This window comes from Schistosoma haematobium, chromosome 4, assembly GCF_000699445.3.
Source record: "Schistosoma haematobium chromosome 4, whole genome shotgun sequence".
NCBI lineage: Eukaryota > Metazoa > Platyhelminthes > Trematoda > Strigeidida > Schistosomatidae > Schistosoma > Schistosoma haematobium.
This window is the reverse complement of record NC_067199.1, coordinates 35,227,424-35,371,602: the sequence shown is the minus strand read 5'-3', so window position 1 is coordinate 35,371,602 and position 144,179 is coordinate 35,227,424. Positions and strand designations below refer to the sequence as shown.

Here is a 144,179-nt window from a genome sequence, read left to right as displayed (position 1 = left end):
CTCATTTAGCTAAATACATCTTGCAGCACCACACCACTTAGTAATATGACACATAAGCTTAACTGATTTCAATAACTTATAACCACTATATCTCAATTAAGTCGTATTCCGCCTTATGATAAACTGCATACTTGCAACTAACTTGTATGCCCAATCAGCCGGCAAGTATAAATATAAATAAATAGTCTGCCACAGATCAGAACATTGAGTCTAGAGCATGTCTCTTACGAATACACTCATGTTTAACGATTTGTCCCTAGCTATCTGTCCAAAATTCATATAATCACCACTCACGTATTTAAATTTTGTTTTGATAAACATTCATGTGTATTAGTAGTATTACTAAATTCTATCACGGTCAAGTAAAAATGAGGTTGAGAAAATCTCCCCGTAACTAAATAAACCGTATCAAACTAACTGGAACGCTAGTTGGAATTCTCCACGGTAATATTTTTGTTCCTTCAGTTAGCCTACTAATACAAATGCAATTGGAAATCAACTCATATGGACAACATACCGGCATAATTGTAAGTTGATTTCATAATTTAAACCAAAACTAATACCAATATTAATATTTCTACAACATTTATTACTTTAATACTTCTAAACACAAAATACTTACTACCTATACGTTAAGTTATTGACCAACGACTATTAGCACGCATCGTTTTATTATTATGTCATTCTTTATAGTTCAAATAATCTTCACCCAAATTTTCATTTCAAGCGTTTTAAGCATGAAGGCAGATATTTTAAAATTATTACATGTATTTCCCGACCAGATGCTGCCGCTTTCTTTTTGATTTATCTTTCAGCTTACCAATACCCGGAGGATTCTTATTATCCTTGGTAACCTCCGGCGCGCGACGATCCCATCCAATTTGGTATCGAACCAACCACGTTGATTCTGGTGGGAGAGTAGTGTAGTGGCATTGGACAATAGCCACACAATCCACAACGCTGTGAACACGAGACTACTCAGAAAATAGATATTCAATATTTAACGCGAAGAAATACCTAACAATGGAGAAGGCGCGAACAATGAATTGAATGGACTGGAGTCGATCGAGTGGCATGGCTCGGCCATGCAGGCGTGGTCTCTGCTGAATGTTACCTTATATCTTCTATTCATATTAAATATATTGTTCTTTCTCTAGCCTAACCTTGTTCTACATCATGTATTGGTAATTGATACGATACAGTGAGTTGGTGTAGTCGATGGTGTGACTTCCACGTAAGATCTTATAGAATAGGCAGTTATATCGTGACAAATCTACAAATTTAGGATTAGGTCTATTATTAGAGCAGCACTAATATCATAGTAGACCATAGTTCCACATCCTCACTAAGGTTATGTATGCTGTATTAAACATAGTAGCACCTAACTTGGTGAGTGTTCGTCTTAAAGTGCATAGGCTTCTATATCCCTTAACCGCAACCTCACGGCAGTGAGCCGTGACCTTAAGATCATGACACACTGTCACATCAAGATCCTTGTGAGACTGAATTACAGGTACAGGCACTTCCCTTATGTTGTATCAATTGACCTTTGTACCTCTTAACTTAACGTTTTCGGTACCTCAGCAAATGCTTTGCTGAATTCCATGTAGACTACACTACACTCCTCACTCTTATGCCGCTACTTCTCTCTCTCTTCCCATAAGGAGATTTATTATGCGAGATAAACCTTTTTTGAATCCATGTTATTTGCTGGTTAACAAATTGTTCGTTTCCACGAATGTGATAATGGTCTTTTTGATCATTCTTCCCAGTAGTTTATCTGCTGACGCCCTTGAGTCAGCTATCAAGTTTTTACCAGAGGACGCAGTGTTGGTCGCTTAAATGTCTGCCTTCCATATTTTAGGATGGACGGACGCAAGTGTTCGATAGAAAATTCATGAACTTGAATATGATGACTGAATGCTCACTTCTCCCTAGGGTGTTTGGAAAGTTGTTTGACCAACATCATCACCGTTCGTGATAATTAAGTTCAAATAAGATGGAGAATCTTGTAGGTCATATCTGTTGGGATCTCTAGTGTGCTGAAACAAAGCTAGGTCGATCGTGTTCTTTAACAATTTGTAATCAGACGATGTTGTTGATGATCCTACTTCTTAATTTACACAGTTTGTATACGATGCTTATTATAAGCCTGGTGCCTCTATTACATCAGAACCTTAGTTCGCTTAGGAGGAAGTCATGCGATACACATTCCTCACTGCGACCTACTACAATTAATTCAATGTCTTGCCATTTACATTCCAACCTGCTTAGCACCAGTTCACATGTCCCTGATTCGCATGTCACTGTCTCAACAGCCCATATGGTTAAGTTACTTTTGGTGTACAGGATAACCCCACTATTCCTATGGTTTAGTCTTTCGGGCCAATGGACTTTCACTATCATACACTGCCGACGTTAACCATGTTTCTGAAATGTCTATGACACAGTGGTTTTCTGTGTTCACCACCCTCTACGCTTATGGAGACCACTTTGATGGTTTCATTCAAATCCAAAACTGGACACTCGATGACGCCTTCTGCTTCCTCAACAGCTGAGAACTGCTCATCTGTTGCTGGCTGTTTATCTAGGGTTATCTTTCTAACTATGTCAAGCAGCTCAATCGTCTCAAGAATCAGCAGAGACTTTGTGGAGCAGCACAATGTGCACGGCTGACGGGATAGCGGCTTGAGGTAACTTTTATATACAGCCAGTGTGAGTCCCTCGCACACGTTGTGAAAGCTTTCGTTGAGGTTGTCACACTGCATTCCGTTTTCGACCGGGGTCTACCAAGACGATGTTTCACCTGCACCACTAAACTTGTTTTGTGGTCTGACAAAGAAGACAACCAGAGAATTCGATCTCTAGAATAAGTGTTTTTTAAGGATCTAAAGGTGATAGACAATAAACACAAAAAGCTGTGGTTTATACGATACTGTAACTGAAAAAAAGTATGACTTAAATAGATATGAGAAGATTCTTAACAGCGTTGCATACAAGAAATATTAAAGATATACTCAATTAGGAAAAAAACACCACTGCTCTCCTTTTCTTTGTACTCAAAATTCACAGATGATAAATTAATTTAGTAAAAAAACGGTATTCTTGGCGATTACTATGGCTGAAATAAATTAGACTGAAGCGAAGATAGTAGACTTGATAACTAACTAATACTATGAAATTAACTCAACAAGGGAAAATACCACCGTCTTTTCTAATTAACGTGCGCTCTGTGTACCTTATAATATCGCAAAAATGTAATGTTTTGTGTACACACTTCGTCGTCTTTGACGTCAGGGAGCAGCCATATTTTACTTGGAACTATGATCACTTGATCTAAATAAAAGTACGTACTTTCGACCCATAATTCACCTCTCGATCATCTCGCGTTGCTACAGAAGTATAGTGAACGTGAACTCGAGTAAGGAAAACCAATTCATTGTTTTATGCAGAATCACACAATGACTTGTGAAAATGTGAAAATCATGCATTAAATACGGCATTTGCACATCATCAAAATTTCTCTTACAAACTTCATTCCCGTTAGTAATTGATTGCTTTTGGATGTCTCTTCGATTCCTTTCAATTCGATCTCCTGCTGCAATACATTCCACTTTCAACTGAAATTACATACTATTTACATCTGCCAGTATGTGTAGCGTACACCACAAAAGCACCAGTTGGTTTGTTTCATCACAGTACCTGTTTTTGGGTTCTAGACAATTCGTTGCCTAAAGTGGGTTACCCGATTCTGTGGAAACTGACCACTGCAGGATTTCCACCTGCAGAGCGAGCCCCACGAGCAGGACGATGGCCCAAATACCATGATTCGTGTGTTATTGATCGAGGTCACCAGAGTGTATTCGAATTGACTTTTCCATCGTTTTCCTGACGACCAAGGTTAGATTTTACAACATTTGATGTGACTAAAGAGGTCATTCTTCGACATGTACCTAGACTGAATCGGCTTAGTTAGAATTTGGTTTTCCAAGTTTACGACCATCAGATTAGAATACCCAGTGATCATGAAGTTTGATGGCTGGGAAATGCAGGACAAGCTAAGTTTCATAGTATTGGAAGACTTAACTTCGTGATAGTCAGTGCCATTGTTGCATTTCGTACCCGTGGGTTTCGTCCCGACTGCCGAACACGAACCTAGCCACTACATTCTTCAACTAAAGAACGACCGAAAGACCCAGTCCTAGGTCCTATGCTTTCTATACTGTGTGTGAATGAACTCCAAAGTATAGTTCGGTCTCCAATGCTACTATAAGCTGATGAAGTAAAGATGTGGAGAAAAACGGGAGACGTAGACATATGAGTACTTCAGGCAGATTTAGATATTCTGATTACATGATCTAAAACATGACTGATGCCTATAAACGTGGCCAAGTGTGCCTACATGCATTTTGCGGATGCAAAAGTTAATTGATACAACATAAGGGAAGTGCCTGTACCTGTAATTCAGTCTCACAAGGATCTTGATGTGACAGTGTGTCATGATCTTAAGGTCACGGCTCACTGCCGTGAGGTTGCGGTTAAGGGATATAGAAGCCTATGCACTTTAAGACGAACACTCACCAAGTTAGGTGCTACTATGTTTAATACAGCATACATAACCTTAGTGAGGATGTGGAACTATGGTCTACTATGATATTAGTGCTGCTCTAATAATAGACCTAATCCTAAATTTGTAGATTTGTCACGATATAACTGCCTATTCTATAAGATCTTACGTGGAAGTCACACCATCGACTACACCAACTCACTGTATCGTATCAATTACCAATACATGATGTAGAACAAGGTTAGGCTAGAGAAAGAACAATATATTTAATATGAATAGAAGATATAAGGTAACATTCAGCAGAGACCACGCCTGCATGGCCGAGCCATGCCACTCGATCGACTCCAGTCCATTCAATTCATTGTTCGCGCCTTCTCCATTGTTAGGTATTTCTTCGCGTTAAATATTGAATATCTATTTTCTGAGTAGTCTCGTGTTCACAGCGTTGTGGATTGTGTGGCTATTGTCCAATGCCACTACAAGGACTAAACTTGAACCCTGCGCCCAGGTTGCAAGCCCCTATCTAAAAAGTGACTCAGATTTACTGGAAAAAGTACAGAGACCAGCTTCTCGTGCAATTTGACAACTCCGAAGTTTACCATACAATGAGCAGCCTGAAAAGCTAGACTTCGTTGCTCTGTTCTACCGCAGACCAAGAGGTTGTAGCGTGGCGTCGAGTTGAGATTAACTATGAACACCGCTACAAAGAAACACGTGCCAAGTAAATCAGAAGGCGTAGGTTGAACGTAACCAAATAAATCCATAAAATCCCCGAGAAGCCAAATATCAGAAGACAGTTAATGGACCAAGTCGAGATATATATTTACTGGCGATCTCGTGGTAGCGAAAGGATACCGAGATCGTGCCAGGATAGAAGCTTGGTTACAGAACGCAACCGAATTCGCGCGAAGTTACAATCAAAGTGTGTGTATAAGAATGGAAGCACAAAATAGCTGTCATTAGCACAGTCAAACAAAAGCACGTTAAAACAAACACTGGTACAGTTGGTTATAATAATAATTGTTTTTATTAAACCAGTCGTGTTCTCGTGATAAATGTGAGTCACTACAAGGTAATCTATTTTTGACATATAAAATAATAAGAAACGATTTTGGACCCAATATATCCTTTTTTCATCCTACCAGATCGGAAGAACTCAGAGGACATAGAAGGCGACTCAAAAAAGCCAAGAACGAGCGAGATACACGTGGCATACAGGTTTTCACACAGAATCATCAGCTCTTAAAATCTCTGATCCGAAGCAGTTATCCCCACACCTCCAACTTATTCATTCAAAAGAAGACCAGACAATCACAGAAGCATACTAGAAAAGGAACAACATAGGCCGTAAGCCTTCTGATCTTATTTCACAAATCTGAATCAAAAAAGGAGGAAGAGCATGGATTTGTGGTGGCACTGGTCCTAACTACATAATCGCCAAAGCTGAACATGAGATAACTGGGAAAATTCGTATTCGACGAGTAACGCTGAGAGAGGGTCATCGATGAAGAAGGCGGGAACACTTAATTGATTTAATCGGATCGTATGGCTCAGCCTCGCAAGCGTGGTTATTATGTATAACTTACCTCTCTCATCCATATTAAATATAATGTTCTACCTCCAGTCTAAATGTGTTCTTTAGAAATGCCAAACATTATATTGCTGATTGTTATGATACGACGAATCAGAATAGACAATGATGTGACCTCTACGTAAGATCTTATAAATTAGGCATGTCACATCACGACAAATCTACAATTTAAGGACTAGGTCCATTATTATGGCAGTGCTGATACCGAAGTAGACCATAAATAAATTTGTACATTTGTAATATCCGAATGAGTATAAAAATCAAATTTTCTGACATTTCGTGACTCAGTGTGAGCTAATTCTGCAAAGAATAAGTAACGAAATCAAAATTAGCCCAGGTTTAAGGAAGTAGAACATAATTCTACAGATATACTGTAACCCCAAAATGAAAGCTGAAATACCACTCACTAACAAAGTACTAAGGTAGCAGAATCATTCTGATGTTAACCAGATAAAAACATTTAGACATAACGTCATCTCCACTCTCCTCAAGGCTATCCCCGTAAAATTACACATCAAAGATCGGAAAGCTAGGTAAGGTAATAAGGTAATAAGCTGTGTGCTTCTTTTCCGATGAATGTGAGGAAGTGTGCCACAATATTAACATCCTCAGCGTCTTCCTTGGTCATAGCCCAAATTTCGAATCTTTCAAAGTAATCCTCAAAAGCATCAAGATCTGAATGTATGTCCAACCGCTCCATCACAGGCTCCATCGCGACGCAAATATGATAATCAGGAGTATTTTAATTATAGTATGAACTAGGAATCCAATAAATAACATAATCGGATCAAGAACTACTAGATAACCACAAACGAATGTACTGTATTTAAAATTCAAAATCAAGCATGCAACAAGTACAAAAGTATCATTAGTTAATTCAAACACCACACTTACACACTGTTATGATTAGCCCATATCAGTAACTACTTCCTATTTCACCTAACACCATCTCCGTTTTCCCTGTAATTCTCTCGCTTCAGTCTACTCACACTGTCTGCATTACTAATTATTTGAGTTATTTATTAACTTATTTCTTGAAACACTTGTCTTCTCTTAGTAATGGAATTACCACTTTATTATTTTCTAGTTCCATCTAACCAACCTTCTGCCTGGTAACGTGATAGCTGGTGGCATCCAGGATCCCTACTACCCTGAGACAAACGTGCTCACCCAGATTACAACACATACAAATCGACGAATGAATATCACACTGACTAGAACTAGTGCAGTCGAGTGGCTAAACTACTGCCCACTGTACATAACCAGAGACCTGGAACTGTACCTAAACAACAAAGACTGTGATCAGGGATATCAATCGGTGTTTAAGAGCTTGTGATAGTGATGTTGGATATTAAAGCCTCTTTAGTTGAAGTGAGGCTTAATGACAAATAAGGTTATTTGTAACAACGTGTGTTACCGAGTTGCATCGATGGCGTATCTACACCGTTCATACAAAGCACACTGAAACGTCCTGACAAAAAGTTATGAATGTTCCGACTCCACATCTCAATATGTTAGGACACAATTTGTTCAGTCTGCCAACAAATGTAGATGGGTAGCCATTCAGGTTTATTTCACATGAGACTATTAAATCAATGACTGTCAAGTGAGGTAGACTAACAGAAAATTTCTGGAAGCGGCTTTTCGTATGTAATTATTTTTCAATACTCTCATAAAATTCGTTCTAGTCTTTTCTCGACGAGATATTATCTAACAACTTCGGTGTGCAATCCACACCACGTATTAGTCGTTTTTCATCAAACGTCTTAAGATGGTATTTACACGGACTTATTAGTTACACCTTAGTTCGGGTGATTTAGATTTATCTGAAAACGTCTAGTGAATGAGGGATTGATGTATTAGGTATTTATTTACTTGCTTACTTTTATATTTGTCAAAGTTCGTCTGATATTACACTGAATATTGAAAAGTTTTTTTGCTCAATTCGGAACCTCACACTCTACCAATTTTACGAGTGTGTGATGAAAACCTACTAAAACCGTCTTATAGATTTTTAATAGATATCAATCGAGGGACAAACAACAGTTCTATTTGTTAACAGCATTAATTCATAACATTATAAGATCATTGACTACTGTGCGATGCGATTGTCATGACTTCTACTTCTTATTGGGAAGAGGATTTTCTAATCAACCTATAACGTCATTCTGTTCGTGAGTTATCAAACAATGCGATCAGGCACGTCAAATCAATGTGTGAATTCTCACGATATGTGATTGAACAAAACACGGACTAAGATAATCTGGAAAATATCATACCATGACCGAGTAAAACTACAGTTGAAAATGGATAGTAATGGTGCAGTCTTGAGTCGGAACGAATCTGATACTCAGAAATGAGGTGATTTGGTATAGTAAGTTTGCTTTAAGGGTGATACTGGGTGATACTAGTAGAGTAAATACATAAGTGGTTTATATATATAAAGTTATTTTACAATAGGCGCCCAAGTTACACTGGCAAATGAAAAATTCGTTTGAGGTTCAATAAAATGTGGTCATATAGCGTTGTTTGTATGATGTTGCGGCATAAGTTCAATAACCACTTATCTGACTACACAGTTACCAGACGAAAATAGGCAGTGAATAAAATATATAGATTATGAGAGTCAACAGAGAACATTGTCTAAAATTAGTGAGGTTTCTTGAATCGAAGGAAATAACACCAGGATAACCTATTCAGTAATTAAGTAAGTAAGTAAGTATCTTTTAAACAAAAATGTTACGATTGACAATTTCATTTATCTTCTTAAATACTTAATAACATTAAAGATACTATAAATGATTCTATCAGGTTATTATTTCAATCAAAAGACATACGTGAAAAATGGACAATTTCCGGCATTGTATATCATATTATATTAAACCTTTAACAAATGATTTAATCCTTTTCATTACGTAAGTCTTACATGAATCCAAAATATTAGCAGTGACCCATTGTTTTCAAATAACATCAAAATTCATAATTATCTGTGAAACGTTTTTCTTTCTTAAAAGTTCATTTTATTAATTTAACATTGAATACTTTCATCTTTTTTTTTTCTACATACATAGAATGATTTAATTTTGTTTGTTATTGCATTACGTGTAATCTATACACAAGCCTGTTTCTGTTGCACATTTCAATTTGTAGTTTCCTTTTTTGTAATAAAAGTGCTTTATTGATCACAGAACTAATTATTCACTTATTGACGACTTCCCTTTTTTTTATAATAATCAATACAAATACACATTTATAGGTTAACGAGTTCACAAACTGATCCTAAAAGATAGTTCGATTTGACAGACTACATTAAAATATGAATGACCGTCATGTCATAAAGATGGCAACTAATTATGTTTTTTTTCTTAAAACATACTAGTGGTTTTCACTAACCACTTCACTGTAAAACTTTCTATGTATAGTATCTTCACCACAAGTTTTTAACGTTCTGCTAAAATTATTAACAACATAATCAAAATCGTATGAATATTGTCATGCAATCAGTATTCAAATGTGAGATGTAGTCGACAGCATGAATAGCCAAGAATACAGAATAATAATACCATCAGTTATAGTAAGTTGATAAACAATAAAAAAGGATTCCGAATCAGAGAGTTTATTGCTATAATGAAAGAGTACTAAAACTCAGAATCTAAAGGATGATTTGTATGCAACACTGTGGCTTATTTCAAGTAGTGTCATAAAGCATCTTCCATCACAGATCACAATTATCATTTGAACAGTAAACTAAGTCGTCCATATTAAATAAATACGCTAACTTAACAGAAGCTAGCGTAAATATTTTATCAAAAATCCAGGAGCAAGGTAACCAAGATGTGACATCACTCCATAACCTTTTTGATTTTTTTTTAGATGTGGAGGAAAGGAATACCTGATTATTCATTACACATCTCAGCTATATCAATTTGTACCTTTACTGACAATTTTTCCATTTTTATGTAGTACATTACATCTAACATCAGAACTATTTACTAAACAGTCCTAATTTACGTTAGTGATGTAATCAGTGACATCTGTAATCAAATATTGCTGACTTACAATAGTCATCTAATTTAAAATATCACATTCTATAGGCTTAAAATAAAAGAAAAGGGACTTTTTAGAGTTTCAGAAAAATTTGTTTCATTATAATACTTCTTTACTAACAACTTAAGGAATTTTAAACGTTAAAACACATTTTTACAAGTTTAAATATTTTGAACCCAATCTACATACACAGATAATAAGAGTATTTGTCTTATATGATAACATTAAATATTCTCCCCTTATTTTATCTCCCTGACAAACGAAAACGTGGCATCAGTGCTTGAAGTCACTAACTTCTAGTCTAAGCCATGTTGGTAGATGCAGACTACTTGGTTGGGGTCCGCGTGACTATCGTAACCAATGGTTGGAGACCCTTGGTGACATGGCTCAGAATCGATCACAATGGCGTCAGTGTATACACTCTCTGTCTTTTCTTAAACTAAGAGATTAAAATCGCTTCATATCTTTCTTTCTACGAACTAACTCTTTCTTCCTGTACTATATCCTTATTGCAATCTTTCTTTTATATATTACCACCTCTGAATTAACTACTTTTATGAATCCGGTGTCCATCTTTTTGTGTTAATGAGGTATGGTAACTTGGACCGATGCATATATGTGCCTGGTCCTACGTTGTAGCTGACTGACTGACTGTATAGAGGCTTAAAGAAAAAGAAAACTTCTATAGGACAATTGTTAAGTGGTAATGATTATCTGCTTTACTTCATTTGATTGACTAACTTAGTTACCTATGAGATGCCATAATTTCGTTAGGCTCATATATAAATGTATTTCAATGTTAACTTATTCACTTATTAAGTAAATGTCAAATTACATTTTTGATAATATTCATATCGTCAGAGTATATTCATATAATAGATAATGATTATGACTATGTGAAATAGTGTTGGGAATTTAGACAATATTGAAGATGTGTTCACAAAAAATCAGTTCATTGATAAATACAACATGAACTAAGAAGTGATCAAGAAAGTTTAAATATATTCAAATGCAAATCATCATAACAACATAACAAAGGTTCGGGATTATCAGCTAATGTATTATGCAATAAGATAAATAGACTTTGATTAATTCCACTTTTTAAATAATTTACATCTAATGAGTATTACTTATACCAATATGCTCAGCCATTTTCTAAGGAAAATATATATATATATATATATATATATATATATATATATATATATAGAGTGATCTAGATTTAATCCAAAGTAAAATTGTCCAGAAAGACAATACAACCATCGTACAAAGAACGTAACACTGCTAAGTCAAACAAATAATTTGAGTTTGTTTTTATTTAATAATTATCGTACATGAAAATGTACTAGATGAACAATTTACTTTCAAGTTAACAAAATAAAAATATTTCCAGTTTTATTTACATGATAATTAATAGCTTTATTGTTAAAAATACACCAGAATACAATATAACATATATATCTTAACTCGCGAGGTGGGATGGTGGATGTGTACCGTTGAGGAGTTCCACAATAGGACGAAACGGTCGTCAAATGATTTCAGGTTCTCCATGGTGGTCTAGCTTCAATGGACTCATGAATTCAACTATTAAAATTATTATAATATTCACAAAAACGTTTCTGATATTTTATTATACTACTTAAATTGTCAATAATAGATAAACATTCAATGAATTATTTACTTAATATTCAACACATGAAGAAAATCTGTTTGAAATACGTTGATCTATTTTTGAAAAAAAAATCGGTCACGTTTTGCCTAAGATTGACCTCATTAATTACTATTGAATATTAGTCGATTAATAGTTCATGGCTTATATAATTTATAATAAGCTACCATAACTAATTATCATTCAGTTACAGAATGTTCTAGATATTATTACAAAAAAGTAGTTGTTTTTTATGATGCTAAAATCATATCAGTCTGTTCAAATATCTGAGCTACTTTTACTTGGTGATGTTTTACTTGTATCTTCCCATTGTTATTTAGGACTGCAATTAATCAGTATTAAAACTAATTAGAACGGATAAAACTATGTGTTTCTAGTTTCGATTTTAAAGATTTTTTAAAATCCGAATCTTGTGTTATTGCTGATTCTTGTCTATTGCTTTCCATAAAAAACGTAAATGTATTTAGTGAACAGGCTTGATCAACGGTTTGTTTTTAATTTGTTTTCCTTTTTTTCCAGCTCTTTCTACTCACACTACTCTGCATGCTCCCCTAGCACACAACATACCATCTGGCTAGACGTGAACCTCTACATCAATAATACACATTCAGATATCATTATTGTGATGATCAATATTGAGAAAGCTCAGACAAAAACATTGTAGTTTCTGGCACATTCTCCTTTTTATGTATCTTTTGACAAAACAAGTGACAAATGTAGTATAAATGATTGGTAACGAATGAACTGGGAGAAAACCAACTATCTGAATACGATTAGCATATTCTGATTGTTAAAAATATTTTTGATATATATTTTGATTAATTACAATCCAGATATAATTAAAGCGATATTGTTTGTTATATTGCAAAATCGGTGGTGAGGTTTCGTTACAGTAAGAAAAATTTCGTGGATTAGTTGAAGTTAGACATTAACACCGTTGGATGCCGGCTCAGTGGTCTAGTTGGTTAATCACCTGGCGCGAGACTAATAGTTCCTGGGTTCGGACCCCGTGAGGCGGGGTCGTGGATGTTCACTGTTGAGGAGTCCCACAATAGGACGAAACAACCGTCCAGTGCTTCCAGGTTTTCCATGGTGGTCTAGCTTCAACTGACTCATGATCTCAACTATTGAAAATTTATTTTGCTGAATAATAATAATTAAACGATTATGTAATAAAGTAAATGCCAATAATAAATGAGACTCACATGAATAAAGCTTGGTTAGCTAAAAATAAGATCATTGAATTAAAAGAGAGGTCAAAAATGATGCAACAGTGTGGTTATGTGAAAGAAAAAGTTCTAAAAAATCTTATGTTATTATTATTATTATTATTAATATTCACAAACATCTTATGGGTACATAAGTGTTGTGAAGAAACCATTTCGGGTTTCTTCAAAAAATGAAATAATACACAATTTTCAATAATGTCAGCATTATACTTACCTTTTAAAAAAAAATTTAGAGCAATAATAGTAGAATATTAATAATAATAAATCGGGTCTGTGCAATTGAGAAGAATATTGAATTGAGTTAAAAGAAGGAAATGGAGAAAATAAGGGAATAGAAATAAAGGAGACGTGAAATACGCAAACAGTCTAATAGGCGTGTTTACGAACACAGAACAAGAATAAACGACTATGTGTGTATCGTTAAATTAGTAACAAAAAATAATTAAGAAAAAATAACTTATAATTGCAGTAAGATATGACGCTAGAATAAATGTTTGTGCAGTTATAGTTTAGAGTGATGCTATGAAAGTTACAATTAAATGAAAAGGATAATAAAATATCAATATGTATGAGTAGTCATATATGCATAGTGAAGATAAAACGGGTCTGAGAATTTAATTTAAGTGTAACACAAGTTATTGTCTTAATTGCAAACTTCGTAATCTTAAGAATAATATTTATTTAGAGGGAAAGAAGAGAGAGAAAAGAAGTGGACACCTAGTGAAAAGTTTTGATCCATGATAAGAATAATAATTGTGTAATGAATATCAACCTCTGAAGGAAACCAGCAATTGAAAAAATAAAATAAAAATCCGTTAAAGCACTCGGATGAATACATTTAGATTTATGTAATAGTATACAGAGTGAAACCGGATATTAGTATAAATATTTGTGCAATAATTATTAAGAATGATGCTATGAAAGTCACAATTGATTTCAAAGAACAATCTGGAGTTAAATATGTTTAGAAGGATAAGGAGATATAAAAAGAATATCTAATGTGTCGGGGAACTAATAATGATATTAATAACGGAAATAATGATAAACACGAACATAATCAGATTTCATATATTAAGATAAATAGAAATAAAATAAAATAGACGTGGAAAGATTTAAAGGTTTTATTTTGCTTTTCAAGCGATTAAATGGATGACGGACCTTGTTTGTATAAATCATTATTGAATACATTGATATTCAATAGGTGACATAATCCACTTTCGGAAAGAAAATCATCAAGGATACTTTTGAATTGGGTTGTAGTTTCACTGCAACGGAGGTTCACTGGCAGTCTGTTCCACATGGTTGAGTAGCGAATAAGGAAAAAATTCTGACGTAAGTTTGTGTAGGTTCTTGGAATCGCTAGAATATTCTCCTTATTGCGTAGATTGTGGGATGATATCATAAGGTATGAAGGGGTGGATACTGAAGAGTAGGAAATACCGTGAATAAGCCGGTAGATAAAGACAAGATTTAATTTGATACGTCTGATCCAAAGAGGTTCTAAGTTGAGTTGTTGACATCTTTGGTAATAGTCTTTGTTATCGGAATACCCCAGAACAGCTTTGGTGAACTTTCTTTGAACACCTTCAATTTTAATCAGGTCAGTATGTCTACAATTACTGTAAACTAAAATACCATATTCAAGAATGGGTAAGATACATTTTCTGTATAGTAACAATCTCGATTCGATATTATTGAAGTTTATCATTATCAATCCGATCAGCTTTCTAGCTTTGGATACTTGAGATATAATGTGTTCAGAAAAGTTCAGACTGTTGCTATATCTTAAACCCAGGTGACGAACAGTGTTGAGAGGTTTGTAGTGCATATACGATTATATAGCAGTCATTTATACAATCGAACTGGGCCACTAAATTGATGAGCTCAACGACCCACGTCGATGAAGAATCTTCCTCACTTTATACTCTTGATGAATAAACTCAATGGAGCATGCTCAATGGACAACCTCATCAATAGTATCATCATACCACTAATAAAATGATACCGACTGCGAAATAGACACAACCTTCAAAACTACACAAATGATGAATATCTCGAACTATATGCATCCGATAAACGAAAGAACTGGCTGACTTAATCAGCGAGCAACTCAAACGGCTCAACCTCTAATCAGACTCATTTAGTGAAGCTAATACAACAGCGACACGGAAATACTAGAATCGTATTGTTATCGAAACTCACTGGACTACTTTTTTTATTGTTCAGTCACATCAAAATTTCCCACTTTAATTGAGTTTATTCCATTTTTTGTTTAATCATTGATCCTTGCTTTGATGTTCATATATGCATCAAATATTTGACGCCACATAACTAGTTGATTAGTAACGATTATGTTCACCTTATCTATTTGTTCACATGTATAACTGCATGCTGCATCATTTATTACTCACAAACAATACTTGACCACTGCAATTAATATCCTATTCCATCTCACTGTATGTCAGAACATAGAGTTTAGATCTGGTCTCTTAAAGATACACTCTTGTTCGTCACATCCAAGTCAGTTGCAGCAACGAATATCGCTCATTGATGCGGTTATCATTTTACGGCTGGATTATTTTTATCCCTCATAAATTCTATGTACGTAAATTCGAATCTCTTAGTCGCTAATCGACGTTGTTTACTCTACTGCAGCTTATTAAAATATGTTCATATTTCGCTATCCTTTACTTTTACATTCTATCGGCACCACAAATCAATTTCTGTTCTATTCTACCTCACTTATTTTCCCAATTTATTCCACTGCTATACCCATAAACGACTTATTACTGCTTTCACGGTATTTCGAATCGCTCATACGAACGTGCTATTTCCTCATCCGGACAGTAACGACATAAATGTGTGTTAATTTTGGGTACGCTTAATAATTTGATTATAACCGCTTGCTAACACTTCCATTTTTGTTCGCATCTTTGTTTACATAAATGACACTTTCGTATGATACACTCACCCGTCAAATGAAACTCTACTCTATCAGATATAGTATATTTCTTTCTCTACTTATTACTAACATTAACCACACACTTCTTCAGTGTCATTTTAGAATACAGACATATTTTTCAATGAATGTACTATTTTCTACAGCGGACCTTTATAGAGGCGGGTACTATGTCAAATCCGCTTAGGTTATTCTAGCCTCTGAAGAGATCAATCTATTTACTCTTCTCAAGCCACATTTTGACCTTGTCACTTATTTACTTATTAACCCTGATTGTTTTTATATGATTGTATGTGTGCTAATTACTTACCCTACTCATTATGTGTCTTATGTGGCTTATTTTTGCTCGACCATAAATATTGATTCACGTTTGGGTAAATCGAGTCAGCACACACGCTTTCTCCACCGCACATCGTTTCGTTTTGCTTCGCTTCGTTTCTTTGTTCGTCTGCCTGTATCAATGATTGTATGAAATATACGTAATCGAAATCCATCCTCGTATTTTAATTATTTAATTCTGTTATTCACTAATGCGATCTGAGACGATTATATACGGGGATAGCCAGGATGTATATGTCGACAGCAATCATTCATTAACGATCATTGGTCCGATCTAACTGGACTCAGATGTTGGGTCATTAAAATGTAACAAAGTGGAGTTTGCGCTACCAGGACAGAGCACCTTAGTTACTATTGCTACCGTAAAGGCTACATAATGTTCTTTTGAAAGTGATATATACATTTTCAATATTTATATGTAGTTTTCTAAACTTATTTACCCTTTTGTTATGATGGACCGGCATTTGTTCACAAAATCTAGACAAATTCATACACTGTTTTGATTTTTAAATTTACGGTTTGTGTGCAGCTTATAAGAACCCAACAAAAATGAGACGAATTCATGTTATTTCTCTCAAACCCTTGATTTTACACTTCACGAATATGATTGAACGTAGGAACTTTTACAACTCAGTAGTTTGAAGATAAACAACCTTAAATCCCTGGGTAAAGTTTTTGACAAATTCGTGTGTATAAACTTCTGGGGATTACATATTACAACATATTAGATGTACAAATCCACAAGAACAAAAGGCTTTGAAGGAACTCAGAAATAGAAAGGATATTGTCATAATACCAGCGGACAAAGGACGCACCACAGTAGTCATGGACAAAAAAGAATACGTCAAAAAAGCTGAAGAACTACTTGAAGATAAGAGCACATACAAACTGATGGATACAAATTCTGTCAAAAAATTGGACAGCCAAATTTCAAAGACTTTAAACAAGCTAGTCAAAGCAGGAGAAATAACAAACAAGACCAATGGAGAATGAAATCCAATGGACCAGTACTCCCCCGATTCTACGGCAGACCCAAAATACTCAAACCAAACATTCCACTACGTCCAGTTGTAGCACTCCCCGGAACGCCAACGTACAACTTGTCAAAAGAAATTTCACGAACACTGAGACATCTAGTAGAGTCAACCAACCACTCCATCAAATCCCCAACACAATTTCTGGACCAAGTTAAGGATATTCAAATCAACAACGACGAACTGATGATATCCTTCGACGTAACAGCACTATTCACCTCAATTGAACCAAAGTTAGTAAAAGAAACTATATCCCTGCTGCTCAACAACGACACAAATCTCACTAAATACACGAAGCTTCATATTCAAAGTCTACTGGGACTCATCGATTTAGGCCTAACAACATATTTCCAATTCAACAACAAAATCTATGAACAAACGAAAGGGACACCAATGGGATCACCGATATCAGGACTGATCGTAGAGGCAGTGATGCAAAGACTAGAAGCCACTATATTACCAGTGATCAAGCCAAAAATTTGGATTCGTTACGTAGACGACACCTTCGTCATCGTCAAAAAGAATGAACTAGAAAACACTTACAAACTGATCAACAACGTTTTCAATGACATCAAGTTCACAATGGAACAAGAGTCAAACAACCAACTAACATTCTTGGATATATTGATCACTAGAATCAACACAAGAAAACTGGAAACTCAAGTATATAGGAAACCAACCCATACAGATCAAATTCTCAACTACAACAGCAACAACACAAGAGCTCACAAAATCAACTGCGTACACACTTTGTTCAAGAGGGCGAGGACACACTGCAGCACACTGGCAGCACGAAAAAATGAAGAGAAATACTTGAAGGACATATTTCAAAAGAACGGCTACCCAATCAATTTTATCAAAAAATACCAACAGTACGCAGCATCAGAACCTAAGTCACGCACAGAAATCAACAAAAGGATCACCCTACCATACATAAAAGGCATATCAGAAACCGCAACGAGACTGCTAAAAACCTACAGGATATGTTTGGCACACAAACCAACAAAATCACTACAATCAATCCTATGCAACCAAAGGATGAAATAACAATGGAAAACAAATCAAACATCATCTACAAAATAAATTGTGCCAACTGCGAAAAACACTACATCGGACAAAGCGGACGCCCCCTTCACCTTCGCCTACATGAACATCAATTAGCGGTCAAAGGCCATGATATCTCGTCACTTATATCAATACACGTGGATAACTACGGACACTGATTCGATTGGAAAAATGTAGATATCTTAGACAAAGGAAACTCAAAAAACACCAGAGAATTTTTAGAAGCCCGGCATTCAGGTCAATCAGCAATCAATAAACATATTGAAATCAATCCAATTTATCAACCAATCAGGAAAATCATGCACAAATATATGAACAAAAATCAAACCAATGGGAGACACAACCAAGACCAAGAAGTGAACAATGATAAATTTAAGGTCAATAAGAACCAATCAACATCGAGGTGCACAGAACAAGCTGTGGAACACATATGGAGAAATTCGAACACTTCATCTGTACCTGAAGTTTGTGCTGATGATGTCGTTCAGAAGAACAATGAAAGCTTCACGACCAAACCATCCAGCTCAGAGAACAAAACTCCACCAAAATCATCCACCTGAGCTACAAATCTCTATGATATTTAGTTGAACGGCCATTTTTTAATTTTCTTTCGAGTGAAATTCGGTTTTCATCCATTTTGAAAAAAAATTTTCATACCCCATCTTCCAATTTTAAGAAATAAACAACCAATTATAATGAACTTAAAACTAGCTATTTGATTGGACGAAACAGAATGAAAATTATTGGAAGATGGGGATGAAAATTTTTTTCGAAAAAGGATGAAAAAAATTTCGCTCGAAAAAAAAATTTAAAAAATGACCGTGCAATTAATGTTAACCGCCATTTCTCACTGCCTTCTGATTTCAAACACCGTTGAGATTTATATTATAACGGTTGTTGAGGCGATTGAATAACAAAGCAAAGTCACTACAACTTAATCCATCTGATAATCACATTTCTCACGTTATTCAATTTGTAAAATTTCAAATAATAATAATATCAGAATGGGTTTTGTAGGGACTTTAGAAATTTCACTGAATGAAATCATGAGTCAACTGAAGCTAGACCACCATGGATGCGCACTGCTGAGGAGTCCCATACTAGGACGAAACGGCTGTCCAGTGCTTCCAGGTTTTCCATGGCGGTCTAGCTTCAACTGAATCATGATTTCAACCAGTGAAATAATAATAATATGTTCAATCTTTTTGAAGAGAACAAAAAAGACAAAGATCCTGATGGAATAGTATGAATTCATTTTTATTTCATCTGGTTCTTATCAGTTGCTTACAACTTACGATATTTGAAAATCACAGTTACAAAATCGGTTTAACTCCCTTATATATGGAAGAGTTTATTTGGAAGTGATGTTGTAGACACATTAGTATAGTATAGCAAGGATGATGTAAATAAATGTAATTAGTGCTTTCAAGGAACTAACAATTAAAATGTATGACTTCTTGTTGTATAATAACTCATTTATTTATTATTTATTTATTTTAACACATAGATATTGGTACAAGGAGGCATCAAATACATATGCGACACACAAATCTCATTTGATTTGTGTGAGGGCTGTGATGCTGCCTGGGTGCCCAAACCGAGGCAGGTGGTTTTCGTAGGGGGGCCTCACCCAGAGCCTTCGACCTAAAAGTCTGATCCACAAGACAGTGGAGCAATGTAAGTAGATGCAGTCTCATGGTAGCCGGTGATCAACTATTGGTTCCTACGCCATTCGTTCCTTTAGAATACTGGAGCCCATGTGCACCATTGGTTTGGAATCAGGGTTTTCCAGCTCCCCTGGGTGGATCTCCTATATCCACCAACCCGATTAAAGCGCCGAATATTCGCTTTTCATCCTCTCAATTTGGCAGACCACACCTCCGCCACGAGAAGGCAGTGAGTAGGACTTCCCTGGCAGAGGCTATATACGCATGGCCATATGAGAGCATTTGGCGTGGGAGAGCGGGCTCTCCCCACTCTCAGCCGTATCAGGGCATTTATTTTTGACTCATTTTCAAGACCTAACTTGCAGGTTGAAAGCACTCAACAATTCTATCTATGAGATTGTAGAATAAAAAAACATTTTGAACTGAAGTTTTGTTACAGTTATAAATTAGAAACACATATATGTATAGTATAGCAAAAGTATAAATATGTTTAATAGAGTGGATATTGTAATTATATATCTTATTGTAAAAGAATACTCTACAATAATGATTGTCACAAGAATTTCAATCTTTATAAAGTGAATTATTTAAAATGTTCACAAATTCAGTGTAGTTGTACTTTAATCGAATAAAAAGAAAAAAAACTCCAATCTATTCATTACATATCTCCTACTTATTTAAACAATACACTTATCCTGATAAGTTTGTTTTTGTTGTTGTTTAAAATGATCTTTCATTTGTCTCATCATCACCATCATCACTAATCACTAATCAAAGTACATTTTCTTTTTTCTTTTTTTTCTTTTTTTTGTATTTTAATAAAAGTAAACGTTTCATAAAATAAAAAAAATTTTTTTGTTGTTGTTGCTGTGGTTGTTCATTTTAAAATTGAAGCTTTCTAGACAAATAGACAAGATGAATGAATTTTCATTATTTAATGAATGACAATTATCACGGGAATATCAACATTGTACTTTTTGTTTGTTTGTTTTTTTTTAGAAAGAAAAATATTGTACTATGATTCATTACTAATAGGACATTATAAATGATTCCTAATAAATGATTGAATGATTTCTAATAAGGAAAGGGGAGATAAATTGTAGTGAACAAAAACACGAATAGGGACAATTGAATGTATTTGAGCACAAATTTACAGAATATCTCGCTAAAATCTGAGAACCATACTGTTAAATAGTTAATTTGCAAAAATATCAATCAAATATCTTAAATTTGACTGTTCCTTTTTTGTAAATATCAGTCCAACACGTTAGATTTCATTGTTTCTGCATTTTCATATCAATTGCTATCCGTCTTCGTTCTTTTCTTTTCGATCTTCTACTGAAATACATTATATTTCTGACCATCGTCATTTACTACTTATCTGAATATAAGTAGCGCACACCACAAAATTATTATTTCTCTATAGAAATTTAGGAAGATATACAAACATGGTTTAATGGTTTAATACAAGAAAGCACTGTGACATCATTTGAAATAGTATTAAGAAATGTCCAGATAAGTATTTCTTGATAATTAATCTAATTTTCTGTTTCTATCTGTCATACTGAATAAAATTGTATTCCGTTTTTCCATATTCAAGTGATCAAGTAACATAATTCATCTAAAAAGAATTAATTAGTTATGTTATAAAAACAATTATTTACATAGAAATAACCAGAAATTTCAGTCTAATGTGTATTTATTTTCACAGCTGGAATTACGAGTCGCTCTAGGCTAAATCATCATTGTAAACTTAGAGGCATTGGACAGTCGTATCATACTAATACGGAAGTTCTCAACAGTCTCATCCACGAGCAAACACTTAGGAATCGAATCCAGAACATTCGGTCACACAAGCGAATGCCTAACCTCTAGGCCACTGAGCCAGCATCCAAGAGTGGTAATGTCTAACTTCAACCAATCCATAATCTTGAGCAACCACTCATCTATTGTATATGTTTTGTTAAAATTTCCACAACTTGTCAGTAGTTGATTCTTAAATCCTCATCCTATTGAAATACCGATAACATTAGCTGAAAGTATAATTTTCAATTAAGTTTCTTTAAAACACAATTAATATGAATGAAGACTGTCCTTTTCAATGAATTTCTCATCAGATTCTACAATTATCTCATATCCAAATTAATAATCCATAAAATTGGCCAGATTTAACACAGAGTACATCATTTGGAAATTGTAATAGGTGAATTGAGAATTGTTTTTTATTATATAAATTCAATTCAGATCGTTCATGTTGGGGCTGACTAATATAAAGTGTTAGTTCCAGTCAGTTTGTAAGTGAAATGAAATTGTGCGGTAAATGATCAGAATAAATATGGTCAACATGGGATGAGAGAGAGAGAATAATGTAGTTACAAATCAGAAGTAACGTAATATGTAGAATAATATGAATTAGGTCAGATATAGTAGATAGGGTTGGAAATTGAATAAGTTCCTCAAAAGGTTATCAAGTGTAAAGATAATAATAATAATAATAATAATAATAATAATAATAATAATGGTAATAGTAATAATAGTAGTAATAATAATAATAACAATAGCAATAATAATAATAAGTTTGGGACACAAAATGAACATTAATCAGATTACGTCACCATATTATAAAATTAATTATTAACTAGTTGGCCTCAAAGTTGGCCAGGGTAAAAGGAGCCGCTGAACATACTTCTTTTGGATGCAAAGCTCTGGCTTTTTTATTCGAATAGCAATCGCTTCAGCCGTCTGTAGGATTCGCAGTCTGACGGAACTAGGTAGACTGCTGTTAACACGATAGATTATTGCAAAAGATTGTTCCATGTTATCTGTATGTCCTGTTTGAACTAGATGGTCTAAGATGGAGCTGTTAACAGTTTTGACTACACCTTTGCTTAACCACACGGGGAGGTGCTCACGAGCCCGAATGTACAAATTCCTAGAACATCTGCCAATATAACTTGCTCCACAGGAGCAGTTGAATTGATAGATACAGAAGGAGGCGGCTAGTCTAGGTAATTTATCTTTCAACCTCGGAGTGATTATTGGTCGTGTAGAGAATATTATTGTAGTTTGGTCTCATTAAAAGTCCTTTGAATTGATATGCTTAACTTAGCTCTTAGCATTTCACTCGGTGCATCGCCTCTGAATTGTAAGAGTATATACAGAGGCTTTTTATTTACAGTTGGGCATTCTCTATACTGTCTTTTAATGGCTGTTTTTATTTATAAATTTCTCGGGATATCCATTTTCCTTCGGGGTTATGTATAATGACTTTGTTTCATCTTCAACTGTATCCACAGAGCATATAGTCTTGGTTCAATGATGCCGTGTCTTAATAAGGTTCCTTTTGTGTTGTAAAGGGAAAAAACTAAGAAAGTTTGTATATTGAACCGTCCTAAACTTATTATTATTATTATTGCTATCGTTATTATTATTATCTTTACATTTGATAACCTTTTGAGGAATTTATTCAGCATCCACCCCTATCTACTATATCTGACCTAATTCATATTATTCTACATATTATGTAACTTCTAATTTGTAACTACATTATTCTCTCTCTCTCATCCCATGTTGATTATATTTATTCTGATCATTTATCGCACAATTTCATCATTTCGCTTATAAACTGACTCGAACTAACACTTTATATTAGTCAGTCCCAACATAAACGACTTGATTTGATTTGATTTGATATGACAAACAACAATTCTCAATTCACCTATTACAATTTCCAAATGATGTACTCTGTGTTAAATCTGGCCAATTTTATGGATTATAAATTTGGATATGAGATAATTGTAGAACCTGATGAGAGATTCATTGAAAAGACTATTCTTCATTCATATTAATTGTGTTTTAAGATAATAATGGGAATTTTTCAGCGATTAATTATCTTTAGATTGTACAGTCTTAAGTTCAATCTAATAGTTCAAAGGAATAGTTCATTTCAAAGCATTAACATTATTTTAAAATGATGGCATATACATTTAGAATACTTTTTAAAACAAAATTATCAATATTGAATTGACAACTATACAATATCAATCTGAATAAATTTACGCATTAAATCAAATTTACAAATTATTAGTCAGTGTGTATAGAAATAAATATAGAGAAAGAGAAATAGTGACCTGAGAATATGACCTAGGTAACTCTAATTAAAACCACAAAGGTTCAGTTACAATTCAATTTATAACTTGTTTTAACTACATATCTTTATAGGTTAAATCAAGAACTGATTTTAGATGGATGATCACTTAAAATCAGAAATTACTGGATAACTATTTCGTTTTAGTTTAGGACACCTCAGAAATCTGAGATGGGTATTTACCGTCTGCTCTAATATGGTCATTTGATATTGTCTGCTTTTCATGTTCACCGGCCTTTACTTGTAAATCACTATTAATTCTCCTTAAAAAATATCTAGTTTGGAAAAGTTGACCACTTATAATCCATATATAAATGTTTCAACAAGAACACTTGTTATCAGACAATTTAAAATGCATCGTACTAATGTCCCATAATTCTTAAAAATCACTTTGAATCAGTTGCTCTAGAGACTAAATTTTTAAATGCAAAAATCATTAATTTATTTGCAATGGTTTTCTGTTGTTGGCTGCATTTAATCAGCAAAAGGTAACAGTTTCGAAAGTGAGGTAAAATGCAGAGGTCTTGTCCTCGATTTCATTCATTGTGTTCATCAAGCATTGTTTAGAGGAACAGTCACTAGTGTTGTTCTCACCTGTGTTCTCCTTAACTACGCTGTTAATAGATTTGAAGAAACTATTGAAAGTAAATGTTTAAGTAAACAATAGAGTTCGCGAAACGGAAAGACAGAATAGTAAATATTGGACAAAATTTATAAAACCTAACCCAGGTATGAATTTAATTATGAAAGTGAAATTCTAGGAATCCAAAAAATAAATATAAACTGTCATTTAGAATAGATTTGTATTTAGTTAGTTAAAAGGTTCAAACTAGTTCTATACTAAAAATGATCAAGTTCCATGTTATGAAATCGAGACCGAAAGCTAGGCTTAAGCGTTATGTTGGCCGCTTACCTAAAAGTCATACAGTTGGAGCGTCTAATAATTTTTTATCATCTGATATCATTGAGACATGTGTTTATCTTGCTACTTACGATTTAGTTTGATATGAAACGATGGATTGTATAGAAGTAGGTTTTAAAGCGGTTACACATGGGGATCATCATAAAATTCCAAAACGAAATTAAAATTACAACTATTAGATAATGTTATGAATCTGGATTTTGTGAAGATTATTAAATCACGTTATGTTCGTCCATCTCATTAGTCGATTAAGTTTACTTTAAAGTTAACTGTTTTACATTTGAACTTTTAAAATGTAATCATGAATGAGATTATTATCTGAGATTTCAATAATTGAAAGTAACTAATCTGTCTTGTAAATTTTGATAGAACAATGAAGAAGGCAGAATTGATATAAAAATTTGATCTATTTACGTTAAACATTTTCATCAATTATAATTGTGTAGCTTCAATTGACTCATGATTTCAATCAGTGAACTTTCTAAAAATCTCCACAAAACCCCTTCTGATAATAATCATCTGCTCACTAGTGACTGACTTCAAGAGATACTCCTGGAATTCTAATGAGAAGCCGTTTCCAGTGGAGTTCAACCAGGTCTGTTGTTAGATATCAACTCACTGAAGACAATGGTGTACGGTGACGCAGCTTCGTGGATTGGTTGAAGTTAGACATTAACAACGTTGGGTGCCGGCTGGCTCAGTTGTCTAGTTGGTTAAGCGCCTGGCGCGAGACTGATGGGTCCTGGGTTCGAATCTCGTGGGGTTCGGGATCATGGGTGCGCACTGCTGAGAAGTCCCATACTAGGACGAAACGGCCGTCCAGTGCTTCCAGGTTTTTCATGGTGGTCTAGTTCCAATTTAATCATGATTTCAATCGGTTAAATTATAATTGTAACAAAACATATGTGAATGATCAAGTTACAAATCAAAACACCCGAACCCATTATTGAAGTACTAGTAACTGATAATTAAAAATTGGTTTTAGTTATTATGAAATGAATCATAAAAGGTTATTAAATTATATTATAGTGAAATATATCTCTTTAATTAAACATGTGACTAGAAAAAGTAATAAGTTTTTTAGAATCATCAGGGTTAAGTAAAGAATAATTAATGTTTGAACAATGAAACGAGTAGATTATAATGTAATGTGAATTCACGTTTTTTTCTCCTTCTACTTAGAAAAGAAATGAGATGTACTTAGTATATTATCAAAATAATGCACAAGTATGCATAGTTCTGTTTTTAGAGTGAGCTCTTTTTTTTATTATATTAAGATTAAACTGAACAACGATAGATACTTTGAACAAATTCTTAAGTATAAATGAAATAGACAGTTATGTAAATTATGTTTAATTTGCATCATTTACATGAAAATCTATTTATGTTATTTATTCTCTCGTATCCACAGTTAATGACAGCCTGAGTGACCCAATAATAATATCGCTAACTGTAGTAATGGCAAAGAGATTTTGAACTCTGTATAATAGTAGAAGGTTCTTTTATAATACAAACATATCTCTCTCTTAAAAGTATTAATAAACGATAGGCATGAAGGCGTGTTTCATTTAATTATAAATGTCAGGCATCATACATATTGTTGGATTGTTCAGTAAATACAAGAACTGAGCTGCTCATAGTTTCACTAAGCATTAACATAAACTTTTGGGCTATTAATGAAATGTTGAAGAATCTCCATGATAATAATATAGTGGCATAAAACTCCATTTTCAAGTAAATCAAGAGTTAAAATGAAGGATGTAAGGATTGTCAGTCAAATCAAGACAACTATTGACTTATTATTTAAACGAAAATACAACAGGTATGGTCTATGTTTCTTTGAAATTAACAGTTCTAATTATGATGAGTTCTACACTCACTATTCGACTAAAGAATTTGGGGCTGAAAATATCATCTGCACAAAATAAACCTCAACGAACTAACTGAAAATTATTTATTTCTAAAAGACTTTTAGGTTTAAATTCAACAATAGTATCAAGAATAAGCTAAAAGGATTGACACAGATGGGAAATATTCTGAAATGGATAAGATTGATTTACAGCAAATATTGATGTAATCAAACTTCGCCTGGAGTCCTTCCGGGGGCTACTGCCGGTCCCAAGCCCGGATAAAGGAGGGGGTTAAGCATGGGGTTAGCGACCCCATCCCGTAGAAAACTAACTCGCTAAAAAACGCTAACCAGAAGAAATTATTCAAACCTTTTAAACTCTGCCCTGGGAGTCAGAAGGTCTTCATTTAGAAGAGTTATGACGCCTCATTAAGTAATTGATGTAATCGATCCTCACTGACATTAATCCACATATTTGTCAAACAGGTTTCAAACACATTAAAATGCTTCGAAATAATGTCATATATAATTTTATTTAATACATGAAATTACATTAAATATATTTCTACAATATTTTTATGGAATGTAAAAAACGAATGTATTATGTAACATTTATAGTATTCATAGACATTTCACATTCCTAAATGATAAATGTCACAAATGAATCATGATCCAATCGATATGTAATCGATGAAAAAAGTTTTCAGAAATTAAAATCTTGTGATCAACTTATTGCGTTGAAGGCACTCAATGAATTCCTGAAGTATAACTCAAAGATCACAGAGACGAAAACATCATTGCAACATGTAATCACATAATTTATGAGGATGATAAAACCCAATAAACTAAGCGAAGTTGGTTCAGCTTATTGTTTAAGGAAAATTAGAAATACTTCAATAATAAATAATTATGTTAAAGTGGTGAATTCTTAAAAAATTAACATAATTGACTTATCATAATAATGAACAATAATATAGATAAATATGTGAAAACAAGCATTCAAATAACATTTTTTTAATCTGTAGATGACTCACCTTTTATTTTATTTAAACATGTACACATTAGTACAAGGAAGGCTAGAATACTGTTCTCGTGCCCAAACCGAAGCAGGTGGTTTTCGTAGGGAGCCACATCCCGAGCCTTTGACCTAAAGGTCTAATCCACAAGACAGTGGAGCAATGTAAGGAGATGCAGTCCCATGGTAGCTGGTGACTAGTAATTGGTTCACACGCCATTTGTTCCTTCACCATACTGGAGCCCATGTACACCATCGGTTGGGAATCAGGGTTTTCCAACTTCCCTAGGTGGGTCTCCTATATCCACCAACCCGATTAAAGTGCCGAACATTCACTTTTCGTAAACAACACCGCCGCCGTGAGAAGGCAGTCTATAGGACTTCCCTGGCAGTGATTATATGCACGTGGCGATGTGAGAGCATTTGGTGAGGGAGAGCTGACTCTCACCACTCTCGACCGTACGAGGGCATTTGGGGGGCTCACCTTACTGTGTAGAAATTAGTTAGTAGAAACAGGTCACAAAATCGAAACCCGTGAAAAAGAAAATAAATATCACAGTAATCTAAATAATACATGAAAAACATTTATGAACGATTAAGAACTATCCAAATCTAACTAATATGATCTTTTTGTGCAATGTGTTTAGAGGGTGGTTATTAAATTTTGAATCAACCTGGGAAATTGAATTGATATGTGTTTGTCTGTTGTAGCGCTTAAACTTAATTCTAATGAGGAAGTAGTTTTTTTCAGGTGTAGTGTTCAGGAATAGTGTCACAAAGTTGTGCATGTTAGTAAAGATGACAGTGACATCTCAAAGTCCTTCAAAATAACCAACGGATAGAAAAGATTCAAGCAATTACACATTACCACAGAATTAAAAATGATTTATTCATTCAGTAGGATATTGTTGTCCGTCGTGTACTTCCTTGGTGACTTCATGTTCCAAAGTATAGTTGCTTTACATGTTATGTCTAGTTCTCAATTATAAATTCTTTCTCTTTACCCTTACGTCTTCTTTAAGTTTCACTCATTTTATTCTTTCAATCACTTCACTTTTGTAGCAGACACTGTGTAAATTTTGATAACAGTTTTTTAGTAACTTGTCATCACATGTTGCTCCTGATATATTTACATTATTTAACATGTGAATATACTACACAACTCTACAACATTTACTACTCTTTCTTATAATCATCGTTGCTAAGAACTTTCCTGGTATTATAATATTGAGTATGCTTGCATTTTATTCTTAAAATAAACTATCCCACTATTGTTAGGTAATAGGCAGCTGAAGTGAATCAACAAGTTGGATTAATTCACATTATTCTGCTATGATCGTTTTTCACCACTTTTTTCGAAATTATGTACAGATTTCCTCGAAATTTGATGAGATTTGCTTCCGCACATGTATTTGTGTCGTGTATAATGTATCATATCTATATTAGTAACAAATATCCAGCTATTCAACACTGTTTGAAATATTGTATTTGAAATAGTCAAAACAACACCTAGTGCCATATGTTCAAAAAGACTTATGATATATTCGTCGATTAAAAACTGTACGCTAACAGTAACTTATGACACATTTTAATGAATAAAGTAATTGAATTTCATGTTAATTCCATGAGCCTAAGTTAAGTTGACTCTTGAGGAGTGTTGTTGATATATTTATGAAAAATCATGTTATTCTTATGTTCATTGCATAGAAACAATTGAGATATTCAACAAAACCAAAATCGACTTTGATAATTGAAACTGACGATCTAGAAAAATACATTAAACCTTTATGTATAAACAAGCCGTCGTTTAGTAAAATTGAACAACATTAATTTCCTTTATGTTGGTGGTAGACAACTTTTTTTAGAATATAATCTTGTGAAGTTTCCTATCTCCGAACTTAAATTTCTGTGAGTTACATTTATTTGAACTGACATCAACTGAAGGATAACTGAAAACCAGTAGACATTGGAAAGTTGCTTTGTCGCAACAATAGTAACTATTGGTGTCAGTTTTCTAAATATGATACTCAATTTCTCATACAACTCCATGAGAAACTGGTTCGCTTAACTTCCACGTATGTTTCATTAACTTCCATTTTCAGAGACAGACTAGTTTCACGCCTTAAGTAATATCATCAACGAAATTAATCAATGTTAATTGAATACTTTAAATGATCACTAACATAAAGTTTACAATGACCAGAAAGCGGACGTTAAATAGCAGTGATACAATTTCGCTGAATAAAATAATTTATTTATGCAAATGAATTAAAGATACACCAAATAATTAACTTCGTTCCAAATATAGTATAAAGTATTTGAAAATAGTAGGATCACAGAAAAGTTCAGGTAGACAATTCAATTTTCTACATGATGCAATGCATAGAAAGCTCCTTTCATTTCCAGAAGTGCTGCTGGTGGTCCTGACTCTATCTTACGTCCATCCTGTAACACAACTACCAGATCAGCATTGACGACTGTGGACAAGCGATGAGCAACAACTAATGATGTTCTCGACCCCATAGCAGCGTCAAGGGCTTCTTGAACTATCCGCTCACTCTCATTGTCCAAAGCTGAAGTAGCTTCGTCCAACACAAGTAAAACAGGTTTACGAACTAAAGCTCGTGCAATGGCTATCCTCTGTTTCTGTCCTCCAGATAACTTTGATCCACGTTGTCCAACTTTGGTTTCATATTGCTTAAAAACAGTGAAAATTATAAACAGTTATTTAATATATTTGAAAATATTCTTAACAATTCGAATAACATGAAAGCTGACAATACAATGAAAATATAAACCTGAAGCGTAATTTTTAGTGAGTTTAACAAACCGAATATTTTCACTCACTTCTGGAAGTGTTGTAATGAAATCATGGATGTTAGCTGCACGTGCTGCCTCAATAATCTCTTCCATCGTCACTTCTCGACTATTGTCTCCATACGCAATATTCTCTCTTATCGTGAGATCGAATAAAGTGGGTTCTTGTGAAACAAGACCAATCTGTTTTCTAACCCAACTAGGTGCAATATCCCTAATATTTATATCATCGAAAAACACACCACTATCGGGACCGTGATATGATGGATCGTAGAATCTCAATACTAACTGAAGTAGTGTTGATTTCCCACACCCAGAAGGTCCAACTAACGCGACTGTTTGACCGGGCACAACTGTATGAGTGAAGTTCTGTGAACGAAAGCGAAACCATTCTAGATAATATTTTTTCATATAAATGGGGTGATAGATTTTTTATTTGATAAATAAAAGGCCGTATAAAACAAATTAACCCTACTATGTCGCATTAAATGTTGAATTGCAGTATAACAATGAAACGCGATTTCATATCAAATTAGCATCATGCATAATGTCTCCATTTAGGAGAGTTGTATTTTTAACTGTTCTGAATTACTTGGACTTTGCGCTATTATTTCACTGAATTTATTTGTCTTCTAAATTATTATTTACTGATTGGAATAAATTGTTTCAAGACTGTGCCTGCAAATGTATAATTTCATGAAAATGTCCTCTTTTCATACAGAATTCTATCATCATTTTAAATAAACATCATACTTTGCATAATTGTAGATTTGTGGGTATATTTAAATGTTCGCAAGTTTTTAAAGATTACACCATTATTTCACTTAATTTACCTGATCCTTTTTTCAAATTACGCTGTATTTTTATAAATCTAAAGGTTTCAAGACTGTGTTTGTGCACTTTTACTGTCGTAAAAACGCAAACTGTCGATGCAGAACTCTATGACTGACTCAAATAAACAACTAACTTCTGTATAATTTCAAATTCTCCTTTTTAACAAATCACTGTTTGTGAGTATACATTCTGTTACTCTGGTGAATTAAGTGAGACTTACACAGAGTATAATGAGATCAGAGTGAAAAATTTTCATTCTTCAAAATTTTATTTTATCAGTTTACCTTCAAAATCCGGCCCTCAGATCGACAAGAGTATTTAAAATAAACGCGATTGAAAGAAATTTTCCCTCTGAATGATTCTGATGGTACAATTCCCACGTTAGCTGGAATGAGGGATTGTCTGTCTAAAAGTGCTAGAATGCTTTTAGCTGCAGGCTTTGATTCCCTTGCATCCATAACTAACGTAGCAGAACGACCAAGTGACTGTGCACTCATGCTGATGGTTGCAAAAACTCTATTAAAATTCGAAATATTTAAAAAGTGAAAATTGCCAAGGCTTGCCATGCTTTCTTATTAGAAGTGAAAAAATACCATTGTGCAAAATCAACATTAATCTTCACAACAAAATAGTCATTTTGCATAAAATCTGTCCTGAAAAGAGTGAAATACTCAGAACTGCTATTTATTACATACAGTAGTATCATGTGAGTTGATTAATTAATCAATTACAGCCAATATCATATTTTTTAATCCTTACACCGAAAAAATTCTATCTATTGAGTTACGACGTTGCTAATAAAATAACTAAATCAGTATCTCAGTACCTTGTATTTGATGGAAATTGTTAGGAAACCCAGATGTTAAATTTTGATAACGAAGTTATCAAAGCACAGTAATAGGATAATGGTTACTTCAGAAATGTTAAATAATGTATACATCGGATTTCGTTACGAGGAAAATTGCTTTTCAGAATATCACCAGTGACATCCATGACTGTAGTACTCGATGCATTAAGCTTGAATACATCATGGGACCTCATTTCCTTTAATACTTCAGGTACGAAAAGCTAAAAAAGTGTTAACTAAGATGAAACCACTGTTTATGGTTGTATTCTAATTGCCTAGAAACATCTAATATTAAATCTTAATGTATATAAGGGCATTTTTACAGTACACCTCATATACCATCAATGTGAAGTTTTACATTGCATTCTTATTTGCAAATGATCCAACTGGGAATAAAAAAATTGATGGAAAGTCCGAATCACCTTTCGATCTATCAAATGGTCAAAGTTCTTTACATTTGAAATCTAACATCCTGAAGTAACAACCACTCAGCATTTATAAACCGACGTTTATGAAATTTGATCATTATACCGACAGAAGTGAGAAGTCATATTAATGAGTCAACAGTTTTGGCCTTTCAAAGTACTAAAACAGTGTCTTCTGTAGTGCTTTTTCCTAACGGTGTATTGATTATTTTACTAATATAATAAAGAAATGAGGATTGATGTACTGTTCTGAAGCATTCCCTTATAAATTAAGCTTCTATGTAAATCATGTTTCACTCATACTACAGTCCGATAGAAAAAATATCATTTAGTCCACTTCCTGTTGCAAGTTGAAATTCACAGTTCTAGTAAAACTGATTAAATTTATGAACCAACAACAGTTTCGTATTTCTAATTATTACTTGCTAAAAATGAGTAAGGAAACTAAAAGCGAGTAGGAAGCTTTCATCGGCTAATCCTATCAAGAATACATCTACGCACACATTCATTAACATAGATGCGATAGAATATGATATTTCTTTAGAGAGTAAAGCCAAATCTTGTCCAGTAGCATAGTGGAAAAATTGTCCACTTGTCTTTATATGCTGTTATACCAGCTATAATGTACTGGGAATATTACGTATCAATCAATCCATAGATAATTAATATCTCGTTACAGTAAGAAATTTACCTGAATACTGCGACTACTGTTATAACATTTGTTGAAACCAAATATGCACCTAGAGCGAATGCTGCTGCAAACGAAAACATTGGCACACCCTCAGCGAGTGCATAAACCAAAGAGTAAAAAAGAATTTTTTTGGTTCTTTTTCTAGCAGATTTATGAAAAAGAAATTAAATTTCGATTTACAAAAAGATAAAAGTTTTAACATTTTGTCATTTATATTCTTGAATAGTTATAAATAGTTTTAGAAGTCAATCACATAAATATTGTAACACCCGGTTAATTACAGAAAAAGAGGTTTCGTAAAAGGTGTAAAATTAAATTTTATTATTATTAATGGCTTTATTCAATATTATATTTTTGGTACAATGTAGAATTTTCAGTTCAAAGTATTTCAACAAGTCTCTTTTACAAAAGAAAAAACCAACTGATAACTGAATATATATATATATATATATATATATATATATATATATATAACTACCCAGAATACAAGTTATTAACTAGGGCAATAACAATCTGTTCGTCACATAATATACTTGCTAGATAAGGAATTGTGGAGCTTTTGTACATTTGCTTACGTGCATAAATTCTAATGTATTGACGTGTCGTTCTTTCAGAAGATATACAAGAAGAGAGATATGTTAAATAGAGCAAGAACAAAGATTGGTGCAGAATAATATGAATTCATTTTATTTCGTTAGGTTCTCATCAGTTGCTTACAACCCAAATTATTTGAAATTCAAAATTATTACAGATATTGACATATTTATACATAAGGGGGTGATTAAGGATAAATGAATGTATCATAGTGTAGCGAAGATTTCGATAGAGTTAATGAGGTCATAAAATTTTGTCTTGAATAAATAGTTTCAGAGGGAAAGTTCCGGAACATTGAAATAGTGATTACAACTCATGAAAATAGATTAATGGAAATAAAGAAAATATGAATTGAAATCAATCAGTTATGTATGATGTAATCTAAAAGAGTTGGAGTAATGACGCAATAAATAAATAAATAGAAATAAATGAATAAAAAGGGGGTTATTGTTACCAGGGTAAAGAAAGATTTATCACTGTCTCTTTTTGTATACATAGGTCTGGTTTTAGACGTTTGATTGCTAATGCTTCGGCAAATTTCAAGAGGTTGGAGTTTGATTGTTTGTTAATCACCTTGAAGCACTTAAGTATATCAACTTCATGTCCTGTGTCAAGATGTCTTGTGATGGCACTGCTGGATGCTTTTAATCCATTTGATGTTAAACTTTTCGGAATATGTTCTTTGAATCGGACGTAGGCTCTCCTTTCTGTTCTACCAATGTAACTGCTTTGGCAGATACATGTGAATTTGTATACACAGTTGATGGTAACATGAAAGGGATACCTGTCGACCTTTGATTGTGTCAAAGAACATGTGGTTTTGGACAGGACAATCAATTTTGCTGCAGGGAAAGTTCTTGAATGAAGTGGATGATCAGCATCTTGTAAGATAATATCTGCTAAGAGTTTGAAAAATTTTAGACGTCTGCCAACAACAATATTAATAATGACCCTGAAGATTCACCACATACCCTTTCAAATACTTTCAAAACTTTCCACAATACAGCAAAGTCTTTTCGAAAAAGCACGGGAAATAATGAAAAAGAATAGTAAAGAATTATAGGTAATATTCAAGAATTAGCTAATCTTAAAAGTAAAGGTTGAGTAATCTCAAAAGCATTCACCCTCTGTATGTAGTAAGTCAGATGGGAAACTTTCTTCGATAACAACAAATTATGGGAATACAAAGAGAGATCAGAAGAAGACCTTACAACGAGAAAAGTGATCTTTGACTCTGTGTTTATCAAACAATTTCAAAAAGTACAAGCTTTATGGAATTCCAACAGGGTGTTTAAGTGCTATTCGTTTCTCAGGTTAAAGTTGACAGTATGAAATTTACAAGGATTAATTGGGAGACCATTAGCAACAGATCATCGTTCAATAAGAGACAAGAATTCATTCATTTCAAGGTGGTATGAAAAGGTAGAAATCAGCATACATACAGTGAGATCGTTCACACATTTCACAAAAGTGTTTTCTGTGGAAGGTAGCAGATCATGAAGAGAAAAGAGAAAAGAAGACGGGAATAAACAGTTCCTTGTGGCACACTTTCATGAGTCAGTAGAGACTTTGAAGGCTTTCTTTCAAACACACTGATGTCTGAAAATGTCCCAAGTCACTTAACTCGTCTGAATGTTTGGGACCTGGAGAAATCCTAAACTTCGTTTTTGAGAAAAAACTGACATACTGTGTTATCCATTCACATCTTCAACAAATCCTTATCCTTTTGTTTAATAAATGTCAGACTTGAAATCAAGTATGATACTTCTAAAATCCTAGTTCCATGATGACAACAGCGGACTTTGAAAGATAACAACCGACATACTACTACTTTATGTGTTCGACACTATTTATGAATTCTAAATAAACTCAAACGATAACTTTTATATTTCATGGAAATACAAACTTAACTTCAATGTCTAGCGTCCATGTCATCAAACTCATAAATAAAAGTATCGTTACTGTCTAAATGTATCTTTGTGATGTTTATCATTTGACTGAAAATAATTGATCTCACTATACTCTTCTAATGTTCATAACACTGACTAAAATATATTTATCCTGATATCTCAGCTTTCGTAATAAGTCAATGTTTTAATTATCCAGATGCCCGTGTCAGTATTTTGGATAAATAACCGGAATCGTCTGATGCAAATTCACCAGTATGTAGAATTCTGAGTAGAAACATTAATGACTCGTAAAAAAGAAATAGAGATTTTATTTAAATATCTAAAACTAGTCAGTAGTTTAAAGTTTCGGTCTCATTATGCTCAATCACCGTTATAATTTAGTTGAGTAGTAGATCAAACCAACAAATCTCTACGTGATAGTAACAAGGTTGATTTCGTAGGTATATTACATTCGTTCACATTAATCAGTCGTAGACGTTTAGTCAATCTGTACAGTATCCTAACTGGACAAATTTAAAAAAAAACATTTAAGTACTTGAGCTACAAACTTTAAAAAAATACGAAACATTTTCCTACCAAAATTATTGTTTAAATGTATGAAATTGATTAATATCTAAGGAAACTCAGAACGATTAGAAAGTATAATATCACTGATAATTCAAAGTTCAATCTCAAATAAAAGACTGAATTATTTACCAATGTCAGTGGTGTTTACTGTAACTACAAAGAATAGATAGTTCATCTAACATGTGGCAGTCATTACTCGCAAATTATTTTGATGTATAAGAATAGCTACATAGCAATATTATTTGATAAATATGAGTGATCATAATCCTTAAACATGATGAATCATCAGCTCAAAATAATTACTTTACATATTGAACTACATAAATGCATAACTTCTATGTACAGTCAAAATTTCAAGTAACCAGCAATTTGTTTCTATCATATTATTTGAACTTATTAATAACAGTCTGTAAAACATTGTCCTAACTGTTGCTAACTTAATAATAATTTGATAAATGATAGAAAAGCATTCCACATGCCGACTTTACATTCCATTGTAAATTTAATTGAGATATGTGAACTATCGAAGAGAAACAAAAAAGTAAACCACTAGTAGTCAGTCTTCAAAAACAATGTCGTTGCTATCAACATTTATGAACTAAGGTGTTACTTTATTACTTGACCTATTAAACTTGGAACTTGTTTTTTACTTGTCCCATTTTGCATTTCAGAACCCCATCAGTAATATAGCTTTAGGGTTATTTTTGCTAAACTGAAATATATAAAGTATTTTACTAGAATTTAGTATACAACTACTATAACTGTATGAAACTAATGAGAGCTTAACTGAATAAAATAAATAACTTTTACCAAATGATGTTTTGTTGCTCTACATTTCATTAAGTTTACAATCTGAATTCTAAGTCTGTAGTTGGGTATGTATCCAATTTTCAGTTTCTTAGTCATAAGTTATCAACGAATTTTCAAGTTAATTTGCAACAGTTTTAAGTATTAGTTTGTGGGGATTGTCGAGTTTCAGTAACTCATGCGTTTTATTTATTTATTGAAGGCAGAATCTTCTTAGAGTTTGGCTGATGAATTGAAGTTAAGACACAAATCGAAAGATAAATTGTTTGTTCGATTTTAGTATTGTCTACAATGAATATAAAGTATACACAATTCATCTAACCCATGAAAACCGTTACTTGTAACGTACGTTGATGCATAAGGATACCTATTCAAAATTATCATTAATCTGATAACTATGAATGATTGGAATTCTGAAACATTATGAATTGTCATCTCAACATAATTACTTTACATAATGAGTTGCATAAATGTCTTCTAGTTAACAAGTAAGATTTCATAAAAACTGATATACAACCAAGCCTGCTTGAATATCTGGGCTACCTGTTCCTCCGATCTAGATATTTCATCAAGTTATCTGTTTTGTTGTTTGTTTTAGCACATCATTATGTCTATTGTGCGCACAATTTATTCAGGCGCGTTTATGAAAAGTTTACAACCTTTCGCTATACGTGATACAAAAATGTACAATCAGCGACATCATGGTGGCTGGCAATATGCATTGAAACGAATGAACATTAATCAAATGTGGATTACCGAACTCCTAACATCTAACCGGTCATCATTCAAAATTTATCGTCACAATAGATCAAGGTATAAGAAAAGGAAACTTGTTGAAATACTTTATGCTGAGAATTCTATGTTGTACCAAAAATACAATGTTGAATAAAGCTTCTAATAATAATAATAATAATAAATCAGTTATGTTTAATCATGCTAGTCATCGGTGTACAGTCAATTGACAAAAATTGTGAATTTTAAATGATCAATTATTTGTTTTATTATACTGGAAAATGTAGACAATAAGCATTAGCAATGACTCAATTAAATAACAAACATGGAAATGGTTTTTTTCAAATGATTTATTTCATATATACAATAGGAAAGCGTGTTTGAAACTTCTTTGCCACTATGATCATAGTTATGTTGAAAGAATTTCATATACTTTGTTGTTTAAAATCCTACCGATCATCTTCAGTTTAATCATTGCATTAATTTTGTCTCACTTGTATAATCTGAATTTGTAGTCACTTCTAATTAATGAAATTCACAATACACATTGATAGAACTAGATTTCACACAATACCATTTATCTATTATTATTTTATTTTGGAATCCCATATATTTCTATGAACGTAAACCGTTTTAAGTTGATGAGAAGATATGAAAATAGTTTGAAATTTATAACTTACAAATCATATTGCACTTGATCTACTCAAAGCTTTCAAAGGAACTAAAGATGTTTAAGTTGACTTGTTAAATGTACATCATATACAGTGAAACGAAATCTGAACATTTTTTTCGCTGTATTTCATGCAATAACGATATTCCTACTAAAATTAATTTGAATCGGACCTATTAATCAAATAAACAGTTAGTGATTTTTCTGTCTGAGACATAGTTTCGTCTATGAGCTTTTTGATATTATTATTTGAATGACTGCCAAATTAGATGGAATTCAACCTAACATCTATAGTTTAAAGCAGAGTACTTTAATCAGTAAGACACTGTCCCCGATTTCTAAACAACGTTTAGTCTTCAAAGAAGATTAAGACATGTGCACAATATTTCGGACGTTAATTTTAATGATCTTTTAAGCTTAACTTTATTTATCCAAGTTGAAAAATAACTACTGACAACTTCAAGTTTTAATACTGTTTAATTGATAAAGTAATCAAAATAGTTTAGTTATATTGATATCAAATAGTTAACACCCTATACCTCTCAAATTTGCAATAACTTAAAACATACGAAATCATTAGATGGATAACTCTTAAAACACCATTTAAATTGTGTGATTCGATATATTAATGGAATAATACGAATATGTTGGAAAAGAAATTACTATTAATCTCAAACATATTTTATAGCGTTAATTAATCTGGAAAAAAAATTACTGAATTGATTTTTCGAAATCTGAGAATACACAATACTCTTCCTCTACTTCATGTAAAATATGATTCTTTTTGTAGGTCTATATTATACTTACCGTTTAATATTGATAAATTCACTAACTATCAAATGTATGTTTAAATAATTACACACACAAAAAAAACTGATATTGTCATAACATTCAACTTGTAGTCAGCGCTAGTCGGTTAAAAACTGTTTGTTTTTTTCTTCTTCTTCAAATTCAAATTCGATTGTAAACTAGATAATCTTTCGATGTTATCAGAATGAGTTTTGTGGAGATTTTAAGAAATTTCACAGGTTGAAATCATGAGTCAGTTGAAGCTAGACCACCATTGAAAACCTGGAAGCACTGGACGGCCGTTTCGTCCTAGTATGGGACTCCTCAGTGCTTCCAGGTTTTCAATGGTGGTCTAGCTTCAACTGACTCATGATTTCAACCTGTGAAATTTCCTAAAATCTCCACAAAACTCATTCTGATAATATTCAACTGCTCACTAGTGACTGACTTCAGGAGTTCTAGTGAGAAGCCGTTACCAGTGGAGGTCAACTAGGTCTGTTGTGAGATATCAGCTTACTGAAGACAATGGTGTTCGGTGGCGCAACTTCGTGGATTGGTTGAAGTTAGACACTTGAAAAAATAAAGTAAATTGTTTTTACTATTGTACTGGATATGTATAATGCTGTGTATTCACTAATGAATAAGTAACAATAACATGATATCATGTTGTACAACTAGAAAAGTGTTTTGAACACTTTTTTTTGCAAAACAATTGTAAAATTGGTAATTATTATTTAAAACCTCATTTTTATATATTTGCATTTCACTCAGATTGTTTGTATTTTGAATAGAAAGTATTGCTTTTATAAACAAAACATTTAAAGACGAAACAAATTATTTTTTAGACTCACTTTTGATTTTCAGAAGCATAAGATTTAAAACGTTTGAAAAAGTATTCCTCTAAGGTATGTGTAGTTACAGTACGATTTGAGCCGATTGCTTCTTGAGCTACTCGCATTGATTCAGTGTCATTTCTACTCTTGCCTTTTCCTGACATTGAACGCATCTAAATGTCGGACAAGAAGTAATAAAAAAACTCTCTCTAAACACTCAAAATATCGTTATTTCATATATTTGAAAGGGTTGCATTTTTTGCGACCAAATCAACAGCAAATAAATAAACTATTTCTTAGTTTGAAGTAACGGGCTTATATTTCCTATCACAATTACTATGACTACTTTGTTATTCGTTACGTTAATTTCATTTCTATATATAGGTGCGATAATGTTAACTTAACTGTGTCACTTTCAACACTGTGACTGACTGACTAAATAATTTATATAACTAAAACATTATCTAATCAAAGTCCTACAAAATCTTTGACCTTATTTTAATGCAACCATTTTAAGAATATGTATCTCAATAATGGTTAAAACGATTTAGTATTCAAAAATGAAAATCCAGTTTAAGAAATTACTGTGAAATATATTTTGTTACCTGTAAATATCCACCAATGACGATAATCGGATAAAATGCTAACACAACCAAAGTTAACTGCCAACTGTAAATGAATGCTATCACAAGTGACATAATTATCAGTGCTAAAGCTTCTATAATAAAACCCAGTTGTGCACCAGAAATCATTGACATTTTTGTTGCATCTGTAGCAAGTTTGGCTGTCAATGCACCTGCTTGATTTTCTGGTTCATCAAACCATGCAATTTCCTAAATTGTTTTAAATAATGAAATATTTGTAAAATGTTTTCATGTAAGTTTATTATTAAAAATAAAAATCACTATCAAGTTGTTTTCAACTTACTTGACGTAGAATAGCTTCAAAAACCATACAACGTATACGTTTGATTAGTTTTTCACCTGATTTCCCAAAAAGAAATCCCTAAAATAAAAATTAAATGATAAATTAATGAATTTGGGTATTGCTCATTTTCCATGGTAGAATATCAAAACAGTTTCCTAAAAATAAACGAGAAAATATTTAGTGATCTGAATTATTTATGATAGTTATTAATTATATAATATACCCTTATGGGCCAGGGTAATTTTACATTCGTTTTCAGGAGAACCAGACACCATCCAGACTTTCATATGACAACCCAAACAGTACAGCTCAATCCCGCTTCACAGAAAAACCAAACACTGTATAGGCTTTTACGCTACAATCTGAATAGTACAGCTCGATCCTGTGGTGCAACCACACAGGTACCAAGCACCCTGGTGGATCGATCATACCTATATAAATTATGTAATTGAAATATTATTATTTCATTTAACGTTAATATCTGACAATCCATTCAACATCCATTCATACATTATTTGAAATGACAAAGAAATTGCTAGAAAATAGTTCACCTTGAATATTCGATAAAAATTATTTTCATAAACTGGTAGCATTAAATTTTTTTTATAAATCATTATTCTATTGTGAATTATATAAACTTTTTTTAATCTCCATACTCAATAACGCTTAAAATTTATCTGATTTTTTTAGATAATAATGGTAAGTTTAGTGGTTTATATAAAGACGACTTAATCTTATTTTTTCTGGCTAGCTATCTACATAAAATACTTTGGATCCGTTGGTCAGACACTATGAGCAACAACCTACTGTGGGAGAGAACAAACCAGATCCCAGCGGAGGAAGAAATCAAGAAGAGGTGCTCGAAGTGGATAGGACACATATTGAGGAAAGCAAACAAATGCGTCACAAGACAAGGCCTCACATGAAGTCCTCGAGGTCAAAGGAAAAGAGGAAGACCAAAGAACACATTACGCCGAGAAGTGGAGACAGACATGAGAAGAATGAACAAAAATTGGATAGAACTAAAAAGGAAGGCCCAGGACAGTGGGTTGGAGAATGTTGGTCGGCGGCCTATGCTCCATTGTGAGTAACAAGTGTATCTAAGTAACTTAATCTTATAACTGTCATTCTTTTTTTTCATTATCATAATTTTATGATAAATTTGTTACTGAAATTATCTTTAAAAATTTATTAATAATTACAGTTGAACTCATGAGTCGATCTAGACTAGACCACTATTAAAAACGTAGAAGCACTTAGTCTTCGGTCTTAACATCTGGACCACCGAGCCGGCATCCGACGGTGTTAATATCTAAATTCAACCGATCCATGATAATAATTTGATAAAATCATCATGTACTGACTAGTGACTGGCTTCAAGACGTAACTCTTGGAGTTCAAGTGCGAAGCCGTTATTAGTAAAGTTCAGTCCGTATCGGGTAGAGACAGGTAACTACCTCAGACAATGGGTGAAAGGTTGCACAAGATCATCGATTGACTAAAGATAGATATTAACACCACTGGATGTCCACTCGGTGGTCTAGGAGCTAAGTTTCAACGAGCGAGACAGAAGGTCCTGGGTTCGAGTAAAGTATGTAGTATCGTGGTGAGAAGTTTCATACTAGGACGAAACGACTGTCCAGTGCTTTTACGTTTACAGTGATGGTCTAGCTTAGATCGACTCACGAATTTGACAATTACAATTACTACAATCTCCACAAACCCCTCATTCTGATAATAATTACAGTTGAATTCATTTATTTGAATGGCATAACTTCTAGTTTGTAGTATTATGTTTTTGACAGAAACTTTGACCTATTTGTTATCCTTCATAAGATTAAATTTTTGAATATTCTGTACCACAACGTCTACGAAACGATCTTCATCTATGTAGAGATATAAACATTACAACTTTTAAGAGTTAAATCATCTAATGTCAAACCCCATAAACAAGTTGGAAATTTACATGGTATTCATTTAATCAATTTATGATGATTTACCATTTTATAAAACATTTTTATCGAATTTGAATGAACAGATTATAGTTAAGATTTCATTAGCTATTACGTTACTACATAAAGTAACTTCCAATATATTATTAAAGAGTAATACATATTTGACTGAATAATTCAGCAGATACTTCTTGAAATAAGAGAACTATTGCCTAAAATTAATTCATTTTCGAATATTCTTTGATTTACTTAATGAATTTTATGTTAATTTAAAAGACGCCAAAACGATATGAAAATTTGTTAGAGAACTGGAATTATGAATAAAAATTCTAACTCAATGTAAGAAAAGAATAATTAAGTGAACAAGATTACAACTAGAAAACAGTCTCTTTTTTTCTAGTACCTGACAAAGAGAAGCAGTGAAACGCAAAACTCCAATTAACACCATCATTCCACTTATAAGACTAATTCGACTGGACATTAAGTCAGGATTTGATCTCAAAGTGAATATCTGAAAAAATTTTTAATTTTTTATGATTAAGATATTTTAAATAAAAATTAATTCTAAGAAGTATATTATAGATTTAAAACATGAGACCAATACGTTTATTCAGTTCATAATCTATATGACTTACTTTAAAGTTGCTAAGTATGTGTGATACACAACTCTGCCTTCATCATTATATCATGAATTTGTGCTTCAACTGCACTGACGGTTGACATTTTATCTTATATTACTCTAAAATTGATCAAATCACGTTGTATGTAAATAAATTTAAATAATCTGAACATCTTGAATTTTTCGATTACTCATTTCTCATCTTTGTTATAATAATTCAATTCACGATGGTAAAAAAAACATAAGTTTCTCAAAAAAAATGTTAGTTATTCCACACATTTTAAGTAATTCTTCGATCTCCGATGCTCAAATAATTTTATTGATTGGTATTCTTAAAAGAAGATTAAATCTTTGACTGACATAAGAATAAAGAACCATTGACTTTGTAAAGTAAGATTACGTGCTTTAATGCAAAAGATTTCGAGATCTCATATCTACATTATCAAGAAGACTCCATCAAAAATAACTATAGCCGCTTACAGTACTTATGTTAACATTCATTAAGATTGTAGTCTAACACATCATAATTATCGATATTAAACGTAACACTTTTTCAACTTCATCTCATTCCAGCCACAATTGCTCACCATAGTAGATGAAGAATGAAAACATTCAATATATAGTCCTGCCACTTTATTTGTGGTAGGGAGATGCTACCATCAATTAATCGGTCCTGCTAATCTAGAAGCACATGAATTTAGCAGTAAACATTCAATCGCTTCATCTAGTGATAGTAATTTACCAAGAACGTCAGAGTTCAAACGCTTATAATCTTAGATTTCGTCCATCGACCACCAGGTTTCATAATATAGAGAAGTATAGAGTGAACTCCTAGACTAAAGATGGTCAAATATCTTGGATTTTCAAATTCAGTTTTCATTATTAAATGAAGACTTAAGTGAATATGTACAAACTACAGCTACGTTAAAACTAATATCTATGGTTGGAGTTTTTCTGATGATTCACTGTTTTCACTTCACGACCGGCTTTTAATTATTTTTCTTTTAAAATAAAATGACCAAAAGAAATAAAAGGTAAAGATCTATAAGCTTGGTGGATAAAAGGACTAGTATAACCGTAAATTAATAAACTATTTACTAATACAAAGACCATTTATGCTATTCGATTCGAAAGTAAGTTTTTGAAATAATACAATGGAACCTGTGATAAGTAACATCTGTTATCTTAATCGAGCACACTGAAATATGGAGAGAAAATTATGGAATACTGTTCAAATTTTTCATTCCCTGTAAGTATGTGTAAATCAAACTTGAGTTTTTTTCATTACATATTAGTCTCTTGGCAATATAATTAGATGTAATATGATGGAATTTTAGAAACATAACCTGTTGTATGAACCCTATAGTTTTAGAGTAAAAGTATGAAGGGATAAGAAGTCTTAATCATTTTTGTAAACCGTTTCAACAACCTCCGTGTAGAGTAGATGTGAAATGTTTAATAATGGAATACTGAACGTGCGGTTCTTCATATTTGAGACCCGCTGTCTGGGTCTGTCGGAGTAAGCTCTGGAATGCAGGTACGCCCAACCAATGAGTCTTAAATAAGACGAGCTGGATTACACTACTAGCCACATTTCATCTATTTCACGTAAATATGTTTGGTAGAATGTATATCGAGGTAATCCACAAAAGGTCAGAAACAAACACCGTACATGAAGAGATCAGGAAGCACGGGAGTGAGAGTAGTTAATATGTTTAGTTTACTAAGCAAATTTGCGGTCGAATGAATCATCAAGTGTTTAACCAATTTCCATCTTAATGATAAGAGAAATAAATAAGTAGGCTATCACACGCATTCGATTAGGCGTATTTATATGTGCTTGAGGATATATTTGAAATATATATACGCAAGTTATTATGGCTGAAGATGACACTGTCTGTTTGCCGAACAGGTTAAGCCAAAGGCATAATTAATTTGGTTAATTTGACTAAAGTATATTACTGAGAAGCAAAAGTCTAGGCTTCACCAAAAATCCACCAGTTTGTGTATATGTAAACACAAATACATAGGAAGATGAAGTAGTGATTCGCATGTGAGGATAACTGATCATATACGAATGTTTGTATGAACGTATGAATTCCATTTGTCTTATGTGAACACAAGATAAATAAACATCTACCTCAGCAACGAAACATTTAGTTCAGACGGCTCATAGGGTTGATATCAAATCAATGTTGTGGGGTTTATTCTAAGGTTTACTGAAAACTTAGCCATATGAAGATTCAGAATCCTTTCATGTAATCAATTTGTTATGTAAATTTATCATTCTGCATTCTCCTTATTATCTTTATTTTTTTTTGTCTTCCAGTTTGTCTAGTTGACTTTTACTTTTTTATTTACAATAGTTATAATGAGTAAATGTGTGGTCAGACTATTCAAAATAAATCGGCTAAGATATAGTTCTGGATAAACGCCATCTTTTCATTGTATTATTTCGATTTTTCAAAGCAAATAACTGTACCAAACTGTATACTATGAACTTACGTCATACACTTCGGTGTATAGAAGTGCAAATGCTGGCTGAGCAGTTCCATTTACCAGACAACAGAAGCAACCTATGATAATTAACGGCAATTCAGGTTTGTTAAGTTGTAAAACTCTTAATGTAGGAGATTTCTTTACTTTTTTCAGCTGTGGAAACAAATAATAAAAGAGACAGTAAACTCGTCATTAATGATTGGCATATCAATATTTCACAAAATATTTAACCAGAATATATATAAACATTCACATCTAATTAGTCATTAGAAGTTTTATCCCATACACGACAACAAATGAAGGCGAAGACAGACAATGTAGCAGTAATGTCGGCTGCAGTAGGCAAAAAAGTGGAACAGGGCGAGCACCAAACCAATCACAGTTGTTGGAGAAGCTCTGGAAGAAGTGGAAAGTTTTACATACCAGGACAACATCATTGATAAATAAGGAGGATCTGATGCAGATGTAAAGGCACGAATTGGCAAAGTAAGGGAAGAATCCCTAAAATTGAAGAACATCATGAACTCAAAATAACTGTCAGCTAATATCAAAGCCATAACTTTCAATAGAAACGTTAAGAGAGCCCTATTGTACGGTGCTGAAACTTGAAGAACTACTTCAACCATCAAAGATGTACAGGCATTTATAATCAGCTGACTACGCAAGATACTCAATGTCCGTTGACCTCATAGCATCAGCAGCAACCTACTTTGGCAGAGAACAAATCATCTTCGAGCTGAAGAGAAAATTAGGAAAAGGCGATGCAGGTAAATAAGACATACATTACGGAAATCTTCAAACTGTACCACCAGTCAAGCCCGAACTTAGTATCCTGAAGACAAAAGGAAAAGAGGCAGACCAAAGTTCTGGCAATCGGAGACAAACATCAAAGGAATGAATAAAAGTTGGAAACAACTGGAAAGGAGAGCCCAGGACAGAGTTGGTTGAAGAATCCTGGTCGGTGGCCAATGCTCTTCACGAGGGGTGACAGTTGTAAGTAAGTAAGTACTCGCCAGAAAACCAATATTATACTGATTGATAAGCCGCTGAAAAATATGAAAGATAAATGTAGTTTATTTATGTTTCAGATACTCTGATTTCTTCTAAAAGTTGAATTATATGCTAACAAATGACAGTAGCATGTCAGAATGAAATTGTGTTAACTCTAGCAATCTTCGTGCTTTGGAAGGTTGATCATATACAAGATTGGGGATTCTTGCAAAATGTGTTGGAACCAGGTGTCCAGCCAGTTGTGGTCTAGTGGCGGCATGTATTTGCATCTATGAGAAATGACAGTTTAAAAGCGATTTGAACTGATGCATATCATTGAAGCATTTATGGACAATACTAACATACTAATCTAAAAAAAAGGCTATCGAAATGTCTAGCAACTGAATTTCGAACGTAATCAATAGGATTTAATCAGCTACAAGTATTGAAAGCACTACAGAAGCTATTATCTAATAACTCGCTGAACACCTATTCGTATTTCTTTTCATACCATTCTCGGTAATCTGAAGAAGATAAGAAGAATAGTAAGAAGTAGCTTGATGTGCAGATTCTTATTTCGTTCTTGCTATCGACTGAAATTCAACTACAATCACATTATTGCATACCAAAGAGCACAATATAAAAACTGAAGCTCTATTTAATTCTTCTGACAGGTAGTAACTTTCAACTGAAAATAATGCATCTGGTTTTGAACGCAAAATAAAGTGCTCTTTTTAATATTATATTAGCTGTAAGTTATGTTTGATTGTTAAGTGCTCCAAAATTGTCATCAACTGACAAACAAAGCATACTCTGAGTTTACGATTGATTTTTAAAATAAATAGGAAGCAAGACGAAAAATGGAATATCATCTAAGATGTGACTTTAAGAATCTGTAACCACATAAAACCTTTAGTATCTGTGGGATATTTCAACATGATATTTGTTCAACAAGGTCAATGAATCTTTCGAAAAATTACTGTAAGATATCACTAAATACCCCTTTAGCAACTGATTATTTCAACCAATGAATGAATTGGGTTAAATAATTATTTTGTAATGCTATGGTCATTTTGAATGCTGAACTGTAAGGACTTATCATTTTTTTGTCTTTACTGTTTTGTAGTCAGTTATAAAGAGACAACTGGTTGAAAGTTATTATTAATTTTATTACAAAAAACTTATCGTCAAGTTAATTTACACATTAAAATTTGTATTTAAAACGTTATGCCTGTCACTGTTCTGTTTGTGGATATAATTATTTGACTTGGGATCCCACAGTGAATGTGGGTAAAAAGAAGTAAAAACTATTGATAAGGTTTTATTTCAACCCGGAAACAAATCAAAATTATGTAAGAATAATTCATGATTTGTATAATTTATTAACAATCAGATTTGTTAAAATTAAGCTGAATAGTATTTAACATTAATTAATTAATTAATTACTATGTAAACACATATTTACAACTTCATACAGTGAAAAATATATAACCAAACATATATAATTAATTGACATAGTCATACAGTTACTTCTACTAAAAATGTAACTACATGACATAGAAGATTGGAAAAAAAAATCAGATTTGTATATTATTCACATTCTAAACTACTAAGTCACTACTTGTCATAACATAAATTAACATAAAAGAAATAATTTACTTTATATTGACCAACATATCCATATGCTCTTGATATACCTAAATAGTGCAAATCATTAATACTTGAGAATTGAATGGTGGTTATTTGTGATAAGATACGAAACAGATTAGGGGTATTTTGTAAGCATAACAAATTTTCAAGAGGCGATCTATGAAAGTTTTGAAAGATTTTACTCATCGGAATATATGTTCGAGATTCTAAACATACCTGAGCCCGTGTGATTTGTGATGCTGCAGTAATTGACATACTTCTACGGGGCAACGTTCCAGTACTTTCAGATATGTTCTAAATACATATAAATGTTATGACGTTTATAGTGATCTAAAAAGCATAACTCATAATGAAACTTCAATATACATTAATAATGTATTTAATTTTGGATATCTTAATTGATTCATCCTTGTCTAAATTTTTCTTGTTGATTTACCAGAATTTATTGACCAAATATGAAATTCATTCACTAGTTGGAACTTACAGCTGAGAGAACATGTTCACAATTCTTCAACTATTTACTTTGTTGGAGTGATTTTATTTGATTGAGATAGTTGAATAGTGTCAAAGCTTTTTTAGTGACCAAATACTGCTGAGGAACTATCACAAAATTGAAAACAATACAATGGTGACGAAATCCCTTAACATTCTCTTCATGATTAGCTGTACAGACAGCTGATATCTTGGCTAGGATTTAAATTAACATTGAAGAATTGAACTTTTTGAGGCAGTTGTCACAAATCGACAAATGGTTAGAGATTATTCCTTTGCGGACAAAAATAAAGTTCTGTTATCAACATCTTTAAGGTAAGTCATACTCACTAACATAATGAAATCTGGGTCGCATCCTTAGTGACTTAGCAGAAACCAATACTCAATACCTCAATTATTTGTCGCACAGATAGGTCAATAGGAAGACGGACAGTTTCTTAAAAAGATTTTGCTGTTTGTAGGTAGTTACAGTGCTTCCTACTGCTGTAAAGTTAACACACATTTCGAAACGTTTGACTTTTAGTGACAAACCATTTGAGGAAACATAGAAACTAATAATTAAAATATAGAATCAGTCAAGTAGTTCTGCCATATTTCTATTTTGATAGAAACGTAATACGTAACTATTCTCTTCCTGTTAAATCACAGGAAAATAAATCAGCTTACGTTTTTCACTGATAATGAAATAGAGTATTTAAGTCCGTGTTTCATGTGCTAAGATTACATGTGTGAACACACAAAGATTTATCTAAATAACTGTCTTAGAATCCTTCGTAGCTCAATAGGTATTTAAATCATTTTACGCAGTTAATTCCCCTGATAAACTTTGCAAAGCAAGAACGTCAAGCACTTCGGGATGCAGTGAATTCACTTCACTTTGTGAGCTCTCATTCTTCCACGTTCGCACTGATTTGTAAATAAATAAAATATTTTACAATGTAATTTTTTGTGTGGTAAAGTCATTTAATTCCGAAGTGAGTAACAATTATAAATGCCTTCCACATTCATATAAGTTCGATTTATTAGTTAAATGGATTAAACGAGAGATTATACAGTAGTCGAGTAAAAGAAACATGTGAGAATTATTATTTTTATGATGGACAGAATGATGAAAGTGATAGTCATTATCGAAGTAATAATGATAATAAACCTAATAATGAATGCAGTAGTTGAAGAGGGTATGAAAAGAAACGGATAACTGAAGAGATAAAACGACAAAGATTGTATTGAATAATGTCCGAATGATAAGACTTTATATGTAATGACTATAACTTTGGAATGAAAACATGATATTGTTATTGTGAATAAATAGAGGTGAGGTCAAACAAACAAAACACATCTCAAGTACTTTAATAATGAGGAAAAACAGTGAAGGGTAGGTTTTCAGCAAAACAATTACCATATCAGTCCCAGATAAACAACAAGTTCCTTTAGTACGTAGAAATTGGGGTCGAGATGATGAATGGAGGATGCTTCTGTTTATCATAGAGTCCTGATATTATTCTGTCTATTTATCACCCGGAAGGCGGGAACAGTAGGAATATGTAAAGTATTTATAATTACTTTTACACTAGTGAACTAAATGATTTCACACATCGTACACACCTAATTACATTGCAAAATATTTTATTTATTTATACAAAACAGTGCGTATGTGAAAAAAATTAGAGTACACGAAATGAAATGCATTTAAATAAAATCAATTCTAGCCATCTATTAGTCAAATTAAACAATAAGTAGGAGAATGCGCTAGACTAAAGGAAAGTTTTAAGTTTGCGCAAGCCATTTCCACTACAACAGAATTGACATTACAAAGGTTTAAACATTATAAATCTGCTCACTTCTTGATCATCTCCAATTGTCCACACACCGTCCAACTTCTTCGAAGTCTGTGTCTCATTGTCTAAATTTCCAACCAATTCTTCATCAGATAACTCAGCATCTTCATTTGCACTTTTCTCACTTATTCCCTAAATGACAGTGAAAAAGGTCTTATTAACACAACATGAATGCTTCAACCAGAACAGTGTAAGTGAAATGTAAGCTGCAACACCATTGATAAAATTAATTCAAGACCTGAAAAGCACTCTGTAAACTTAATTAGTAAGTGAAGTTCAGGAATCCAATCCATTGTAGAAAGCTACAGTTATGGTTCATTATTGCCTAAATGTTTTTATGATCTGTAAATTACCATAAGGCTACCAGAAGAAACATTGGTGTAAATGAACATAATTTGCTCTCTAATTTTGTTGACTAAAAGGTCTGTGATATCATTTTGACAGCTAATGAAAATTTTATATATAAACATATTGGTCTAATTTTAGACCAGAGGTATTGGGTTTGAGTCGTGAGTGCGGGATCATGGATGTTCACTGTTGAGGAGTCCTTAACTAGGACGAGATGGCGCTCCAGTGCTTCCAGGTTTTCAGTGGTGGTCCAGTTTAGATCAGATCAAGAATTCAACTATTAAAATTCCCAAAATGTCTTTTGTAAAGAAATCAACCAGTTAAAAATATGTGAAGCAACAACAACTCATCACTCATTTTCTTGAGAATACATTTCAGACAATAACTTATAAGTTTATAATGGAATATAAAACAGTCATTTAGGAGGCTGCATAATAAACCGATATTAAAAATATCAAAAGTTTATGTAAATTAATATTCTAAAGGTCAAAATACCTGATTACTAAGCATTGCTGCATAAAGACCGTTTTGAGCCACAAGTTCTTCATGTGTTCCAGACTCTCGAACTACTCCCTTGTCAAGAACGATTATTAAATCTGCGTTACGAACTGTTGTAAGACGATGGGCAACAACCACAACTGTTCTCCCCTTACTCGCTTTGTCCAATGCCACTTGAACTACACGTTCTGATTTTGTGTCAAGAGCTGACGTCGCTTCGTCCAGTAGGAGTAACTTTGGTTTTCTAATCAAAGCTCGGGCAATCGCTATACGTTGCTTCTGACCACCTGACATTCCGCCACCTCGTTCACCAACAAAAGTGTCGTATGTCTGGATTCACAATATAATATAACATTTCGACTTTTAGTTAAATAGAAAACGTTGCTTATAACAAACAACTTTACTTTCAACAATGGGTAGATGACTTACATCCGGAAGTTGTTGAATAAAATCGTGAGCATTAGCAAGCTTCGCAGCTTCTTCTATCTCATCTTGAGTTGCATCAAGTTTTCCTAACCTTATGTTATCACTGATAGTTCCTTCGAAAAGTATCGGTTCTTGTTGTACACAACCTATCTGATTACGATAAGCTTTCAGGTCCAAATTCTTGATATTCTCGTCTTCAATTAGTACCTTAAATGGCAAATATGAAATTAAATTATGAAAACTATAGAAGTATGAAAGTGTATATTAGCATTTGAAAGTTGAACAAAGTGAACAAATGACAAGACTACCAGTTAGCTCTTAACCATTGATGGAAACTTACATAAAATTTTTACTGAATTAGCCTTCAGTTACATTTGAGATTATGAAGTTACCACTTAAAATTCATCTGATTCTTATCGCTACAACTTATCGTCCCGTTGCATCAACAACACTAAACAACACAGAGATTTAAGAGGTCATTTGGGTTATTCTAGCATAGATATAACTCAGCCATACTTTCTGTAAGAATTCAAACACGTCCACTGACACAAGGTTGATCTGTACAGAACACCTCGGGAAAAACATACCTCGCCGCTCACAGGATCATAAAATCTTTGCAGCATGTGAATAATTGTGCTTTTTCCTGAACCACTGGGTCCAACCAAAGCTATAGTTTGTCCACTTTTGATCGTCAGACTAAAATCCTGTAAAATCTACAAAGTAGAAAAAAAGGTATCAATATAAGAAATATAGTAGTAAATCAAATGTTCAACTTTATTTTAAACACATAACGTTACGAGATTAATGTTTCTCTCTCTACAATTCTATATGGGTTCGTCACTAACCAGAATGGAATCTATCAATAATACAAAAATCCGAAATTTCTCTGTGAACGATAGCATCTACAAATAGATCTCCGTGGAAATTTAACTGCATAACAATTTAGCGGACAAATCAGACGATCAGATGATGTACACACTTAATTTAATTGTGATTTAGGTGAAAATCTTATAGAGAAGCCCATTAGTGAATTTATGTTTGAATCTATTTCCTGAGACTGAAAATTGTCATAGCATGCGGAAAATTACATTTTTAACGGCTTTCTCGTTTTGCGAGAATTTACTTCACAATGATTCTGTGAACTATGGAAATGATGGATAATGGGAAGAATTCTGATTTACTTACAGTAATATCTGGTCTGCTTGGATATACGAAAGAAACATTTTTGAACTCAACATTTCCAGAAAAGTTTGGAATGAGATTTCCATGTCGATCTTTATCAATTTGAGGGATCTAAAATAAGAACAATAGCTATAAAGTAGTTATTGGTTTTATAACAAGTAACAATAAATTCAATCCGAAGTTCAGTTGTTTGATTTCCAGCAGTAAATTATGTAATAAACGCTTCAAGTCAAATCTCAGATTTTAATTCATACATGAGGTAGTAGTAGCAATATATGAGTAATGAGTTGACTTGCTGTTTCAACAAGGTTCAGAGAAAAATCTATCCTCCTTTCCACATTTCATGACACAATTTTTTAGAACCAGAGTTTCATAAAGCCTGTTCAGGAAGATAGACTTTATTACTAGTTAGTTATACACAGTCAGTGGAATTTAAACATTTGCAACAAGTTTTTCATTCTAACATATTTACAATATTCAAGTTATGACTGTGCTCCTTAATAAGTTGTGATTTCTTCGGAAAAACTGATAAAATTCCCTACAAATCGATTAAAAAATTTGAACTGTTCGAAACTACTAACTCCATTTCAATCAGAATCCTGAAAATAAATTTACTGTAGTATCACCGAAATTTTTACATATTGTACGTTGAGTCAAAAAAAGAAACAAAATTTCCTCAAAAAATTGGGTGGATTTTTGACAGAATTTGTCGATCCAAATTCATTGTCTTTAACAGCATATTAAAACCTGGCACATGTGTACATTGGTTCAAGTTGCTGCATCCCATTGGTATAGTGAGTTGGAATTGTCAGGGTAAATCCCTGAATAGTAGAAATAGTAACAGTATTAGTAGTAATAGAAAAGATTAGATGTTCAAAGTACGATTCAAGAAAACATAAATTAGTGAAATAAGACTATGAGGAATTTAGGGACTAAAAATCAAGAGGAAGATCAGGGTTAAATAAACCTGCACTTCTGGAAGCAATTTTGAGCCATGTCACCCAAAGTCTCTAATCATTGGTCTCGATAATTATGCGGACCCCAAGCAGATAGCCTACACCTACCTACATACTTCAGTCCTATCCCCAATGACAATACAGACTGATGTCACGTCTTTGTTTAGCTGCTCCTAGTTTTCTTCTAACTTACTCCTACATCACACATCACTGGTCGAGGTAGGAGGTGAATAGGCATACGTAACCCATGTCTCAACCACCTCAGTTGAGATCGATTTACTATCTTATCAGTCTTAGGTTTGCTTTTCACGAGCTCCAGTTGAAGTTCTGAGTATTATTGAAGCTAATATTTTAGACAGCATACTAATCAAACTGATTCCTCTTCGATTGTCACAAGATGATCGTTTTATTTCATCGTAAATGAGGACGATTAGCGATCGAGACCACCCAGATGAGATCGCATCCAGTTTTCAAATTCTATCTACGATCTAGGTTGATGTAACTGCTAAAACTGGACCGCCATCCTTACAGATTCGCGGAATGAGTCCATCTAGATCTCTTTCTCTCCCTCCCCTTAGATTCCGTTCATTCTTGTCAACTTCACTAAAAGTTAGATGATTTATGTCAATTTGCCATTCAGGTTGTTTGAATATAGTAGGTAACTGATATGTGGCGGAAGGTCAGTTGAACTTTCCCCTTAATTGCTCTGCTCATCGATACAGTCTCGCGGACTGACAAGGAATTGTAGTCCTATCTTTTTTGAAAAAAATCACACTGACAGCAGGATTCCTAAAACTTGTTTTCTTGATAGGTCTAAACAGTTTTCTACTGTTACCTTCAGCCCCTAATATTTCACCCACTTTTGTTTTCGCTGCTCATCACTGTTCAAAATCGCTGCATAGGCTTTTTATTAACTTGTGTTTAAGCCAATTCCACTTCTCATCGTGTTTTGAACTACATGGAATGAATTTAGGGACATCTATCAGTTCAGTACACGCTGCTGAAATCCACTTATTTCTCATCACCTTTTGGTTTAAGTTACTGACAGATGTCACTGCTGTTTCCATAGCTGTTTGGATGGCATTCCAAGCTACTTTGGGGTGGATATCAATCAGATGATTGAATGTATGCAGGTACAACGAGGAGGCGACGGTGTGTACGGTATGCACGGGACTATCTACTAAAATACAGTCCAGAAGAGTCTCTTCCGCCCTTGAGTTTAGTGTTATATCAACACTAGTGGGGTCGCTGGAAGTGGCAGGAGGGTCCTAGATACACAGAGTGTAAGTCGCGCTAGTTCTTTATATTGACAAAGTGAGATCAAATGAATGACCATACTTGGATCGAGAAAGCGAAATCTTAGAGTCCTTTCAAGATAAGGGAGCTTGTCGACCTATATGACACAAGGTTCAAAATTGAGAACAGAAACATGTAGTTTAGTGCGTGGTTTTAAGAAACCAGGAATAACATTTGATGAACTGAAATCACTAGCATTATTGACGCTTAGCGATAAAAATATACGGGGGTGGGGCTAGTTGCGAAGATTTGAGAATTATTAGAAAATGAGGAAGCAATTTGATCGTGAACAAGATCCTCTCGAGTGATGTCAGTGGTAATGAGAGCAAGTGTCAAATTCAACTGCCCACTCCATGAAAAGTATTCCCTCCTCAGGGACCTGAAACGAAAATAGGGTTAGCAGTGGTCTTAGTTGTCTGGGAACGTGAACCCAGAGTCCAAGAGACAACTGATTGAGGTTGATCACGCATGGTCTTTTATTGGAAAGTTTTCAATGTACTTGCTCCGTACATTGAAGGCCCTTTCCATCGGAGACAGGAACCCGTGGAGATAGGTGAGGTGAGAAATTTTTAGGGTCGAACTTCCCTAACCTTTTCCTCTTTTTGTGAGAAGAAAGAATGGCTACAGGTGCTGGTTGTCCGAGGGAAATACCTTACCGCACTCACACCCTTCTACAGTCAGCAGTACAACTTCGTTCTCGGTCTTTAATTTGAAACTTTTAGTTTCTATTGTTCTTCAGCTAACCTTCCTGGCAAGAGAGGACCTAAAATAAGATGTGCTCCAGCCAGTATATCCCGGTCGAGTCATCACGATAGTCAAGCCCAATTATTACGTCAGGGTAACAGCTATAGTCAGGATAGTAAAAATTATAATCTTGATTCATAAAGGTTAGGGGACATAACTGATTAATGTGCACTCTAGATTTTTTCTAGCAAATGTTCAACATGATGATCTTTATCTCAGAACCTATTTTTTAGTTATTAATTTAGCCTTGAAATTTTGAGTGGTTTGATCATAACAGCTTTGTAAGAAAGGTTGTAAAACAAACTCACACGCTCAATAGTACCATAAATTTCAGAGGCTGATGCCTGTGCGTTCATGAAATATTGAAAACTTGGTAGAGCGTTGCCCAGAAAAATACTTCCCAAGAGAACATTTATGAATACCTGGAAAAGCAAAATAATTAAAAAGTGACAACTAATAATGGTCTTCTTTGAAATCACTATTTCATCAGTAATGAAAATGTACATACAATAAACATTCGAAACGTCATTTTAAATATGTATTTTTATTTCATTCATAAATTGTTTCCAAAAGCTTTCACCACTTGAACTCACTCTAAAGTGTGTGCTGAAACCCACCATCAAACAATTTTCATTATATGATGTGCCTTGTATTCTTTCTAATATCGACTACGAATCTAATCAACTAAAGAAGGAATAGAGCGATCCATGCTATTGTTAGAATATTCTTCTTCTAATCTAAATTAGATCAAGTAATAATATCATTTGTATAGAAATATGGTTAGCTGTTTCAATGAGGTACTTCCATTTTAAACACTCATTGTTTACTTTTGACCAATTCGAGTCATTGAATTTAGATTTATCATACTATTCAGATAAATCTAACGGATAATAAAATATATTATGGTGAAGATAGTTGTCCACTTGATACCTATTACGAACAGGATAATTACAAGTTAAGATAACGGCTACTTACTGGTTATGAAAGATAATTGGGAACAATGGGGAAATGATAGACAGAAAGGAAGTTTAAGAGCATCATATTTGAGCCCAAAAAAGCATGCTGGTATAGGTGGAAAAATCTGTAATAAATTTAATTAAAGCTAGGAAAATAAGCATAATAGAAGAACATAAATATATTTTAATCAGAGAGAGAGGGATTTTGTGGATATTAAAGTAATTTAATAGTTGAATTCATAAGTCAATTGAAGCTAGACCGCCATGGAAAACCTGGACGGTGGCGCAACTTCGTGGATTGTTTGAAGTTAGACATTAACACCGTTGGATGCCGGCTCAGTGGTCTAGTGGTTAGGCGATCGCACGGGAGACTGATAGGTCCTGGGTTCGAATTTCGCAAGGCGGGATCGTGGATGCACACTGCTGAGGCGTCTTACACTAGGATAAAACGGCCGTCCAGTGCGTTCAAGTTTTCCATGGTGTTCTAGCTTCAATTGACTCATGAATTCAACTATTAAAATAAATATATTTATTCAGTAAATTCTCTTCAGCTGCTTATGAATTGAAAACAATAGCATTAGCCATTCTAAAAAAATCGACAAACGATATACATATTTTATAATTGAAAAGTTTTCATCAGATTTATAGATGTAGATTAATCAATGATAATAATTGTGAAAGAAACAGACACTATTCCAACGGTTATTTAGTTACGAGTTAAATATGTAAATTGTTTTGAAAATTAAACTGAAAAGAGCAAACAAACAGAATTTTTAGAATTGAAAGATCATTGTCACAGTTTATATAGCACCATAAATAAGAAATAGTAGAATCAATCCACTAAATAAAGATCAGATAAGAAACAATACTTGAGAAATTATATTTAATGTTATGAAAAACATTTTTTTGTATCAAGCACTTGTAACTGTGGTGATCAAAGAAAAGCAAGATTGATAACTGGATTTTTTGAATGTATGATTTTGATTTAAATACTTTTATATCAACTACTAAAGCAAAATGAAACAAACTGTATTTTTTTTTAGTTATTGACTATTTTGAAAGCTTTGAGACATCATTCACCGTCAGATAAATAGCGAAAAATCGTGCTAATAAAAACATCCCTTTCTTTTAGTCTCAGTCTTTGTGGTATGTGGTCAAATATGAGGATAGAGATGAATTCATATTATTCTGTTACTATTATTTTTCTTGTTTTATTCAGATTTATGAATGGGAAAAACTGTATGAAACATTTACTATTGGGGGAATTTCAATCTGCCTAATAAAATAAAATAATGTAATATAACTTTTTTATTTGGGAATTCAAGAGCCTTACTTATATTAACGTGTGGCTAACTGCCGTTAACATCTATACCGTTCGTTTACTTATTGTCAAACTGTTTAATTTTTAAAAAATACCTTTTCGAACAATTCCACAAATAACACACACAAAGGTATTTAATGTTTAACAAGAAGTTTCAGTTTTAATTTTAAAAACATTTGACTGCATTTTGGAATTTTAAATGTGTTTCAAATCGGTTTTCATAGTTGGGTCAGGTGGATATCAGTGTGACAATCCATATGTGCATTACTCATATGTTATGTCTTGAGTTACTCACATTATTATTTAACGTGGGAATCAAACAATCAGGATGACGTAGGTTTTAAGTTTAGAAGTTTTACCTTATTATTGTTGAAATGAATTACCTTGGAGAATATAATGATAACCATTGGCTTTGAAAAAATTGTAACATACCAGTATTACAGATCCGGCATTATAGTTTTCGTCAATCATTAATTTAATACCATACCAAAATATCAGTGCAGAAGAACAAAAGATGGTTAATCCTATGGCACCAGTTACTAAAAAAAAGAGAAAATCACAAGTTTTAATTATTAGTTTACTGACTGAACTTTAGAGCTTGTGTATACTCATTGCCTAATTCATTAAAATTACGAATTTCTGAGAACGATTGACCAAGATGTGTCAACCTTTTTGTGGTGCCTTTTATTTTGATGTCAATTAGATCGTAAAATGATTGTTATCGAAATATGCGTATTTAAATTTCATCCTCGTATTTGAATAAATTGTTCCTTTCATTACTAACGCGATTTAAATCAATAATAATATACGAGGATTGGCAGCATTTATGTATCGATAACAGTCATTCATATGATCCAACTCGAGTCAGACATCGGGCCACTAAAATCTAGATGATTGTTAAATACTGAGTGTATTCAAATGATTTACCTAGAAGTAAATTTTACGAACAGATGGAACCTATTTAATGATCTGACTTATGCACACCAGATAACTGTGTACTCAGAAAATTACTATGTAACCAACTGGTTTCGGGAAAACAATACAAATATCGAATAAACTGTCACTGATTAGCTAGTATCTATAGACCCGACGAAAAATCTTAATTGAATCTTAGATTTGGATAAGATTTCAAAACAGTGACATCACCTTTTATTTGCACACTTTAAGGACAAACAGATTCATCAGTTAAGGTAACATTTGAGCAATCACATGTGGATTATTTATTAGACTAAACTTCTTGACGAGGTTCGGATTAGCAATAATCATTTTATATGCTACCAATAATTTTTTTAATAAGACCTGTAAAGCAGTCATGAACGTTGCGACAAATTCCATATCTATAGTATTCAAAATGAATTATCTAGACGTAGTAAGTACTTCCTATTCAAGTTATCTGTGACATGTGTAATAGTTCAGTCAGCTAGTCAAGCGTAAAATATTATTTGTCACATTGGTACATCGATCCAAGTTGCTATACCTCATTAACTTAGCGAGTTAAAGTTTTCGGGGTTGATTCCAAAGTAGTAAATGTGGAAATGGTATCAATGATTATATAAAAGGTTAGGTATACAATCTATAGTTTAGAAAATATATAATTCCGTGAAATAATAGAAAAATTTTGAGGGAGTTAGAAACTTAAGGTTTAAGGTAAGACAAAACGTTCATACGCTTGTGGCATAGCGAATAATCTCAAACAGAGCTACCCAAAGGCTTCAACGATTGATTACGACAATCAAGAGGACCTCAATCATGTGGTCTGCACCTATCTACGTGTCTTAATCCAACTGTCAGTGAATTCACTGAGTGACGCCAAGTACTGGTTTTCCGGCTCCGAGCTTTTTTCTAAACTACTCCTAAACTAACCAACTCGTGTGTCGAGGTAGTCTATGGGATGCATCCGTATCCGCCAAAGGATAAATGAATTTTTAAGGAAATCGAAAAAACCGAAATCATCGAAATAGTCTCCTGAATTTCCACTAGCTATAAATCTTCTTTACAATTTGAAAGTTTAATTAGATTTCAGAAGCAGTTATATACGTAAGACTAATTTGGGTATCCATGATATCTCTCCTAAAATAAAGATAATTTTTTGACTATTTACGAGAAAGATATATCCATTCACAGAATCTTACCTCCACCAGTTGCCGTCGACTTTTTGAGCCCGACCTTTTCGGCAAATACAAGCTGCTCACTATATCTTGCTAGCTCCTTCTGCTCGCCACCAAATGCCACAACAGTACGAACAGCTTCTAAAACTTCGCCAGCGATAGAACCTGCTCGTGCATATGCAGCTATTTCCTTAACAGTGAAATATTTCATAATGAAACCGAAACATCCAAAAACTGCAGCAATAACAGGTAACATGCAACAAGCTACTAGTGTAAGTTTCCATCCCACTGAAAAACTTATTATGATGCCTACTATGAATCCTGATATGTGTTTTATAAAACCCCCGAGTGTTGTTCCAATACCACGTTCAATGAGCTCGATATTCTGAGAAAGTTTGCTGATTAGTGACCCAGATGACTGTTCATCATACCATGGAATATCTTGTCGTAAAATACTCTAAATGAAAACATGATTTTAAAATAAACTTAACTTCATTAGCTTGTAAATCCAAGTCAGTGGTAGAGTATGTTTGAGTTATACTAGGTTTGGGTCAAATAAAATTCAAATTTATTCGCCGATATTTAATCAAGGTGTACGACTAAGCAGATGGTCATATAGTATTTCTAAGTGTTCTATGTTCTGTTGGTTACATACATTTGAAACGAACACATTAAGCCGAATCCCACTGACCATTTTAAGATAAACTCCGTTTTAGGTCTTGAATCTAGGCAAACTGAGATCTGCGCCTAATATTTCAGCTCATACAGATCAGGAAGTTCTTTTGCAAACTGAATACCTATATTCCGTGGGATGACTCCTCAGTCAGACCAATAAAAACAAAATACGTCTGAATTCGATCTGTAAACTTTGAAAAATGAACTCAGTGAATTTCAACTCGAAAAATCTTCCTGTAATGTACTCATAACACTGTATAGTAGATTGTGCAGTTTCCAATTTTGTATTTAATGCAACTACCCCTGCTTGTGTCATATAAGCTCAGCAGTGAAGACCGTTTTCAAAATATTCAGAGACTTCCATTTATAACTTATTAACAACAAGTAGTCACTTATAGGGATTTCAATTATATGATTTTATATAAGCAAGTCTGTCAAAACACAAGAAATTGGACAAGATCCTTTGAATTAAAGAGATTTCTTGCACGAGAGAGCTTTGAGATATTTAGTATACGGAATGTTTTATAAACTGTCACATTATGGTATTTTGAAATGGTATGTTTTTGTAAAACGGTACACTGTGTTGTAATCTTAAAGAATTTCGTCGTACACGCAGCTCAATTTAACTTTAATGAATCTGTTGAAAATATCAATTGCCTTTTATATATTTCAATCGCTACTCTAATGATTTCAGTGAAACAGTTTATTACCATTTACTTGTTCAACTCTTGAAAAATTGACGAAGTCACAATGCCGAATTTTTTCGTGACCTTAGGGTTATCTGTCATTAAACTTGATACATTTTTCGTAACATACAGGTTAAAAAGCAGCATTCTTTAAAATATATAAGAGATTATCATTTGTAATATCAAAACATGTTTTTATCCATAATTATCGATTGAACAATAATAAACCAGTACATATGTTGAATGATAAACAAATTAATCTCTAAAGGAACTGTTACTATAAGTGGAACTTTGAGACATTATATACGTTGAAGAATTTGAGGTACATATGCACCATGGGTTGAAGAATTATTACAGATTCTTTACCTCTTAATAAATAAACACTGAGTTTTCAATGTCTTTCACATTAAGGTATTTAAACTAACTGAATTAAAACATTTTAAAACTTAATTGACCAAAAGTGCATATCCAACATTGCTTTACAGAGTAAATATGTTTTTAACTTCATATTGAACCAAGAAACTTTGGAGTACTGATTATCAGCTTAACGCAGACATGAAACCTAAAGTTCTTCTAGTTCTTTACTTTATTGTGGCATTGAGTGATGAAATCAGTAGTTATCTACATGAAACATGTCAATCACATTAGGATGAAAACAGGCCTCCACATAGTTGATGTAATATAACGCTACTTGTCACGGATTAGCGCTGAATAATATTCTTAATGTTCGAGTGAGAACTAGAAAAACGGTAAGTAATTGAATGCTGCTGTTCCAGTGGTTCAAACAATGCCCATATTAGTAAATAATTAACTTTCCAAAAACTAATTCTCAAGTAGTTTTATCATATTACAAATAACGAAACTTAATATCATCAATGGAACATTACCCTTAAAGCATGGTCATTTCTTGATAAACAGTTTCAAGTTTTTTAAGATGCAGAAAAATAACAAAAGTTAGGCTACTTTAATATAAGTAATGATAATTTCACAAACGTGACTGTCTATAGCAGACTCTCAAAGAACTCACGTCTTAAAATGTGATAAATAAATTAAACAGAGTTTTTAAGTGTAGGTAATTTACGGTATTTCTAATATCAATGTACATTCGTTATTATGTGTGATAGATGTTAGGTATAACTGTTATGTATATCACTATAATGTCCGGCAATTTCGAACTAGATAGAAGTTAACTAGTTCTAGTGAAAATAATCCTAAATGTTTTAGTACTAGTTAGCTGGATGTATCGGTATCCCGGAATTAATGTTCATTCCCGGACTCAAACCAAGTACCCTCGTCCTGGATTCCACTGCTAGACACCATCATTTCTTATTATAATGTTAAATGTTTGTTCAGAGTAACTGCAAGGCATTTTTTATATAAAACTATGTGACTAAGACTTAATATCAAAGAAAAAAACTGAAATGTGATTTCGCTTTTAATTAATACCTTAAGTGTGTAGTGTACCATGTGACAACGTTGAAGAACCCTGGACACATTTTTCTTAAAATTCCAACTTTCATCTATACACTTAATGAAATATAAACTCATTGTATAATACGTTCCATAAAGTTAATCTGATTGTATAATTTTCAGTAACTTGAATAGCTTGTATCAAATAACCACTCTTTTTTAAAAGCTTTTCACATATTTTTCCTTAAGCTTTTCTTCTTTTCCTTCTCAACAGTTCATTAAATTTAGATTACAACATTCATATGGTTTAATGTTAAACATAACTAGAAACAGAATCGTTGAAAACTTGAACAATTCAAACTCTATTATTACTAAAAGTAACTTTATAATGTCAGAGTTGAAATTTTGCTCAAAGTGTAAACAATGCATCAAAGAAAGTCATTACTTATTAGCTGATTGTCAATACTGGCATGAAGATTGTCTACGTTGTGTATGCTGTGATGCTAGATTAGCTGAATTAGATAAAATTTTCTACATTAAAGCTAGGATGTCATTATGTCGAAGAGATTATCTAAGGTAAGTAAGTAGTCAATGTACATTTTTAAGTATTTTAATAAAGTAAAATAACACTAGTTCATTAAGTAGGTATCATTACCAAGGTTTGACTTGATAATTTCTAATAAACTGAGCATTAGGTAGATTGTTATAAATAAATAATATATTTGTAATATCACATTGAATAGAAAAATTAGATTTTCTGACGTTTCGTGACTTAGTGTATTCCACTTCTTCAGAGAATAAATAAATAACCAAACCAAGATTATTATTGGAAGAGGTTTTTTGTGGAGATTTTAGTAATTTCAATAGTTGAAATCATGAGTCAATTGAATAGATCACCATGGAAAACCTGGAAGCACTGAACGGCCGCTTCGTCCTAGTATGAGACTCCTCAGCAGTGCTCATCCACGATCCCGCCTCCGCGAGATTCGAACCCAGGACCCATCAGTCTCGCTCGCGAGATTCAGGTTTTCCATGGTGGTCTAGCTTCAATTGACTCATGACCTCAACTATTGAAATCAAGATTAATCCAAGTTTAAAAATAGTACAACGGAACAACACAAGAATATTTATGTGATCAGTCAAAAACAGTTCTGAATAAATCCATGTCACGTCGTTTCGGTCAAGGTGATTCATAAGTGACATGTACATAAATTTGTATATATGTGTGTAATGTTAAGGATGAAAAATGTATGACATTTATGCTGAGAAAGGACAGAGTTTAATTTGTAAGATGATAACGTGAATTGTGAATAATAGCAAACTAGGTGGCTAGGACAGATAATTCAAGTAAGATGTATGGTAAGGCCTTCCTTTCTGTTGAGAGCAGTACGATTATGCATTATATGGAACGCTTCAGCTACTCGCCTTTCTTTGTAATTATAAAAGCGTTTTTGTAATATTTTGGTATTTTTAACGTCGATTTGGTAGTCGTTGAAAATGGCGTGAACTGCTATTGCTACTAGTCTGATATTATTCACGATTCACACTATTATCTTACAAATTAAACTCTGTCCTTCAGCATAAATGTCATACATTTTTCATCCTTAACATTACACACATATACAAATTTATGTACATGTCACTTATGAATCACCTTGACCGAAATGACGTGACATGGATTTATTCAGAACTGTTTTTGACTGATCATAAATATTCTTGTGTTGTTCCGTTGTACTATTCAAACTTGGATTAATCTCGATTTGTTTATGTTAGGATAGTCGGAAAAATATACCAATAATTATCGTGTTAAGTCTATGGTGTCCTTGGACCTTAAATGTACATTTCTTATTGGTCGATGTTTATTTCACTTGTTAAATATTTTGTAAATGTTGTTTCCTATTTTATGGTAATGATGTGGTGTGCTTGATTGGTATATAAACAAAGTATGTCTGAAATACAACGATTCATAACTCAGAGGCTGTGACTTGCGTTCTTCACTCAACTGGCTAGGACAGACTGCGAAGCGGGATCAATCAGGGCACAAGGTCGTCCATACGTGTTTTCCGTGTCTACTGTAATCGATCGATATAAACGCTGTCTAGCATAACCTGCAGTCCCACACACACGCGTTACATTTGTTTATTTATTTATTCTCCGAAGAAGTGGCTTACACTTAGTCACGAAACGTCAGAAAATCTTATTTTTCTACTCATTGTGATATTACAAATATATCATTTATTTATAACTACTTCAGTAAGTTAAAATACAAAATACTTGGCGTAATAATATCTGTTTAAATTGTGCTAAGAATTTATCAGGATTTCAAAAATGACAGTGACCACTTTTAAATCACTCAACAATAGAGATTACGTTAGTCAGGAAGCATAATACTTTTCTACGTTCCAGATATTGAAAAACAACGAAAAGCATCAATCTTAAATGGAACTTATGATAGAGAGTATTTTTAAATCATAACAGTACAAACCGATTGTACAAGACAAGATACCTCATTTGTTAAAATAACCATATAAATAGACATAATTTACCAAAACTGATTCCGCACTTCAGGTAGAAACTCATGTATAAACCCATGTATAAATTATATTATCTTCTATTTTTAAACGAAAGGCTACAAATGATCATACGAATATTTTATAAACTTCTATTAACCGATAGACTTGTTTCCCAATCTACAAAAATGTAAGTCTATCATGTCACCATTTTACTTCTCAGAAATTTTGCGTCAATTATAGTGTAAATTTTATTTCCAAAAATCGACCACGGAATCAGTAAATTTATTTGTTTTCGTAAAACTATCGGTCTCAAGCCCGGGTAAAGGAGGAAGTTTGGGTGTAAAGTCGGCAACCCCATCCCGTAGAAAACAATCTTGATGAAGAAACGCTAACCAGAATCCTCATAAAACTGAGTTCCATCCGGAATTTTAGTGGTCATCAACAGTAACAAGGCAGTCAATACATCAAATTTCCTAAAAATTCCAAGTCGCTTTATTTCATTCATCTAAATCTTATTGAAACTAGATTTTATGCGAATAAATGTCTACTTTCATGAGCTATTAAAATAGTTTCTCTTATTAGACAGAACAAGGAGGGAGGCATTTTACTTTTGACTATTTTTGCAGTATTCCTAGTGTTAAGATTCGAAGTAAGGTCGACTGAGGATTCCGTAAATACTAATTATTATCTGCACATGACTAGACAAATTGGTGAGACTATAATTTATGGACAACCATTGGATGACTCTAAAGTGACCTTGAGACGGCACACCTACTTATTAGGGTCAAAAGAGGGTTATAAATTAGTATGAGTAATTAGGATTCAGAGTTAGAATTTAAGGTTATGAATTAAAGTAAGGGTTTTTATCACTAACCGATATCAGCTATACTCCTAAGATATTATTTAACGATATGAATGAATAGATTTCGCGCCAAAATCAAAACTCGCAATCCCTGATTTCGTTGATTCGTCCTTGAATTAAACTCTCACCGACAAATCAATTACATGATATGTGATATTACTTTGACACTGGTAATCTCTCATGAGAAAGAGTACACGAGACTTTCTAAAGAACTTTTGAGAAAATTGAATTACATGAACAAATAACACGGTACATATGGTATTATACAAGATGAAACAACAAATAAAAGCGAGTATTAACTATTAACCACATCGTAACATGATCATAATAAATCAAGGTGTGAAAGGTTACAGAAATAATTGTTGTTGTAGCAACATCAATAGGTCAGAATAATACTGATTGTAGTAAACCGTTAAATTTACGTATACCACTTTACGTATATCACATGAAGAGCACCAAGACAGAAAATAGCCCAAACATCAAAACGACAAAATGTTTTGCAATTTGTTATTTTCATGTAATATCATTTGTTTAACAGCTTGGAGCCTCTCAACGCCATTCCAATAAGCCATATTGCCAATCTGGTTTTCTTTTAAATCTTCAAACGGATGAAACTTTTGAGTAACATGTTCATTGTCCTAAAGATTGTTTCGTGCACAAATTAAGTTCCCATCAAGTTTAAATTTAGTGGTATATACCTTTAGCTTCAACTATTTTGTGGTATAATATGGCTCATGATCGATGTTATTGATGAGTTAATACCACAATTTTAGCGTAACCAACTCCCTATGTTACAACATTTCACTAGACCCAAATATCTAGCCATTATATCTTGATTTTTAACAGCTTTTCAGTTGTTCTAGTTCTAGGTTCAAAAGTCTATTTTCAAATTCACACAATTTTGTTGATCATGTCAATATGAGAACAATTTTATTATTATTTTTCTTCTCAAAATTACATTTTAGATTGTATGGTAAAACGGGTGAATGTTCCATCTGTCAGAAACAAGTACAATCATATGAATTTGTTATGAAGATAAAAAATAGTGTTTATCATTTATCTTGTTTTTGTTGTCAATATTGTCAAATGAGGTAACTAATTAATTATTTATTTATTTATTTTTATTTATAATAATAGAAATAATATTTACATTATGAAAGGAAGTCAAAAGACATTTTTAAGAAATAAAACACTAGGAAAAAATTCTTTCATATACATACCGTCATAAATTACAGTGATATTTATCAGTGAACATGTAAAGTTTAGTTAGAGTACCTTTATATTTTGATCGATCAGAATGAAATCACTGTGAATTGATTAAACTATTCTAATTAATTTAATATAAATTTCTTAAACGGGGTAAAATTGTTTTGTTTTTTTCAGACAAGTATTTCTGTGCACAAACTTCATTTTATATATGCTCATTGATATCAACAATCCAAGCATGTTCGGAATGCGATTCTACCCCTTGAAATGCAAAATGTTGCTTCAGGATTGGTTTGCATCGACACCTGAATTGATGATAGGGAGTGAAGTAATTGAGCGTGTCGACTGCTTCACTTATCTTGGGAGTTTCATCTGGTGTGTGACGAAATCTCAGTACGGCTACAGAAGGCTCGACTAGCTTATGTCAACTTGCGTCATTTATGACGTACGTGAAGTATCCGTCTATCAACCAAAGGACGTGTTTACTGCGCAGCAGTTCGTTCTGTCCTATTATTCGATCATAGGTGTCTTCGAAACAATGCTCGTATATCTTGAGACCATCGAGTAAGTGACGCAGCTGTTAGGAACCGGGCACTAGGTAAGGATGGCAAATCAATTGATGAAGTAGTGAAAATTCATCAGTTGAGATTGCTGGGACACGTGTCACGCATGCCCAACCACCAACTGCGATGTTTCATGGCGTAGGAGTAGGATGGAAGAAAGCTAGGGGCGGCCAGACCAAATTGTGGCACAAATCCATGAAGTCACTGACAAGTGAACTGAGCCATGTTGGTAAGTGTAGACTACCTGGTTGGGACCGCGAGACGACAGCAACCGATGGTTATAGACCTTGAATGATGGCACCATCAACAGCTTACTGTAGATAGGACAAACCAGCTTCCAAATGGAGAAAGAAATTTGGAAGACGTTGGAAGTGAATAGGATGTACATTACGGAAATCACCATACTGCATTCTAAATAGGGATCCTGAAGGGAAACGGAAAAGTGGAAGGCCGAGGAACACACTACGTCGGGAATTGGAAGAACAGCAACTGGAAAAAAACTCGAAAGGATTGCACAGGACGGGGTTGGATGGAGAGTGCTGGTGGGCGGCCTATGCTCCTCCATGAGGGGTGACAGGCGTAAGTAAGTAATAATAAGTTGGTTGTATATCACGTGACCCTACCTAAACGGATCTAATATGTAAGAGTTGATCATTGGCCCGATGATCCTGAATTCAACCCCTGACTGGATTGAGAGTGAGTACCGCTAGGGATCCTTGTGCTGGGACAGAACAGCCATTCTGTCTTCTCCGGCTTTCAACAGTCCTCAAATCAGATAATTCTTTGCCGACGACCTCCTACAGAATATAGCATTATTAACCATAAATGGCAGTAGATATGTTAGGTTACATGCAGAAATATGTTACGTGTGACGAGATTGCTCAACCATGTTTAATAACCTCTAACTAGCAAATAGAAAACAACTCTAACTTTAGAAGATTAATTAACGACAATAATTAATCAGGTAATACAGTAATAATGCTGGTAACAATTCATATAATCTCTAAGAAAAAGTGAAAATTGCATTTTTAAAAGGAAACGATTATATTTTTCCCTAAAAATGTCACTAATTACAGAGAAAGTGTGAAATGGATAATCAAATTCTTTTAAATAAAAGCTGGACTTAATTTGTTCAATACAACTCCCTACACTTAAGGTGTATTAACTATCCTAGTTCGTAAGATACTGTTCTGCTTTTCTAACTTCCTTAAGTATCTCGTAATTCATTTTTGTATTTGAATATTTTAAATTGGATAAACTGAGATCCCTTTATATACAAAATATACGCTTTTAAACAGTAACTATGCAACTGTCGATAGTCCTGTAAAATAAGATTTATTCCTCTTTTAATATAACTGCTGTCCCCATTGGATCATTTAAGTCAGCTAAAGAAGCAAATTTCATAACCATTTTATTCCATTTTAAAATGTAGGTTTTGCATTGGAGATCGTTTTTATCTACATGAAAACATTATTTTATGTGAACATGATTACATGGAATTATTTCCACACATTTCTACACGTGATATTGATCTGCCTCATCCAGAAAAAAGAAATATTATTTGTTATAAAGCTACTGCTAACTCGTGTTTTTGTTCAAATGAAATACTTTCAAGACAAAATTGCACTGATGTTGGAGATGATGAAGATTATGATGATGAAAATAACCAAAAATATCAAATGAATCTCAACTATTCACAATGTATTGCTTCATATATTCAACTATTTACAAAGTGTAAAACACGCATTACTGCTGAACAAAGTTCTTGTGACAATAAATTAATTAGGAATACAGATAACAGATTATGTTCTTTATTAAATCCATTTGATTTAAACTTTCATGATTCCACAACAATATCAGATGACCGTTCAAGTGGTTATGGTTCACCCAGTTCACCGGGGAATAGCTTCCATGATAAGATTTGAATTTCAATAAGAGATATTCTAATAGTATTCAGTCTTCTAATAGACCGATATGTTGACAGTTGTTGAACATTTACTTGGGATATGTTTAAACAAATCAAAATTTTCAGAAAATAAATGAAAATATGGAAGCGTTTATGATTCTTTAGATATAACTAATTAAACAAAAAAGTAAATGGATATTAAAACAATTTCTTCTTGAACTACCATATTAGAGAACTAAATGATCTAAAGAAGAACAGATCGTATTATCAAATGCATTGTACATTAAGTACTATATATCATAAATAAATTATTTATCCCAACATACTTTTAATGTTTCCTAAAATCATAATTTGTGTAAAAATTATTATTAAAAATCAAACCTTTCAATCAAAATATCAAGAGTTATTCTTCCATAGTTCAAGCGTACATCATACAACAAGTCAACTTTTGGCCTGAATAAAGTATGACTATTTAGCTTATGGAATTAAAGAAGTAATTAGTCTCGTCAGTAATTATTCTACTGTATCATTAATGGTACTAAAGAGAAAGGATATCTTTTCTTTTATGTGTATCTAGATCCGATTAAAGCGATTTGAGATTGACATGTGTTACTAAGGTGAAAACCACAACTGAAAAATGAAATAATCAGCAAACAAATGTTCCGAAATATTTTTACAAGTTAATTTTACATCCTGTAATTACAGTATTGAATAAACAAAACGTCAAATTTTCGAGTTACGTTCATAAGTTCACAGCAGAATGTAGAAATTTCAAAATTTAACCAAACGTTTACCGAAAAAATTGATAACCTGGAAGCAAACACAGTGATGAAGATTTTTTACCAGAAATCTATCCAATGTTCGTAAAAAATCTATATTTTCAAAATACAGCCGTGTTCGTTTTCTACCCACTTAATTGTGAAAGAGCGATCTTGAATAAAGTAGGCTTCATGAGTTTTGAAAAACTCTTTAATAGTATTACAAAATGATCCACAAGTATTTCTTTGAAGAGTTAATTCGAGAAGGAATACTTAACCTTCATATTTAGATCTTCTTTTATAAAATAGAAAGTGACCCACAAAATCGGAATCTTACGATCACTTACAAATTCTCAGAGTTGCGTTCATCCTTATTTAATTTAACATACAGGGTACATAAGTGTATTATTTTTTGGACAAGATGAGTCAGTTTGTAGATAATTTATTATCTTATTTTTCCCGTCACTATTAATAACAGAAACACTATGTGCAATTTTAACAGACAGTCTGAATTGATATGAATCTTGTGACTATCGGTGGTTGATCACAAGTACGAATATGATTTCAGTGCTTAAATGAAGGCTTCAATAACAACTTTTTAGAACTCAAAAAAGACAGGAATTATTGTGAGATAGCGGCTGTACACTTGACATGGATAGCTTAGTCGACTGAAGGGAATGAAAGTCTGGCAAGTAAATAGAAAATCGACTTCGGGAGCGTTGAATATGCCAAACGTATCGACTGTTAGCTAGAAGAATACGCAATAATTAGCTTCTCAAAACACCTTGAAACATTGACGGATTGTTTAGAAAAAGACAGTGTAGTGTATGCTAATTATGTCTGTTGACATAATTAGTATGCAACACCAGTCGGAAGTAGAAAACCTGGCAGCAGAAGGCTAAGAAGATCAAGTTGAAGAGAATAGAACGAAAAATGGAAAGGAATTGTGGACTGGAAGAACCATACAAAAACGTGAAGGACAAATGGTGGAAATTCGCAAATGTAGTAGTCAGTGTATTGTTCTTATATTTTACGAAGATGTTCTAGAATTTTGCCTCCACCTCAGTGTTTGTTCGTTACAATAGAATGGAGAATGAATAATGTTCTTACGTCATAACGTACTCCTATTGGTAAACTTTCTCCCATTCTCTTTTATTACTTTTATAGTAATTATAATCTTACTCCTCTAGAGTTTCTAATTAAATACACAAAATCTTATATTACGCTTACTTAAATGAATTGACTTTGAAGAATCACCTTATCTTCACCACGTATTTATGATCCTCGAACTGATATTGGGCTGCACTTATCTGATATAAATGAAGACTTTCATTGCATAATCCTTAACTACCACTGCATAAATTCTTATCCTGCCATCAAATCTTACTACTATAATGATTTATTTTAAATCCATTAAGTAATACATGTATTACCGTTTATTCTTATTCTGTTTCACGAACATACTTATTAAATTATCGACACGTTTCATTTTTAATCCCTTTCTTATTTTTTAAAGTCAACTTAGTATTCTTCTAATTACTGCAAAACCTGCTTAAATATGATGAATACCATGTAAACGTTATTGAAACTTGTGTATAACTGCGTTTACGAGGAAACCTGAAACGGTTTTCGCTCAACACTTATGTTGAAATTAGCTGTTTGTGAATAATAATAATAATAATAATAATAATAATAATAATAATAAACTTATACACCCAACAAGATGTAAGTACCATATATAAATTCAGTTATTAGTTCAACTACTAAATTTTAAATTAACAGTATATTTAGTGTCACACTCGATTCGTGATACAGAAAGTACGAAGACCTGTTCCGAGGTGACCCTAGTAAAATCAACGATACTGTATAATCCAATCTCTGTATTAGTTTCATTCTTCCGACTTCAATAATTAATAACCCCAGGGGGCTGATAATATACCTTATTCCTCCCATAAAAATAGACATCCCACGTATTTTGATTTTAATGCCAAAAATGGTCAATAGATCCAACGTACATACATATTCCCCGGAGTCAACAAGAACTACACATATTACTCATCATTAAGTTAGCTATAAGATATGTCTAATTATAGGACAGCTGATATCACTTCAGTCATTTCATGGATTCCGAATTTTCCCGATTACACCTTACTTCCTCTAATCGACACGAGCCTTTGAAATCATGCTCAAACTGGACTTTAGATTTTGGATCACAAATTAATCATAGATACAAGGGCTGTATTAATTTTTGTTATATCTTAAATTACGAAAGGATTTCAGCTTGTCTTCACACAGACAGTTGTTTTATCTTTTAAATTCTACAGTATAGAAGTGCCTTTACTCTGCTGACTTGACTTCAGCTTTAACCATATGTTGAAAGTATCAGAAAATAAGTCCACCCATTACCAGTTGTGTAGTAAGCCCAAAACTTTTATATGATTTGGTTATGCATGTGGCACTGCTAAATCAGGAAGGGTTTTTTATGTATGCTGAAAACTTCGAAGTTGTATATTCTTTTCTTTCCTGGAGATGAAAAATGGCACTGTAAACAATTTCGGGCATCCTGTAATTCAGTCGCACAACGAATGTTACAATAAAAACACTTGTCAATAATCTTTTCATGTGCTAGTGAAATATTTGCATTGCTATATAATCACTGGACACGATGAAAACCAGAGGTCGTAAAACAAATAGTTGGTGAAGTTCTATAAACTGTCTGGGAAACATCAGGAAGCTTGATGGAACATATATATCAGGCCCGAAAAATGCGAAACTGTAATTTGTTGATGAAATAATCGGATTTAAGAAAGCAGGTCCCAGATTGCAGCGCGAAACCTATCCATCCACATGGCTAAGTAGGATTCTGGAGTTATAGCTTACATCACTTCGTGAAGGAAACCATGATTCCAATTCTTATCCCTAACTTATTAATCTAAATCCTCACTTTTATCTTTCTTATTAATTTATAACCCTCAATAGATCACAGTAGGTTGGTGAATTTCCTTAAGGTTTGATATAAATAGTAACATTAAATGTAAGGAACAAACATATGATATAAGATTGTTCTAAGTTCATTAGTTCAAAAATTGTTTAGGTAGTACATTTATGACACATATTATAACAATGCAATGCATCGGCCAGTAACTTTTAATTCTACTTAAGTGGACATCCTGTTGATTTATGAACGGTGCATTTAAGGTCATTTCGTGTACATGATGTGATTCGAGGCATAGATGCGAGTGTTTGTGTTATTATTAATTATCACACACCTTAACCTCGCCTCCTTTGTGAGATCCATTTTGGATGTTTTGTGTGTAAAAATCCTCCATGTTTACACTTGCAGTTTGTTCCTATTGATTCTTTTAGTTGTACATTGTTAGTCTTCTTGATTCCATTTGAGTTGGTAATATTTGTATTTTATTATAGTTTTTATTTTTCTTACGCCTTTACTAAGTTTCTGTGTTTCTTCCTGAACTGCATTTATGTTGTTTTACTTGATACTTAGTCTTGGCGGCAGCTATATTGGTTTGTTTCCCTTTTGACCGTCTTTCTTGTATTGATTGAAATTGTGCATTTTTGATTGTGAATTGAGGTACTCTTCCAGAATTGGAAACACTCTGTGTTATAAAGCAACCAAATATTATCTTTTGAACGAATCTGTGCGTGGTCTATCCAGACAGAATAAAACAGCATTTGTTTGTTGCGATTGGTAATTTTCTCGCATCCTTTGTCAACTTCCTTATTTATTGTAATTTAGATTTGATTAATTGAACAATTATTGGTTGGATAGCTGGGTGGTCATATTTGTCTGGGTAATAATGTACATTTAAATTTACAATGAATTTTAGAACCGTCATTTTACCCAATTACTTTGTTTTGGTTTCAACCGGGCAAGGGCGCGTATCTAACCCACCTAAACAGCTATTTTCAGTCCAAACCTTAGTTTGGATCTTACATCCTTAACCTAACCAGAAAAGCAAATAAGTGCAACAATAATAAGATAAATGTATGCAAACAAACACCACACCTCTTGTTGTTTTGGATACTTAGTCGAGTTGGTTGAGCCAGAAACCGTAGTTACCGTCATCTGAGTGGCTGGTAGTTCACAAAAAGCTCAATAATCACTGGCTAAGGCAATACCGAAAATATCCATATGAGATTCAAGTAAACTCATTAGACCGGAAAGTCACGTACTCCTTCATCATAACACAGCATTCCCACAACTTTTCTGAGCGCGATATTTATCAGCAGCTTTAACTGCCAGATTTGACACTAAGTGTAGCTGCGGTATTAACCACTCTACAAAATAATCTATAATACTTAGAAAGTCTCATGGGCTGATACATAAGCCATTATAAAGCCATGCACAGTCAACAACTTTGACTTGCTAAAACAAGTGACGTGGGTTGATTTAGATCAAAATTCTATTAGCGCTCATACATGGATCCTTGTTGGACCTGTTGTTTATCGACATTCCATTGACTAGTAATTGCTGGTCGGCTGCGGTTAAATCAGGAGACGGTGGAGAACACATCAGTCAAGAGTAACTATGCTACTTATGATCTTCGTTGATATGTACAGAGCCTCCTGTAAATTTGAGTTCTTAAAGACGGCAAGTGATTACGGTTCGTGATTGTCATCAACAAAACTGTGCTGCGTACAAGCACTGGTTCATTCTGGCACCAGCATTTAGAGTGTACGTTTGCTGATATTGTTCTAAGTGTTGACTGTCAGTGTATCAGCCACGACATACAACAACGTAAAGCAACTACAAGTGATCATGCCACCTCTGGTACCAAATCAACATCACATCTACCCTCAGATGATTTTTCTGATTTCTGTGCAAGAGAGTGATCTGACGTCACCGAGAGGCTTGAATTATGGAAGTCGTCTATATTATTATTAAATCGCATTGCTTCAGCATCATCTAAGGCATAATTTATTTTCACCATTCTTCTACCTGATGTTATCAAAATTACCAGGAGAATCGTCAAGCACTCTAGAGAGATAGAGGCTTTCGGTTATTTATGTAAAGTGAAATAGAATTGAAAACGTGATCGAGCATTATAAGCCACAACAATGCTTTTCAGTGTTTTTACAGGAACCGATAATTCCACCAGATATTTACACTCACATAAGTTATCATCGATACATTCAGTCCAACATAATTTGGTTGATATTTCGAAAAAAAGTTACATCATGGAATTCTGGGCATACATCCATCCCACTTTAGACGCAAAAAGCTTTTAAAACGATAAGACTTTTGGCTGTTTACATTTCCTCTGTTTTCCCTTAATTCACATCGGAAGCAAGTACATTTGAACTTTAAAGATCATCCAAAATCGATAACTTCAGATCAAGTTAATTTAATTCGTCACAATTAATTTTCTCATTTTTATACGAAATAGCCTATATTATTTGTTGCTCTAGTTGTTAGAGAATGCACTGGCCTCCTGACTTCCAAACAATCTCGGCTTTCACCATGAGGCGTGATAATTGTTCTGAAAGAGGATCCTTCAATTGTGAGTGCAGGGTTTTCTTAGCGTTTTCTTAGCAAGTTTGCTTTTCTATTGGATGAGATGGCTGATATCAACCCAATGCTCCTGCTTTACCTAGGCTTTGAACCGGCAGTAACCCTGGAAGAGGTACAAACATTGAAGCCAACCAGGAGGAGGAAATGTGGTTTTGCTGACGTCTTTGTGGGCCAGGAGAAGAGGCACTAGTTAGGGCGGCCCGGCGCAAAATAATAACGTCGAGTATGGTGTTCTGGAAAGGTGGCGTTGGCTGCAGTAGTTGAAGTCAGTGGAGAGAAGCAGTGGAACGCGTGGCCGCTGTGAGGACATCGTATGTTGATGGCACGGCTGGTCTACATTGCTACAGACGTCAGCACGTGGGTGAGCTAAGCATTTTGACGATGAGCGTGGTACAGACTACAACAAAGGAAGTGGCACGGTGCGCAGAACAACTGCCACTTATGTCGACAGACATTAGTATTATGTGACACCAGTCAGAAGTCGTATGTCTAGCAGCAAAAGGTTGTGAAGATCGAATCGAAGAGGACGGGAGAAGAAAGTACTCGTGTTATTGATGCAGGAACGATTACGTTTAAGATAATTATTGAGGATTTGCAAATGAAGTATTTAGCATATGGTTTGCACATTTTACGAAAGAACTCCGCAACTTTGGTCGTCCCCACCTGAGTGTTCACTCGTTACATTTGTTTTTCCGGAAACATAAGTTACAGAGAGTGGACCTCAGTTCACATTGGAAATCTCGAATTTCTGATTTCATTGAAATCACTATTGTATTATCTCTTTGTAGATAGAGAAATCAACATTGTGCTTGGCACGTATGTGCGTTGACTCACTTTCCCATACCTGACTGTAGTATATATTTCATTTAATGTACATTGAGATCTATCAACAAGGTGAGATATTTGCTTTTGCTTCTGCAACTAATTGCTTGTTTGTCGGTTTTTACTGTAGAACTTATTGCCTCGAAAGCAAAAAATAATTTTCTAGAGTTAGGTCAATCGATCGTTCGAAAGCCATTGAATTACGCTTCTTGCTGATTGGGATCCTGAAGGGAAGCGGAAAAGAGGAAGGCCAAAGAACACATTACGTCGGGAAATAGAGGCAGATATGAAAAGGATGAACAACAACTGGAAAGTATTGCCCAGAACAGGATTGGATGGCGATTGCAGGTGGGCGACCTATGCTCCTCCACGAGAAGTTACAGGCCCTCCTCAGAAAGGCTCACCAACAGTTATAAGGTTACTTATCTTTCACATGAGATTCGAAATCGCATCACCCAGTTTTGATATCACAGACATTACCACTGTGCTCTTCTGGATGTAACTAACCAGTAAGATAAGTTATCACTGAGTAATTACCAGTATCACACTGATGTTGGGGCTTTTTACTACGCTCATTAACAATTAGTTCTGCTTGCTACATTGTTGTGAATTTCAGCTATGCAAATATTCCTGAGTCCTCTTGAAGTGTTATAGCCCAAAGCCGCCAATCAGAAGCAGCGAATTATCGATCGGAACAAGGACGCGTAAAACACGTGCGAGCAGCCTAGAGTTCTGATTGGTCCTGCTTTCCGCCTAGCCCAGCCAGTTAAGTCCAGAACGCCAATTTCAGCCTCTGCAATATGAATCATTATATTTCAGACATACTGAGTTTATATACCAATCAAACAGACCACAACGTACCAATAAAATATGAAACAACATTTGTACAAGACCACTGAGCCGGCGTCCAACGGTGTTAATGACCAACTTCAACTAATCCACGAAATTGAGCGACACATCCACCTTTTTTTTCAGTGAGTTACTATCTCACAACATACCTGGTTGAACTCCACTGGTCACTACTTCTCACTAGAACTCCACGATATACCTCTTGAAGCCAGTCACTAGTGAGCATATGTTGATTAGTATCAGATGGGTTTTGTGGATATTATAGTAATTTCAATGATTAAGATCATGAGTCAGTTGAAGCTAGACCACCATGGAAAACCTGGAATCATTGGACGGCCGTTTCGTCCTATTGTGGGACTCCACCGTTGGATACCGGCTCAGTGGTCTAGTGACTAGGTGCTCGCGCGCGAAACCAGTAGGTCCTGGGTTCGAATCTCGCAGGGGTGAGGTCGTGGATGCGCACTACTGAGGAGTCCCACAATAGGACGAAACGGCCGTCCAGTACTTCCAGGTTTTCTATGGTGGTCTAGCCTCTTCTGACTCATGATCTTAACCATTGAAATTACCATAATATCCACAAAACCTATCTGATATTTATACAAGAATTAGCCAGAACTGGCTGTGAATGAGGGAGGCAGTGACTAATAGACAAGAAATAATTCAAGAATGGAAAATCGTATAATAACAGTTCATAGGTTAAAATAAAGCTTATGATAAGAGAGATATGAATATGAATAGTTTAGTTAATTAACAATTATACGACAAAAATATACACACAGTATCGGTCCATAAATAGATCCCAAAAATTACCACTCATTATTCTCATCGGGACACAACATGTAGTAAGCCCATTCAGCTCTTTTATTATATATCTGTTCACTGTAATTTAGACACTTAATCCACTATGTAGATTTCTGTGTTAGTCTGATTGAGCGCGTGCTGCACACCAATCTTTTATCTATTCTCTCTTTGGTTGTTGCACACAACCAATTAACACTCATAAATATATACAGATTTTTAACACACACTCACTCACTCGTTTCACTGTGTGTTTGCTTCCTGTATGCTTGTGGATTTTGCTAATGTTTAACAATAAACTATCTCTATAACTGGTGTTCAGGCTTTTGAATAATCTCCAGTAAATTCATAATTCTACTATGAGATTTAGCCTGCATTATATACTGTTATCGGAATACTGTTTATTGGAGTCAGATATAGAGGAAATTAACCTCAACAAAGTTGGTGAGCCGCATTTAGAACGCTCACCATTTCTCTACACTCTAACGCAGCTGTCGTGTGCGCTAATTGTCGATTGTTCATATTATAATCAACCGTTTCTGGATCACCCATAAGAACACCTTAAAAGCCAGCCAAGTACTTTATAGTTTATCTGTTATTTATACTTAAAAATCTCGTGATTATATACATGAAGTCTAACTCAAATTATAAATCTCGATAAGACATAATACAACAATAACTAACAAGTTGGTGATTAATTAACCACAGGTTGTGAACGGCATAAGATATTGTAGAAAATAACAGTTCAAATGAGAGCTTACAGTTAGGTTAATATAAAGTACTATGAATTTAAGGTTTAGCGAATATATGTAGATGATATATAAAGTGATCCCTAGCAAAATAACTCCCAGAGTTACACACTTCTTTCTCCCATTCTTAACAGTCAAAACCTTAATGATAAAAAAATCCTATCAACCAATTTATTATGTGGCCACTGGTCCGAGTGAATCGGCATCTCATGTCAGTCAGTCAGTCAGCTACAACGTAGGACCAGGCACATATATGCATCGGTCCAAGTTGCCATACCTCATTAACACAACAAGATGAACACTGGATTCATAGCAGTGGTTAGGTCAAAGGTAGTAATATGTAAGAGAAAGATTGCATGTAGAGATATAGTACAAGAAGAAAGAATTGGTTCGTAGAAAGATATGAAGCGATTTTAATCTCTTAGTTTAAGGAAAGACAGGGAGTGTATACACCGACGCCATTGTGATCGATTCTGAGCCATGTCACCCAGAGTCTCCAACCATTGGTTATGATAATCACGCGGACCCCAACCAATTAGTCTGCATCTACCAACATGGCTCAGACTAGAAGTTAGTGACTTCAAGCACTGATGCCACGTTTCGGTTTGGCCGCCCCTAACTTTCTTCCAACCATCCCGAACACCGGTTAGCATTGCACGTCGTGGTAATCGGTGTTCGGGCATACGTAACACATGGCCCAACCATCTCAGTCGATGAAGATTCACTACCTCATCAACTGATTTACCATCATTACCTAATACCCTGGCGTCTAACCTCACTATTATTTACCCAGTGATCCCAGCAGACGCCAGCAATATTTCTGAGGCATCTGTGGTCAAATACTAGTAGCTTACGAGTGTCTTCTACTCTTAATGGCCATGTTTCGCTGCCGTAAATTAAAACAGAACGGACTGCCGCGCAGTATACTCGTCCCTTAATTGATAGACGGATATCTCACCTTCGCCGTAGGTGACGTAAGTTGTCAAAAGCCAAGCGAGCTTTTCGAATCCGTGCTGAGATTTCGTCAGACACCAACGCATTAGGGCTGATCAGACTTCCAAGATAAGTGAAGTTGTCAACGCGTTCGACCACTTCACTCCCTATCCTTAGTTCAGGTGTTGACGCAGACCAGTCCTGAAGCAACAACTTGCATTTAGGGGGAGAGAGGCATCTCATGTACGATGTTTTTATGTGAAGCGGTCGAAGGCATGGGGCAAGAAGTCTTCAACTAAGATTTCTTCTTGGAAGCCGTCAACAGGGTGTATCTGTAAACTCTGTGGGGGGCTCGAGCCCACCTTCTGGAACACTGACAAACGGTGTATCAATAGCGTAGTGGCATCTTTAAGTGTTATTGTGGTATGTGCTACTGATGTCGACAGATATAAGCAGTATGTATCACTAATCGAAAGTGAGATGGCTGGTTAAGATCGAATAGAATGAGAATTGAGAGGAACGATCAAGTCTATGACAGTTGATTAACATTTTGCAAAGTATTTACTGTATGGTTCTCAGATTTTACTAAGATACTTTATGTTGTGTTCAGACACGTTCGGTTGTCCTCACTAGTGTTCTCGTCCACTACATTAAGATATTTCATTCTAATAAATCAAGAAGTACCTAACTCAGAAACAACAAAAACTTCAGTTCTGATAATTGTCGTCTTCTTATTACATTGTCCAAAATTACCAGAAGAACTAATTGCTTTAAAAAACTGGAGTTCGGTCCTGAATCTGCGAATCAACAAGTGGAGGACTGGGTTAAACATTAGTGACTGTACGGCACATTAAGTAAGCACCGTTTACTCTAAAAAATGTACTGCGTTTGACGTGAAATTCTTCAACAAATAACTGGATGAATATTCAACAGTATCACCTATCTTCTAAAAAGTTCACAGGATTATCAGCTATATATGATATTGTCATGCAAAGAGAACCAATCAGTGTTGAAATTTCACACTTTATAACTATTGGTAGGTACTAGTTTCCCAGTGTAGCCACACGGAATTCTGCGTTGTCAGAAATATTTACTTAATTACATAATTATCTTTCAATTCAAGTCTTTAAACAACGTTAACAGTGTAAGGTAGTTGGCGAGATTGTTAACTTCACATTACGGAATGCCTGTATTTACACAACAGCTGTTTCACCCTAGTATAGAACTCCCTGACAGTGGGTATCCACTGCTCCACCGAGGATCTAACCCCAACCTTTAGGTCTCGACACTAGGTAGCATCTCTACTTTACTTTCCTAGGTCCACCAGTTTCTCCAGTTATTAGCGAACAAATCGACTACTTAGCTTCGTATTCCTGTGGAGACAACTAAATCAGTCATCAATACATGAATCACTCACTGTAAGAAAAAAAGCGCAACTGACTGACCATGAGGAATTACTTAATGATCAACCTAATCCATAGTATGAACCAGACTTATGTGGTTGATGATAAAAAAACACGACAGGTAATTGAGCATTACATTTATTGAGTGATTTGATTCATTAAGAACAGTTTTAGACAACAGCAATTATTTCTTATGACTATAAAAGTATCGATTGGATTATACCAGATTTTACATAAGTCCTGTCTTATAGTTATCAATCGGTTCAAATCTTGAATAGGCACTTTAAAATGAAGTCCGTAGTCACAAACTACACCCTTCATTGAAGGCGAATCATCCCTACATGTAATAAATATTCTGACATAAACACAATTGCCCTTCTACGCCCAAACCAACACTTGCTATCGTTTGATTGTGAGCTGACTATTAATCGAGGTTCGAATTGCGATCCTAAAAATCATATTGAAATGAATTTGGATTTTACCAACAAAGTAACGGAAACTATTAGGATGCAAGATGCCTAGGAAACAGTTAACACACTGTGAAATATCAAACTCGGAACTGGTTCCGGCGGATGCCGTTTTTTATAAACAAACCCGATTTTCAAAATGCTTGACTTGATAACCAGGAATGTGGACGGTTCAATGTACCTTTTACAACTGCCTGACACCCAAGGGCACTTGCAGACAATCCATGTTCAATACCGAGGATTATTTTGTGAAATTAACATCGGTTACGACAGCTACTTATCTTACCCAGTCCACGCAGACTTTGATGTACTACATCAACTGGGTTGACGCTAAAATGAGAGGAACTTGTTTGGTCAAAATGCGTCTCCCTGAAGTCATTCAAGTCACTGAATTCACAGGACATCAAAATGCAACACCCGAAAACCCCGTTTATTTCTCCATAGACACCCTTGTATGACTACACGAGATATCAGAGCCCACCTTTTCCCAATCAGATTGTCACTGGGTACAACTTCTATTATCACTCATTTCGAAAAATGCAGCCATACAACACGATCGCACTAAGTATCTACTATCCTTCAAGTCCTAATTTCTGCATATAATACTTTTCATACACATTGATGACAGATATTCGACAGATGAGTAAGAGTAGGGATTCTAGAAACTTACATGAAAGACCGTAGACGGCCGACCACTATCTTATGCCTTGTCTTGATAACCTGACCAGCCAGGGATAAGAATTAGACACAGACTAGCACTCGATTTTCGACACGGCCAACCCTACCGCCTACTTCGATTTAGGGAACCGTGTTGTTTCTCACCCTTAAGCAACGGTTCATAGGATGCATACTTAGCAAATGAATGAGTTATCAAGAGCTGTATCACTCGACTAGCTTATACACAGAAAAGCTGATAAAACTTGAAGGTCGACAAAACCTGTTCCCGATATCATTCGGAACGAAAATGAAAATCCTTCCTGCCTGGAAATTTGACAACGCAGTCGCAAGAATCACGACTTCCAAGATGATTGGGAGTGGGCATATAAGCCAACAGCTATTAACTACCTGTGAAATGACAATTATGGAGACACATTAAGGAAGAATCACGCCCAATTCGTTTTACGCAAAGTACATGACAAACCAAACCGACATGAAATAACACTAACCAGCGACTAAGCTCCGAACTGAAAGTCATCGTTAAAGCTACATAAGATCCCAGTAACCACTCACGCAACACCAAATCATCATAGATCATTCGAAAATTATACTGAAACCTATCAAGGTATATATTATTTCCTAACCCTCATAAACATTTGAGTTGCAGTACGCTCTGAAGTGGCATGTTTATATCATCCTACCGACATATTTCCAACAAGATATAACTATCGCCTGGACAATGGAGCAGAATAGTTTTAAGAAAGTTAGTAACTATTAGAGATTAAAACATATAATGTATTGTCCTTGAGTGCATTGAGAAGCACTATGTGATACCATAAAACCTAACAAGCAACACTTACAAGAACTAAAAACCAACAAAATACTTTGAGGACAAACACTAAACACCGTTGGTAAATGAACTCACAAGCCAATGAAGAAATCAATTTATTAATTAATAGACATTGTACAAGGTCAGGTGTTATAGTTTATCCAAGAAGTTATCTAAGGGAGGAACGCCTGCTTTTAGAGCCTTACGTTTTCGCGCTTCCACAACTACCTGTCCAGGCTTTGAGTTTTCGTCGAGAGGATCACCAGGATAAATTTGCCAGTGGTCGAAGACACACTGAGGAAAAGCTTGCCCGCCAGTTGCAGCACGAAGATCAGTCGTGAAGCCTAAAACAATATCAGGTTACTAAGAATGAGTTACCGAAAGATTCATTAACCGGCATATAAGCTTTGGTAATACACATTGGACTGTCAGTTTTTCGTTCTTCTGAAAGTGTAATGGCCCTCTTGCGATTCAAAGTACTGTAGATGCCTCCCATAGCAGTGGCTGGTCCTTGGATTTCTACCAGATAAACTGGTTCTAGTAAGCATGGTTTGGCAGTAAGAACAGAGGCATAGAAGCATCGACGTGCTGTACCGATGATTTGATTACCTCCACGGTGGATAGCATCTGCGTGCAGTACTACATCTATGAGATTGAAACGGACTCCACGCATGTGTTCTTGACAAAGAACACCTTCTTTAGTTGCCCACTGGAACGCAGCGACAACGCTATCTTTTATTTCATTTAAATATTGAACTGCCTTAGTGGTATCGACCACAACATTAGGTCCTGTGTTCTCTGGACCAAAGCACCATAACTTTCTAGCTTCTGTAGCATCCCATCCGTAGTTGTCTATTAGATAACGAGAACGATCTTTTACGTCTTGATTAGCAGTGATTTTTCCATCATCAATGTCCTGTGCTAATTCTTCTGATAAAGGTAAGGCACGCATATACAGACGATTATGTTTGTTAGGGGATTTCGACAGACATGTTTGATTTGACTCCTCTGTTACTGTCTCACGATATGAAACTACGGGATTACTTATTTTTAAAGGAATGCAAGCATGATCTTCCTTGAGATCCTTGAGGCAAATTTCAAGATGCAGCTCACCAGCACCTGCAACGATGTGTTCACCCGACTCCTCTTGCGTTATCTAAAAGCATATGTGATAAATATTACAATAACCTACTTGGACCATAGGATCACTTTTGGAAAGACGGTTCAAGCCTTCAAGAAGTTTTGGCAAATCGGCAGGATTTTGACATTCAACTGCAACGCGGACTACAGGACTGACACTAAATTTCATTTGCTTCAAGTTATGAGCCCCCGCAAATGTTGTAATGGTGCCAGTTTTGACAATAAACTGATCCACTCCTACCAACCCACAGATGTTTCCACAAGGAACATTCTCAATTGCTTCTGTGTAACGACCCATCATAAGTACAGTTCGTTGAATAGACTTTTCGTAAAGATCCTCTTTTTTCCCTGGAACGTAGTTGGGACCAGTTATTCTTACTTTTTGTCCTGTCCCGATTGTACCAGAGAACACACGACCAAATGCATAAAACCTACCTTTATCTGAAGTCGGCACCATTTTACTAATGTACATCATGACTGGACCATTCTGATCGCAGTTTTTCATTGCAATAGCTGCTTCATCTTCCATAGGTCCTTCGTAAAGCATTTCTACTCTGTACTGCTGTGAAGTGACAGGACTAGGAAGATGAATGCATATCATTTGCAGGAGCGAGTCGCCAGCAGGAAGCCACTTATGTAATGCTGTTTTCAGTCGTTGTTTGTCAGGAAGAGACATTTCAGTTTCATTTAGCGTTACACCCATCTTCGTTAGCAATTCGACTTGTTCTTCCTTACTTTTCTTCATGATAGTATCGAAAACCTTGTAGATCGGTGACAGTATAAACTGGTTAAAGCCACGAACGCCGTCAGAAGCTGGTTTTTCTTTGGTCCACTTTTTTGTTTTAACGTTGTAGAAGTTATCACCCCAAAAACGTTTAACCAATACACTTGGTTCAATTCCGAATTTGCTTGAGTAAAGTCTAGCAAATGTCATCAATGTGAACGCCCAACTTTGCAAACCGGAACCGAAACCTACAGTCCCTTTCACAACATCCAACGCCAGATCACCCATTGTGCTATTAGATGTTTCAAACTCTGAAATTATGACGTTAACGTTTTCGATCACTCTCTGGAACTTTTGATAAAGTTCTTCCATGTCACAGTTCAGAGTTGTGACTGCCATATCCATCTTATTCATGAATAATACTGGTTTGATTCGTTCTGTGAGAGCCTGACGTAAAACCGTTTCGGTTTGTACACACACACCTAACAAAATACCATAATTTAAAAGCAAATTACCTGATACACAATCAACTACGACAAGAGCTCCATCTGTTACACGAAGGGCTGCAGTGACTTCTGAGGAGAAATCGACGTGCCCCGGTGAATCTATGAGGTTTATGAGAAACCCTTTTTCTTCTTTTCCTTCTGAGTTAACAGCGATGGGTTGAATCGCTTTAACGCACTGGACATCTTCATCAGGCATTTCATAATATAAGCTGATGGCTGTTGATTTGATAGTGATGCACCTTTCCTGTTCGTCTTTCCGAGTGTCTGTAAACCGAGCATCTCCAGCGCGTGAGTCAGCAATAATGCCGGCCTTGCAGACAAGTGAATCTGTAAGTGTGGACTTCCCATGATCTACGTGTGCTATAACGGACATATTGCGGATATTCCGCTTAAAATCCATCATCCGACGCAACTCATCTACCGTGAATTTCACCTAGGGGAGAAAATTCAAAAATCATCCTGTTTGCTTTAAAGTACTCGCGAGCAACTTGACAGAATATAAATGTAAACAATCTATGAAGCACATGGACAAGCGTTATGGATAAGTCGACAATTCGTTGATGACTTAACATGCAACTCCCAATACATGTAGTCTTCGGACTCAACAACCACAATCTAGCACGCTGAGGCAACAGCTACAAGTAATTATGGTTAAAATAGGATTGTACTTTGTAGCCCAAGTATTGCAGCGCATGTGTAACTTGGACCCCTTATCAAATGACCTTATGGCTTTTAACTAAGACAACTACCAAATGGCATTTGTGAACTGTTTTAAAGGTGGGGAGACATGTTTAAATCGTGAGGTTAGTTGTTCAAATAATTGTGGACAGGATATAAGTTTTCGCTTGATGCACTTTCGTATCTAGAAGCAGGGGACCACCGAAGCCTTCAGGTAGACGTAAGCATATTTAGCGAGCCAGTGAGAAATCGGCAAGTTATAGTGCGAACTACCCTGAGGTGTCAATAGTATGTCAAGTTTTCTCTTGAAGGACTTCTGGTTAGCCACTTGGGACGCTAGTTGGCGAAGAATTGCAGGATTTGATTACTCGTCGAAAGTAGTTGGAGATCCAGAAACCGTCATAAGATGAGTCAGTCTCACCGCGTTATTTTATTACAACCAAGCAGACCATTTAAGACTTAATTATAAACTCTTTAGTGAATTACAATTTACAAGTGGTCTGATTAAAACTCTGCACATTGTATACGAATATCTCCAATTGCTCGGTAAATTAAATATTTGCCAGGTGGATAACCTACAACACAATTTGTACTGTTTGAGTCATCAACAGAGTTCCTAGCTAGTCCCCAGAAAATAATGTCCAGTCCCTTTGAGAAAAATAGCATACCTCTATTGATTTCGCGGATTTTGTGTCTCAAGCAATAGTTTTAATGGGCGAGAACGTACCTAGGCTAATGAGCAAAAAGCCACCTAAGGTACATGGTGACTTCTGCTCTCATATTAATTAGGGTGCGCACATTGAATGATACCATTGCCGACAACCTGTAAACACCGCAGGCAACACGCAACGGCAATCAACATTCAAAACAATTACGAGTCTCACTACCCGGCTATTGAGGCATGTTATGGAAACAACACGAACGCTCGCCATACGCCAACTTCATCGTCCATGTGGGACGAAACAATACAACACTACACCTACCATCTCGCTGACGTCCGCTATCAGCAACACCACCTGAATTCTGTACAGTGCCACCGGATGGACTATTAGTAAAACACTATCTAATGTCCAATGTGCCTCATATCTTTACGATGAGTAATTCCAAACCAGTTTATTGCTTTGCGCCCGCATTTAAACTTTATGCAATTTTTTGTCTTTTAGGTAACTTTAAATGTTGTGATCCCAGGATCTTGATTAAAATATTTATAGAGGGACAAATACGTAGCTATCGATTGGTTTACTTCGTGACTGAATGATTGGGTTGTACCAAGACATAAGGATCTCGGAGTGCGTTACTTTATTTTCGTGTTTAATCATTTTATTGGTCACAAAGGTCAAAATGCCTGAGGAAAAATCTCGAAGGACTGCTTTCTGTGAAATCGTGGCTGAACTACGTGGTACATAAGACTGGATCTCGTATAATAATTCAGTCGACGATGAGTTCCTTCATGTCCGATTTATTGGCATTTTTCAGCATAACATGATACCAGTACTTCTACTTTACATGGATCAGAATCAATAAAAAATACTGACCATTCTCAGATGTCATTTGTCGAACGGAAGTGCTGTGCAGGTTTCACCCTAGTTGTTTGGGTAGTGTGTTCTGCTGTTTTAGATTTCTATCACTAAGCACCTTGAAACGCGCTGTGACGAAAAGATAGCCCCTAGTTGTTCTGTGGTGAACGTGAACTGCCCGTGGCATTGGTCTAGTTTAATTGGTTAAGGATATGTGTTCACACGCTCCTTCCAATATGTCTAGTACTGCTACGCACCCACGTGGTTCATCTGGCCTTTGAACAAATTTCGATAACTCGGACGTCCTGTGTTGTATATCTGGAGCGAACTGTGAAATGTGGTTTGATCGTTGAAACTCTTGTAGGGGAAATTGTGTGAAGACGAGATTAAAAGGTAGGTGAGAAGTTCACCGTCGGTAAAATGATTGAATTTTCGGCCTCCCACATGGTGTTGAATGTGCCATACAACATAATACAAAGTTGGGAGTTCCCTGCCGAAAGCGCTATACCTCGATTCAGTGTTCTGTGTCCATCCCAAAGATTCCCAGAAGTTGTTTACTCTTTGCAGTAGGACTCCTCCGATTGACGGGCCAGATGCGTCTACAGTGATGCTAATGGGTGCTTTGATGTCCTGGTTCAGATGCTGGAGATGAGACTCTCTTTCCAGACTTGCGATAAAGCACTCATCTGCATATGTGTGTACGAAGTTGAGACCTTGAATCAAGTCACCGGTGAATCTTTGGAAATTTTGTATAGCATTTCTTAAACCGAAGGGCATAAACAGAATTCACAGTGTTCGAGTGGGGTAATGATACCGGTTTCACGGATGTCGTCAGCAGCTATGTAAATCGTGCAATGTGCTCTCACCAGATCGACTTTCGAAAAAATCGGTTGTGCCCTTTAAAGTAGCTGTCAAATCGTAGATGCGTGGCAAGGGGTAACGATCGGAAGCGGTTCACGTATTCAGTCGCCAATAATCACCAGTTGGGTGTCAACCGTTGCTGCATTTTTAGGGACCATGTACCAGGAAGATGCCGATGGTTCGATGGTCGAATAGGTCCCAACTCTATCATATACTTGAGCTCGTTTTGGGCCAAAAGGGGCTTTTCGAAGGCTAGTCAGCGCGCTTTCAAAAATACAGGTGGTCCCTATGCTAGTTGTTCTGTTGCCGATTACACGCAATTCTGGTCACGTTTTGTGCGATTTGAGGTACTTGTCGAAAACCCGTTAAAAATAAGGATCGAATATATGCTTAATTGTGACTGGGCATAATCAACAACCAGAAGACGGAGTTACACGAACAGATAATCTGGTATTTTCGCGTACTAACCTCCATTCGCTTGGACTGATGAGTAGATTATGTTGTAGTAGGTCTATACCAATTATTGGCCTAAAAATATTTGCAACAACCAATGTCCAGTGAATGGGTTTGCTTAAATCCACATTAAAATAAGCATATCTCTTACCGTATGCAGTGATCGGTTCTCCATTTGCGGCCTGGATGTTGAAGACCGGTTCATGTAGATGGTCGTTAGAACTCGCGGTGAGAACGCTTACTTTGCACTAGTGTCAACATGATAGCGAATTTTTGTCATCAAATCAGTGATGTACAATATTCGACTATGTTTTCCGGCCAAGGTTGCTGTTAACGCATGCAGGTGGGGGAGCTTCCAGAAGAGTTTTTCGTGTCAGACATTTTGGAGATTGGAGAACTCCAGGGTTTTCTCTGATTTCGATAAGACCTGCCATGTTTGTTGTGATACCAGCACCAATCAGGATTATCTGTCTCCCACGACTTTGAGACTGATCACTTTCGCGACGAAATTCTGAGAGTAATTCTAGAGTATCTATGATTATGATGAATATTAAGATAACGAGCGAGAATATGACAGATATCTGTAACACCATTAGTTTCGTTTGAGGCTCTTGTTTTTTAGAATAAACCTTGGTGCTGGGTTTCTGATGATCTCCAAAATCTGATCGGTAGATGCGTCAAGTTCGTCCACGGAGTTATTTTGAAATGAGACAAGAACTGCTCGCACTTGTTTGGGAAGCTCAGATAAGAATTGCTGGTTAGATAGCCCTCGTCGAAAGTCAGTTGACCAACGGTCCCTCACATTCGCAACAACACTTCTGTTGCTGAGCCGTGTTGCAGCTCGATGTTGCGGAACTGCTTGCCTAACCTTTGCCGGCCGGTCGAGTCTCCACGTTTAAGAATAGCATCCCTCTAAGTGTCGTAAGATCCAGATACATAAGTAGTAAGCATGCTAGGTGCGACGTGCCGGTTAAAATCACGTGGTAGGGCCCTTGTAGTGGCATTGAGACCCAACTACGCAGTCCTCAAAGCTGAACACGGGACAGTTGGGGAGATAGGTATTCAACACTGAAAGCGAAGAAAAACCCAACGATGGAGAAGGCGGGGACAACGAATAGAGTGAATTCGAATTGATCGGATAGCATGGCTCGGCCTTGCAGGCATGGCTCTCCTTGAATGTTGTTGTAGACCTTTTAGTCATATTAGATATATTATTCTATCTCTAACCTAAGTGTGTTCTCCATCACATATTGATGATTGTCACGACGCGATGAGTTGGTGTAGATAATAACGTGACTTTCACGTAAAATCTTATAGATTAGGCAGTTACATCATGAAAATTGTACAATTTTGGGATAAGTCTATTATTAGAGCAGTACTAATATCATAGTAGACCATAATTCAACATTGGTGAGCCCGACGTGCCTGTGGAAGTCAGATTCTGCGTAACAGAACCAGGCTTCTATGTTGTCTTGCCAGAATGGCGTCAGTTGAAGAATGGGAGGTGTAAGTTTTAACTTCAAAAATTTAGGTCTCTGTCCCCTCGTGATGAAGATGAGATATACAAATAGGAGAGAAAAAATATCCGAAAATATAAAAGAAATATCACAACGCATAAAAATGAAATTAAAAAATGATGTGTAATATTCCAACAAGAAACAGCCTTACAGTTTATTGTTTAGTGTGCCAGATCACGTTAGGCCCATCAATAAAGATGCGTTTGGTCTCAATTGGCCAACAGTTACAAGCGATGCGTGGCACAGCGTACTCACCTGTAATCTGGAGTAGACACTTGACCGGCAGCCTTCATATAAAGTGAATCCAATAAAGTTAATGAGGGGAGCATCAACCAAGACTCGCAGAGTTATTTATTTCGTTGTTATCATCATAAGATGGAATTTGAGTCAAACCAAGGAACCGATAAACTACTGATTTCCAGGACTCTTTTTCTGTACCTTTTCACTACTTGATTTCACTATGCTAGCCTCTGAACAGAAAGTTCCACTGTCAGGATCCTCTCACAGTCAGTACAACGGAGATTTAGTAAAATCTGAGAAATGTGGTTAAGGATAAGCATCCTTCCAGTGTTCAGTAGAAGTGTGATATCCGGCCTTTCTATAGCTTTTATGGCACTTTTCGTTCGTTCAGTGTTCTATTCCTGCATATCATAGTGCTGTATTTGGTGATGAATATTTCAACCATCCAAAGCTATCTGCTTGTCTCCTTTTAACAAACTACTACAGCATATCCCGACGTCCCGGATGACAACATTAGGAAAAAGGAAAGCTGAAGCTTTAAATGGAACGTTCAGTGAAATTTACGCTGTTCTACTGAACATACGCTCAATAAATTAGAGTGAAGATATCTTGGATTTCATATACATTGCCAATTAAATAGGTTCACGAACAAGTATCTTGTCCTCCATATCTTAAAAGTAGGAGCACTTTGTGACTTGACACCAGAGGCTTTTATAAAGCCAATTAGCTGTTATGGGAGTATACTTTTCTAATCCCGCAGTGATGTTCACTCACACAGTGTTGACAAAATATTTGGAACCCATGATTCAATTCACTTTGAGATTTGTGCTTCCTAATGAAAGATCTTGTTCTCATTTGGGAACTCTCAGTGGAAACGTGTTATCTGCCTTACAAATAGAGGACATATGTCTCGTGAGTCAGTATAACTACCTTTGTTTTCATATATCTAATAGTGTACTCACCTAAGAATTCAAAGAATTAGTCTTTTCCATTAAAAAGTCCCTGTGTAAATGAACCAACTTCAGACTCTTAATTTAAACTAATAGGACACAAATTTTCCGTAGACAAACATTTACACTAGTTACCCTGCCAGTGTCTATTCTACAGGGTTTCGATCCAATTCGGGTCAAGAACATGTGACAAGTCTGCCTAAAATATATGTTTCTTGTATTTAATATAATACCAGATTCAACCTAACATGACAACCAATAAGTGAAGGGTATTTCTTATTGCAATGGGAAGCATGGTCGCAACTGCAATATCCAGACGTTTAAGTTTTTGTTTCAGTGACCTTGAGCTCTGATGAAAGGGTCAGAGTGACGCTTTCATCCACACCGCAAAAGAGCAGGGGTTATTTCAAAGAAATATAGATGTTTGTACTGTCCATTACGGAAAGAACTCACTATATCCAACCTATTACAATCTTTTATCGTGAATCTCATTAATTTTGGTGATATTCGGATATTTTATTAAAAAGTGGAACCTGGTCTGTTCGTTGTTTTAGCCCGAATCATTAGAGTTCAATCTTATTTTAGCTTGATATTTTTTATTTTTGCTGTACAAACTTAAAAAATAAGGGCTTTTTATGAAGGTCATCATAATAATCCCGACCGTTGTTGCTACCTTGACGTGGTGGTCGGGCTTGCCTATCGTGATGAAGCAACCGAGCTATACTGGCTGGAACAACCGTTCCTCAAGGTCCTACCATGTCGGACAGGTCAGTTGAAGAGCGGTAAGACTAAAAGCAACAAACCCAAGGTCCGAAGGCGAAGTCGTACTGCTGACTGTACAGAGGTGTGACAGCAGTAAAGTGTTTCCTTCAGACAACCAACATGACAGCGATGCTGCCTTCCCACAAGGAGGGGTGAAGTTAGAAAATGTCGACCCTAAAAATGCGCACCTCACCTTACCTCACGGATTTCCGTCTCCGGCGGTAAGGCCCTTTGAAGAACGGAGCTAACACGTCAAAAACCTCCCACGAAAAGGCCATGCGCGACCGGCCTCAAGCAGTTGTCCCTTGGGCACTGCGATCACGCTCTCAAGTCACTAAGACCGCCTCTAACCCAATTTCCTTTTCCGGTACCTCCAGAAGGACCCTTCCACGGTGTGGGCAACCGGAAAGTGATAACTGCCCTCATACCCCTAACAGCACCCAAGACCACTGTATTCATAATCAACCTTCCTCTTCAATTCCTATTATTCCTCCTACATCGACTTTCGACCCTAAACTTCCTCCTTCGGCTTCCTCCTCAAGTGTCACCATAGCCAACGATTCTAGTGCTCAAAACTCTGTCCCAGGTCTACTGAAACCTCGCTCCAAACTACACATTGGAGCTTTCAACGTACGCACTCTATGTCAAATCGGTCAGCAGGCTTCCTTGGCTAAAACCCTAGAGTCTCTTTCCATTGATGTATGCTGTGTCTCCGAAACACGCATACAGGATTCCAGTGTGGTCATTCACTTGACCTCACCTCGGCAAAACGGAGAGCCAACGAGATACACCCTACGTGTATCTGGTGACCCGATGGCCAGTTCTCGTGGACTGGCAGGTGTAGGTATAGCACTAAGCGTGAGGGCGGAACAAGCACTGCTAGAGTGGATCCCCGTCAACAGTCGTCTATGTGCTGTTCGGCTAAACGGCTCCGTAAGAGCTCGGAAGGATAGGGACACACGTCGTTGCCCTTTCGTCGTTTCTGCCTACGCTCCCACTGACTGCAGCTCAGATGATGTGAAAGATGAATTTTACAGAAAGCTGTCCGAACTTCTTCAGAAAGCTAAACGCTCAGACATAGTACTCGTAGGGGTGACTTTAATGCTCAGATAGGTAGCTTAAACCAAACAGAAAGACATTTAGGTGGATATTTTAGCATTCCGGCACAGCGAACAGATAATGGTGACCGTCTGCTGCAACTGTGCTCAGACAATCGCTTATTTTTAGCAAACACAAATTTTAAGCATAAGGAGAGACATCGTCTAACGTGGTGACCGCCTGCACCAAACCAACGATGGACTCAAATAGACCATATTGCCATCAGTCATCGTTGGAGAGGGTCGGTACAAGATTGTCGCTCATTCTGGAGTACCTGCTTGGACTCCGACCACGCCCTAATACGGGCACGCATCTGCTCGCGCCTCACTGGACGCAAAAAAGCCACAGTAAAAAGACCCATTAGAACCGAACTGAGTAGCGAGGAAACCAAAAGTAAGTTCCAGGAACAACTGAGGTCACGATTATGTAGTTCTGAAGACGAGGCTGACCCAGATGTTGCTTGGAATGAAATACAGGCAGCTGTGGAAGCAGCAGTGACATCTATTAGCGACTTAAACCACAGAGTTTCAAAGAACCAGTGGATTTCTTCGAAGTCTATCACACTGATGGATTCTCGCAAACTCGTCCCATCAGGTTCTGAACATGATGAAGGGCGACAACAAATCAGATCTAGGTTAAGAAAAAGTCTAAGGAACGACCGTGAGCAGTGGTGGGCAACGAAAGCAAAAGAGATGGAAAAGGCGGCGACTATAGGGAACACAAGACAGCTTTACAGACTAATAAAAGAAACTGGAATAAATAAGTCAAGTGTAAGTGAGATTATATCGGAAAAAGACGATACACTCATCTGCTCCCAGTCCAGACGTTTAGAACGATGGGCGGAACATTTTAGAGAACAGTTCAGCTGGCCTTCAGCTACTCTACAACTACCCTCCATTTCCAGACAGTGTGAATGGAACATTGAAGTAGGTCCCCCAACTCTTGCTGAAGTTCAAAAGGCTATAGTTAATCTGAAACGAGGAAGGGCAGCTGGTCCAGATGGATTGGCTCCAGAGGTCTTTAAGGATGGTGGTCCAATTTTAGCGATTAGGTTGACTAATATTTTAGCTAAAATCTGGGAGTTAGACATTATTCCATCAAACCAAAACGTGGCATCAGTGCTTGAAGTCACTAACTTCTAGTCTGAGCCATGTTGGTAGATGCAGACTAATTGGTTGGGGTCCGCGTGACTATCGTAACCAATGGTTGGAGACTCTTGGTGACATGGCTCAGAATCGATCACAATGGCGTCGGTGTATACACTCCCTGTCTTTCCTTAAACTAAGAGATTAAAATCGCTTCATATCTTTCTACGAACCAATTCTTTCTTCTTGTACTATATCTCTACATGCAATCTTTCTCTTACATATTACTACCTTTGACCTAACCACTGCTATGAATCCAGTGTTCATCTTGTTGTGTTAATGAGGTATGGCAACTTGGACCGATGCATATATGTGCCTGGTCCTACGTTGTAGCTGACTGACTGACATCATAATAATTCTTCAAGAAACTACAGATTGAACTTTCAAACTGAAACATTTTTGAAATAAGCAATACCTGTTAAGTTTAATTTAGATACGTATGCTCTCCCAGTAGAAATCGGAGACAAAATGGTTGTGTGGTGGCATCTTCGAAGCTAAACATAGAATTACTGGATAAGTTCACTCCAACATGTAACACTAAGAGAAGGTCGAAAATGGTGAACCCAGGAAGAACCATTCAAGGCGGCATGACTCAGCCATGTAGGAATGGTCATTCTTGCGTAAATTATCTTTTTTATTCATATTAGGTATATTGTTCTATCTCTAGCCTAAATGCGTCCTTCATGAGCGCTAGTCCTCACAGTACTTATGATCTTGACAAGACAAGTCAGTGTAGACAGTGATGGGGCTTCCACGTAAAATCTTATAGATTACGCAGTCACATCATGACAAATCTAAAATTTTAGGATTAGGTCTATTAGTATAGTAGTACTAACAACGATTTGGATCATAATCTTAAGTTAGCTAGGAAATGGTTCTTTTTATTGTCATAAATAGCAATGGACATTATTACATAAGCAGATAATACCACCCAGTCCAATAAAAAATAAATTACATTTTGTGGATAAGTTGATAAAGGACATAAGAGTTACCAAGTTCAACAAATTAACTTTTCTAATAATACATGAATATTATCCAATCGTTTCTGGATAGGTCATGTACAGTTTGTTCAAGAAATTATATTCAACTGTACAAAGATACCACTAACAAGAGTATCAAGAATTACGTGTTATAACACTGAAAGTTTCCAGCCTTGAAAGTGTGCTTTAGTTTGCAATCAAAAAACTACATAATTTCAGACATTTCAAGCAACACAATCAAAAGAGGAATGAACCAACAAGGCAGTGACCATAACCGGATATTAAGTTAAACAACTTGGACGTTGTTTAAGAGATACATAGAAAGTCAGTAAAAATGTAAACAAAACAAAAAGCACAATAAAAGGCAAATAGTATTGTCTCAACTGGAATTTAAAAAATCAATGAAATGTACAGCTGAAAAGATCAAGAAGAGTAAAAACAATCCTACTTATTTCATTTGATTTCCTCGTAAGTGTGGGTGTGTTAACTAACCGTTCATCAAGAACGGATCAGAGCAGCAAATTTGGACATAACTTTAAATTTCCTCAAGTTTAATTATTCGATTCTTGAACATTTCAGGTACCGTTTAGATATTTTCAGTATGGGTGGAATTTTCAAGTCCACTCGTTGTTACGATTGAACCATTTCCTCTAAATTAATCTAGGATTTACCCCTATAACCACTTGAGTGAAACACTGACATACTGTAAAAACCAAGAGCAAAATGCTAAAAGCGAATCCGGATTTAGAATGTGAGATTTTCAAATCTGTCCATGAATTGTTTCATGTTAATTACGATAAATGTTCTGATAAGTTGAGCGTTCTTTGCATGAGTTTTAATCGGTCTGATTCTCCCAAGCATAAGTTACATAGAGCACTATTTACGATAAAGCAATTAGAAAAGAGTCTGTGACAGAAGGGACTAAATCTGTTAGATATACAAGGTGAGAGCGAGTTAGTTGAATTGGAGTTTAAGGTTTATGAGGAAGATGGTTAGCTGCCTATTCATAGTGGTAAAGTAAATTCCATGGAGGAAAGATATTTAGAGTCTAATACTGGTTGTAACCTTCGTTCGGAATAGCTGTCTACCAGTCCAAAAGGCAAATGGCCCCATGATTTTGGGGGTAGCTTGAGTATAATTTTTAACGATATCAGTTTACCCAGAAATGACATTATGCATTTCGATGGACAGACTGGTCAATGCAACGTTTTTCTTGGTCATTTAACAATAATTAACGAAAGTGAACTATCCGATAAGAGTCAAATATCTTCATATCTACAGTACTACCACAGAGGAAAGGCCAGCACAGCTAATGGGGCTTGCATCCATTTGCCTTGCCACTTGTGTCATGATAAAGAGCAAAGAATCTTGTATGATCCATTCAGGAGATAACGCCTGGTCACTCGTGAAGTAACTATGGCGTCACTCAATCATATGTCTGCTGGATCTTCCACAGATGACCCAGCCAACTTCTCGACCAAGCAACGATATATGTAACACCAGAACAAGTACGATATATGTCGCAGTCTCTAGATGTGCCATTCAGTTCCCATATGTCTGGGTGTTGGTTCAATCCAAATTCACAGTTGATTGCACTTAGTTGACTTAGCAACAAATTTCTATTGTTGCCACTAAAAGTGAAGCGACTACGTGCACTCTGATACTTTCTTCAATCTCGACCTCTGTCGATATGGTGACTTGTTCAATTTCCCATTATTTCACCATAAGATACTTTCGGCGTTCTCTGTGATTCTGTGATAACTGGATCTCACAGTTACTTCACACCTTGACATATGTTTTATGTGAACCTGCAAAGAGACCTTTCCCCATAAAAATACCTTTAATGTCTCCCAGCTGCGCAAGAACACCCGGTCATGTACATCTAAACAGTGCTGACAGCAGTACCTATCTATTTATCTATCTATCTTTGGTGTTTGAATGAACTAATGATACTGATGATGTCACAGGTATTCAGTGTTTGACAACGCTTCCACCAGTAACACCTTCTAATATATTTCGTTCCCACCCAGAGAAATCAAAAGACAGAGTCGAGGAGATCGGAAGAGTATATTTGGCGATGACCAATATATCGGAATTCTCTGATCTAATCTGGCTAGCGATTGCGGTTGATGTTGAGCACGGCGTTACCACACGTGATCTGGTGCGGATGCCTGACCGAGCGCCTTCAGCTAGATGAGTCCACTAAAACATACGGTCAGCATCCAATGTCGAAAACTTAGAGCTATTTATTTTGGGGATTTATTTACCGCTACAGATCACTCCCCCCCCTAGTGGGGCAGTGACGACCCTAAGACGTGGCCAGACAGAAGTTTAAACCCAACGAGTTTGTCGTTGGTAAACACTCTTCTGATAGCTTACTAAGTGTAGCAGCGTCTGGTCGTCTTTCCTTACTATATGGGACCGAGGTACAACATAGTAAAAAAAGAAAAAGTTGCAACGAAATTTTCGACTCCTCGTAAACTGCATCGTTCTTTTCCAGCCGTCCTGGAAAAGAAAAAAGAAAATGTAAGTGCATGTCGAAATACACTCGTATGTGCGTTAAAACACAATGTCGGCGAAACAAAATGGAAAATAAACTCAAGTACACGTAATAGCGTTAAAAAAATTGTTTTTTTGTTTTTTTAAAAATAACAATATAAATATATAGGCATATTGAAATTGTTTTTTTTTAAATATATTATATATCGTAAAAAGAAAAATCGAGATAATATGAAATGTCGAGTAGTGCCTTACGTGCAGTAGTCGTTTAAATGTTCTGGAAATCTTACTCTCCTTCCAGAACGCGTCGTTTTAGGTTTATTTTCAGATACATTCGGAGTATCATCGCCAGTGTTGGTTGTCGGTTGAGGAATAATGAGTGTAGGAGTCGTGTTGTGCGATCGTACCGAAGGAAAATCGACGTGAATAGGATTTCCTTCTAAATACGCTGCTTTTAAGCGATCGATGCTGATGCTATCGTTGGTTCCGTTCTTATCGACTACATAGTACTTAGATTCACGTTGAAGAACTTTGAAGGGTCCTTCGTATGCTGATTCGAATGGTCGTCGATGCGAGTCTCGACGAACGAAAACGTGTGTACTATATCGTAAGTCAGGTTGAACGAAAACATCAGTTGATTGTGGTCGGGTGGAAGCAGGTTTAACTGAACGCATTGCGTTTGTAAGCCTGTTCGTGTAGGAGGTTAGATACATAGTCATTGAAAAGGATGAAGGATCCACGAATTCTCCCGGAAGTCGAAGTGTCGTTCCATAAACGAGTTGAGCCGCAGTGTATCCAATGTCAGCTTTCACTGAATTGGGGATACCTAGTAAGACGAATGGAAGAGCGTCGGTCCACTGTGAAACGTTTGCAGCTGATAGTGAAGCTTTTAGTTGTCAATGAAAACGTTCTGCCAATCCGTTTTCTTGTGAGTGGTAGGCAGTCGTTCGAAAGCGAGTGATTCCTAAAAGTGTGGTCAGACAACGGAAAAGTTCAGATTCAAACTGACGTCCGCGGTCTGTAGGGATAGTTGAAAGGCAGCCGAAGTTTGCTACCTATCGTTCGACAAAGACGCGCGTCACTGTTTCAGCAGTGATGTCCTTGCTAGGTACTGCTTCTAGCCATCGAGTGAAACGGTCTACGCAGGTTAAGAGGTAAGAGTATCCATTTGAATCTGGTAAAGGTCCTACCAAATCCAGATGGACATGGTCGAAACGAGCGTCCGGAGTTTTGAAAGAGCCTCAGGGATATTTGTTGTGTCTGGTAACTTCAGATTCTTGGCAGCTTACACAGGAGCGTGCCCACTCCCTCACGTCTTTATTCATTCCAGGCCAGCAAAACCTTTCTGCTATAAGCTTGATGGTTGCACGGACGCCTGGATGAGAAAGTTTGTGCAATGTATTGAAGACATTGCGTCGATAATGTTTCGGAACGATTGGGCGATCCCTACCTGTAGATGTGTCACAAAGTAAGGTTTCCTTACCTGTTCCCATCTGTTTGATGCGTAGTTTAAGTGTTGTGGGCGATAACTCGTGCTGAAGATCAGTGTCTTCTTTTTGAAGCTCGGCGAGTTTAAGAAGGTCGATTCCTTGGAAACTGTTCAAGGACGTTATGAGAGATAAGGCGTCTGCAACTGCATTGTTTGCTCCAGAGATGTGTTGAATATCTGAAGTAAACTGCGAAATGTAGTCCAGTTGTTGAGACTCACGGGGAGAGTACTTGTCAGAAGGAGAGCTTAACGAGAAAGTGAGCGGTTTATGGTCCGTGAAAAGAGTGAATTCACGGCCTTCGATATGGTGTTGGAAATGCCGTACAGCACAATACATAGCTAGGAGTTCCCTACCGAATGTGCTGTACCTCGATTCGGTGTCTAGCAACCTTCTAGAGAAAAATGCCAATGGTTGCCAGGAGTTGTTAACCCATTGTTGTAAGACGCCACCGATTGCCGAGTCAGATGCGTCTACTGCGATACTAATGGGTGCTTCGGTGTCCTGATGTGCGAGCGTTGTTGCTTTAGCAATCAGTTCCTTAACTGTGGAGAATGCTTTTCGTGCGGTGTCGTCCAAGTTAATGGATTTCGCATTTCCACGAAGTTGGTCGGTTAGCGGTTTCATAAGTAATGCGCATTTCGGTATGAAACGTCTATAGAAACTTACGAGGCCGTTAAACGTGCGTAATTGCTTGACGGTGGTCGGTTCTGGGTAATCCAGAATGACCGCCACTTTGGTTCTAAGGGGTCGAATGCCTTGAGCACTTATAGTGTGTCCTAGGAAGTCTAATGAGTCAGTTCCGATTTGGCATTTCTGAATGTTTACAGTAATGCCATGTTTTTGTAATCGTTCGAAAACAAGATCCAGATGCTTGAGATGTGTTTCTCTGTCCGGACTTGCGATTAGACAGTCGTCAACATACGCGTGTACGAAGTTGAGACCTCGAAAAACGTCGTCTATGAATCTTTGGAATGTTTGAGCAGCGTTCCTTAGACCGAAAGGCATTCGCAAAAATTCATAGAGTCCGAAGGGAGTTATGATAGCTGTTTTCGGTATGTCGTCAGTAGCCATAGGGATTTGGTTATACGCTTTAACCAAGTCGATTTTCGAAAAGACAGTTGTACCTTTCAAGGTAGCTGTCAAATCGTGAATGTGAGGCAACGGGTAACGATCGGGAATGGTTTTCGCGTTCAATCGCCGATAGTCACCAGTTGGACGCCAATCATTGCTGTCCTTTTTAGGGACCATGTGCAACGGAGATGCATATGGGCTATTTGACGGTCGTATGATTCCTAAATCTATCATGTGATCGAATTCGTTTTTCGCTAACCTTAGCTTTTCAAGAGCTAGTCGTCGTGCTTTAGAGAATACAGGTGGTCCTGTAGTCGTGATGTGATGTGTAACACTGCTGGTTACATACGGTAGTTTCGGTTGAGTTTGTTGTATCCCAGGGTACTTATCGAGTAGTGGCTGATAGAGTGGTTCGATCATATGCTTAATTGTGACTGGGGATAATCTGCAACCAGAGAAGGAAGTTACGCAAACGGACAAATTAGTGTTTCCGTCTACTAGCCTCCGTTTGCGCGTGTCGATGATCACATTGTGGTGTTGTAGAAGGTCCATACCAATGATTGGCATAGAAACATCTGCAATAACGAAAATCCAGTGGATGGGTTTGCGTAAACCCACGTTAAGGTAAACGTACCTTTTGCCATACGTAGCGATCGGTTTTCCGTTTACCGCCTGTAAGTTAAAAGCCGATTCCTGAAGCCGGTCGTTAGGATTTGCTGGGAGAACGCTAACTTCTGCGCCAGTGTCGACGAGGTAGCGAACTCTCGTTGTCACATCTGTGACGAATAACAGACGGCTTTGTTCGCCGGCTACGGTCGCCGTTAACGCGTGCCGGCTTGGAAGTTTCCCGAATTGCTTTTCGAATCAGTCGGTTTCGTGCTGGGAACATTGCAGGGTTTTCTGCAACCTCTGGAAAACTTTCCATACTGGTTATGATACCAGCACCAGTCGGGGTTATCTGTCTCTCGTGGTCTAGAGACAGATCGCTTACGTGACATGCTTCTACGTGGTGTGCGCGATCTCTTACGGTCGGTACGAAGACTAAGATAACGAGTGAGTGTGTGACATAAGTCGTTCATATCATTCTGAGTCGTTTGAGGTTTTTCGTTGACTGAAAATACCTCGGTAGTAGAAGGTTTTGTAATTTCTAAAATGCGGTCGGCAGATGCAGCTAGTTCGTCTAAGGCGTTGTTCTGGAACGAGACCAGAACTGCTTGCACCTGTTGGGGAAGTTTTGACAAGAAGAGTTGTTTGAATAGACCTTCGTCGAAAGTTCTTGGGCCTATAACCTCTCTCATCCGTTGCAACATGTCTGTCGCAGAACCGTGTTGCAGGTCGATATTGTTGAAGAGTTGATCTAACCTTTGTCGATCGGTTAGGTCTCCTCGTTTAAGAATCGAGCGTTTTAAGATTTCGTAAGGATCGGAAACATCACTAGTAAACATACTAGGTGTTACGTACCTGTTGAATTCGCGCAGTAGTGCCTTGACTACTGCGAGGAATTGTGCACGTGTGTCGATCACGCCGTGCTCGGAGAAGTCGGCTTCTGCGTAGCAAAACCAGGCTTCGATGTTGTCGGGCCAGAAAGGCATGAGTTGAAACGAAGGCGGGGACAAAGTCTTAAGCTTGAGTACTTTAGGTATCTGTTCAGTCATGATGAAGTATGAAGTACGATAATGAACGAGGGGAAAATATATATATATATCCAAGAAAAAGCACGAAAAAAAATCACAATGTTTAAAAAAATAAAAAATAAGGCAATGATATATAAAAATCCCAAAAAGGAACAGACTCACAGTTGCAATTAGGTGTACCAGATCACGTCGGTCTCACCAATGATGATGTCACAGGTATTCAGTGTTTGACAACGCTTCCACCAGTAACACCTTCTAATATATTTCGTTCCCACCCAGAGAAATCAAAAGACAGAGTCGAGGAGATCGGAAGAGTATATTTGGCGATGACCAATATATCGGAATTCTCTGATCTAATCTGGCTAGCGATTGCGGTTGATGTTGAGCACGGCGTTACCACACGTGATCTGGTGCGGATGCCTGACCGAGCGCCTTCAGCTAGATGAGTCCACTAAAACATACGGTCAGCATCCAATGTCGAAAACTTAGAGCTATTTATTTTGGGGATTTATTTACCGCTACAATACCTTTGTACTTGTGGAATGCTTGATTTAGAATTCTAAATACAGTACATTCGTTTGTGGTTATCTAGTACTTCTTGATCCGATTACGTTATTTCTGGGATTATTAGTTGATACTATAATTCAAATACTTCTAATTATCATAATGGCGTCACGATGGAGCCTGTGATGGAATTGTTAGACATACATTCAGATTCTGATGCTTTTGAGGATTACTTTGAAAGGTTCGAAATCTGGGCTACGACCAAGGAAGATGCTGAGGATGTTAATATTGTAGCACATTTCCTCACATTCATCGGAAAAAAGCATATAGCTTATTAAAAACTCTGACTTTACCGGAAAAGCCCATTTCACTTCCTTATACAGCTCTCAAGGAAATACTGCTAAACTATGTCAAGTATACAAATTTCGAATGCGGTGAAGGAGGAAGATTTCGTAAAATGATTCATGAGGATGTAAGAAATTCCACAGCATTACGCCATCCCAACCCACTCCATACTCAAGTTTATGCAGATAATTCATTGAGGAGTTGAGATGTAGTTCACGAAGATGGACACGAGTTCGGTCAATGTTTGTCCTGTGGCAGGTTCCACTCTTTTAATTCATGTAAATTTCGTAGTTCTAAGTGCTTTAAATGTGGTGATGCAACGACCGAACAACCAATATTCGGTTGGAACACCGGACTGACGAACCCAAAGTTAATTCGATTAGACCAGACCACGTTCCTCTGCATAGCGCACAACGCGTTTTTGAGATACTCGTATTACATTATATCAAAACACAAACTCAGTGCTCAATATAAACGGTTTTAATTCAGAAAACAGAACAAATTATATCAAAAGTACAAAATACCTTAAACGGTATAGCCTGTGCTATACAGTCAGAAGTTTCTCTAACGCAAAGTAGCGCACTAAACAATGAAGGAAACAATCAGTACTAAAGGGTTTGATACCTGAGAATCAATAAAAATATTCCCAACAAGATGGGATCAAACATCTATCAGCAGGGATTCCAGCAATCCTCCCAAGCAGATAGTCAAAAGGTTAACAGTCACACACTGAATCACGCCGTGACCTTAAGCTTAGTTAAACACGACCTTACTGTCAATAGTCCGGCAACATGCAATAGAAAATTAGGTGACAAAAGATAAGTCTTTAATCAAAATCACATAATAAAGGCTCAAACGAGGAAGACTGAAGAACAAAAGATGTGGTTAGATGAGATCTGAACAAAGGTTAAAATACACGACAGGGAGAAGGAACAAATAAATGACAATACTGTTCAACAAAGAAGCTGCAGAGGGGTTTTCGTCGTTCTCTTTCCGTTACAGGTGATATTGGACATATTCAGTCAGTTTGTAATACTACTGTTCGTCTTGCTGCAACTAATATTAAGTCTTGTAATTCCGATTCTATTAAGTTGAGTATTTATGATGATCAGTTATTTTCATCAACGATTTCAAAAGACAGTGTAGAGTCATATGGCAGTTCAGAGTTAAGTGAAACTCAGAATCCTTGTGAGACAACAGTTTCTAACCAATCAACATATCAGATTTCTCATGTTATTGTACGAGATATGGTTTTTCCTAATGGTTCACTTATTTTTGACGAAATTCCTTGCAAATCTGAGGAAAATATGTTGAATAAACCTAGTCATGATCGAAAACCTGATCTATTTTTGATAGATGCTGATTTTTCTAATGACCTTTTACTCTGCAATGACATTCTTAATAAATTTGAGGAAACTATTTTGGAAGAATGTGTTACAGCATTTGTTGCCGATATTTTACTTTATTAGTACTGAAGATGCCACAGGTATTCGGAGTTTGACAACACTTTAACCAGTAACACCTTATAAGAATCGTACTCACCAAGTGAATTCAGAAGACAGAAGCGAGAAGTTTCAAAGGTATGTTTGATAAGCTATCAATATATCGAGGACCGCCTGATCTAATCTGGCTAGTGATTGCAGGGGTTGCTGAGCACGGCGTTCCCACTCGTGATCTGGTGCGGATGCATGACCGAGCGCCTTCAGCTAGGTGAGTTCATTAAAACTAATGTGGTCAGCATCCAATGTCGAAAACTTACAGAGCTATTTATTTTGGGGATTTATTTACCGCTACATATCTATCTATCTATCTATCTATCTGTTTACGCTTGCTGCCTCTCGTGAAGCAGCATGGGAGGTCCACCAACATTCTCCATCCAACCCTATCCTGGACAGTCCATTCCAGTTGTGTCCAGTTGCTATTCATCGTTTTAATGTCAGCTTTCAATTCGCGACGTAGTATGTTCTTCGGCCTCCGCCTTTTCCGTTTCCCTTCAGGATTCTGGGTAAACACTTGCCTCGTAATGCAGTTTGGTGATTTCCTCAATGTGTGTCTTATCCATTTCCAGCGTCTTTTCCTGAGTTCATCTTCAGATGGAACCTGGTTTGTTCTCTCTCACAAGAGACTGTTGCTGATCGTATCACGTCAACGGACATTGAGTTCCTTGTATAGACTATTGTTGATAAATACTTGTACTTTTTCGATGCTGGTTGTGGTAGCTCTCCAAGTTTCAGTTCCGTACAGTAAAACTGTCTTGACGATCGGTTTGAAGGTTGTGACTGATATTGGTTGACAGTTGTTTTGAATTCCGCCCTTGTTTTGCTAATCCTCAACTTTAAGTCTGCATCCGATCCTCCTCGATCATCAATTATAATGTCCAGGTATGTGAACGTTTCCACACCTTCCAGAGTTTCTTTATCAAGTGTGATTTTGTTGGTGTTCTCTGTGTTGTATTTTAGGATTTTTATTTTTCTCTTGTGTATGTTGAGGCCTACTATTTGTCTTCATCTTCATTTGTTCGTGTGTATGGGATAGGAGGGCTAGGTCATCTGTCAAGTCCAAATCGTCTAGTAGCACCTAACCTGTCCATTGTATTTCGTGCTCCCCCCCATGTTGAGGTCTTCACAATCCAGTCAACCACCAGAAGAATGAGAAAAGGTGAGAGTAAGTAGCTTTATCTGACTCCGATCCTCCCTTGGAATGCATCTGTCAGCTGTTCTTCATTCACGACTTTGAACTGTAGTCCGTCAGTATGTAGAAGGAAGGCTGTGTTAAATATTGGTAATGCTGTTTCCATGCACCTATATTAATTGTTACCCTGGTTGTTAGAAGGGGACATCGTCCTCGTGACTTCTGAAGAATCTCTGTTTTCACCATCAGGCGTCATAATTCTTCTGAATGTAAATCCTCCAACTTCCATGACAGAGTTTAAATGGTTTAATTTGTTTCTGGTTAGTCTTTTTTAACAAGGTTATTTTCTACGAGATGGTGTTACTGACCCCATACCCAACCCTTCTCCTTTACCCGGGTTTGGGACCGGTAGTAACTCTAAAAGGGCTACAGGCGGAGTTAATATGAGACGTGGCTCCACATTAATGAGAAGTCCTGTACTAGAAGGTAACAGTTGTTTCTTGTTTTTCAATGGTTTCTAACTCAGGTTTATTCATGATCTCAGAAGGATTTAGCAGTCTCCACAAACTACTACACTGATACATATTATTATCATCTTGGTCCACCAATAAGAATTACTTATTATAAGAAAGTATACTCATTTATAGTTTTTGTCACTGTTATTTATGATTACTGCACGTGATTTATCCGAAATATTTGGATTAAATGATAATTTTCTAATATTAAACATTTGTTTTTACAAAATGTTTGTTGTCTTATGTTCTCAGAGCTGGATGGTTTTATTCTAAAGCTTCCACTGTGTTTACTTCACGTAGAAGTGAGCTGTTTGGTTAACCCGCAAGTGTTAATAAGTAGTTGTTTCCAAAGGTTTTGTCAGCTTAACTTGTCTTTATATTTGTAAGTTGTTCTATGGCCTTCTGACCGCGTGACTGAGCAATCCTTTTTGTATAGGTTAGTAAGTAGTGTTTACATCAATATCTGTTGATTGTCAATTGATTTGAATGCCATGGTTACAACATGTTCGCGCTTTCCTAATCAAATACGTTGTCGGCATAAACTGATACAACCGATAACCTATCGTACTGCTTTACTGCCAGTTTGTGTTTGTGAATACACAGATGGAGGGCACGACCACTATATTCAGTGTAGTGTTTGTCGCAATTAGTACAATCTATTTTGTAGATAATATCATATTCATGTTCTTTCACTGTTGTGCCCTTTGGTCTAGAAAACCATACGTTACACTATAGACGAGCTTTTCCTAGTTCATGAGTCCAGATGTTATGTAGCGGAGGATCCACCTAGGGGAGCTGAAAAACCCTAACTAATAGTGCACATGGGCTCCAGGATCCTGAGGGAACAAATGGCGTATGAACCACTTATTAGTCACCGGCTAACATTGGATTGCATCTCTTGAAGTTGCTCCACTACTTTATGGATCAGACCATTAGGTCGAAGGCTCCAAGTGTGATCCCCTAAATAAACCACCTGTTTCGGTCTGGGCACCCGGGCAGCATTACAACCCACATACAAATCAAGTGACTTGTGTAGTACATATGTATTTGGTACCCCTTTGTACCAGCATTTCTGTGTTCAAATAAATAAAGTAAATAAAGTAAATAAATTCATCATAGATTGACTTCAGATAAAGCATCTTTGTAAATTAGGGAGCACTAAATAGATATTTAGTTCTAGTATTGAAAAAGAAGTTACCATGTTCATTATTCAATAGTTTATCAGTTCTATATATTGCTAAATACTGAATTGCATCATAAAAGGTTTGAATAATTTTTTCTGGTTGGCGTTTTTTTAGCGAGTTATTTTTATTTTTATCAATTGACTAATAGTAGAAGAAAATGAGTTTAAATCAATTAAATAGTCTTTTTCCATATACATAGTTCCCTTTATCATTTTGATAAGAGCAAGAACGAAGATTCTAGCAAAATAACATGAATTCATTTTATTTCGTTGGTTCTCGTCAGCTGCTTACAACCTGTGATATTTAAACTCATAATTACATAATTGGTTTAAATTACTTACATGAAAGGGTTCGGTTGGAAGTTATATTGAAGACACATCAGTATAGAATGGCAAGGGTATAAATAAATTTTATAGAACATTCTATAACATTGATTGTGACAACAGTTCAAACGGCGAGAAACAAGGGATGACATAACGAGTAGACATTTATAGGAATAAAATGAGTAAAGCTCAGTTGATAAAATAAGATTAATAATCTGGAAGACAGTTGCAATAAAACCCAATGATGTAATAAATGCAATAAAGAGTTTTAAAAAATAATAATAATTTTAAGATGCAGCGAAGGTATATTTGTCACCAAGTCAGGAAAAGATTAATAACCATCTCATTCTGAATATATAAGTCAGGCTTCAGCAAACTTTAGAAGACTGGAATTTGACTGCTTACTAATCATCATGAAAGATTGCAAGGTATCAAGGAGATGTTTAATAATTGCACTGTTTAGAGTATTTCTTTCTCTCGTTCTAAGGCTTTTTTTAGAATATGTTCACAAAAATATAAGATATGCCCTCCATTCTGTTCGGCCAATATAGCTACTTTAGTAAGTACACGTAAATTTATAAACGCAATTGACAGTAACATGAAAGGGGTGTTTGTCAACCTTTTAAACAAGAAATAAAATCTATTAATTTCATATTTAAATAAAGAACACAAAAAGGAAACTCATTTACAGAATTGTTGAAAATATACATTATAAATAAAATCGTTTTCCCTTTAAAGAGTTTCTTTTTTCCTTCCAATTATTCTATTCAAATGAACTATTGACCCAATTTTATTTTAGCGTGAAATTGAACTATACTTCACTTTTCTTTATTTACACAACAAATAAACTTACTATTGATGTTACTTTCTTGTTTCTCATTTTTATTTCCGTCTACTTCGCTTTTTTTTCCCCTCTCTTTTTTTTCGTATAAAACTTTCGAAAGATAATTAAGGGAAGTATTTTATAAAGGATTTATTATGTTGGTTAAAATGTTATTAAAAGTATCAACATTATGAATTAAATGAAAATTTGTAACTGTTGAATAAATGAGTGGTTATTTAAATTCATTAGTTAAGCGAATAATCAATTGGAAATTTGAAGTGAAAGTTATTGGCTTTGAATTATAGAGTAAATATCAAATCTAAGATTTGTATGAATCTAGCTGACGAGTCCTGAAAAAACATGGGACATATCATACGTTCTGGATTCTCTTGTTAGCCGTATTCCATCTGCATAATTGAAAATCTATCGTATGTGTTTAACAGGAATCACTGAAACTTAGTTTTAGGAACTAACTTAAATATATAACTAGTATAGGGGTTGAGGAGATTATTAACTTTTTGATTGAGATTATGAACCTATTGATGTTAGACCACCTTTTGAAACCTGGAAGCACTGGACGGCCGTTTCGTCCTATTGTGGGACTCCTCAGCAGTGTGCACCCACGATCCCGCTCGCGGGATTCGAACCCAGGGCCTTCGGTCTCGCACGCGAACGCTTAACCTACTGGACCACTGAGCCGGCATCCAATGGTGATAGTGTCTAACATCAACTAATCCACGAAATTGCGCGACCAACTTCCATTGTACTGAGGTAGATACCTGTCTCTACCCAACATGGATTAGCTCCACTGGTCACGGCTTCTCACTAGAACTCCGAGAATTCCCTCACGAAGCTAGCCACTAGTGAGCACATGTTGATTACTAGTATAGGGGTTGTGGTCTAACATCAATCGGTTCATGATCTCAATCAAAAAATTAAATATATAAGTATTTTTTTTATCCCAAGATGAAATCTATTGGTGGGAAGGAGGTATCATTGGTTCAACTCCTGACATCACGTCAGGACAATGGGATGAAACTGTAAAGGTGAATACTAAAGTAGCAGAAGTAAAAATAATCAATAATAACAATAATAATAGTGTCACTGGTAGTAAAAAGCCTAGTTATAAACAATATAATTTAGAAAGAATGAATGAATTCACAGAATGAAAGATATAAAATAATTTTAAAACTCAAAATCTAAGAAAAAAGATGAAGAATAACTGCATCTGTACCACTGAGATTGATTGAAAGCTATTTCACCAAATGCCTTCAACTATTTGACACAATAATCATGTAAATCACATCTAGGTACTTGTCACCCGTTAATCTAGTTGATATCATTCTATAATAAAAAATACGTACATATATTATATTTGATAGTGACTAATAACTGAAGTCCCACTAACTAAATAAACAAGGAATTATATATGAATCAATTTATTTATTTAATACTTGGATTTAAAATAGACTGCGATAAATGTAGAATCATAGAGAAAATAGAAACCTATGTACAATATATAGTCGTGAATGAGACCTGAAGAAAATTCATGGACCATTATAAAATGTATGTCCAGTTTCTTCCAATTTTAGGTGTTTAGAGGTAGTTTTCAATGATCTCTGGGACCTATATTTCATTACAACCTGACAGTAGTCAGCTAGATGTACCTGCAATCTCGCGGGAATTGATATTCCCCGTCGTATTTGAGTTCACAGAGTCTAGCAATGTTACAGTCTGAACCATTACCACTGATCTTTACTCTGTAGGAATAACCTCTAGTCTGCTTCAATTACTTTTTATAATATAACACACTCATCATCCAACATTATCCATATGTCACTGTTTCAGTTTTTCTCTCTATCTCTCTTTATATAAGTGACTTAACAAGCACCAACTTCTTACTAGAAATTCCAGAAGTTATATCTTGAATTGTTCATAATTAAATAATACACATTCTAAATAAATAAGGAAATTAAAATGAATAATTCTAACTAAATAGCCCTTCTTGTCTTGTGGTTCCTTTAATTTGTATAAAAATGGATGGATAAAATCGTGTTTATTTAATTGGTGGCTCAGATTTTCAAGTAGGAAGTAGTATAGATTCGTAGTACTGTATGACATGCTGGTTTGAATCATATACTGATTATTAATCCTATAACTAAAATCGACATTTAAACTTATTCAAGTTGACATTACATAATAAACATTAATTCGTGAACAAATTTGTTTTGATTTTGTCAATATTCCCAAATTTTATAGAAATTTGTGAAAAATGGCTATATCAAAGCTATCCGCATAGGATACACATACGTTAACTAACATTGATTTAAAGAATTCAGTTAGCGTTATTATTTACAAAACGGAATTACTCAAATCCTGTCTGATGATGATACTGCGCTGTGTGTTACTTATATTAACATAAGTAGTATATAATGTTAGTCGTAAACAGAAGGTCTGGCAGCAGAGAGACAGGAGGATCGAACTGTAAAGAATGGAAACAGGATGCAATTTGTATGAAAATGTGAGAACAATGAAGTCTGAGTCATTTTGAGACAATTGGTGGACATTTTGCAAATTAAGCATTTACTTTATGATTGTTAGATTTTACTAACAAGTCCTGTAATTTTGTGTTAAACACATTTGATTGTTCCCACTCGTGTTTCGTGTTGACTACAATACCAATTCCGAATTCATACTGTATAATTGTTACAGAAGTGCATTTTCCCTAAACTAATCTATTCCTTTTAAAAGTTAATTTGAATTAATAACTGTAGAATCTAATGAGAATTTGTTGAGAAAAAATATACATATTCTTCGTTCACTTCATACATCTTTGTTTTTAGACAATCAATCAGAGTTTCATACCTTAAACTACAAACTGATCCTAGTTAGACAACAAATTCAAATTAGAAAACCAGTGGACAGCTGCTCTGTTCTAGTATGGGACTAATCAGAAATGTCCATCAACGACTTTATCAGGGATCAGACTTAGGACTTTCATGTCTCTCAGCATGACCTAAACCTTTAGACTCCTGAATCAACATTCAACAAGTGAAATATCTAACTTCATCAGTATAATACATTTATACATGGATTCTATTGTGGTTGTTTTTGGTTTATACAAACTACAGACATAGAAGAGGTTACTGGAACTACTAAAGGTGTTTCAATACAGTTTTATGACAATTAGATTCATGAACAGGTTACTTGATTTCTATGTAGGCGTTTGAGTACATGTAGTTAATACTAATAATTATTCAGTTAAAACAAAATCTATTAGTTTGAGAAATAGACAACATAAAAATTTGAGCTGGACCCCACAGGAATCAACATAACTAATATTCAGTATAGTGGTTGTGGAGATTGTTAAGTTTTTGATTGAGATCATGAACCGATTGATGTTAGACCATCATTGAAAACCTGGAAGCACTGGACGGCCGTTTCGTCCTGTTTTTGGACTCCTCAGCAGTGCACATCCACGATCCCGCTCGCGGGGTTCGAACCAAGGGCCTTCAGTTTCGCGCGTGAACGCCTAACCTGCTGAACCACTGCTGAGGAGTTCCATACTAGGGTGAAACGGACGTCCATTGCTTCCAGGTTTTCAATGGTGGTCTAACATCAATCGGTTCATGATCTCAATCAATAACTAATATTACTAAATATATTAGGCGCGAAAAAATAAAACTAAAAAGTCGAACTTTCAAATAAAGTACTAAAGTATATGTGAATGTTTACCCCTTTCAATCATCTAATAAAAAGTCTGCACAATCATTTTTCATCCTATTAATTAATTGATTCTCCCTTTTTCTTGTCTACTTAAGATCAAGTCCATATATTAGTTGATGAAAAGGGGGTATACTTTAAAATATTTGCTTTCATTATATATTAGAAACTTACAACAACAAAAAAAGACTGACACAATCATATAACAATTTGATTGGTTAATTTTCACAATTTTCTTTTTATTGTTTATGTTGTCTTATTCACTTATATAAAGAGAACATTTCTAACTATCTTAACTTATTCACTTGGTATTGTTTTGTTTGTATCTTTCCATTGTGGTTTAAAGACTGCAATTGATCAGTCTGTCATTAGCAGATGTGCATACTGTATGTATGCCTCGATATGATCTTAATTTACAAGCTTAACCTATCTGAAGCTATTTTTTCACCCCTATATCAATTTGTATAGGTCAACCTCATAAAAATGAATGAACCAATCAAAAAAAAGAAAACTTGGCATTTGTTTATTTTCTTCTTAAAAAAAACAAAAAACAAAATAATTTCCATAAAAACATGACTAATCATGATAATAAATAAATAAATAGATGAATATGAATGAATTAATCATTTGGTCACGTGCTTCTCGAAAATTCGGGCATAGGGAATACTTGTAACTAACGTGGAAAATATAATCAATCTTTGGATTATTGGATTTAAATCATTAAAATAATTCAGTAAGTCTTTTATCAACTATCAGTTATATTAATTTTATTCGATTCAGTAATATTATCAGTTTAATTGTTCTATCTTAATTTAAAACTAATTAGTGGTAAAGAGTTATAACCTGATAATAGATTAGATTAAGGTCATTGATATTTCATGAGAACAGTGAATTGGAATTCTATATTAGATATAATTTCAACTATAAGGATATGCTCGTGATAGCTCTATTTCTTATATGTGGGTTTTTGTTTCAATTGTTATTTTCACTGGTTGAAATCATGAGTCAATTGAAGCTAGACCACCATGGAAAACCTGAAAACACTGGACGGCCGTTTCGTTCTAGTATGGGACTCCTCAGCAGTGCGCATCCGCAATCCCGCCCCAGGCGAGATTCGAACCCAATTGTTGTTTGATTAGTGAAATACATTATGGTGCTTTTCACTGAAAAAAAATTCAAGGGATTCATCTCAAAACTAATTACTAGTAAGCATATGACTTTTATGTGTCTATAAGATTTATCCAATAGATTTATGTAGATACGTATATGTAAAACGCCACATTATGGTGAATATCCATTAAAATGTATAGTGGTAGAATCGATACTTTATAATAGTCTTACATATGAACAAGTGGAATAATAACACTTATGTTTGTTAACGATGTGCTTGCACTGGGAACTAAAATCGACTATTCGTTGTTTTAAAGATAAGGCAATCGACTATAAGTATAAATTGTAATCGAACCATCAATTGAAAACATTTCTTTGTTTTATTCAATAAATGTTTTACTACTTATAAGTAGCTATTACGAAGTCGGTATTATTGATTGACAATGACAAGCTATGTAAGATCATGAATTATCAACACTACATATTATTAAAATTCTTAGTAACGTCATACGTTAGCATCAAGCCAGTACCTCATCAGTCTAAATCTTAAAAACATAGGTATTAAACTTAGAAAGCTATGAAAGCCACTTCTTTATCCTATCATACTTGATCATGTTAAATTGTTCAACTCAATTTTGGTAACTCTAATTTTCTCCTAATTTCATTTAATAAGCTGTAGGTGATTCTCCACTAATCAAATTATTAAAGTAAAATGTCAGAAATATTTATTGATAATTACTGGAAAATTCTTCATTACTAGAAAATAATTGAAGTCGTTCATTAAAACGAACAGAAATAGTTTTAATTCATATATATTGGTTGTTTGGATCTTCCCATTGATGCTTAGGACTACAGTTGACTAGTCTCTTTAGGGATATGTGCATTCCATTCCGACTGCCTTGATATTACCACTAAGTCACAAATATTTTAAATACAAATGAATGGATAATGGTTAACATTGGAATCCAGAACACGCATTTCATCTTGTTTGAGACTCTCAATCTGGATGTAACTGTACCCGAGTTGATGTTCATTTCTGGACTCGAACCCAATGACGTTCACGCATGAAATAATTTTCCAAAAGTCTCACTCGTACTTAATAATGTTTTCTACGAAAGTAATGAAAACTTCTCAAAAGATCACTCAGTTTTCGAAATTCAATAGCAATAAAATGCATAAAACTGAGTTATAAAATTTTTTTATTATTATTACGAAAAATACACATTTTCAAAGATAATAACTGGCGACACTATAATTTATAGATGAAACAATCTCGTATAAGATAACAGGTCTCGGTTTGGCGTGAAATTCACTCACCCATTTGGCTAAATAGAATCTTGACATTATAGATGATGTCAGTTCGTGGTGAAAACCCTAAATCTAATTCTTAACCTTAACCGTCAACTGTAGATCATGATTCGAATTCCTCACACTAATTTATAACCCTCATTTGGTGCTAATTATCAGGTGGACACTTTCAAGGTCAGCCGAGAGTCGCTCAAAGGTCGTCCATATATTATAGTCTCATCTAATAGTTTAAGAATTTTTCAACTTTACTTTATTTACTACTTATATTTTTTTCTTAGTAACCAAATAATTATGAATGTACAAAAAACAACTGAATATAAAATCATACAACAATTAATCAAAATTGCAGATGAAATTGACAATGAATTCAATGATAATCAGTTAAAACGAAAATGTGAAAGAATTTCTCAATCGAATTATGGATCATTTCAATGTTCAGTCATCCACAATAAGGTAATTTAATTTTTAAAAAAAATTCAAAAAGAAAGTTTATTTATGCTTAGTCGATCTAAATAAATACAACAGCTTTTGGGGATTATTTCGCGAACTTTTAGTGAAACTCCATTATCTATAGGGTCAATTAAATCAATAAAGCGACATATGATTACATCATCTTAGAAACTATTTGAAATACAGAATGTGTATTCAAGAGATCCGAAGTATTGTGTTCTTAGTTATATTCGTCAGTGAAAAATTATTGGGAAGTTGTAAACTATGGATTAACACAAGCAACTAATCATTCCTATTTTTCAAGAATTCTCTAGTTAATTCACTTGGTATTGTTTGGCTTGTATCTTCCCATTGAGGTTTAAGACTGCAATTAATCAGTCTGTTATTGGTATATGTGCATACTGTGCGTATGCCTCGATATTGCCTTAATTCACAAGCTTTTTGTAAGCAATGATGGATAGTGGCTAGCAGTGACGAGTCCCAAATAGAAAGAAACGCGCGTCCTGGATTCCACTACTAGCCACTATCCATCATTGCTTACAAATTCTCTAGTTAATTTTAAGTATTGATGAGAATCACTGTGAAGTATATCGATTTAACAGTTATGACGACAAACATGTGGTGTGTTATCATTATAAAGCTCTGTAAATGTTCTATGATAACCATAAAATTTTCATTGACTTAACATAATTATCTACAAGTCAATAGTAAAATGAAAATTATTGTTAGTTGTAATAACTTTAACCATATAGAGAGTAAAACATTTTATCATCAATAATGTTCACGATTTAGGGTGAATTTATTAAGTTTTTGAACTCTGAACTGTTGAATTTAAACTCAGCAGTTTAACCATTTGTTAAGAGATTTGAAAGATTTCAGTTCGATTCTTGTCAGGGTCATGTATACTCGTTGCTGATGAATCTCATACAAAGGCGAAATAATTGCCTTTGAAAATAATCAGAATTACGCAACACTATGAATCACATTAATTTATCTTCAGAATTCAATAATGTCATAAAACTCATTGTAATTTTAATAGTTGAGATCATGAATCAATTGAAGCTAGACGACCATGGAAAACCTAGAAGCACTGGACGACTGTTTCGTCCTATTGTGCGCATCCACGATTCCACCTCGCGAGATTCGGTCCCAGGATCTATCGATCTCGTGCACGAACACCTAATCTCTAAACCATTAAGTCGGCATAGAATTAATCCACATGATTGAGCAACACATCTACCATTGTCTTCAATCAGTTACGATCTCATATCATCACTGCTATCCTTACAATTAAATAAAGATATAATTAGATTTTACAATTGAACTATGTTAATTTTCATAGAAAATTAATCACATTTCTATTTTGGATTTTTAATTATTTATTTATTTATTAATTTGTTGACCAAAAAAATTTTTGTTTTCAATTTTTGCTCTATTTATACCATCATTAAACTTAACACTAAACTGGAATAAGAAAAGATGGATAGTTTTAATAGTATATAAAGGTGGTTTTTGTCAATTTTAAATAAACCTACATGGTTTGTAAAAAATAGAAAAGGGATGAAAAAAGGAGATGAGTCATCATTATTATTATCCATGTCATAGTAGTAGCAATGATAACACCACAGGGAAGCCTATATTATACATAAAGAGAGTATGTGTTTGTTTGTGTGTATGAAAAATTATTTGATAGAATTTGACATACATACAACTATATATATCTTTAATCACTTGAGATACACTAAATAATGATGATAATGAGACGAGATGAAGTGAGGTGGGACGGTGAGAGGTGTTTTGTGATGATGATGATGATATATATATATATATGAATGAATATGTTGAAGAAATTCGTCAGCCACTTATTATCTATCCTTTAAGGTCATCAACATCATTGTCACCATCTCCCTACTTTATTTTTCTATAGAAAACTTGTTAGAATTATATATAAACTTTTTAAAATGTGAATAAATCGAAAAGTCTACAAACAGACTGACAAATTATTGAAATCACACACATATTTATACACACACAAAAAACACACAAGAGAAATTCGACATACAATGTAATGAAGATGATAATGACCTCAGCATAAACTTCACTAAATTGGAATCAAATTTGTTTTTGTTTAAAACGTTATGCGGGTTGGATTTTTGTGGCTATAAGACAGTAATAATAATAATAACGCATAATATTGATAACAAGTATAGGTCTACGCCCTATTTGTGCATATGTGTATGTGCATTAGCATAAGTATCATTACAAGACCCTATTTATAATAACAGAGTAATTTATTTATAGACTTAAAAACATAAATAAATAGCAAGTTTATTGTACGTCTTTTAGTGCTGATGCATAAATCACAAGTTAACCTGTGAACTTGTATAAATATACAATATGGTAATCATTATTAAAAACGAATTAACTTTTCTCAATGAAACATAAATGTAATAATAAGGTATATTATTATCATTATTATTATTATTATTATCACAAGTGATTATGCAATGTACAAACAAATAAACAATTAGAAATGAAAAGATTTCTGACACAACTTTTTCAGTTCATTTGACAGTGTGAAAAAGGACAATATGGCGATGAGTCAATTACATCATAGATGTGATTTATTTTAATATGATTCAACATAATTTTCAGTATTCACGTTCTTTATTTCATTAATTTAATATTGAATGATGATTAAATGATACATAAAATCAACTGCAATTAATTTATAACTGAGTAGTAACCAATTTTATACCTGTCCGGTTCATTACTACTATTACTGAGGAGTCCTAAAATAGGACGAAACGGTTGACCAGTGTTTCCAGGTTTTCAACGGTGGTTTAACACCAATCGGTTCATAATTATTAATTGAGCCTTGTTGTAATATAGTCTAAGTGACTAGACAATTTGTGCATTATATCCTGATCTTAGATGGTTTAAAGTAGTTAAAAGGGTTCGAGTTCCACGGACAAGTGTCAACTAATTTGAAGCATAGACCTCAAGTTTCTTACCAACCGACCACCTTCAACTATTGAATATCAAAAGAAATGCAAATCACACGAGATAGTGGTGATATATGAATTTAATTTGCGAGGATTCGTAAAACAAAGACATCATTCCTACAGTTGAAGAACATATAGAACTCAAAACAACTGTCAACCAATATCAAAATCACAATCTTCAATCTGAACGTCATGACAGTCCCATTGTACAGAACTGAAACTTGGGGAACTATCACAACCATCATCAAAGTAGCATAAGTATTTTTAAACAATTGTCTACATCAAATACGCAGTGTTCGTTAACATGATACGTGATACAAACCAGGTTTCATCTGAAAAAGAAATCAGGAAAAGACACTGGAAATAGATAGAAAAAAACATTGAGGAAATCGCGAAACTGCATTACGAGGCAAGCGTTTACCTGGAATCTTGAAGGGAAACGGAAAAGAGGAAGGCCAAAGAATACACTGTTCCAATAATTGAAAGCAGACTTGAAAATAATGAATAGCAACTAGAATGGATTTTCCAGGACGGAGTTGGATGGAGAGTGTTGGTGGGTGGCCTATGTTATTACACAAGGGGTAACAGGCATAAGTGAGTAAGTTAAATAACTTTCTAAAAATAATTTATTTTACGAGTAAAATACAGTGAATTTTGTAGTCATTTATCTATTCATTTGTTTATTTGTCGTTTTTTTCTTCTTAAAGCTCAAATCAATGAATGAAGAAAACAAGCAAACTCATGACAAAAAAGAAAAACATAGTTGGAAACAAAAACACATTTTACATAAATCAAATAAATATTTATTTATTACAATCGGGATATTTTGTAGTTATTTCTTAATCAAACGTTTTACAAGATGATCCAAATGTGTATTTTATTATTTTTTTAAATGAAACAAAGTTTAACTTTTCCATTGTAACTCTCGAATGAAACAAGAATCAATTGTCAATTATAGAAACAACAACTTGGTAAGCACATTATACAAAGTGCTTGAATTATGACTAATGAACATGATAACTGTGAGTAATTTATGAATTTCAAAGAATGGATTTCATTGATTCACTTGATGGTATTGAAGAAACAACAAATGAATGATATCTATGAATTGTTGTCATCGAATATGCAACAGTTCGAGAAAGAATGGAATAAAGCTTACCAGTATATACATCTGTCTATATATATATATATATATATTGTATAGTGATTGTTTTCTTTATGTACATATAGATTATGTTACTAATTTCTTTTTGAAAGTATGTAAATAAATTATTTTTCTAAAATATAATTTCATTTATTATATTTACACAAAGACTTTTTGTATAGAAATTTTATTCATTTTGAAGATAGGGTGGTGTGAGTTACTTATATCGACATGAGTAGTATATAACGATAGTCAGAATTAAAATGTCTGGCTGCAGAAGATTGAGAAGGAAAGAACGAGAATGGGAAGGAATTTGTATGAAAACGTAGGAACAATGAAATGTGAGACTATGAACTGATATTCGCAAAAGGAATAGTCAAGTTTGAGATAATTGATTGATATCTTATTAATTAATTATTTACTGTATGATTCTCAGATTTTAGTAAGATGTTCTGCAATTTTGTCTTCAAAAACGTCCGATTTTCTCCCAATTGTGTTCTCGTTCACTACAGTATTATGTTTTAAAAATTAGTATTACTTTGTCAGGAGTTCTATGGAGATTTTAGTAATTTCAACAGTTGAACTCATGAGTCAATGGAAGCTAGACCGCCATGGAAAACCTGAAAGCGCTAGACGGTCGTTTCGTCCTAGTATGGGACACTTCAGCAGTGCGCATCCACGATCCTGCCCCCCCCGGAGGATTGTTTTAAGTTTCACTATTCAAGTGAATACAAGTAAAAAGAATGAAATCAATGTTAATCTTAAATATGTTGTTTCTGCAAATTAATCATTTTCATAAATTATTCATACTTAATAAAAACATATTTGCATTGATCTAATATCAGTTAATCTACTGACAGTTATTTGATTTGTTTAATCATTTGGGTAATGTTTATTCTAATCATCAGTGACTAGTGGAGTTCAACTAGGTCTGTTGTGAGATAGTAACTCACTGAAGAGAATGGTGGATGTGTCGATCAATTTCGTGGATTGGTTGAAGTTAGACATTAACATCGTTGGATGCCGACCGGCTCAGTGGTCTAGAGGTTAAGCGCTCCCGCACGAGACTGATATGTCGTGGATTCAAATCTCGCGAGGTGGGATCGTGTATGCGGAATGCTTAAGAGTCCCAGAATAGGATGAAACGGTCGTCTAGTGTTTCCAGGTTTTCCATGGTGATCTAGCTTCAACTGACTCATGGTTTCAACTATTAAAATTAATATCAATTTGGTTAAATTTTGGCGAGTATTCGATATTACAACTTCGCTTGTACTTAAACACATATAGACCATTTCTAGAGAACTGATTAATATTTATCCGTTAGAGTAGAATTCGATGATAATCCGCAGTTTCAAATAGAGTTTTATTATTGATATATATATACAGGATAATCATTATTTAACTTCATAGGTGAGTAGTTGATTTACACGTAACATGGTTAATTTCGCAAACTATGACATTATTATTTATCACTTAAGAGGGAGGAAAAGGTACTTGACACAGATGGTAAATTCGACCAAGGCGGTAGAAACATGTATTACTTATGCAGAACCACTACCTGCATCGGTGGGCATTGTTGTTTGATGTAGGAGTAGGTTTCAAGAAAATTAGGGGCAGTTAAATCAAGATATAGGATCTGTTCATTGTGTCATTGACCGTGGACCTGAGATATGTTGGTTGATTGGAAATACCCGGTTAACTCCTAACCTAAATTGGAGATATTGAGTGGAATGGGTCAGAATTATTACAATGGTATGGATGGATTCGCTCATTACCTAACTCCAGATTTTGAAAGTCAATGATTGACTTATAAACTACCTTGATTGGTTTAATAATTTCGTATATGCATATAAATATTACTGTATATTAGAGTAAAGCCTGATGAGGATCTAATCGAAAACAATATTGTTCGCTTATATATGTTGTTCTAAATTTGCAATATGGGAATATTTCAAACTGATCTTTGCCGGGTCAACGTTAAAAGTCAGGAGCCACTGGATACCCGTTTCGTCTTTCAATGGGGTTCCTCAGAAGTACCCATCCAGGACTTTTAGTTACGATCAAGAATGTTTGACCTCTAAACCACTGAGTTGTGATCTAGTGACGTCAATATCTAAACTGAATTACTCTGGGGTGTTGCGCAATTTTCATCCATTCCCTTCGATGGACAGCTGTCTCACATCCGAAACGGAGTGAACTCTGTTGTTCTCGGCTTTTGACTACAACTCACGAAGTTACCTCCTGAAACTAGTCACCTGTGAGAACATGATTATTATTAGTGTGCAAGGTTTGTGGAGAGTGAATTATTCTACTTCGAATTAGAGTATTCCTTCAGGCATAACCTTTTGTTCAATCTTTTCAAATTATATTTTCAATGTTAATTAATTCAGCTACATTATTATAATTTCATTCAGATTCGTCTTTTTAAACTGATCTAGTTATTTTTAATAGTTGAATTCATGAGTCGATGCAAGCTAGACCACTATTGAAAACTTGGAATCAACGGGCAGCCGTTTCGTACTAGTATGGGACTCCTCAGTAGTTCACATCCACGGTCCCTCAAGTTGGGCTCGGACCAGGGACATTTGGTTGTGTGTGCAAATGCTTAACCTTTAGACCACTGAGTCGACACCCAACATTGCTAAAATCTAACTGTAATCGACCAATGATCTTATGCAAAAATTTATCCCTTATATGAGGTATATACACGGAGGTTTAGCTTACATAGACTCATGAATTCAATTATTAAAATTACTACGATCTCCACAAACCCCCATTCTAATCATGGTCTAGTTATCTCCATATAGTATGGCAACGTAGGCCAACGTACACATGTGCCATGCTTTATACTGATCATAACTGACTTAGTTGAGATATGAAAATTTATTCAAATCAGATAAGAAATCTTCATTACTTCTCTCACTAAATACTTAGGATCTGTGCCGACTCTTTGCTTATTGACTAATAAAATGGCTCTAAAATCACTTAGTGAATTTAATGTTGTTATTTGTTAATCTCCTCCCCTCCTGTAGTATTATAGTTTAACGGGAAAAATAACAATGCGCAATCACTCTAGAGTTTGTTATTCAAATAATTTCTGAAAGCATATCAATGTCTCACTCATCCGAATTCTTACATAATAATAATAATAAGGGTTATAATAATTTAACGACAAACAGATTAAATAACATCAGTATTCGTGTTAAGACTCGATTGTTGTTGTCATAGTAACTAAACATTGGATTAAATAATTTATGGATGTAATCTAGTCTAAAATAATTTTCTAACTATACAATGTGATTGTTCTAATCCTCAGTCCAACTATATATATATAACATACATTTACTGTGAAAATAGATTTTCTACAGTGAAAACAGTATATAAATTAGAGAGGCTAGTGACTGATAATTATATGTTATGTTTTCTATACTACTTGAAACATTTAATTTTACTATTATTCTCTCTCTCTCCTTTGTGTGCATGTTTTATTTCCAGTCTTTCTAAGCCTAAAATTGCTGACTAGATTTTGTTCCTTCTCTCTTTATCTACCTTGGTTATAAACACATACCGTTACTTATATAATAATAATAATAAAATGATATATACAATGAATGAATGAGTAATACTTTAAATAGTCATAGTTTGAAAATAAAACATTTGTTGTTGTCATCGTGGTTGTTAAAGTGTTGAGTCTTTTGTTATCTGAACATTTCATTTTCATCCTCACCCACCTTCCTCTTCATTATTATTATTATCATCATCATCATTATCACTACACACAACCATCACCACCGAAATCCAACCTTTACAACTGTAATAAGACATCTCTTATGTTCATCAAATTTTACCGACGGTATTTAATCATTCATGTATATTTATATATATATCATAATCTAATCTTTGGTAAAGAAAAAAGAATATACTTAATAGCAGACCACGTGATGTGGATGTTTTCAATTTTTTTTGCACACAGAACAACAACTTATACTTAGAAATAAAAACTGATAAGGAGTAAAAAAGAAGGGGGAGGTTAATCAATATATGATTACGAAACTATAGTTTTAATCAATTAATGGCTAACATAATAAATTCTGATTATATAGAATAAAAGAAACAATTTATGTTTAATGGTAAAAAATAGTGGGATTAAAGAGATGTATCATATATTCATCTTAAATAACTGTTGAAAATGGAGAGATATTGACTTGAAAGATGATTGTATAGTACTGCCCTGATACGGCTGAGAGTGGGGAGAGTCCACTCTCACTCTCGAAATGCTCTAACATGGCCACGCGTATATAGCCTCTTCCAGGGAAGTCCTACTCACTGCCTCCTCGTGGTGAGGGTGTTGTTTACGAAATGTCCGGTGCCTTAACCGGGTTGGTGGACATGGATAGTCCACCTAGGGGAGTTGGAAAACCCTGATTCCAAACCAATGGTGCACATGGGCTCCAGTATCCTGAAGGAACAAATGGCGTATGAACCAATCGTTGGTTACCGGCTACCATGGGACTGCATCTCCTCACGATGCTCCATGGCCTTGTGGATCAGACCTTTAGGTCGAAGGCTCCGGGTGTGGCCTACTAGTAGAACCACCTGCTTCGGTTTGGGCACTCGGATAGTATCACAGCCGTCACACAAGTCAAATGAAATTTGTGTGGCGCATATGTATTTGGTGTCTCTTTGTACCAATATCTATGTGTTAAAATAAATAATATATATATATCCAAACTATTGGGTGTTGGATCAGTGATTCTAATGGTTAAATGTTCTCTGGGGCATATGAATCAACTGGATTTGATTTATGATGGGGTTGTAAATGAATACAACTGAAGATTCACATACTAAAACAAAATAACTGACGGATGCTTCTTGATTTTCATTGATCATCAAAGTTAATTTTGTAATGTTAGCCTTAAAATATATGTTCAAATGATTAAGAAATGAGACTTTAATTTAAAAGTGTCGCTTTTAAGTTCTAGGTTCATTTTGGTATCACATGATATAATAATGATGAGCTTAATGTCATCAACTAGGATCGTTGGTAGGTATTAGTCGAGAAATTTATAACTTGAATGAAACGACTATTCAGTGCTCATTTGTTTCTAATGTCTATTCAAATTAAATCAGTTCGTCAACTGAAGTAACCAAGTAGCTATGCTGGATACTCTCTAGATATATGCTCTCATGACTGTTATAAATGTCAAACGCCAGACTTTTAGGCTATATGATGAGGATAATATTTAGTTACTGTGGTAGATTTCACAGCCCTAACTTAAATTCCAGATTTTAAAAGCTGAAGAAAATTATTCCCTTTGAACAATCTAGCGACCTTCTGAACCCAATGCCTTTCACTTTGAAGACAGATCAAAATCCAGTCAAGATTATCAATAAAAGTATCATTCAAATACTTCCTAGTATTTATCTAAATATCGTGTCCGTTTTACAAGTGACCAAGTGGATTCAGTAGCTCAGTGGATAATAGGTAGGGTTTTGAAGTAATGGATACTGGGTATGAGTTTCAATTTAAACACCAACACACTGGGATACAGGTACATCCAGATGATGAATTCCGAAATAGAACGAAACGTATATCCCGGTTTCTACCATTCTGATGTACTTAAACTGAGAAAAATCTATTAAAGAGAATATCCCCACCTTAAACCTCTAGTTTCCTTCACTATATTAGGAGATTTAATTTAGCGATCTTATATAGAGTCATGTTGGAATCCAAAGTAAAACTTTTGAATCTGACAAATAGAAATATCAGACTTAACGTTAATTTCAGGCTTACTTAAGTAACTTACTTTTAAAGTTGGGTCTGGAAATACTCTCCTTAAATTGAGATAATGAACCGGCTAATGTTAGACCACCATTGAAAACCTAAAAGCACTGGAAGGTCGCTTTATCTCAGAGGCGCGCATCCACGACCCCACACGTGGGGTTCGAACCCGGTCCTTGATCTTACACGCGAATGCTTAATCTCTAGACCACTAAGTTGATATTCAACTTTGTTAATGTCTAACTTCAACCAATTCATACATTCAAAACTCTTTGACACTGGGAATCGAGTAAACTTCAAATGAATACTAGAAATGATTATATTATCATCCAAATATCACAATTTTCCAATACTGATAATTTTATAATATGGATAGAATGCATTCATTGAGTACTAACTTGAAATGACTTTTACAGGTCAGTTTAAATGAAGTCACTGAGAGTAAAACATAACAACTGCCTTTACTATTGTTGCTTTTTTTTACATCCAACATTATGTTTTTAATTAGTAATGCAATTAAAGCATGATATAGTATTTAGTTGTTTGTTCATATTAATTTTAATAGTTGAGATCATGGGTTGATTGAAGCTAGACCACCATGGAAAACCTAGAAGCACTAGAGTCCTTTTCGTCTTATTGTGGGACTCCTCAACAGTGCTCATCCACGATCCACGATCAATAAATTGAAATTAAGAGAATATGAACACAGATATTTGATTCACTTAAAAAAACGGATATATGAAACATGATTCACATACATATAAACTTTCTTCATTTATAACAGCAGTACGTAAGAGGAAATAAATTAATCCAAGTATACTAAAAATAGATTATAAGCGCTTTTAACCAAAGAGTGTTATCGTAGAGATTTTATTCAGTATAAGTGATCTCAGTTTTTAAATGTCAAGAGTAAAAACTACAAATTAACATTAAGATATGAGGTAGAATGTTCGACAAATGAATAATAAATGACAGTATAATTTAAACAAGTACACTGATACCGAGAGTAGGTGAAAGCTTGAAAAATAAACTTGCATGAATGATAATCATTGACAATTACGTAATAAGAAATATGTGAATCGTTAGTTTAAAGAAGAGAAACGAAACGAATAAATAATAGAAATAATTAATAATATAATTCCTTGGTTTCTTTTCTTCACTAAAGATTAGACAGAGATATCACAAACTTTACTGAACATTAAGAGTAGAGTTATTAGCTCGAGCTTAACTTCAAACAAACGATGATGGAATGTGATCATCATTCCTCATTTAGTTTGACCTATGGATAATTTATACTATGACAAATAAATTAGTCTGATTACAAGGTTCTGAATCTATAAGTTGATCAATTGACCTCTCAAATCCATTTCTAACAGTTATTCTATCCTTTGTCATCCATTCATTGTGGGTTTGCATCAATTATTCACACTAATGAGCAGTCATTACTTGATCATAATTAAGTCAGACAATCGATCACATATTAATTCATCATATATACCACTTTTCTAACGGCAATTTCTTTACTACCGTTGAAGTAATCGACCTATAAGTAGGGACAACCGAATGTATTCGAATGCAAAATTACAGAATGTCTTAGTAAAATCTGAGAACCGTACAGTAATACTTGATTTGCAAAACATCTATCAATTGTCACAAACTTGATTGTCCCTTCATTTCCATACAAATCACTCTCTGTTCTTGTTCTCTTCTCTTTGATCTTCTGAACCATCTGTTGCCAGGTATTCCACTATCGATCGGTAATACATACTACTTAAATCTGTCAACATTAGTAGCACACACCACACCGTAATCCAAAAACATTCATATTGGAGTAATTTATTTTTTATTTAGGGAGATTAATAAATTTGAAGCTGATTTCTTTCATGTGATAATATTCATTATAAAACTTTGAAAATAATAACAATAATAAAACGGAGTAAAACTGTTTCATTCAGTTTAGAACAAAATGTCTTAATGTTGCTCTCTTCCACCCTCTCTATCTCTCATCCATTTAAACCCCATGTTTTGTCATTATTATTAATTGAAGGTGTTATTAAGTTCAATTTTTGTTACTTCATTCGTTTTAATTAAATCATACCTTTTCTTTACACTTTATTACACATTATGTAACAATGTGTTTCTGTGATATATAACGACATAATTACTTACTTACTTACTTACGCCAGTTACTCCCAATAGAGCATAGACCACTGACCAGCATTCTCAAACCCTCTAACAACATAATTAAATCTTATCAAATTTGGAAAATGTTTTGTTTTTAAAAATGAACAAAGTGACAGAAAAACATTTTTTTGCCCATTAAAAAAATATTTTCTTTTGTTAACTATATGTTACATTATGAAATAATGTGAATGAAAAAAAAGTAGTAAAATTCTTTGCTCAAACAAATAAGTCTATTTCGAAATAAACTATGTTAATCATGTTTATTTATGTTTATGTAAGATCTAAATAGATGACATTTATGAGAAGAAGAAGAATGGAGGGGAGGTAGGGAAGGTGGTAGAGCGGATGAAGGGAAGGAGGTTACACCACTTTTAACATGTGATAATCTTTCCTTTTTATCACGTTCGTTTTTATTTTTTCTGGAATTCATTATTTTGACAAAAACAAGTAGTAGAGAAAAGGATTTTAACAACTGAAACATCAAAAAGAGATTACTATGATCAGATAAGGTGAATTAATGATAATTTCAGACTATTATTATTATTATGTTAATAATCCGAAGTTGATTTACATTCATTACTCGCATTTTATCGGAGGGAAATCTTTTACAATTTATTGAGACAACTTAATAAATTGTCTACTTAAATTCTTTAAGTAATCACTATATATACCCTTTAGTTTATTTTTTGCTATATACATTTCCAGTTTAAAATTAATTGATTTTTCGAATTAGTAATGTAATATACATAGTTTATTCATTTCATAGCCTATTATTTAGGATTATTCGTTTTATTACAAGATCATATTTTAACTAATTCTTACTTTACTTTACTTTACTTTACTTTACTTTACTTTACTTTACTTTACTTTACTTACTTACATACTTACTTACTTACTTACTTACGCTTGTTAATCCCAATGGAGCATAGGCCGCCGACCAGCGTTCTCCAACCCACTCTGTCCTGGGCCTTCTTTTCTAGTTCCATCCAATTCTTATTCATTTTTCTCATGTCTATCTCCATTTCTCGGCGTAATGTGTTCTTTGGTCTTCCTCTTTTCCTTTGGCCTTGAGGATTCCATGTGAGGGCTTGTCTTGTGACGCAGTTGGGTGCCTTCCTCAATGTGTGTCCTATTCACTTCCAGCGCTTCTTCCTAATTTCTTCGTCCATTGGGATCTGGTTTGTTCTCTCCCACGGTAGGTTGTTGCTAATAGTGTCCGGCCAATGGATCCGAAGTATTTTGTGTAAACAACTGTTAATAAACACCTGTATTTAACTTATTCACATGTATATAATTGGATTTTAGTTAGCGCTGAAGTCTAGGGTGAGTATTTTATTCTATTTGGAATTTGGTGACAGGATGTATCTGGATTCTGGTATTGATTTGCATATTGAGATTCGTATCTAGTATCTATCATTACATAAGTGAACATGTTATTTACTAAACCATTGAGTTTAAGCAAGTCTGAGACAAGGGGTAAAATGCCCAAATACGCAGAGAAAAACGTTAGGTACTTGTTATTTTCAAAGTTAATTATGAAGTTATAATTATCGAATCTTCTTGCTCGTAAAATATCAGTATTCTGACATTGTCAAGGAAGAGTATAACAATTATTGATTTCAATACCAATGAATAGCCAAATGAACCTAATTTAGAAATAACGACTATTGAATAATGTTACAGAAATCTAAAGTTATCCTATTACTTCACACAAGATTCATTCCCGCTTATATGTACACACTTTAAAAACATTTGAAATGAAATGAAAATAACTTGTGACGGTTCTTTATCCATAAGAGTTTAGAAAACATGGAAAACCTGGGAGTACAGGGCGTCCGTTCCGTCCTAGTATAGGACTTCTCAGCAGTACGTACCCACGACCACTCCCTCGGCATTCGAACCTAGGACATGTCGGTCTCGCGCGCGAACGTTTAATCTCTAGACCACTGAGACATCTATAAGTGTACATGTTCCTTTTATGTCCTACCGAATTCATGTTGACTAATGATCAATAGGGAATTTTAGATGCTCAATGAAAGTCAAACAAAACTAATCAGTCAGTATTTATCAATCCCTTCATTTTAAAAACTATCAAACTGATTTGTAGGATCATTCAAATTCAATTAATTTCGTTTATTTTTAAAAAAGAAATCTGATTTTGATGAAGTTTTCTTTTCTCAGCTGGATCTTTCACCAAACCATTCAGCTCAGAAAACGAAACTCATCCATTTGAAATAAAAAATCTTCCCCACCATCTCAGAAATTTGATTATTAATTTCGAAAATAAGTTTCAATGAAAAAAAAATTGCCCAGAAATGTCTCAATTTTTATGAAACAAAACTGAATTTTAAGTAACAGGAGACAAATGGTTGAACAATGGGGTTTTAAGTTTCACATTAACTATAATAACCTTAAACCGCTAATTTATGTATATATAATAATCAACTTCATTCAATGTGTGATGTTAAACATCAATCATTCAGTACTATTGGTAATAATTGTATTACATTCATAATAAAGTTGAACTTCATAAGTCACAACTTCTTCACTAGTCATTTACAAATCTATCTTCATACATTAAATAAACCATAATATAGAAACGAACCCATTTTGTTCACTCAAGTGAATAATTCTACTAATTTTTTTAAAGATAAAATAGATAAACAAATAAATAATGGAGATTATTGACACTCACATTCACCATTTACACTATTCAACTGTCAATTTCTCTACAATTTTTTTTCTTTTTTTTAAAGGGTATGAAAGAGTAGATTGTTGTTTCTATCCTCTTTGTTTGTTTGTTTAAAAAGGCTAATCATGATAAATTGTCAACAGGAAAAGAAAAACATACTTTTTTTAAAAATAAAAAAGAAAGAAAAAAATCTCATTATTATCATTCAAGTAATACAGATAACCATTTACACTTTTAAAAAAAGATGTATACCACTTTTGATGGAGTTTTATTCTCTTAACTGGATGGTCATCCACCTAGGTTACATATATTCCCCACCACCTCAAAATGTATACCATTTTACAATAGGTCAGCATTAGTGAATTAAAAGACAATGCACGCGAGTGAGAGAGAAAATTGATCATTGTCAAGTATAAGCAACAACAACAACAACAAAATTAAATATAAATTGTCATAACTACAAATCCTTATCTTCAATAATTTTTGTTTTTAATTAATACATTAATCTTGATCATATATATAAATATGTATTAGTTACTAAGTTGAAACAGGTGAATAACCAAAAATATTTATCCTGAAATTTATAATGTTTAAGGAGTATCTCGCATATGTTTAAGGTTATTAGAAATAATTCATTCGGATCTCGCGGGGTGTGGGATCGTGGATGCGCACTGTTGAGGTGTCTCATACTAGGACGAAACGGCCGTCCAATGCTTCCAGGTTTTTCACGGTGGTCTAGCTTCAATTGACTCATGATTTCAATCAGTGAAATTAAACAAATGATAAACATATTGAACAAAAAAATAACTAACTTGATTTTATTTACAAATTTTATTGTATATTTGAAAATGGTTAGCTAATTGGTAGGTGGTTGATAGAGTAACCTGTTTGACTTAAGTTTTGTGTTATTTGTCAATTAGACATAGTTGAGATTGTGGTAGAACTGATCTATTATGTGGGATTTGAATCAATATCAACTACTTTCATAGTCTGAGACATTACCATTGAATGATTCAGGTCCCAAAAGACCTCTTGTTAGGCTAATAAATCAGTATGGGAATTTGTATAGAATGTAGTATTTTAACAGTTGAATTCATAAGATGTGTGTGGGACAGTTATCCACCTTGAGCAATGGATGAATGGGTTGTTTGAAGTTAGACATTAATAATGTTGGATTCCAGTTCAGTGTTTTAGAGATTGGATCTATCTATAGAGACTGAATTGTAAATCTTGTGCCCGTGTATAGAATATCATAAACTTGCATGTTTCATTAAGCAGTTTAATATTGATTTATTCCATCCAACCATAGTTCTCATAATTTTTAATGTTACATTGAGATTATGAACCGATCTAAGTTAGACAACTATTGAGAGTCTGAAAGCACTTGACGACTATTCTGTCCTAGTATGGGAGAATTCAGCGGTACGCATTCACGACCCTGAACGTGGTAATCGAATCCAGCACCTTCAATCTCGCTCACAAATGCTTAACCTCTAGACCCAATTTGTTAATGTCTAACTTCAATCAATTCAGGTTTTCAATGGTGGTCCAACTTAGATTAATTTCTGATTTCAATTAAATTCGAAAATCTTCACAGTCCCTTATTGGCAATTAATTAGTGTTAGTTAAATAACTATTGAAAATATGAAAGTGTTGGGTAGGTGTTTCTTCCTGTTTTGAGAGTTTTAAACAGTAAACTTCTATACTTACATATAAAATCGAGCTTAGAAGCTTTCAGTTTTACAGTGAGTAAAATATTAATGAACCACTGAATCACAAACCACCTTAGTTCCTTTTACTATGTAGTGAACTATTCATTTGAAATTATCAGTTGACAGTCATCATCCTGAGATATAAAAAAAATCCTAGTTGATATTCACTGCCGACCACGATTTCAATAATTTTAAAAAGTATAGTCTATTAGATTTCAACTTAGTACCAAAATACAATTCTCTACAACCAAAAATGTAAAAGGCTTGAACCAAGTCTTGGGTATATTTTATTAAAAGACTCCATTATTTTTTTCCAATGATGTGAATTTCTAACGACAAATATGTTCAGATTAAACAAATATCCATAAAACACAAAGAAATCCTCATTCACAGTATACAAACCTATGTTCAATTCAGTCCGAATGTGATCGGTTGAATTTGTAACTAAGGTGGATACAATTGCTTGTTTTGTGTTTATTGAACTAGTTCTCTTTATGTTTTGATGAAGAATAAAGTTTGTAGTATGCCTAATACACTTAGTATTATCAGTGATAATACAAAATAATATTTCATACTCTATATCACAAAGTGACCTATGTTATACAAATATTAAAAACCAAAAAGCATTAGACAGCCATTTTATTTTAATCTAGAACTCTTTTAATAGTACACAGCCAAAATCTCACCACAAATTGAATTCAGAACCTCAAGACCTCAAAGTGAATGATTAACCTTCAGACCACTGAGTCAATCTCCACTGATTCGCATATTTAACTTGAATCAATTAACGATACTGTACAAGCATCTTCTGATGGCTTTGACAGTTAACCATTTCATATCAGACATCATTTTCAATGGTTGTTTAATTAAAATCATTCCGTAAGGTAAACTATGAAAAACAACAATCTCAACAAATCTTCCTATAATTAATATTAATAATAATAACAATGATTATTAGTTTCTACTTATATCCTTTTTAACAACAAAATTTACTACAGACAATGTTTATCATAATGAAATGAAAACCTAAAAAAAGGACAGTGATTAATAATAAAATCCCAATTGATAGAATTCCCAATAGACTTTAGTGCATTCTGCATCGTTCGTTGTGTGTAAAATAATATTGTATTGTATTGTATTGTATTATATTGTATCTATAATCATATGTAATCTACAAAACATCTATATCTCTGAACTCTAATTTTAAACTTGGTAACAATCTGTCAAATGTAGATTTAAATATCTTGATAAGAAATATATATATATATATATTCTCCTTTTCATATTTTGGTCCCTCTAATCATTTTTCGAAAACAAACCCAGAAGAAGAAGAAGATGATGATGATGATGACGACGAAGTAAACTTCAATTGAACATTTCATGCGGGTCACTATTTCTATTAACTACACATGATACTTGATAAATAAACAAGAAGAAAAAAGATATTAATAACAATACAATGAATGATGGTTTTTTCATATTTTGATATGAATCAAAAAAATTCTTTCTTTGTTTATTTGAAGTACTTGTTATTTATACTTTAAATGATAATATGAGTATTAACAGTTTATATGGGTCATTTAACGTTGGATTTAAGTAGTAAAAATTGTGTTTTAATGAATATTAATGATAAACAATGTATAAAAGTGTTTTAACCACACTGTCTTTTATTTAGGTTGTTTGAGTTTCAATGTTTTCTTTTTCTAAACAAAAAAAAACACAACAACAACAACATGAAGATAATGTATGTTGATGAAAGTGGACATTAGGTTGTGAATGATCTGAACTATTAATCAACATATGCTCATTAGTGACTGGTTTCAAGTGGTATTTACTGGGATTCTAGTGAGAAGGAGTGACCAGTGGAGTTCAACTGGGTCTGTTGTGAGATAGTAACTCACTGATGACAATGGTGAATGTGTCGATCAATTTCGTGGATTGGTTGAAGTTAGACATTAACAGCGTTGGATGCCGACTGGCTCAGTGGTCTAGAGGTTAAGCGCTCGCGCACGAGACTGATATGTCGTGGATTCAAATCTCGTGAGGTGGGATCGTGTATGCGGAATGCTTAAGAGTCCCAGAATAGGATGAAACGGTCGTCCAGTGCTACTAGGTTTTCCATGGTGATCTAGCTTCAACTGACTCATGATGTCAACTATTGAAATAAAATTATTGTACATTTAAGATTCATAGTATAATAAACATTTGTGTTAGGAGATTGATGAAGATTATTCATTTTAGATTAAATGATCATTGAAAAGTTGTGAATATTGAACAAACGTTTTATTTTTTCCAATATGAGATTCAATCAACATTAAATACTTATGAATCCGTTTGCGTTTAAATCCAAGATCTTTAGGTAATACAGAGAGTAAGTTACCTTTAGAATTATTGAGTTATTATTCAGTGATATATTCTATCGTATAATTAATCCACTCAAGTTGAAAATAGGAAACGTCGTTTATCAACTTAGTGGTCTAGAATATGATACACTTGCCTCTTGACCTATACGTTATGGGTTTGATCTCTGGTCAGCCACTGGAAGTCGCTCCATGACTAGAAAGAAATAGTTAACCAGCGTTCCGAAGTTTCTACTATTTATCTAAATGGATTCAACCAGTTATATCAATTGATGAACAACAATTCGAACTGATATTCCTTCTGGATTACCTGAAAGAAAAAATGATCATCTTCAATGAATTATATTAGAAATCAGAGTGTACAGTGTAGACTATGTGAGATTTATCAGCTTAATGTAATTACACATAATGAATACTGCTTAGCAAGTGGTCATAATGATAACTAGTGTAATTCGATATCTCAATAGCAATGTTTAATATAAACTAAGATGATGGTGGCTATCAGTGAAAGCCAAGACGTGCGTTTCGTCCTATTTGGGACTCGTCAACTGGGTGTATGTAAATCCCAGAGTTGATTTTCGCTACGAGACTCGAACCCAGTACCGTTCGCTCCAAACGCCATCATGTTGTCCACTCGGACACTGAACCCTGATAGCCACTAGCTTCTGGAATGGGGTGAATATTATTTCATTTTCGTATTGGTTGCTTGAATCTTCTCATTGATGTTTAGGACTGCATTTGATTAGTCTCTTATTAGCATATGTGCATCCTATACGGATTGCCTCGATATTGTCTTTAGTCACAAGCAGTATAACTTGAGATGATGATATAATTTACAACCAAATATTCGTTTACACAGAAATTATTTAATTTATTTAGGCGAAGTTCGACTAATATTCTGAACTTTTAGATTTTATATTCCTGTAGTGACTAGCCAATATATGTTATTTCAATCACTAAGAAATATATTATCAGAGAAGGGATTTTGTTGAGATTGTAGTAATTTAATAGTTGAATCCATGAGTCAGTTAAAGCTAGATCTACCATGGAAAACTCGGGATCACTGGACGGCCGTTTCATCCCCGTATGGGACTTTTCAGTAGTTCCCATCCACGATCCCTCACATGGGACTCGAACCCAAGACCTTTGGTCTCGCGCATGAACACTTAACCTCTATACCATTGATCCGGCATCCGACGTTGTTATTGTCTAACTTTAATCGAATCATGACCTGTGATGGTTTAGTTTACATGGACTCATGAATTCAACAATTAAAATTACTACGATCTCCATAAATACCCATTCTGATAATCATATCATTGTTTAAAAAGGAATAACTTAGTCAACTTTTTTAAATAATTAATTTTCTGTTGATATTATTTTTCTGAATTATTTACCGAATAAGAAATCACATTGGAAATTTGTTTCTATATGATGGGAAGACTGAAATTCAACGCTTTCCAGGTTTTCGATGGTTGTCTAACATCAATCGGTTCATGATCTCAATCAACAACTCAATAATCTCTACAACCATATACTGATAGTTACCATGTGCTCACTAGTGACTGGCTTCATGAGGGAATTCTTGGAGTTCTAGTGAGAAGCCTTGATCAGTGTAGCTAATCCATGTTGGGTAGTGATAGGTATCTACCTAGGGACAATCGAAGATGGTCGCGCAACTTCACGGATTGGTTGAGGTTAGACACCAACACCGTTGCATTCCGGCAGACTCAGTGGTTTAGAGATTAAGCGTTCACGCGCGAGATTGAAGGCCCTGAGTTCGAATCCTGCGAACAGGATCATGGATGCGCACTACTGAAGAGTCTCACGGTGGGACGAAATGGCCGTCCTGTGTTTCCAGGTTCTCAATGATGGTCTAACATCAATTGGTTAATGATCTCAATCAGAAATCCTATTGTTTCAACCAACATAGTGAGTAATATGAATCTATAAAACATATACGATTAAATCTATATGTTTAGTTGGTTACGGTTCAGTGAATAGATAGTTACCGTATTATTCCAATTCTTAAATAATGATTACAGTTTTATGATAGAACTTTTTTTTTTATAAACCACTTATACACTATTCATTTAGCGAAAGATTTTTCAGGAGAGAGAAAAGAAATTTTGTAATTGAACTCTTGGTAACTTGATAAAAACAGGTGTGTCCATATGTATAAATTCAGCTTTTAAATATAACCAATAACTCAGTATATCATTTTTATTACGTAATTCATACCAATATGAAACATGATAAATATTGAACTAAAAACAGTTAAATTCACATGGTGTTATTTTACTTGTATCTTCCCATTGTTATTTAGGACTGCAATTGATCAGTCTATTGCTAAAGTAGATTATCTTTTAAATTTAATATTTTGTTACTAAGTTAGATAATTTGTGTTACATGATATCACAGGAATGTAAAGTGAAAGGCCAGATGTTTGATTTCATTAAAGTGACCTAATTAGGAAAAGATGAATTATAGTGTCAATTCATATAAAGATTCATTAAATATCATATGTAATTATGATAGTTAAGACAAGATTTCTAAACTATAATAATATAAATTAAAAAAATAGTATGATTTTAAATTCATTTTGTATTGTTTGTTTGGATCTTTCCTGTGAGGACAGTTCACGGGTGAACATGAGGAAGCCCTAAGAAGCTCAGAAAAAAGCATATCGCTCCTTTGTATCATCCTCAGTCGAATGACCAAGCAGAAAGAGTCATAGATACAATAAAAAGAGCTCTGGTCAAAGGGGGGGAGGAGAGGGTATCCTAGAACAAGTGATCAGTAAGTTCCTAATATCTGACAGAATTACCCCCAATCCGGCAGTGTCAGAACGAAATCCACCAGTATAAGTTTAAATTCATTTCGTGCTGTTTGTTTGAATCTTCCCCATTGATGTTTAGGACTGAAATTGACTAGTCTCTTATTGGCATGTGTGCATCTTGTATATATGGTCTCGATATTGTCTTTAGTCACAGGCATTATAAACAAAGATGGGTGGTGACAAAACGCACATCTTGGGTTCCACTGCTAGCCACCATCCATATTAGCTTAATATAATTTTAGTTTGGGTAATCATATTAAAGGACTGGGTTTTGAAAGTAGACAGTTTTGAATTCAAAACAATTCACTTGATACTTATCCATGATTATGAAAAGTGTAGTGAATTTCGATATGTTTGATAGAATACCGAAAGTGAAATCTAGGATGGAATTTTTATCCTACTTCAGGTTAGTCACCTAGATGTGCCTGTATCGCGGTTTTGATATTTTCACTGAGACCTTAGTCTAGTACTTGTTGTTTCAATTATCAACTCATTATCCATGGAAATATTTAATCTAGTGAATCATTTGTTTCACTAACGAGCATGAATATACTAGAAAAGGTTTGTAATTTCCCGTTGTCGATTCCAGATTATCAGTCCCTAAACGAATCTCTTTGATATAGCCTATAGTTACAATACATTGGACACTGTAAATATGCTTAATTTCGACTTAATTCTTAAATAATTTTTATTATTCATATCATTTACAATTTCATTCAATTTGTACAACTGTTAACTGAACGTAAAACCTTGGTTATGCTGTTATGTTAACTTTCTTGTTCAAATCATACGTAGTACACTGATTACTGTTCAAAGATACATGTGCTGCTAATGGTAACTAGTGTTCTCTCATTCTAATGGATATGAACCCATTAGGTCATTTACGAATTTCTTTCTATTTATATTTTTGATTGTTGCTTCCAATATTCATCTGGTTAGTTCTTGATATGATGGGAAGAGAAGTCAAAATTCGATTGATTTACTCATTATGAGTTTTGTTTAACATGAATTCCGTTTTGATTCAGTTTGATAACTACTTAGTGTAGTATTCGGTTTTGTTTTCCCGTATGATATCTTATTCTGTATAACATACGATATTCTTGTATTCAGTTGACATGCTCAGCATGTGATTTATTATAACTGTGAGTATTTTTTATACATGTGATTTCATCCTAACCATTAATCAAATAGTGTTTACTATCAATATACAAATGAGTGTATTTTTGACTAGGGTCGTCGTCGTCATGTATTGTGGACTAATAAATCTTCACTTATACCAGTCTTTATGTTCTTAGTTTCACGTCGTGGGGATCGCAGAGGTCCCTCGTTTCGAGTATAAGTGATAAGCGTTTCCGACAAAACAATCAGTGACGACCAGATATAACAAGTATCGTTCAGTCGACATGATATATTAATTCTTCAAAACAATATTAGTATATATAGATTGCTTTGTAAATAATACTTTCCTAACATAAATTTGTGGTGGTGAAGATGATTTTCACACGATACGAATATGTCAAACAAGATCGAACAAAATATCAGTCAAAAATATCGATAATGCTATAGTTCAAACCACTTCGAATTGAATTAATACCCGTTGTACAAGTAAGTGGCTTTCCGAACTTAGTAATTTAGTAGATAAAGCGATGGTGTCTAAAGCGAACAGCATGGAATTTGAATCTCGGTGTGACTATCAACTCTTGGATGCAAGCACTCACAGTTGACCAGTCTAAAATAGGAGGAAACGCGTTTGCTGGTTTCCGCTGCTGTTTACATATCATATAAAATTTTGGATTTATCATGAACACATATACACATGTCAGTATTCCTTGACCTCAGGTAACTGCCGGCTTAATTGTTCATAATTGTTTCATATTGTTTACTGATTATTTTTATTTATTTATATATACATTTTAACAAACTTTGTTACGAATTTTGTACCGTTTGTTATTGGTCCACCATAAGTTGGAAGCGAGAGGAACTATGTTTGGATATAAGCACACTAAGATACAGGTATGTAAAGTTGACAAATTCCAAATCGGACATAACTTATGTCTTGGATTCAACTACCAGTCACATACAAAATATACTGAAACTTGTGTTGTTACGCCTGTTACTCCCAATGGAGCATAGGCCGCTGACCAGCATTCTCCAACCCACTCTGTCCTGGGCCTTCTTTTCTAGGTCCATCCAATTCTTGTTCATTTTTCTCATGTCTATCTCCATTTCTCGGCGTAATGTGTTCTTTGGTCTTCCTCTTTTCCTTTGGCCTTGAGGATTCCATGTGAGGGCTTGTCTTGTGACGCAGTTGGGTGCTTTCATCAATGTGTGTCCTATCCACTTCCAGCGCTTCTTCCTGATTTCTTCCTCCATTGGGATCTGGTTTGTTCTCTCCCACGGTAGGTTGTTGCTAATAGTGTCCGGCCAATGGATCTGAAGTATTTTGCGTAGACAATTGTTAATGAACACCTGTATTTTCTGGATGATGGCTTTCGTAGTTCTCCAGGTTTCTGCCCCATACAGTAGAAGTGTCTTGACATTTGTATTGAAAATACTGACCTTGGTGTTGGTTCTGAAACTTGTGAATATAGGATATATCAAGGTAATCCATCGATACTGGAGATATGGTAACAGTGACTGATCAATTTTAGTCCTTAATTTCAACAATGGGAAGTTTTGAATAGTTTTTATCGCCGAATAATAATCATGATTAGTTAGTCACTGTTGGTCTTTAATATGTGACTCTGTTCTCTTACAGCCCCAATAATGTGCTAACAGACGTCATATGTGTTCAGTTTTTGATAAACAGTTAAAGTCCAATTAACTTTAAACATAATATTTGACGATATTAAGTTATTTGATTCAAATGGGTAAATTAAAAATCTTAATTTTTTAAAAGATTTAGTCTATACAGTACGGAACTGTGCTATTCGTTATTAAATAATCACCCGTTTGTTTTTGAAGGAAACAAATTAAAACTGAATTGTAAGCACATCTGATCATATCAGAATTTATGGATGTGTTCTGCAAATACACAAGACTGTCATCAATAACATAAAACAAAATTAGTACCAAATTTCTGAAAAGTTCCACTTTTCTTCTGCAGTCCATGTGAGAGCGTTTCAATGCTGAAGAAGTGAAGAAATTACTAACCGACCTTAATTAGACGATCATTGAAAATTAAGAAGCACTAGATGGTTGTCTCGTTCTAGTTTAAAACTCCCTAGGAGTACATGTTTGTACCCTCCATCAGGGGCTGAACTTAGTAACTACAGATTTATTAGCTAGCACTTATTGGATTTCATCAGATCACCGGTTATTACCCCTTTAGATTAGTCACTAGTGAACAAATGATTAATATAAATCTGTGCGGATGTTGAAGATGATTAAGTTTCATTAGTTACATTGCGAACTGACCTTAGTTAAAGCTAGAGCTAGTTTACTATGTACTACGCCTGTTCGCGAGTATTTCACATAAATCCATTTTATTGTGGATCAAGTAGAGGAATATTTATGGGTTGAAGTTAGACTTGTACACCAATGGACCCTGGTTTAGTGGTCTAGTAGTTAGGCGTTTGTATGTGGGCTTGAAGGTCCTGGGTTCAATTCCCGGCCTCAGGTTCGTAGATGCGTACTTCCGAGGAATCCCGTACTGGGACGAAACGGCTGTCAATTATTCCAGGTTCTTGGTGGTTGTCTAAATCTTATCTGTTCGGAATTTCGATGAGATATATAGGTTTATTTATTCTTTAAGGAGAATTATCTGTCACTAAACATAGAGCATTAATAAACAAATAGTATTATTTATTATTCTTTGTCTTGTCAACATAAAGTTCCTAAAAAGGATATTTAGAATTGTATTCATGTGTAATCATGTATAAATATTAATGATCAATAGTCTAATTCAAAAATATTTCTCATATCAAGCTAAATGTGAAATGCCTTGTACAACAATGTCATGTTTATTAACCGTTAATAGGTTGGTGTAGAGTATTGATTTTACGATTGATGTATTCAGTTTTCAGTTCAGACCATAAACTGACCTTAATCAGGCCAACAGACAAAATAAGGTAACACTAGATATTTGTCTCGTCTTAGTATGGGAGTGCACAGCCATGACGACACCACAAAGAAAAGAACTCCAGGTTTCCATTGCCTGTTGTACTGTACTGGCCACAACTTCTCTCAATAGGCAGATTATATATTTAATCTTTTTTCAATATACATTTAGTTTGAGTAACCAGTTAATACAACTAGAAATCACACTACTAGAGTGTAAATTAAAGTCGAGTACATTAAATTGTACTTGGTAGATGACTCAATCTATAATCAACAAGAATTACTTGAAACTTTCAAGAGATTATTACTGTTTTACAGACTCGAACTACGTCAATTAGTATTACACACATTGATAGACCATTAATTTATACTATCTACAAGTGACTTCTTGTTAAGTCAGTTAATCACTAACTTGTATCGAATGACATATATACATATTTGTATCATATAAAGTAACGTTTTCTATTGATGAATCTTTATTATTATTATTATTATTATTATTTCGTCTAAGTTTGGCAATAATTATTCGCATCAAGTTCTTCTGTTTTATAAGCAAAGATTGATAGTGGCTAGCACCGGAATCCAGGACGCACGTTTCGTCCTGTTTGGGACTCGTCAGCTGGATGTACTTGCATCTCAGAGTTGATGTCCACTCTGGGACTCGAACTCAGTACCGTTCGCTTCAAATGCCATCGCGTTATCCACTTAGCTACTGAGTCCTGATAATCACTTGCTTGTGCAATGGGGTGAAGTTTAATTCACTTGGTATTGTTTTACTTGAATCTTCCCATTGATGTTTTAGGACTGGAATTGATCAGTCTCTTATTGGCATATCCATCTTTGCCTATAATGCTTGTAAATTAAGGCAATATCGAGGCATACGCACAGTATGCACATATGCCAATAAGAGACTGATCAACTGCAGTCCTAAAACATCAACGGGAAGATTCAAGTAAAACAATATCAAGTGAATTATTCTTCTGTTTTGTTTATAATTTTAGGAGATTTTATTTGTATTTCATTTTTCATCATGGTAACCATTTTGATAAAATTTCATTTCTCACGCTTTTTATATTTAGTTTAAAGCATCAATTTGTCAATATGTTATGATGATTAGAAATCATGGTTAATTCTACGTAAATGAACGTCACATTGTTCCATAATGATATAAATAATAACAATGA

General features: G+C 34.7%; 4 protein-coding genes across 6 annotated transcripts; 2 read left to right on the top strand and 2 right to left on the bottom strand.

Moving 5' to 3' along the window:
• Positions 1 to 30,105: 30,105 nt before the first annotated feature.
• ABCB1_3 (Multidrug resistance protein 1) lies at positions 30,106 to 62,158 on the bottom strand. 2 transcript variants are annotated; one of them, XM_051216280.1, is made up of 18 exons: positions 61,443 to 62,158; positions 59,743 to 59,849; positions 57,342 to 57,455; positions 54,041 to 54,148; positions 53,196 to 53,568; positions 52,859 to 53,062; positions 52,427 to 52,759; positions 51,587 to 51,715; positions 49,470 to 49,547; positions 46,620 to 46,766; positions 43,899 to 44,006; positions 41,544 to 41,621; positions 41,222 to 41,449; positions 40,635 to 40,789; positions 33,715 to 33,855; positions 32,036 to 32,267; positions 30,948 to 31,286; positions 30,106 to 30,797 (listed from the first exon to the last, which is right to left on the bottom strand). In XM_051216280.1, the coding sequence occupies exons 7-18, from the start codon at positions 52,721 to 52,723 to the stop codon at positions 30,459 to 30,461; spliced, it is 2,271 nt and encodes a 756-aa protein (XP_051066856.1). In that variant the 5' UTR covers positions 52,724 to 52,759; positions 52,859 to 53,062; positions 53,196 to 53,568; positions 54,041 to 54,148; positions 57,342 to 57,455; positions 59,743 to 59,849; positions 61,443 to 62,158; the 3' UTR covers positions 30,106 to 30,458. The 2 variants fall into 2 exon arrangements, with proteins under 2 accessions (XP_051066856.1, XP_051066855.1); XM_051216279.1 differs by having other exon boundaries at positions 53,443 to 53,568.
• Positions 62,159 to 63,150: 992 nt separating this feature from the next.
• LMO3_1 (LIM domain only protein 3) lies at positions 63,151 to 68,854 on the top strand. Its single transcript, XM_051208227.1, has 4 exons — positions 63,151 to 63,528; positions 64,464 to 64,765; positions 68,530 to 68,655; positions 68,702 to 68,854. The coding sequence occupies exons 2-4, from the start codon at positions 64,500 to 64,502 to the stop codon at positions 68,790 to 68,792; spliced, it is 483 nt and encodes a 160-aa protein (XP_051066854.1). The 5' UTR covers positions 63,151 to 63,528; positions 64,464 to 64,499; the 3' UTR covers positions 68,793 to 68,854.
• A 1,782-nt stretch (positions 68,855 to 70,636) lies between these two features.
• Positions 70,637 to 72,065, top strand: LMO3_3 (LIM domain only protein 3). Its single transcript, XM_051216278.1, has one exon. It carries the CDS (start codon positions 70,827 to 70,829, stop codon positions 71,256 to 71,258), a length of 432 nt encoding a protein of 143 aa, XP_051066853.1. The 5' UTR covers positions 70,637 to 70,826; the 3' UTR covers positions 71,259 to 72,065.
• A 9,948-nt stretch (positions 72,066 to 82,013) lies between these two features.
• On the bottom strand, positions 82,014 to 89,134 carry EF2B_1 (Elongation factor 2). 2 transcript variants are annotated; one of them, XM_035732903.2, is made up of 5 exons: positions 89,069 to 89,134; positions 87,417 to 87,840; positions 86,230 to 87,383; positions 85,416 to 86,193; positions 82,014 to 85,381 (listed from the first exon to the last, which is right to left on the bottom strand). In XM_035732903.2, the coding sequence occupies exons 2-5, from the start codon at positions 87,778 to 87,780 to the stop codon at positions 85,188 to 85,190; spliced, it is 2,490 nt and encodes an 829-aa protein (XP_035589889.2). In that variant the 5' UTR covers positions 87,781 to 87,840; positions 89,069 to 89,134; the 3' UTR covers positions 82,014 to 85,187. The 2 variants fall into 2 exon arrangements, with proteins under 2 accessions (XP_035589889.2, XP_051066852.1); XM_051216277.1 differs by having other exon boundaries at positions 87,417 to 89,134.
• Positions 89,135 to 144,179: the final 55,045 nt, after the last annotated feature.

Excerpts from the sequence above, each read along its gene's own strand:
- ABCB1_3 (XM_051216279.1), bottom strand. The coding sequence starts at position 61,674 with ATGTTACCTGTTATTGCTGCAGTTTTTGGATGTTTCGGTTTCATTATG. Across the intron at positions 59,850-61,442 it reads GTCGACGGCAACTGGTGGAG|TAACTGGTGCCATAGGATTA; the intron begins GTAAGATTCTGT and ends TCTTTTTTTTAG. Across the intron at positions 41,622-43,898 it reads TCACTGCTTCTCTTTGTCAG|GGATTTCTTTTTGGGAAATC; the intron begins GTACTAGAAAAA and ends TTTTTATTTTAG.
- LMO3_3 (XM_051216278.1), top strand. The coding sequence starts at position 70,827 with ATGGAATTATTTCCACACATTTCTACACGTGATATTGATCTGCCTCAT.
- LMO3_1 (XM_051208227.1), top strand. The coding sequence starts at position 64,500 with ATGTTAAACATAACTAGAAACAGAATCGTTGAAAACTTGAACAATTCA. Across the intron at positions 64,766-68,529 it reads TGTCGAAGAGATTATCTAAG|ATTGTATGGTAAAACGGGTG; the intron begins GTAAGTAAGTAG and ends ATTACATTTTAG. Across the intron at positions 68,656-68,701 it reads TGTCAATATTGTCAAATGAG|AAATAATATTTACATTATGA; the intron begins GTAACTAATTAA and ends TTATAATAATAG.
- EF2B_1 (XM_051216277.1), bottom strand. The coding sequence starts at position 87,810 with ATGATGGATTTTAAGCGGAATATCCGCAATATGTCCGTTATAGCACAC. Across the intron at positions 86,194-86,229 it reads AAAGTGATCCTATGGTCCAA|ATAACGCAAGAGGAGTCGGG; the intron begins GTAGGTTATTGT and ends ATATGCTTTTAG. Across the intron at positions 85,382-85,415 it reads GCCGGTTAATGAATCTTTCG|GCTTCACGACTGATCTTCGT; the intron begins GTAACTCATTCT and ends ATATTGTTTTAG.